The sequence below is a fragment of the Equus asinus genome, chromosome 10, assembly GCF_041296235.1.
Source record: "Equus asinus isolate D_3611 breed Donkey chromosome 10, EquAss-T2T_v2, whole genome shotgun sequence".
Classification (NCBI taxonomy): Eukaryota; Metazoa; Chordata; class Mammalia; order Perissodactyla; family Equidae; genus Equus; species Equus asinus.
The window spans coordinates 29,833,994-29,939,115 of record NC_091799.1 but is presented as its reverse complement, the minus strand read 5'-3'; the positions used below and the strand labels follow the sequence as shown (position 1 = coordinate 29,939,115).

Here is a 105,122-nt window from a genome sequence, read left to right as displayed (position 1 = left end):
AGCCATCAATCCACAGATGCGGATTCCGATGCTCCTGGAGGAGCATCGGGCGCCTTCTCTAACAGCTCGCAAAGATTCATAGGAGCACTTGTACTCTGCAAAGAATCTTCAGGGAGGGTGGCAGTCTTTCAAGAGTATGACAGACACCAGAGCTTGCTAAAAATATGTCTGAGGCTTTGTGGCATGCCGAACCCTCCACTGTTTATGTTGGGAAAGATGTTCAGAATTCATGCGGGCCAGTGGCTGACTCTCCTCCTCGTCTCAGTCTGACGCAGTTTGGCGATGTGTGGCTGGCATCAGAGTCAGACTGACCCAGGTTCAAATCCTGCTTCTGCCACTCGCCATGTGGTAAGACCTTGAGCAGGTGACGAACCCCTCTGGTCTGTTTCCTCACCCAATAAATGCAGATAATAAAGGACATAGTGAGGATCCAGTGCAGTTACGTATGCCAAGCACTCCTCCGGGCGCAGTGTGTGTGTTACTTTGCTCGGGCTGCCATAACAAAATACCACAGACCGGGGGACTTGAACAGCAGAAATTTATTTTCTCACAGTTCTGGAGGCTGGAAGTCTGAGATCAAGGTGTCGGCAGGGTTGTTTCTTCTGAGCCCCCCTCTCCTTGGCTTGTAGATGGCCATTTTCTCCCTGCGTATTCACATGGTCTTCCTCCTCTCTGTGTGTGCATGTCTGTGTCAAAATTTCCTCCTTTTTTTTTCTTTTTTTTTTTGCTGAGGAAGATTAGCCCTGAGCTAAGATCTGTGCCAATCTTCCTCCACTTTATATGCGGGTTGCTGCCACAACATGGCTGATGAGTGGTGTAGGTCCACGCCCAGCATCCAAACCTGCAAACCAGGCACCAAAGCGAAGCGCACCGAACTTAACCACTAGGCCACAGGGAGGCCCCCAAATTTCCTCTTCTTATGAGGACGCAAGTCACATTGGATTGAGGCTCATCCTAAAGATCTCATTTTAACTTAATTACTTCTTTAAAGACCTTCTCTCCAAATATGGTCGCATTCTGAGGTCTTGGGGGTTAGGACTTCAACACATGAATTTTGGGGGACACAATTCAGCCCATAATAGTATATTCTCAACTCATGTTAGACATTTCTCCTCTACCTCCAGTTGGTGAAAATCCTCATGTCCCAATGCCAGGCATGATTTCTCAGCCTTTCCCATTCTAGCTATTCCATGAGAACTAGTTGGTCTCACCAATAACATTCCAGAAGGATGTATATTTGTGCCTTGCTCTGTAAATAACAATAACAGTAACAATGGTCCTAATGCCATCCCAACACCGCCGACATATGCCTAAGGAGCCAGTCGAATAACCTTCCTTTAATTTAATCTGATGGCAGTAATTTTCTGGAACACGCCATTACAAGGAAGCAGCATGATCTCCAGGGCTTTTTGATGCCTAATTAAAAGGCACTGTAGCAAGAAGGAGGCTGCAGTTACAGCCCAGAATCACACTCTTCTGATTTTGGAGTTGGAAGAAATGAGAGTTTTTTTGCCTCACTGTGAGAAGGTTGGGCAAGGTGGCCCAGGGGGACTGTGGGGGCCTCTGCTGGTCACATGGAGAAAGGTTTGCGCCATCGTCTTCGCTCGTCAGAATAAGCCAAGGTCATTCCACCGTCCGGGAACCCTTTCTTACGTGGGCTGAGATGGTGATTGGCTGAGGAGCTGCAGGGAGCGCTGAGGCATTTTCACTATTAACTGGCTAAGTGGCATCTTCTTAGTGAGCATCGATTAGGTGCTACAGATGGTGGACATAATAATAAAAATAGCTGACATTTATAAATATCTCTAAATTATGGCTTCTTAACTTGGGGCTCATTCTCCATGGCATCTGTGAAGTCCCTGGAATTGTGCACATATCTTTGGCATATATGTGTATTGATGTTTTATTTTTCTAAATTCTGTGGTCCATGAGCCAAAAGGATTACAACCTCCCTATTCTAAATAGTGTTTGCTTCTGTTTATTGAGCGCTTACTATGGATCAGGCACGTTGTGTTCCTGTCTTCATTGAACACTCGTAACAACTCTTCCAGGTGTCTATATCACCCCCATTTAATAGATAAGGAGGGGCCGGCCTGGTGGCACAGTGGTTAAGTGCACACACTCCACTTCGATGGCCTGGGGTTTGCCGGTTCGGATCCCAGGTGCGGACATGGCATTGCTTGGCAAGCCATGCTGTGGTAGGCGTCCCACATATAAAGTAGAGGAAGATGGGCATGGATGTGAGCTTAGGGCCAGTCTTCCTCAGCAAAAAGAGGAAGATTTGCAGCAGATGTTAGCTCAGGGCCAATCTTCCAAAAAAACAATAAAATAAATAAATAATGGATAAGGAAATTAGGCTGGAAATGTAAGCCTTTATTGAGGAGGCAGAGGCTGGATTTCCTCCATCCATATAAAAAACATTTATTGAATACACACTAAGGGCCATGTATTATTCTAAGACCTGGGGACACAGTGGGAAATAAAACAGGAAAGGTCTTTGTTCTCGTGGAACTTTTATTCTAGGGAGATTTGAGTAATCTATTGAGATTACAACCACCAGAGTGAAATGTGCTGGTATATTATTTTACTTATATTAATACAGCAATTTGTAATAGTTATCCATGGCCACATTAATGCTGCATAACAAACAACCACAAAATTTCAGCGACATACAATAATAAACACTTATTTGGGGGTCGGCTGAGGGGTTCAGCTGATCTGAGCCCACTTAGCTGACCTTGGCCAGGCTCGCACGCGTGTCTGTGGTCGGCTGGTGAGTCGGCTGGAGATTGGCTGGCTGTGCTGGCCTCAGCGGGCAGGCCTCTTCTCTGCTCCATGTGCTTTCTCAGCCTTCGGCAGGCTAACTTCACCCGGCTCTTACGGTGGAGGCAACAGTCCAAGAGAGCAGGCAGAAGCCCTCTGGATGCCTAAGCTCAGAACGGAAACGCCCTCACTTCCACCACATTCTGTTGGCAAAGCAAGTCACAAGACCCGTCCCGATTCAAGGCACTGGGAGAGGGGAGGAGACCCCACATCTTGATGGCAGGAATTGCAAAGTCACATCGCAAGGGCGTGGACACAGGCAGGGGGACAACTGGGACTATTTTTGCAATCAATCTGCACATAACAGGCTGTAGGGGTTGAACAGTGTCAATCACCAAATTCGTGTCATTCACCACCCAGAACTTCAGAATATGACCTTATTTGCAACAAGGGTCTTCGGAGATGTGGTTAGGTTACGGATCTGGAGTTGAGATCCTCCTGGATATAAGGTGGGCCCTAAATCCAAGGACTGTTGTCCTTGTAAGAGAGAGAAGAGGGAGATTTGACACACAGAGACACACGGAAGAAGGTCACGTGAACACAGAGGTGGGTTAAGCTGCCAGAAGCCACGTAACAGCACGGATTGCCAGCAGCCACCAGAAGCTGGGAGAGGAGCATGGGGAGGGGGCTCCCTCAGAGCGTCCAGAAGAAACCGACCCTGCCAATGCCTCGATTTTGCACTTCTGGCCTCCAAACAGTGAGAGAATAAAGTTCTGTCATTTTAAGCCGCTCCGTTTGTGGCAGTCCTAGGAAACGCATATACATCGTTAATAACAGTTATTTAAAGTTGCCGTCTTTCAGGTGTTACATTGTTTCCCTCTCCCCATTTAGAGATGGGAAAAGTGAAGTGAAAAGAGGCAGATGGCTCACACAGGACACCTCAGGGTCCTAAGCTAAGACAGAGGATGGAGGGACTCAGCATCTCACACTTAGATGCGCACGGGACTCTCCCGGGCACCTGTTAAAATGCAGCTCTCAGATGTACATCTGAGCCCCACCTGAATCCCCCCAGGGCCTTCCAGCGCTGTGGTCCCCGGGCCCTCACCTGACCCGCGCCTGGCGCTGAAGACCCAGATTCACTACTCAGATCCTGAGTCCCACCCCACTAGCGCGTCACTCTGTGACCTCAGGGCAAGGGACCGAATTGCTTCACTTTTCATGTGTGAGTAAACCCAGGAAGATAGTTCCTGCCCACCTCAGCTTAAATGAGGCGACGGGAGGAGGAGCTGGACCAGCAGTGCCAGGCCGGTGGAAGATTTTGGACAATTTCCCTTTCTCTGGGTCTCAGTCTCATATTCATAGATGCAGTATGGCCCCACGATTAAGGGCAAAACACAGGGCCTTAGAGTCAAGACTGACCGTGGATGCAACCCCAACTTAGCAAGCCTCAGTGTCCACATCTATAAAATGGACCTACCTTCCACGTGTGGTCGTTTTGAGGACTCGGTGAGATAATGCACATACTGTGCTCAGCACAGTGCCCCTCCCACATGGCTAGTCCTCAAAAAATGCTGTAGAAATATAATACTGATTAATTTAGTTTTTTATACTTTTACTAATATTGCTAAATCAAAATGAGATCATGAACTCAGAAGCACTCCATCCGCCCTAAAGACAGCAAAGATAAATGGTGCCGGGGTAAGAGAGGGGAATGTGTATTCGCCCTTTTGACGACTCCTGTCAGAAAGCTGCTAGGAAGGAGGTGGCCTAGGGCCCAGCACTGAGCTGATAGGCCGGGTCCTAGAAGCGGGGCTCGGGCCCCGGTTTCCTGTTCCCCTGGCCCCCGCTCTAGAAGGGGAGTTAGACAATTACTAGACCCTGACGTGGGTGTTGAGACAGAGGGGCCAACGCAGCACAGAGGGGGCCCCAGCCCAACACGAGGGCTGGAGATCAGGAAAGCCTTGCTGGGGCAGTCCATGCCTGAGCTGAGTCTTACAGGAGAAGGCAGGCGGAGGAGTTGGAGGGGACACTCGGCGATGGAAGCCTAACTTCGTCACGCATCTGCAAGGATGCGTGGGACTCCGCCGCATCAAGAAGAGGGAGAAATACAAACCAGACCCAGCTCGTTGTTTCTTTTGCAGAAACCCCATTCAACCAAAAAACTTCAGAAAAAGATACTCCGCCTCTCTCGCGATCAGGGAATGGCAGCCGAAAACAACCAGATGCCATGTCACACCGATCCTATTGGCAAAAATCAAACTATCTGACATTATCAAGTGTTGGCAAGACTATGGTGCCAGAGAAACCCGCCCACAGGGCTGGGGGTGGGGTATAAATGGACACGACCACTGTGGAAAGTATTGGAAATATCAAGCAGACTCGAAGACATGACAAATCTATAGCCCAGCAGCTCTGCAGCTTCATGTAGTCCCTGGAGGAACCATCGTACGTTTATATCAAAGGTGTGTCGGTTAGCTTCTGCTGTGTGACGAACCACCCCAGAAGGCAGTGCCCTAAACAACAATCATTCTTTGACCTCACCCTTCTGTGGGGCAGCTGGGCAGTTCCTCTGGTCTGGACCAGCTTGACTGACCTCTGCTGGGCTCGTTCAAGTAGGAATGGTCCTTGGGAGGGTGAGCTGGCAGCTGGATGACCTAGGATGGCTTCACTCACGTGTCTGTCGGTTCACTGGCTGTTGGCTGAGGTGAACAGAGCCTCTGGGCCACATGCCTCTTGTTCTCCAGCTCCGGGCAGTGGCCCTAAAAAATGGGTGCTATGATCACACTTGCTGGTGCAAGATGAACTAATAACACGGGTTAGGAAGAGGCAGGCTTAGAGGCTTTCTTCTTCTTTTTAAAAATAATGGCTTTATTGAAGCATTATTCACGGACCGTACAATTCACCCGCTTAGGCTTAACAATTCAGTAGTTTTAAATATATTCACAGAATTGTGAAATCATCACCACAATCAATTTTAGAACATAGTCAATCACCCCAAAAAGAATCTCCAGGGGCTGGCCTGGTGGCACAGCGGTTAAGTCCTCACGTTCTGCTTTGGCGGCCTGGGGTTTGTCGGTTCAGATCCCAAGTGTGGACATGGCACCGCTTGGCAAGCCATGCTGTGGCAGGCATCCCACGTATAAAGTAGAGGAAGATGGGCATGGATGTTAGGTCAGGGCCAGTCTTCCTCAGCAAAAGAGGAGGAGTGGCAGTAGTTAGCTCAGGGCTAATATTCCTCAAAAAAAAGAATCTCCATACCCTTTAGCCATCAGTCCCCCAACCCCCCAACCACCTGAGCCCTACGTAACCACGAAGCTACTTTCTGTCTCCATAGATTTGCTATTTCTGGCCATTTCGTATAAATGGATCATATGATAGCTGGCGCTTGGTGACTGGCTTCTTTCACTTAGCCTATGTTTTTAAGGTGCCTCCACATAATAGTATATATTAGTACCTCATTCCTTTTTTACGGCTGAATAATATTCCATCGTGTGGATATACCACATTTTGTTTATCCGTGCATCAGTTGCTGCACATTTGGTTTGTTTCCACCTTTGGGCTCTTATGAATACCACTGCTGTGAACGTTCACGTACAGGATTTTGTGTGGCCACATGTTTTCATTTCTCTTAGGAGTAGAACTTCGGGGTCATATGGTAACCCTATGTCTAACCTTTTGAGAAACTGCTAGTTTGTTTCCCAAGGTGGCTGCACTAAACTTAGAGTTTCATGGCCCTCAAGAGTCCATCAGCCTTTGGGGGCCTTCTAAGCTAACGTCCGCTCGGGTAACTTCTAGGTCCTTCTCAGCTGTCCTTGTTTTGTTTCTTGGCTGGCTTTTTCCACCAGGCTTCAGATGTCATGTGGCTTCAGGCTCAGTGAAGGGAATGTGTTTGGACAGCTCTGACTGTGCCTCCTGCTGGCCTCTGAGGCCACAGTGGGATTTATGGCCTCCCCTACACGCTCTCATCGGGCTCCTGGGGAATCTTTCTGTTCCCGGTTCTATTTCATGCCTGTTCCCCCTGCTGTAGAGTCTTCCACACCCACCTGCTCCAGCAGCCACGGGAGAAGGGCCTGGAGATCATCCGATCAGCCCCGACTTCTTGCTCGGGCCTGAGGCAGGATGGGGGTGGTTGTGGCAGTGTCCTGGATCAGAAAATAAGTTGGTGGCAGAATTGAAACAGAAACCCAAGATTTTTCCTTGTTATAGAAGTAACGCACGCTCAGCGTATAAAAATTAGAAAATAGATCTAACTCCGAAACAATAAAAACACATTTTTTAGAAAGATCACTCATAATTTTTCTACGTACAAAGAACTCATGTTAACATTTTGGTTTATAACTTTTATTTAATATTTATTTACTATTTTAATTATTCATTCATTTATTCATTAAATGTTTATAGAGTTTCTACCAATTGCCAAGTGCTTTACTAAACCCTGGAGACACTTTTTTTTGTATGTGTATATGTGTAGATGTGTATACATCTTTCTCTACAAAAAACAGGAGCATCCGATATATGTTCTTGATCATTTGAATTTCTCAATCATTTCAAAAATATGTTGTAAATCTCTTTCTATGGCAAAACAGATAAATCTACATTATCCTTCTTTGTTTTGTTTTAAATATTGGCACCTGGACTAACATCTGTTGCCCATCTTTTTTTTCTTTTCTTCTTCTTCTTCTCCCGAAGCCCCCCAGTACATAGTTGTATATTTTAGTTGTGGGTCCTTCTAGTTGTGGCATGTGGGACGCCACCTCAGCATGGCCCGATGAGCAGTGCCATGTCTGCACCCAGGATCCGAACCGGCGAAACCCTGGGCTGCAGAAGCAGAATACGTGAACTTGACCACTCGGCCACAGGGCCAGCCCTACATTATCATTCTTAATGACTCCAGAGAATATGCCATGACTCATTTAAGCAATTCCCTATTCTTGTACACTTAGATTATTTTTAACTTTCCCCTATTGTCAACATAGCTATCATAATCTCTTTATCTTCAGATATGTGTAGAAATGTAACTGCTGGGTCAAAAGGCATATTCTTTTTTTTAAGGCCGTTCTTGGTACATTTTGCCAATTCTCCCCCCGAAAAGGCTGCACAAGGACAGCCTCCCAGCAGCAGGGTCTGAGAGCGCCCGTTACCCAACCCTCAAGAACATTCTGCAAAGCTCTAGGGAATTTATTCTTTTTATTTTCCCACGTGAAAGGTAAAAAATGGTTTTGTTAGTTTCCTAGGGCTGTTCTTACAAAGTGCCACAAATTATGTGGCTGAAAATAACAGAAATTTATTGTCTTGCAGTTCTGGAGGCTACTGTCAAAATCGAGCGTTGGGAGGACTGCCCCCTCCTCGCCCCGAAAGCTTTAGGGAACCCCTGCCTCCTCCTGGCTTCCGGCAGTTCCAAGGCGATCTGTGGCCTTCCTTGGCTTGCACTGTGTATCTCCAGTCTCTGCCTTCATTGTCACCTGGCTTTCTCCCTATGCTTCTGTCTCCACATGGTCATCTTATTATAAGGACACCCGTCATATTGGGTTAGGAACCCACCCGACTCCAGTATGACCTCATCTTAACTAACTACACCTGCAATGACCTTATTTCCAAACAAGGTGGGATTCTGAAGTACTGGGGGTTAGGGTTTCAACATACCTTCTTTTTGGATGGGGGAGCACCATTCAAGCCATAACAATGATATTACATACTTTAATTTCTATTTTTGAATTACTGGTAAGATTGAGTACTTTTCCACATGTACCTTAGGTCAATTTTCTACAGGGCAGTTTGTCTTTTCCTGCTTTATAGACTTCTTTATATGATAAAATATTCAGGGGCTGGCCCCATGGCCAAGTGTTTAAGTTTGTGCGTTCTGCCTTGGCGGCCTGGGGTTTGCCAGTTCAGATCCTGGGCTCTGACCTACACACCACTCATCAAGCCATGCTGTGGTATCGTCCCACACAGAACAACTAGAAGGACTTACAATGAGGGTATACAACTACGTGGTGGGGCTTTGAGGAGAAAAAAAAAAGAGGAAGATTGGCAACAGATGTTAGCTCAGGGCTAATCTTCCTTACCAAAAAAAAAAAAAATCATACTTAAACCCCAGGTTTATTTTTCTCTTTTACTGAACTTCAAACATGCAAGATCTGTCCAGACTTTGGTGGGTTTGTAAAATTGCCAGAGTGTGTGGCTTGCTCTGGGTGCAGCCCTCCGCCCACTGACCTGGTGACAGAGTCCTCTCCTAAGAGCCTGGCTGGAGGACAATGTGACTTTTGTGCCTTCTGTGTTAGCCAGGATAGGCTAGATTGTGCCACATAAAAAAGAACGACCCCAGAAACCTTGGCGGGTCACAGCACAAAGGTTTGTTTCTTGCTCAGACCACGTGTCCACCACAGGTTGGCCAAGACTCTGCCCACATCCTTACTCCAAGATCCAGGCTCCTATCTGGGACATTGGGGTCAGGAAAACAGAAACCACGCTGTTGTTTTAATGGAGAGAATTTGATCCAGGGGGTTGTCTTAATGCGTACTCAAGGACGGACAAGTCAAAGAGAACAGTGAGGCAACGCAGAGAGAGTCCTGCAGGGTGCAAAGACCAGCCCAGGGCTGGGGGAGCAGAGGACAGCGGTTGGGGCTGTCAGAGCCTGGCGGCTGGAGGCAGGGCTGCACAGAGCTGGCGCCCAGACCTCTGGGGAGGGAAGCTGCTGCTGGCACCCTGGGGGGTGCACGGGGGCTGGCTGTGGGAGCCTGAACACCTGGAAACTGGACCCAGCTGTTAGCTCAGGGCCAAGGGCTGTTGCTATGGCAGCACTGACAGGAACAGCAGGCAAACAGCGAGCAAGAAAGACCCTTCTCCCTTCCTCCAGCCTTGCGGCCTCACTCCACGGCCCACTAACGTTGTCTTCGTTCGGGCGGTATAAACAGAATACCACTAACTGGGTGCCTTGAGCCACAGAAATCGACTTCTCGCAGTTCAGAGGCTGGAGGTGTGAGACTGGGGTCAGCATAGCCTGTTCTTTTTTTGCTTTTGAGGAAGATTGGGCTTGAGCTAACATCTGCTGCCGATCCTTCTCTTTTTGCTGAGGAAGACTGGCCCTGAGCTAACATCCATGCTCATCTTCCTCTACTTTCTGTGTGGGACACCTACCACAGCATGGCTTGCCAAGCGGTGCCATGTCTGCACCCGGGATCTGAACCAGGGAACCCCAGGCCGCTGAAGTGGAACATGCACACTTAACCATTGCACCCGGCCAACCACGGGGCCAGCCCCAGCGTAGCCAGTTCTTGCTGAAGGCTGCCTTCCTGCTGTGTCCTCACATGGCAGAGAGAGAAATCTCACTTCTTCCTCTTTTTTATAAGGAAGCCTCATCCCCACGGTCTAATATAACCCTAATTGCCTCCCAAAGGCCCCACCAGCAAATAGCATCGTATTAGGGTTTCAACATATGAATTTCGGGGAGGACACAAACATTCAATGACAAATGGCAAAACCAGAGGGAATGACTAGCAAAGGTACCCTGCGTTACAGAGCAGAGGAGAGAAGGCCGGGAAGCGGCACAGCCAGCCTTACGGTGGAGCGAAAAAGGAGCACGCCCTCCTCTGAAAGCATCTTGCAGAAGTGATACCACAGCCCCGGGCCAGAGCCAGTCATGGGACCAAGCCCTCACATCCCTGGGGCCGGAGAGGAATGTTGTCCTGCACGAAGGGCCATCCAATACTGCGGACAACAAACACAAAACAGTCCAGCAGGCTTTCAATTCACCTCCCCGATTCCAGCAGGCTTCGGCTCCGATGGGGTCTTCCGCCCTTGCTCAGCGGGTGCTTCTAACGGTCCAAAGCCTCGTTATCCAAGGTGTGGTCCAGCTGCATCCCCTGGCAGCTCCCTAGAAATGCAGAATCTCAGCCGCACCCCAGACCTGCTGAATCAGAATCTGCATTTTAACAAGGTCCCCAGGTTTGAGAGGTTCTTTATGGCATGCCGCACCTGGTGGTCTCTCTGCACTGAAAGGAGAGTATACCTTGAGTTTAAGCCCGGGTAGGCTTTTTTTTTTTTTTTTAAAGATTGGCATCTGAGCTAACAACTATTGCCAATCTTTTTTTCTTTCTCCCCAAATCCCCCCAATACATAGTTGTATATTTCAGTTGTGGGTCCTTCTGGTTGTGGCATGTGGGATGCCGCCTCAGCGTGGCCTGATGAACAGTGCCATGTCCACGCCCAGGATCAGAACCCGGGAAACCCTTGGCCACCGAAGCAGAGTGCGCGAACTTAGCCACTCGGCCATGGGGCTGGCCCCAGCCTGGGTAGGTTTTGCCCAATCCACCTGCACCAGCAGCCTTGAATTAGCGTCAGTTCGTCTCAGAGTCTGCCCTTAATTTGAGTCCATCTTAGTTTCCCACATCAGTTGGAACTTCCTTTTTCTTTTTTTCTGCCTCGTCGTAAAGATTTAGTAAGAAGTTGGGAGGGACTACATTGGGAGTTGCTAGTCAGTTGCCGTTTCTTTGCAATTTCTTGACTCCCAGTCCACGGCAGATGAGGAAGAGGAGCAGGGCCAGCGAGCAGGGCCAGGGCTGGGGGAGCCGAGGGCGGCGCCCAGGATGCAAGCTGTGCAGAGGTTCACGCATGAGCCTGAGAGTGAGTGTCCCCTTAAATTCTGTCCCAAGTGCTTTGCTTGCCTGGCCCTAGTCCCCGCCCTCTGGGCACGGATGTCATTTCAGACAAAATCCCCCAGAGGGCAGCTCCAAGCTGATCCTGCGGGGGATCCTGAGGTGGGTGTAAGTCACACTTCACAGTTTTCCTGATTGGAGACTGGGTATCTGGGCCAGGGGTCTGACTCCCTCACTCCTCAGTCACTGGTGAAACGCACCCTGGGGGTGGGGAGGATGTAAATTCCCAAGGACATCCTAAAAAGGGCCAGGAATGTTGACTGTCGGGAGGGAAATCACAGATAAGGACGGGTGTGGAGCACAGAGACAGTAAGAAGGGTTCTGGGGTGGCATTCATGATCTGTCTCACCAATGTTTGTTGAGTGAATGAATGAAGGAAGAAATTTATGAGTGAATTGACAATTGAAGAAATGAATGAATGCACTAAAAGTTGAGGATGCTCATAAAAATCCCGCCCTTCAACCAACTCCATCCAAGCTCCCACCCCACTCAGCCTATGGAGCTGACGTTATGTAGTGCTGAGAGAGTGGCAAGCATGGGCGTGGATGTTCTTATAGCGAAGTCCACCTTTGCCTCACCGGGACATTTCCCATCACTGGTGGATTCACAGAATGCCCACTGACACGATTCAAATGCTGGTGGACATTACAATCCAAAAGAGAGCAAGGCAGCGTCCTTCGCTTCCCTTGGAGCACTCCCTGAGGGAGAGGAAGGAAATGAGGAATGTAGTCACTGGCTTATGAGCACCGGGGCCGGTGGGATCTTACCCTCCCAGGCCCTCCATCCTGTCTGTTGACTAGGGCTCCCGAAAGCAGCCCAGCATATTGGATCACCATTTAAACCCTGTCACATCTCCCTGCTGACCTTCATTCCATAATGTTTATTCATTTGATGGCTCAGAATAATTGTCTCAGTCCCCAGCTTTGGAGACTGGCAGAGCACAGCAGGACATAATTCCTTCCTTTGCCTGGCTCTCCTGCTGCCAGGGGAGAAGTAGCGTACCATCAATTGTGGGGACAACGTGAGACACTCAAGCACTTTACCACAAACCCCCTTTCACACCAAAACCACCTTTGCTGCCTACACGCTGTTCCATCAAGGGCATCATCATTGTCCTAGTGACCCAGGCTTAAGACCGAGGGTCATCTATTAATTCATTCAAACTCTTACTGAGCACCTGCTTTGGGCCCAGCTTTGTGCTAAGCCCTGATCCTGCCCTTTAGTTGTATGATAGAGGACCAGTACATGAGTGCCTGGGCAGTGCTGAGCATAGACAAAGCTCTAAATAAATGCCTGTTAGATGCACCAATGGATGGATGGAGCCATGGGTAGATGGAAGAATGGATGGATGGGTGGATGGATGGATGGGTAGATGGGTGGATGGATAGATGGATGGGTGGGTGGATGAATAGGATGGTATAATCTGTTGGTTATGTCTCCTCAGTATCCTGTACACAATTCCTGTGATAAGATAGATAGATGGATGGATGGATAGATGGGTGGATGGGTGGGTGGGTGGATGGATGGATGGATGGGTGGATTAATGGATTGGTAGATGGGTGGATGGGTTAATGGGTGGATGGGTAGTTGGGTGGATAGATGGACGGATGGGTGGATGGGTGGATGGATGGATGGATGGATGGATGAATGGATGGGTAGATGGGTGGATGGATGGGTGGATGGGTGGGTGGATGGGTGGATGAATGGGATGGTAGAATCTGTTGGTTGTGTCTCCTCAGTATCCTGTATACAACTCCTGTGATTAGATAGATAAATGGATCGATGGATAGAAGGGTGGGTGGATGGATGGGTGGATGGATGGGTAGATGGGCAGACAGATGGGTGGATGAATGGGATGATAGAATGTGTTGGTCATGTCTCCTCAGTATTCTGTACACGTTCCCTGTGATTAATGGGGCTGAACTTGGTCCCTCACACTCTCCACCCCAACCATGTGTCCCAGGCCTAGCTAAGCAGACTATCCTAAACTTCTGGCCACAGAAATTGGTTTTAGGCAAGGACACGTGACACGAACCAGATCAGAGTCCTCTCTGGGCTTTTTGGTGGGTGCCAGCAATAAGCCTCTTTTCCCTGGGTTGTTAAGCTGCTGGGATGTTGGTTTAAGGCTACTGGGGGCTCTTTTACTTGCCACAAACATAGAGCCTGACTGAAGGATGGGAAGATGAGAAGTGGGAGAAGGGAAAAAGAAAAAGAGGGAAAGAGGAGGAGGAAGACAGACACTTGGAAACATAATTTAAGCCCCCGGTATGGGACGTTAGTTGAATTCTTGGGCTGTCCAGGTACATGAGCCAATGAATTCCCGTTCTCTGACTGAAGACACCTCGAGTTGTGTTTCTTTACTTGTAACCAAGAGAATCTTGTCAGTGCAGAGTGAAGGAGTGAACTGAGGAGTGAATGCATGATTGAATGAACAAATGAGCTCCATAAATATCCAACGAGTCAGTGTTTTTTCCTCCCTTGAGAGCTAGACCTGCAAATATCAGGATTTAATTAGATGCTCCTGCTTTCCACTGGGGCCTATCTGATTGCTTCTATTACGTTGGTGTTGAATCTAACTCTTGAAATGTAAATGAAAAGTGAAAAGGCGAAAACAGCCCACTAAAATTAATGAATTTCTGGGGCAGGCGTTCAACACTGGCTGCAGAGTCCAGACTCTAGGAGTTATTATAAGAGGAGGACTGAAACTAAGACCAATAAAATTTAAAACTCCCCCAAAGGCTTCTTTCCGACCCTCCCACCTCCATTCAAGTCAAAGTATTGGAAGCAGGTGGACGTGCAAATCTGACCATACATACGTAGCCTCATCCCATCTTCCAGAACTTTCTCTCCATCCAGAACTTTTCAAGGGCTCCTCAATGACGGACAACAAGCACAGCCTGAGGGTTCATGAAAGGCTTCCCAGGTGAGGTGGTACCTGAGCTGCATCTTGTGGATGGGGAAGGATCCAGGTCCAGAAAGGTGGGAAGGGCTTCATAGACATGGAAACAGCACAAGCAAAACCACTGAATGGTATGTTCTGGGCAAGTATAGGCAGTGGGAATGGCCAGAGATGAAGCTGGAGAAGCTGCAGAGGCTAGTTCATAAAATTCCTCGTACATCCAGAATTTGTGTGTTTCCTTGTTTAAGTGTAATTTCCAGAATTTGGTGTTTCTCTAATTGTTTACGTGGAACATACATAACAGGAAATCCTGGGCTGCTTTTAAACAATACCAGTCACAGGTCCCCACAGCAGGTCCACTTAGGAGAGACTCTGTTGGGGTGGGGTCCCCGCTCTGACTTTGTATCAAGTGATCTGGACTCTCACTAAAGCTTGGAAACTGCTCCTCTAGTTGACGGGAGGGTGTAGCAGTTAAGACTGAGTCTGACTTCAGTAAGAGAAACCTAGCTGCAATTACTTAACCAAATAAAGATTTATTTTCCTCATGCAATAAGGAGCTAGACGGTCCTAGGTTACTGTGGCTGGTCCAGGCAGTCATCGAGAAAACCGGCTCCTTCTAGCTTCCTGCTCCACCGACCTAAATGGACGACTTTCACCTTCCTGGGTCAACCTGATTCACCCTCCTCCAGGCATCAATCTGTGTGCCAGACAGAAAGAGGAAAGAGAACATGATGCTTTGTGCCAATGGAATCCATCCCTTTTTATCAGGAAAACCATAGCTTCCTAGAAGCCCCACTCCATAGACTTCTGCTTACATCTCCTTGACCAAAACCTGGTCATAAAGCTTCAAGAGAGTCTAGAAAGTAAGATTTTTGACTGAACACATTATCACGCCAAGCAAAATTTGGATCTGCTAGAAAAGAAGGCAAGACTGGACAAAGGTTGGTAGGAAAGAGGTCGTGTAGGGGGCCCTGGAAGACCTTTCAGCAGGACAGACTTGTGGGTGGATGTCAGTCATCCTCACTGCAGAGCAGAGAATGGGCTGACGATGGACGAGGCAGAAGGGGAGGGACCAGCGGGGGGTTGTCACAGCCCATCCAGGGACAGATGATGACAATGATCTGCGCAAGGCTGTGGCTGTGTGCCTGGACTCGGGGAATATTTAGCAGATGAAATGGACAAGACGTGATGGATTGCATGGGGTAAGAATGAGGGAATGGGCAGGATGAAAAAGAGAAAAGGAAGGCGTCAAGGATGTCACCAAGGTTTCTGGCTTCAATCCCCAGAAGGATGATGCCATCCATAAAGGAGTTTGCAGCCACAGAGAGAGGAACACGTAGTTTAGAACAAGCTGTATTGTCCGGAAATATGAAATCTTAGTGTCTCAAGTGGGAGTTCAAACTCCAGGGCTGGATGTGATTGTCAAGGAGCATAAAGGAAGAAGGGCAGGGGACTGCAGAGCTTCTGTACCCCACACCGAGCCTGCTCAGGCCTCCAGATGGACGTAGAACCATTTTGAATTTTCCTTGAAACCTTTGGCCTGCAAAGAGTAGAAGCAGAATGGTCCAGCTTCCAAAGCCCCACCCTCTCTTTGGTCCAGGGAGCCGCTAAGTGGCTGCTCCCCGTTTTGGGAAACTGCCTAAGGTCTCGTCCTTCTCCGGACTGAAAAAAACAATTACTCGTAATAGCTAACACTGACTGAGTGCTGACGGAGCAACGTACTAAGCACATACGTCCGCTCATTCAGTTCACGCAACTGTTCTCTTATCTCCGTTACACAAAGGGGGCAAGCAAGGCTCAGGAAATCAAATGACTTTCCCAAGGACACACAGCTAGTCAAGGTCAACTAGTAGGTGAACTCAAGTCTGACTCCAAGATTCTAAATCTTAACCACTGTGCCGTACAACTTTCTCACCCTAAGCATTTTCTACCATGAATTCCACTTATTGATGTCCTTGTCTTACCCTCGATTGAATTGCAGTCCTTTGAGAGTAAAGGTTATCTTAGATCTTTTCTTAATAACTGCTGAAAAAAAGAATTAATGCGACCCCAAATTACGGCCCTAGGTTTCAGCGCAGACAGGCTCCGTGAACGTCATGGGTTCTTTCGTACCCCATCGACCCGACCGCACCCTTTGGGATCAGACTTAGTCCATTTTAGTGGAGAGACATTTGGGGAAATTCTGTGATTCTCTTGCTTTCAGAGATGAGAAAAGGGGCAAAGGCCAGTTTGTTAATGAATCGCAAGTACGATTATGAGGTACGTGCACCCAGTCATTGCTGCTGATTCGAGCACGAGAATTTTAACTCTTAATGACGATAAATCCACTTTTCCTAAAGAAGGTAAAGCAGTTGAATAGACACAAATGGCTCCTGCTTCTAAAGGGAGTGTTTGGGGGCATTAAAAAGCCCCTGAGACGTGAGTCCCTGCACCACTTGGGCAGGACGGAACAGTGGGAGCAGACCCCATTTCTGATGATCGAAGCAGGCGGAAGGGAGAGGTCTTACAGGAAGACTGAAGTGTAGATTTTGTCTGAGGCTGCCGTGGAGCACATCCCACTTGCTCAGGTGACACCCTGCGACCTGCCTCAACCTGCTGGCTTCCCCCCGTCCTCCAGGACGACCCAGGCAGGTGTCTGGTCCATGAAGAGATACGAACATCACATCCGATACAAAGCACATCAACGCAGAAGAAGGATGTCTGAAGGCCAGAGGTTAAGGGGATTGAGGGGCTGGGCTGCTATTTTCTTTTTTTTCAGCTGCATATCCCAGATATATTTCTTTCCTTTCTTTAGGAGCTGAGTCTCTGTCCCCTTTGCCCATGTGATGAGTCTAGGAAGGACTGGAAGACAGTCGTGCACCGCATGACGACGGTTCGGTCAATGACAGATCGCATATACGATGGTGGTCCCATAAGATTAGGACCTACAGCCTGGGTGTGTAGTGGGCTGTACCATCTTGGTTTGTGCAAGTGCGTTCTGATGTTCGCACAACGACAGAATCGCCAAACAACGCATTTCTCGGAATGTATCCTTGTTGTTAAGCAGCGCATGACTGTATACTCTTTCTTTTCTGTCCTGAATTCCTCCAGCTAACTCAGACTGACCTCCAGTCTCGTATGAATTAAACTCTGCTTTGCTCTTCAGAATATCCTTGTTACATTAATTTAGGGAGCATAATAAATCTGGAGTGAAATATGTCTGCTGCAAATGCTAATTTGCTCCATGAGAATATCAATTAGATCTCTGAGGCAGAGGAATTATGGCTGCTAAAGATCTCAAAGGTCATTCTTTGCCTGCTCCCAAGTGAGAGGATGAGTGGTTATCCGCTAGAGGGATCTGGGATGGAGAAGTAAAGAGACAAATATTTAATACCAAGGAAGTGCCGGGTGCTGTGTTTGGGACTGAAAACTCAGGAGTTTCAGTTTCCAGAAGCCTATCCAGAGATCATGATAATGATAATAATAATAACAATAACAATAATCGCATCTACGTATTGAGCAATTACCATGTCACGGATCAAACATTAGCTCATTTAATCCTTGCAACAGCTCTTGTCATGGGTACTATTATTCTTCTCATTTATAGGCGAGGAAATTGAGTGGCAGAGAATTTGAATAACTCTCCTGGCTTCTACTTCTGGCCAAACTGGAGAAACAGGGATCCGATTTACTCTGCTTCCTGAGACAACTGGAAAACCAAGCAACAGCCCTCAAGGTATTGGATGCTGGTCAACGAAGGACAGTGATCCCCAAGAGATGAGAAACAAATGAGGTGAGACTCTCACATGTTCCAGCTCACTGCCTGGAGGAAGTTTCCAGTCCACCGTGCAGATGGTGGGACGCCAGCCGAGCCCAGCAGCCTCCTTGAATTGAGGCTACAGAACTGGGAGTCCAAGGAAATCAAGGTGGCTAGAGTTTGCAGAGCAGGGCACCTGAGAGAAGAGAACTTGACAGAGAGAGAACTCTGGGGCCCTGCAAAGGGTCAGTCACAAGTATTCAGTTTACTGACAAGAGCATGTGTCGCTGGCGCAGGAGGAAGAACCACTCGAAAGAATTAGAGACAACATTGCTGAGAGCTCACACTGGGCTGGGAATAGTGCCTGTTCCCAACAGCCGGAGTGGAAAACGCTCATAATTTGTGGGGCATGTGTTAAAGGCCTAGGAAGGGAACTGCCTCATGAGGGGAGAAAACTAGCACTAATTACTAATACAGCAATACAGACTATACAGTAGCAATACAGTAATTAGTAATTACTAATACAGACTAATACTGCACTGATCACATCAAACGAAACTTACAAGAAAGCCCTGAAGGGGCCACATTGCATCCAGATAACTGGACCACATGCTGAAAAACAGCTCAAAAATATATTTTAGAAATGTTTACCTATGACCTGGTCAGAGAAAATGTTGACGTGGATGGGCTAAAGGTGTAAAAAGCTGGAAATGCATTTTATCATTTCTGGTTCTAAGTGTACTAAATTAAAATGGTCTCTATTCCAATGTATTTATTTGTTTGTTTAGTACAACAATGTCCAGCACACAGCAAGGTAAGATGTGCAATGTCTAGTATCCAATAAAAAATGCGTAGGCATGCAAAAGCAGCAAAATAAGGAGAAAAAGCAATCAAATCTGACCCAGATGAAAGAATTAGTAGATAAGGACATTAAAACAATCTTTACAACTTTATTTCGTATGTTCTAGAAGCTAGAGGAAAGGTTAGATGTGTTAAGTAGATACAAGGAAGACAAAAAAAACCGAAACACCCAGATTGAAGTTCTAGAGATGAAAACTACAATGTCAGAGACAAAAATACGTCAGACAACAGTCATGTTAGATATCAGTGAAGATTAGTGAACTTGATGACTTATCAATAGAAACTGTCCAAAACTAAGCAAAGAAAACACAAACTAATCTATTCTGCAGAAAGTGGAGCAGTGGTTTTCTGGGGATGAACCTTAAGTGGGGGGTGAGTAGGGGCACGAGGAAGCTTTTGGAGGTGATGGACGTGTTCCTTATCTTGGTTGTGGTGATGGTTTCCCATGTGTTTACATACATCAAAACTTATAAAATTGTACACTTTGACTGCATGTGGTTTATTTTGTGTCAATCATATCTCCATAAACCTGTTACAAAACCAGTTTCCAAAGGTCGTATGGCTAATAAATTGCAATCTGGCTCCAGATGCTACGCATGGAAGTGCGACTTCATGCTGCCAGGTGGGTATTATTATTCTCATTTTATAGATGAAAGAGGAAGGATCAGAGACGACGTGACTTCTCCAAGGTCACACAGCTGGTTAGTGACGGAGCTAGAATTTATACCCATGTCTGTTTTCCTCCAAATCAAGTGCTCTTTCTGTCCCACTCTCTCAGTTTTTGCTGTTTCTTTGAAGTCTGTAGACACCATGCACCAGCCCTGCTCTCCCACGGGACTCTGGGCGCCCTCCTCCTCACTCCACCCTCTTCCTCCAGACACAAAGCCTGCCCTGGATCCCAGTCCTCACCCAGGGACCATCACTCAGCTGCTTACCTTCTACACCTGGAAACACGGGAACAGATCAGTTTGTAAATGCCTAGAAGAGAACAAGGCTCCCAGTCGTTGCCACTGCATCTTTGTGGACACGAGAGCTTGCCGGGCACTTGCAAAGCAGCCCCTGGCTGTTTTACAGAAATAAGCGCTCTGAATCCAGACGAAGAGACCAGCATGCAGGCGGCCCTGAGCACCCAGAGAGCCCTTTCTCCTCTCTCATCTCTTTACAACATCTCAGTGAGCTCAGTCTTCTCCACCCTCCTCCTTCCTCTTTTTAGAGGAGGCAATGGATGCTGAAATTGGTTATGAAGCATGAAAAAACATAGACAACTGAGCCTGCATTCAAACTCATCCTTGTTGGGGGAGGGGGGGCTGCTTTGAACTCTAGATTTCTTTGAGGTCACGGCAGAGTGAACGTCTGACCACTTTTTTTCAATATAAGCACGAACTTTATACAGTCAGAGCTGGGAGAAAAAAAAAACCCCACCAAAAAACAGCAAAGAAAAACCCAGCCACCTGAGTTCCTGGAGTAGGGGGGGAGCTGTCTGTTACAAAAGGGGTTCCAGCGGAGGCCAGATGGCTGCTGTCAAGACCCCTGCATGGGATGGGGGCTGACCCTGACAATTTCTGAGGCCCCTTCCCAATCTGGTGGTCTCTGAGTAACAGGGGCGCTAGAACACCGGTGCTATTATATGTGAGCTTGGGGGTGAAGGGGGATTTCTGTCCTGTCCCCAGTCCTGCCTAATTCAGCATTTCTTGACCACTGGACTGTGTCTACTTGTGTGGAGCAAAGCTTTAATCACTAGGGGAAGTTGTTTTTGTTACAACTGAGAAAAGACGCTGCTCCATCTTGTCTGTGGGGTGGGACACTGAGTGGTTACGAGATGCAGAGCGGAGCAGGGCACCCCTCTCCCGGCACCCCAAGGACACATTGAATGTTGATCTGAATTTTGTGACCTACAAATGTTGTGCTATAAGACATATTAATTAAGCTTTCATTCTGTGTGCCAATTTTGGAATAATGAAATTCCCCTAAATCGAAAAAAAAAAACTATGGTGAAAAGAAGGATTTCTAAACTGGAAGGGGCTGGGATGAACTGGATCCTAGGTTTATGCTGTTGATTCGTAGGGGCACCTGTTTAGCAGGTAAACTGAAAGGACCCGTTTTCCAGGGTCAGGGTCTGTCTTGAATCATACGAGATCTTCAGGAACTGTCCCCTGCGTTACCCTGTTAGGAGATAAGAAGTGAAGGCAACATTAAGCCAGGTTCAGGGAGGCTGTCTTTTCTGGAACACAGGAGAACCTGGCCTCCAGAGCAGCACAGCCCAATAGAAATATAACGTGAACTACACATAGAATTTTAACTTTTCTCGTAGCCATATTGAAAGACGTTAAATAAAACAGGTGAAGTTAATTTTGATACTATGTTTTATTTAACCCAATAGATCCACAATGTCATTTCAACATGTCGTCAATAGAAAAAAATTATTTTTGAGATATTTTTACCTTCTTTCTTTTTTACTTAATTTTCAAAATCCCATGGGTGTTTTGTACTTAGAGTGCACCTCAATTCAGAACGGCCGCATTTCCAGTGCTCAAGAGCCCCGTGTGGCTAGTAGCTACTGCACTGGAGATCGCAGGGCTTGCACATCTAAGGGCGCTAAAGAGGTTGACCTGGTGAGGGGCATAGCGGCAGGGGGTGGCTTGTCCCAGGAAACAGTGTGATAACCAGCTCCTTTAACGATGCTCTGAAATGTCCTCCCACTCTGACTGCTGTCGTCTAGTAATTACTGCTCCCTTTATGTGACTCTTTTAAGTCTGGATCCCTCCAAGTGGCCTGCCCCCAACTCCACCCGACAAGACTGAGAACCACTGGATATAACATGGGACAAGTCCCAAGTCAGTTAGTTATTTTTTCTGATAAACTCCCCGTGTGTAGAACGGTGATAAACATGAACGCCAAGAGGATAAATGAGACAGCTGATGTGAGTTGTGTAATTTGATTTTTCTTATGAAGGGCTAAAATTATATTCCTCGTGGGGCCAGCCCCGTGGCTGAGTGATTAAATTCGTGCGCTCTGCTGCAGGCTGCCCAGTGTTTCGCTGGTTTGGATCCTGGGCGCGGACGTAGCACTGCTCATCAAGCCACGTTGAGGCGGCGTCCCACATGCCACAACTAGAAGGACCCACAACTAAAAATCCGCAACTATGTACTGGGGGGCTTTGGGGAGAAAAAGCAGGAGAGAAAAAAAAAAAAAGAAGATTGGCAACAGTTGTTTGCTCAGGTGCCAATCTTAAAAAAAAAAAAAAATTCTATTCCTCTGCTATCTTGCTGGGTGTATGTCTGTGGATCATTATATTTCATCCTACCCTCAAAGCAGGCATCTGAACTTAAAGCAAGCGAAAACAAACCTAAACAAACAGACAATCCCCAAAGGAACTACGTGTATTTGTTGAACCTCCAACAAACCAAAACCAAATATTTTTTTTAAAGTTTAATTGAGAATTGAACCAATCCCTAAAAAACAACAACAGAACAGATGGAAGACCCAGGGAGTCACCTCCAACCCGTCTGATGGTTTTTCCACCCCTCCTTTTACCCCAGGCACAGATCCCAGTTCAGGTTCTCTGAAGCCATCACAGGGCTCCTGTCAAGGATGAAAAACCAATGCGTTTGGCTCCAGGGGACGGATGGAGCCATCAGCCAAATCGTCATTATTTTCTTACGACGTGGATGCAGGTGCCATGGAGCTTGTGTGTTTATTTTATCGAATGTGCAAAAATGAATCATTTCAGAGGGACTTCCAAGCTGCCAGGACGGGGCAAGCTGTCCTCAGTCAACTACCAGAACGTGTCCAGGTACTCTGATTGCGAACTTGCTTGGAGAAAATTACCCTGAGTGACAATCCGTTCAGCAGCCTGTTACACTCTGGCATGCTCTGAATCAGATTAATTTCCCTCTATTTGGATGATGGGCTATTACTCTGTACCTGGGCAAAGATACCAAACGCGGGTGTCGTAGAATATTTCACTCAATGCCATTTAATGAAGAGCAGTCAGAAAAGCTACACTCAATCTCCTTTGCTTGAACAACCAGTGGCACCCTCAAGGGCTAGACATTTGCAGGACTGGTCTATGGCGCTCTAGTGGAAAATTTCACGGGCTTGGGAGAGAGGCCAGACCCGGTTCATATCTAACTTTGCTCCTTACACTGTATCTCAGCTTTTCCATCAGCGAAACAGAGTTAGTCATGGCTACCCAACAGGAGACCAATTAAGGTCATCTAAGTCACTTCTAGGCCTATAGAAGGTGCTCAGTAAACACTTCCCCTTTCCGGTTGCCAAGCCCAAATTCCCCTCCCCAAATGATCTCTGAAGACATTGCTGGGTGTTTTCCAAATGGGACAGCGGATGATGAACTGGTTGACCCTACACCAGTGACGGCCAGCTTTATTACAGCAACCCTAGAAATGCTCCCCACAGGCTGGTGGCCAATAATCCAACCACTGCCCCACTAGAGAATTTCTGCTCTTGTCCCTAAATTAGGGGTAAGATACGGTCAGCTCCTATGACTGTAATGTCAGGCTGTTCTCGGAGGCAGAGCGATCAGAAAATAATGAGGAATTAATGAGAGCTGTTTGTGAAGATGTGTATATTACTGATTAACTCCTCGGGAAAAAAACAAAATCTAGAAGTAAAATAGTTGGTTTCCAGAGCCGGCACATTTAAAAGACTTTTTGGGGCCAGCCCGGTGGTGTAGTGGCTAAGTTTGCATGCTCCGCTTTGGTGGCCTGGGGTTCACCAGTTCAAATCCTGGGCATAGACCTACACACAGTTCATCAAGCCACGCTGTGGTGGCATCCCACATGCAAAATAGTGGAAGATCGGTACAGATGTTAGCTCAGGGCCAGTCTTCCTCACCAAAAAAAAAAAAAAAAAAACCCACAAAACCAAAAACCCAACCCAACCCCAAACCAAAACAAAAATAAATAAATAAATAAGAGACTTTTAGAACATACGGTAAAGATGAGCTCAGGACTATGCTACCAGCAGTGGATGAAAGTGCCCCATTCCTCACAGCCTCATTAAAACCAAATATTTCCATGTTTCATGTTTCCTAATATGAAACATGAAATGCTATAACGCTTAATTTTAAGGCTTTCTTGGACATTTTTTCCATCTGTCTATTGGCCAGTTGTGTTTCTTCTTTTTTGGTCATGTTTTCAGCCTAATGTTCTTTGGAGGTTAAGTTTTTCCTTATTGGTTTATAAAAAAATCTTTGTAATATAGATATATTAATTCTTTATCATATATGTAACAACCGTTTAGGCTTTCTTCCCCCAGTGTGTCGTTTGACTCTTAAGGTTTATTCTTCTTTGAAGGTTTATTTTCAAAATTGTCTAAAGAGTAATGAGCAATCATTTGTGCATCCAGTAAACATATGCTGAATGCCAGGTATATGCCAGGCTCAGTGCCAGGCATTGGCATTAGAAGAGGAAAAAAGCCCAAATTTCTGACCTCTAAGAGATAATAGCCTCTTGGGGAACAGACAGTTTTAAAGAGTGCCAGCCACATAAGGTGATAGCTGCTACAGCCAGGCACTGGGGACCATGGGAGCAGAGTAAGGGCATCCTAACCCAGCTGGGGGATGAGGATGGAAAGGAGGGAAGGCTTCATGGAGGTGGTGACATTAGAGTTGATTCTTAATTAGACAGAGCAAGGAGGACATTCTAGGAAGAGGAAAGAGCCTAGGCAAAGGTCCCAAGGCATCGAAGAGGCACCATCTTTTCAGAGATTCCAAATAATTCAGAGTCACTAAAGTTTGTGACATAATGGGATAAGGAGAAGCTCATTCAAGGAGAGAGATTTGACCTCAATGAAGTTGGATAAGTAGGCAAGGGACAGATCATAAAGGATAAGGAGCTGGAGGGTAAGTAACTAATGTCATCCTGAGGACCATGGGTTGCCACTGAAGTGTTCTGGGCTGGGAAGGGGCCAGAGTTAGGTATAAACGTTAAGGCATAGGCTAGAAGCAAGCATCCAGTTCGCTGGGGCAATGAACCAAGCTGAGAAGGAAACTCCGTCTAATAGGGCAGGCATCTCTTCAGTCTTCTCTAGCAGGGTTCTGGAATCAGCCGGGGTTGGACCTCTTTGTGTGCACCAGCCTTTGCGGGAAAGATGAGCTGCTTTGGGTGGTAGCCTGGAACCAGATTCAAGAGACATGGAAGAAGGCTGATCTCTTGGTCTCCCAACTCAGCCTTGGTCGGCCAGGCAAGTCGCCACCCTGGTTCCTGGAACCGCCCAGACTGGGGAGGTAGGGGACACAGGCGCAAGGAGGCTGAGGTCTGTATTTCTGTTCACTTCCGCTCCCCAGGCTCTAACCAAGTACCGTCTGCATATAAGGCCACAGAGATGAATAAGACCTGGTCCCCGCGTACAGTGCAGGATAAGAACAGCACAAAAGATAAGGTAAGGTTGTCCTAAACGTTACACCTTGTGATGAGTACAATACAATTCGAGTGAGAGAATTAGAAAAGCATCAGGGGGCTTCGGGAAGCCGGCCCTCAATGGCTGGGTTACATTTCCATAGTAAGAGGGTGGGAGAGAGAATTAGACATTTGAGGCAAAGGACGTGACTTCTCCGTGTGAGAAAAGTCTTCAGAAGTAAGGCTGGAACAGGAAGTGGAGCCCAGTCTGGGGTTTTGTTCTCCAGCCCGTGGGGCCAGTGCTAGAGCAGTGCTTCAGGAGGATGACCCTGGAAGCATTGTGGACAGACTGGGACCCAAGGCATAATGAGGAGGCCATGCAACATTCAGGCTGCTCTGAGTGGTGGCCGTGGGGATGGAGGGGGGATAGATCATAGGGACCCTGTAAAGGTCAAGGGGCCTGAGGGATGCAGGGATGGGGGATGGGATGCTCTCTAAGAGAGTCAGTTTAGGGAACTAGCCAGGAGCCCCTAGAATCCAAGGTCAGACTGTTGAGTCTTCAAACCATGGAACATCGGAACCGGCAGACCCTGACGTCATTGTCATAGATCATGTACGGCTGCAAATTCTTTGATGTTCCTCTTGTGAAGAGGCAGGCACGGTGTCTCTCCTCCCTTTGAATCCGGGGGGCTCTGTGACTGCCTGGCCGATGGCAGATGGTGGAAGTCACACTGTGTCGGTGTCGGTTTCTCAACTCAGGCCTTCAGACCCTGACGGCTTCTGCCTCCTCCTCTGTTGGAGGGTTTCCTTGCAGAACAGAGCTGCCACCCTGTGGGAAAGCACAATTAGCCCTGTGGAGAAGCCCACATGAGGTGTCAGGGGCCTGGCCAACCGCCCCAGCTGGGTGCCCAGCCGACAGCCAGCCCCAAGCTGCTAACCGTGTCACCCTCCAGCCACAGCTGGGCTTCCCAGCTGGAGCAGAGACAAGCTGTATCTGACAAGCCTGCCCAAACCGCAGATTCATGGGCAAAATAAAGGATTTCTGTTGTTCTAAGCTGCTAAATTTTCAAGTGGTCTGTCACAGAGCAATAGCTAAAGGAAACAATCCTTTGCTAGAAAGGTGGTGAACTATGGCTAGATGGCCAAATTGGGGCCATCACCTGTTTTTGCAAATAAAATTTTACTGGAAAACAGCAATGCCCATTCGTTTGTGTATTGTCTTGGGCTGCTTTCGTGCAGCAGTGGCAGAGTTGAATAATTGTAACAGAGACCATACGGCCCACAGCCTCAAATATTTACTATCTGGCTCTTTATGGAGAAAGTTTGCTGACACCTCATCTAGTCGTTAGAAAGAGGCCCAAGGAGAAGAAGGCCCTGCTTGAAGTTTACACGCAAGTTAGGGACAGAATCAAAACAAAAACTCAGGGGGCGGCCTGGTGGCGTAGTTGTTAAGTTCCCCTGCTCCACTTCAGTGTCTCGGGGTTTGTGAGTTCGGATCCCAGGCACGGACCTACACACCACTCATCAAGCCATGCTGTGGTGGAGTCCCACACACAAAGTAGAAGATTGGCACAGATGCTAGCTCAGGGCCAATCTTCCTCACCACGAAAAAAAAAAAAGCACCAGCAACAAAAAACCTCAAGATTCTCCAATCCCAGCTCCATGCTATTTATGTCATTCTACAAAGATTTATTAAGCCCCTACTGTACAGCCAGCCTTGAACTACTAGTGTTAAGATGATAGGGGTCACAGCTGCTCCCCAAAAGCACATAACCAACAGGAAAGACAGGCGGGTAAAGAAATAATCAACTAGAAAAATCTGTGGTAGAAATGAACATAGCACATGAGAAAAAGCAGAGCAAGCAGTTTTCATTCCTGCTGTGGTGGCTGGAAGAGCTCCCAGCGTCTGGCCCCTTCTTCTAATAACAGCACCCTAACTTTCCCTTAAGCAGCTGTTCCATCTTGTCCGTTCACGTGGTTTGAGTGGGGCTGACCCCACCTTTCAGCTCCAGGCCTGGCTGCTGCGCTCTGTTCTGGGATGTCCAGATGACAAAGGCTGCCAATGAGATTCCGCCCTCATCCTTTTGCTGCATCTTCTAGGACAAAGAGGTGTTCTTTCCGTGGGGCAGCTCAGCTGGGAGGCCGTCAGCCTGGAGCCATTGGTGACCATCCTGCCACCACACTGGGAGCGTCTGGCCAAGACGGAAGCCCCCACAGAGGAAAACAGAACCAGGAGCTGGAGCGTGACTCCTATGACGCTGAAGCAGATATAACTCAGGCCTCCCGTTATGCCAGTAAATTTCCTTTTTCCTCAAACCACTTAGACTGCCATTGTAACTAAACAATTCCAGCCAGGATTGGTTTTTTCCTAGGCAACCACCAATCCAGCCCTTCTCCGCCCCAGATCAGCCGCCTGCTCTTTGCATCCACATCCTCCATCGAGGAATGCAAATTTCAGAAACCAGTAAGTAGTGCCTCAGGCACGTCTGAGAGGAGTGGAGCCAAATTCCATGCTGAATTCCTGCTCGCTGTGTGAGCCATTCCGGTTACTCAAAAACCCATTCAATGTTTTTCTCCAGTGATAATAAGTACTCTGTTCTCGGTATTGTGTCTGTCACCAGCCAAATGATAGTGATCTTTCCACTCGAGATCTTCATAGACTTGTGGCTCTGGAAATGATGCCTCTCAGAGGAGACTGGCAGCGCAGCTCAACAGATGTGTGTGAGCCGAATGCGCTCCCTCGCTCCGCTCAGAGCAGCTGGAAGCAGGCGATCGGCCCTCAGAGGCCCTGCTGGGGTCTGGACCCCACTGTTCTCAGAGATCCCTGGCTTCAGAAGGCGTTTTCTTTCCCTTTGAAGTGGAGACTGCTTCCCCGATTTAGCACCCACAATGTGCACGTTGCAGCTGGCAAAGGGCAGTGAACAGCACAATGGGTCGGCTCAGATCTTCCATCTCCAACAGCTGGTGCTGGGGAGTTTCCCCCAGAGCTTTCTGAAGGTCCGGGCTCCAGCCCCTGCAGGATTCCAGCCAGTGGGTCTGGGGTGAGCACTCCTGATCTTTACAAAGCTCCCTGATTCTGAAGGGCGGCCATGTTGGAGAATCAGAGGTATGAGGTGTCCAGAGGCCGGGGTCCTTCTTCTTCCTCTTCCTGGGGGCCTCCCTTTAGTCCCCCCAGGCCCTCTCCTCCGGGCCTCTAATGCCGCTCCCTGGACCCTCTGCCTCTGTGGCCTGCCCAGAGTTACTGCTGTATGATCAGAGCCTGTTGGGAGCAATAATAAAAATCACTGATCTAGGGCCACCCTGCAACTTTCCATTCAAAGAAACCAACTGAGAACCAGAGAGGCCAAACGAGTTTCCCAAGATCACACAGCAAGTCCAAGGCTTAACCAGGGTGCCAACCCAGGAGGCTGAACAGTGAACACTCCCTGGGCCTGGTCTCTCACCCTCTGAATTACGGCGGTGGGGTGCTGTGCCCCAACTTGCTCGCTCAGCCTCCCAAGGCTGACTCTGCAGCAGCCTTCTCCCCATCCTGATGAATGGGAAGGAGCCACCTACCGAGAGAGAGAGCAGGGTCTGCTCTCAGTGCCCCCCCGCCCATGCACAAGCTTCTAGCTCTGCCGGGGCTTGGAATTTGACAGGTGGCTCACCTGCTCCAGCATCTATGAGAAAACCTCCTGTTCTGTTCCTCTCCCAGGGTGGGGGAACCCAGGATGGTGGGCGTCTGCTCTACCTCCACCACAGCTCCTTTCCTCTGCCCCCAGCAGTGTGTTACTGGCACCTTGGGTTCTTATTGTCCCCCAGGATAGAAATCAAGAGAGACAAGAAGGGGGAGTAGAAAAGTAAAAGTTTATTAGCTCGTGCACAGAAAGGGGAGGCACAAGGGAGCAGGTGTGGAAAGGAAAGGGGCAGGTGACGGGCTCATTAGGGAGCAGGATTATGGGGCTCCTATTAGGCAAAGGCTGGGGAGGAGGGCCTTGCCGTGGCCTGCAGAGGCCGGGTTGTGTTTGCACCTGTGCTGTCACATAGCACGCTACTACAAGCGATTTGTGTATCATGAGCATGCTAGCTCTCCACCCCTGGGTGTGATGTTTACTATGCTAATGGGGCTAGGGTCACCTTCAACGGACTCCTGGGTGCTAGGGTGCATGCGTAAGCCCAGGAAAGCCCAGAGGCCGTGGAGTGCAGATTTTGGTGGCCTCTGTCTGATTCTCCTAGCTTGCCAGTTGGTTAGGGGTCTTATCTTGTTAGGCCAGGGGCCTTGCAGACGAGCCTGTCTCGTTAGGCTGGTTCCTGTCTCAGTTCCACATACCCACGTGACCACTCACTCTGTCCAGTGTGTCGGCACGAGTGAGTAACGCAGCCCACAGACCACTGCTCAGGGGAGGATGGTGGTGAGCCACCGTGGGAGACAGAATAATAACACCCTTTAGACTGGCCTCTTAAACACAGAACGCAGAGTCTGCGACCACGAGAGGACAAGTCCTGGGAATGGGGTCCCCTGGGTGCTCTGCCCAGTTAGGTTACAATTCACTGTAGGATGCTGGCTCCCGGTTTGCCCAGGGGTAACTGGAGATCCCAGGCCATTTGAGGTGGGGCTTCCTGGTCTTCCAGAACCTTTTCGGATGCAATATAAACCAAAGATACACTCCACCCCAAATTTATAAACACATTTATGCAAAATGTCCCATCCAGTTTCAGGGGTCATGGAACCCCCTACACTCAGTCATGGGTTCCCAGCAAAGAATTCCTGAGCCACAGGCTCTATTTGTTTCAGAAGTCTATGAAACACATTTCTTCCAAATTCTCTCCCCACAACTCTCCATAAAACCAAACTTTAAAAAAAAATTGGTTGTCATTTATTTACAAAACATTTATGGAGTCTATTCAGTTCCCCGTGGGAAGTGCCGCAGTCCTGGGAGAGGGAAGTGGGGGCACCACTGGCGATGTCTGCAGGACAGATGTGGGCTTCAGAGATGCAGGCGCACCGAGGAACTGACCAGCCAGGGGACACAGATGGTCAAGGTTGGCCGGCTTCAAAGCCCAGCAGCCATTCCCCACATCTACCCACTCCCCTGATGTTGTAAGGGGAGGGACCCCTCTCTCAGCCCCAGGATGAGTTGCCATACGTCTAAGGCAGCCCTGGCAATCCCATCCTTCTTTGAGAGTCTTTCTGGACAAAGAGACCTAAGGGGACATCTACTTGGGGCCCTCAATTCCCGGAAGAAAGACAGAGCCTCAGAAGGAGAAGGCGTTTTGCTCATGCCCCTTCTTTCCCCTTTGGGAGATGGTATGAGGACTTATGCCCCACTGCTATGGCTGTCTTGTGATCGTGAGATGATGTGTGAAAATGAAAAAACTAACAGCTTAAGAGGGAGGAGCCAAGAGATGGGAAGAGACCGGGCTCTTGAGTGATCTCATCGGCCCTCTGGCCGGTCCTGGGTCCTTGGGCTCCTAGTCTTCTTATTAAATGAGATAACAGGTGTCTGCTTCAGTTAAGCCACTGCTGACTGGGTTTTCTGTTCCTTGTAGGTCTCCAAAAGGGGTATGGACTTGGTCCCCCACCAAGGCTCAGAGAAGGAAGTGATCTGTAGCTGGAGGTGAAGGAGGGGATGGAGGAAGCCTTGAAGTAGATGGTGGCCTTGGGCCAGGTCAGAGAAGACTGCCTCTTCTTTCCCTTTTACTGAATGAGACAGAAATTACCAATGCCTAACACTAGGTAAGCGCTCAACAAATATTTGTCGAATGAATACACAAATATGTGTATGAATGAATGGATAACTCAATTTTTAATACGGAGCTCAGTGAGATCCCACCTAACGTTTCTAGAAGGCCCCTGGGAAGTCTCACGTGTGTTTATGAGCAGAGGACTGACTAGCCTCAGCCCTCTTGCCTCAAGCAGCAGGACCCTGTGGCAGATGGTTTTGATCAAGCCACGTGCTACAATAGTGCATGCATGTCTTCCTCAGAGCAAGTATGTCCCCAAATGTCTTATTGAGAAAAGATGGGGTTGGTCCACACCCTCCCTAAGAGATAGAAGCAGGGCACTGAGAGAGGTGGAGGTGGTTGGCTTTGTGCATAAGGCAGTATTCGGGCAGGGAGGCCCCCTCATCCTCTCTCGAAGGCCAAGACTATTGCAGGGCTCCCGCTGCGGTGTCTGCAAGAAAGGACGCTGGCATTTTGTTCCACAGCTGGACATCGGTTTAACCAGCTGGTTTGCTAAGCTTCTCATCTGCTATCTGAGCAGGGAAAAAGAAAATCGTTAAGAGATGGCACCATGAGGGGTGATCAGGTAGAGAGAGTGCCAGCCATGTGAACTTGAGTGCCTACTTCCTAAGCGTTAAAGAAGACGGAGTCCACACCTCCACATAAAACACACTGTGAATGGCGCCCAAGGAGGTGAGCAACATGGCGGCCCTGAGGCATCGCCGGGGAGGAGGCGGGAGGCACGGGGCCCAGTATCACCACCTCTATGCTCAAGGGGGAAGGACGGTGCTCAGCCTGGCATCTGCCACTCAGATCTGTCCCAAACCATTTGTCTGGATCTTTAGGTCTTGTAGAGGGAGCCGTAATTAAAACTTGAATGAACCATCTCTGATTCTCTGACACCAACTGGGTGTCCGTCATTTCAATCTTATTCCAACATGAGCCACCCAGAGCTGGACTCCACAGGTTTCAGAACTCAGTCCTGCCAGACTGCCCTCACTTCAGATGCCAGGCCCAAGCCCTGGGTCCCCAAGCTATCCCCACTTCTTTCTGACTTGGATGCAAATTTGAGGGCTCTCACACACCCCCTCCTCCCCTTCTGGTTTGATAATTTGCTGGAACGATTCTAGCCTAGCTCTGGGATGTCTTGTCTCCTGAGAAGCTCCTCAGGCCCTGTTGTAAATTCAGTCAGTTCTGCTATAATGTGACATATGTGCTCCTAAAAATCACCGTGCTGCGTAAAATTGTGCAATTACAAACCCCAAGGCGTATGGGAAATATGGGGTTAGGGCTCAGCACTCAGAAAATTTGTCAGTGACACACTTGAAAAAAAAAGACAGGAACCTATTAAAGTGGTGTCACGGTCTTGCACATGTTACCTGGTTAAGAAATATGTAAATACCACAATGAACATGGTACCATGTCTTACTGTGAGAAAGACTTGAAGTTTGCTTGTGGAAGTGGAAGGAAGGGTTACAGCTTGTGAGTTCTGGTGAAGTGGCGGGAGGAGGGTTATCTGAAATCAGAGAGACAGCTGGAACACCAGATGGGCGGAGATGTGGCTCCTAACCCACATGGAGAACCGAGGCAGCTGGTGGATGGCTGAAGCATGCGCCTGCGTGCGTTTTGCCCATTCCTACTGCCAATACTGAGTTTAACTGGAGTCCTATATCCTGGAAAATAGCAATGGCTAAAGAAATCCCCTCACCTTTTTGTGTTCCAGAAACAGCTTCCTTGCAAAGAACCACACTTCCCGTGTGACTCAGATAAGACTCATGGGTGACTCCCTTGTTAACCTGTGTCAAGGCGAGACACAGACTCTCCCAACTCCCGTCCTTCGCCTTATAAATGGTTAGCTGAATTGTTTTGTCCTACTGATCAATCGGAACAAAATGCTTAGCCACACTTTGGTTTAAGACTCTGTCCTTCCACTAGGGCCCTGAACTCAGGGCCACACTCACCCAGAGCCAGCATACAGCCCCTCCTTAGAGGTCCTCCTGAGAGGAGGCGACATTCTCTGAGCTGCTCTGTCCATCTGGCCTGTCGCCCTTTGTTCCACATCTACTTCTTTCTGGCCTTGATGACTTCTCTCCAAAGAAGAAAAACCAGAACCCCTTGGCCTACCCCCTTGAGAGGCCTGCCGATCTCACGGTGAGGGATTGTCCCTGTTGCAATTGTCCCTTCCCCGTTTCCCCTCCTTGCAATGAACCTTTCAAATAAAGTCTCTCCTTGCCTCGGTCCAGATTTGTTTTCTATTTGACACTGCAGAGTCAGTTCAGGTGGGGGCCGTTTTCTGCTTTCACCCCATGTCCCTTGCGGATGAAATAAAAATTTGCATGATGTTCCAAAATTGTTCTCCAGTATATCAATGGCACTGGAACAAATTCGCATTTTCAAAACAAGCGTTAAAGCAGACTGACTGTAGATGTTTGGCCCAGACATTCTGGATCTTAGCAGTAGACACAGTTTGCTCACATGCTGGGGGCCTGGCCACGTGATGGTTCCTTTAAACTTATGGAAAGGGAGATGCTGGCTTCGTACCCACCTCCCATCCTTATCTTTATCTTCAAGGAAAGCCTTTTTTCACAGGGCTTCCTCCTAGACTAGAGACCTCACTTTCATAAAAATCATAGAATTTCAAGGTAAGAAGGAATTTAAAAATCGCTTAGTCCAATGCCTGTATCTTACAAAGAAGGAAAATGATGTTGCCTACGGTGAACTCCTCAGGGCAGGTCCTGGGCCAGATTCGTATCTGAGACCTTCCTGCTTAACTCAGGACCGGGTGGGATCAGGTCCTCAGGAGGAATTGCAATGAGTTAAAACCCCAAAGGGAGGATGCAATGACAGCCAGCAAGGCAGGGGGCTGGCTGGGTGATCTCTCGAATTACTCCAACTGACCAAAGGCCACTCTTCCTTCCAAAGGTCCTGCTCTCTAGATGTTTCCTAAACCACCGAAAATATAGAGGCACTTTTGGGCTCAGGGAAGACTAAATTGACTCTTTTCTATTTTTCCTTGTTTGATTATTTTTGTGCATATCACAGTAGATGATGCGGACTATAAATGGTCAGTCTACATACTCTAAAATGTGACTCCTCTGGGAATTTTTAATCTATCCAAGACACAGACAAGCACAGCAGGGAAAAACGAAAATATCTCAGCTTCATTAGCGGAAATTTATGAGCTTGCCTAGGGTCGCCATGGTGACCAAAAGACAGGAACTATTTGCGGATGCCAGTACCCGTAGATCTCAGGTAAGCGATGGAGATATCATTATTGATGACAAACTGTGTGCCAGGCTGCTTTCACACATTCCCTTATGGAAACCTCACACATTTCTGTGAAATGGCTAGAATTATTATTCCATTTGGAACTGAGGAAACCAGGGCTCAGAGGTGCTAAGTCATTTGCTGAAGACCACACAGAACTGATCTGAACTCGAGTCTGTCTGACCCTGAAGCCTCTGGGAGTTAGACAATTGCTTCCTCTTCTTCTTCTTCTTTTTTTTTTTGGTGAGGAAGATTGGCCCTGAACTAACATCTGTTGCCAAGGTTCCTCCCTTTTTTTGCTGGCAGAAGATTGTTGCTGAGCTAACATCTGTACCAATCTTCCTCTATTTTGTCTGTGGGACACCTCCACAGCATGGCTTGATAAGTGGTGTGTAGGTCTGCACCCGGGATCCAAACCAGCAAACCCCGGGCTGCCAGAGTGTGCAAACTAACTGCTAATCCACCAGGCCGGCCTGAAGTTGGACTTCTTAAGATTGTCAGGATTGCCATGATTGGGTCGACTCAGGTGACTGAAGTTGTTATGAAACTGCTCAGAGACGTATGCATGCCTGGGAAAGCACATTAGTAGGGTGGCAGACCCACCACCAGCCTCCCGCAGGATGCCACAGGCCACCATTCATGGGATCCAGCTCATCTGTTGCTATTGTCTTTTTCCCGCTTTAGTTTCTACCATCTCTGCCCCCTGAGAAGAAGAACCAAGTTGCTTAGGTTAATCATAATCATGTGCAGAGTGACATTCTGGCCAATCATGGGTGGCTGTCTTGGATCAAAGCTCACCCTTTGTCTAATCAGTTGAGCCTGGTGGTTAGCGTGGGTTCTCTGGGAAGCAGACACTGAAGCAAGGATCTGAGCACAAGTTTTTATGCGGACGGTACAGGGCAGACCGGTGGGGAGTGGAGAAGTGACCAAAAGAAGGCGCAGTGCATTATTAAGCCAGCGACCGCAATGGGAGACTAGAGTTATTTCCCTGGGGAAAAACCAGTTCAAAATTACCAGACTATTGCTCAGAATTATCCCACCCAAAGGTCGAGGCAATAGAGAAGTTCCTTCCACACACCAACTCCCCAGTGCCACTGGTTGAGGGCTGCTCCCTGGGGTTGTTAATTCCAGGTCACTTTCAGCTGGTTCTGTGTTCCCTGTTCTGGAAAAAAAAAAAAAGCCTTCGGGCTGAGATGCAGATAGCGGCAGCTGGAAATGGGCTGGAGCCCATAAAAGGTCACAGGGAATTGGGTGGGGCAGTGACAGCTTCTGCTACACCAGGGTTGCAGGGTCACAAGAGCAAAGGCATGAGGACCTGTGTGCAAGGATCTGCCTCCGGCCACTTGGCTCCTAAGTGAGCTGAGAGAGTGGCAGACACTGAGTGTGACCTAGATTCTTCTCATAGACAATGGCTTCTCCCTCCTTCCAGAAGACCAAACTGTTTTTCCACTATAGCCCGTAATAACAACAGGCTCACATTTCATGCATGATCTCAGTCTCTCATCGACCTCTCCCAACATCCCCGTACGGGAGGAACTATGATTTTCATTTTACAGAAGAGAAAACTGAGGCTAAGATAGCAAAGACAATAGTACCTATCTGGAGATATCTTTTTCAAAAGGTTGTTATAAGGGCTCAATGAAAGCTGTGATGATGATAACCTGTTTAAGAGGTAATAGTGTACTGCTCCTGGCAGGTTTATCCTCCCAGTCTGCATGCTTCACAAAGCGCTTTGCATGTAGAAGATGCCCAACGAATGGCGTGTTCGACTGGGTTGAAGCCACCCTTCCCGCCTTGCACTTAAGTGCCAAGATCATAGTTTCCAAACCAAGAAGTTCTGGTTTCTGAATTTCTTTATCTGAAAGATCTTGTCAAAGACGAAACACACAGGGGAACGAAGGAGACGATTTTATTCAGACTATTGCAATAGGGCGAGCCATCGGATGTGAAGATCAACGTGTCTCGGGCGGGTGGCTTCACCTGACGCTTTTATAGACAGAAATAGACAAGTTACAGGTGGGGGTATGGAGAGTTGGGGTTGTTTTGCTGTCAGAGGACATTTCAACCAGCTGATCAGAAAGTGTTTCCCTTTGTGTCTGGCTAGTTTCTGAGGGACAAACAACTCTAATGTTAATCACTCATGAGACAAAGAACGGGAAGCTGGAGAGTGGTCTGTGTTCGGTCTCGCCACAGGTACACAAAGGAGGCATCTTCGAATTTGCAGAGTCTTATCTGATTTATATGAGGAAGAGTGCTTCTTTCAGCTAAGGCATTTTCAGAAACACGAAAGGATGAGGGATTTTGGAAAACAAAGGTTAGGGGGATTTCTGAACTGTGGCCGTTTTCCACGAGCACAGCACTCGGATAAAGTTCAACATTGTCAGTCTCATGAAAAAAGGATAAAAATTAAAGTACATTTAATTACATGGTAAGCCTCATTTACTAAAAAAACAAAAATGACTCACACACATACAGACAGATGCAGCAAGAGCAAGCCCAGCTACTCCACCGCTGGCTTCCCATTGCTTGTGTTTTTTTTTTTGAAAGATTGGCCCTGAGCTAACATCTCTTGCCAATCTTCCTCTTTGTTTTTTATCTCCCCAAAGCTCCCCAGTACATAATTGCATATCCCAGTTGTAGGTCCCTCCAGCTCTTCTATGTGGGAAGCTGTCTCAGCCTGGCTTAATGAGCGGCGCCTAGGTCTGTGCCCAGGATCCGAACTGGCAGAATCCTAGGCTGCCCAAGCGGAGGGTGTGAACTTAACTACCCAGCCATGGGGCTAGCCCCTTCCCATTACTTTTAAGATAAAGATTGACGTCTTTAGCAAGCCTCCAGGCCCCACCCCATCTAGCACCTGTCTGCCTCTCTGGCCTCATCTCAGAGCCCTCTACCTCTCCATCTGTGCACTCTAGCCTCATTGTTCTTTCTGGAACATTCTGTGCTCTCTTTTGCCTCAGAGTTCTTGCCAAACTTGTTTTCTCTGCCTCAAAGGCTCTCCACCTGTCTTGACCTCAACGCCACCTCAGCATAGACACCTCAAGCTTGGCTGGTTATCTGTTCACTTTTCTTTCGTCTAGATCAGGTTCCTATGTTAAAAATCCTCGGGGATCCCTGAGCTACCAGAAATTTATCAACCTGTTTGATCAACTACTTATCTTCATTTGAACGTCTTCTAGAATATGTAAAAAGTAATAAATAAATGTATTTTCCATGTTACATGTATAAGAACGTCTATAATTGTATATGTGCCTTTGATGTATTTTCCCTTCAAGATTATCAACTGTGTGTTTGACAAGTGTATATTAAATAAATCTGTAATCAGTTGAATTTTTGGTTATAAACGTATTATAATAGGAATTGTCTCACAAACACAACACGTAAAGAAGTATTAAATGTTTAGCAAGCAAGTGTTCCGTAACTACTTTAAAAAGCGGTTATTTTCTTTTGCTAAAAAAAAATCCTCAGAGATCAAAATTCTTTTCCTCTAGAGCAGCGCTAATAGAAATACAACGTGAGCCACACGTGTAATATTCAGTTTTCCTATTGGCACCTCTAAAAAGGTAAAAAGAAAAGGTGGAAGTTTTTATTTTTCAGCTGTGGTAAAATACACACAACATAAAATTGATCATCCTAAGCATTTTTAATTCCACAGTTCAGCAGTGTTAAGTAGATTCACATTGTCGTGCAACCGATCTCTAGAACGCTGTCATTTTGCAAAACTGAAACTCTCTGCCCGTTACCAGCTCCCCATCCCCCCTTCCCCGGAGCCCCTGGCAACCACCGTTCTATTTTCTGTCTCTATGAGCTTGACTACGCAAAGCACCTCATGTAAGTGGAATCACAGAGTATTTGTCTTTTTGTACTGACTTATTTCACTTAACAATGTCCCCAAGGCTCATCCGTGTCGAACCACGTGTCGGAATTTCATCCCTTTGGAAGGCTGAGTCATACTCCATGGGATGGTTTGTTTAGCCATTCAAGGACACTCGGGTTGCTTGTACTTTTTGGCCACTGTGAATAGTGCTGCTACGAACATGGGTGTACAAACGTTTCTTCAAGACCCGCTTTCAATTCTTTTGGTACAGATACCCAGAAATGGAATTGCTCAATCATACTATAATTCTACTTTCCATTTTTTAAGAAACTGCCATACTGTTTTCCACAGCAGCTGCACCATTTTACATTCTCACCAAGGCACGAGGGTTCCAATTTCTCATCCTCACCAACATGTTATTTTCTGTTATTTTTGTTTGTTTTTTTTTAAATAACAGCCATCCTAATGGTTATGAGGTGGTGAAATTAATTTTAATAAGACATTTTCTTTAGCTCAGTATATCTAAAATATTTGTCAAGTCTACCAGTAATCAATTAAAAATTATTGAGATATTTTACTCTTTTTTTTCAGTACGAAGTCTTTGAAATCTGCTACGTATTTTGTACTGAGAGCACATTTCACTTAGGACTAGCCACATTTCAACTTCTCAACAGCCACCTGTGACTAGTGGCTCCCATATTGGATAGCCCAACTGAAGAGCCATTAACTCAATTTAATATTATGTACTCACTGGTAGGCATTTCTGATTGACTGTCTGCCCCATTCAGGCCAAGCTCCAGGAGGAAAAGAGTGTGTCTGTTTTGCTCACTGTAGGGGAGCAGAATTTGCCACCCCAAAACGCGTCTCTTTGGCTTGATTATTTTTAAGAACAAAAGACTCAGGAAGAAACTTTGACGTTCCCCTTAACTGCCTAAAAGAATTTAAGATGGAAGGCCCGTTCCAGAAAGGAGCTATAACCATAGATAACTATAGTACAGTGTGAACTAGATGTGGTAGACAGGTAGGAACCTAGCCAGGCCCCTTTGATCAAAGTCCTCTCCAGCCATGTCCACTGTCTCTACAAGGCATGGTAACATTTGCTTTCCCATCTCCGTGTGAATGGCCTTCCTCCTTTGTGAAGTCCCAAACCACTACCCCCAACATCCTCTTTTGTCTTTAGCTGAAGATGGTGTTTAAGGTGGTGGCTTCGGCCATTTTGCTGAGTCACTCAGCTTTCCTGGGTTTCTCCCATGTAAACATGTTATTAAATTTGTTTGATTTTCTCCCATTGTTTAATTCTTAGACCAGCTAGAATAACCAAGAAGGATGGAGGAAAGTTTTGTTCTCCCCCACATCACATTACAGCAGCTGGCTGAAGTTTGCCACATATAGACGCTCAACAACATTTTTCAATGAAGGAATTAGTAGAAAATGTTGCTATTAATATCTCTGCTCATGGCTTTGTTCAGACTCATTCATAGCTCATTTCTAGGAATAATTTGCAATTCTTTGTTTCCTTGATCCTGGCAGGTGGGTTGGATCTACGTCTGAAGAGACTGAAATAGCAAGGAAATGCTTTTGTAGTGAAGGAAAAATATCTTTCGTCTATTCACTTCAGGTTCTTAGCTTGGTTTCTGGAACAAAAGACAGATTAACAAGAAGAAAGCATACAGAGTTATTTAGGATAAGTTTGACATCACAACAGAGTCTCTGTAAGGAAATGAAGACCTGAAGAAGTGGTTAACCCTGAGCGTTCTTCTGCTAGGTTTGACAGAGAGTGGAAAGTCATGGAAAATGTGATAGGATAAAAGTTGGATGAGGTAAGCGTAATAAACTGGAGGAAACTTAGCAAAGCCTGTTTGTTCTGCCCTCTAGATCTTGGAGATAAGGAGGTTTCTTTCTTCTGCACATAAGGAGGGCACTTCTCACCAGCGGGCCCTTTGACCTGCTTCAGCAGAAGGTCAGAGTCCTTCCTGCACCCACTGTTCCCCAACTTTTTTCAGCCTAAATATTCAATAGGTCAACGTACCATATTTTGGGGTGGTATGTCCTGAACCTGGTCACTATCATGGCAACACACAGCAAACTGCATTCATCAGAGGATAAATCTTATCTAACACCAGTAAGATGTGTGAATATAATCTTAGCCTGCTTATCATTATTTTCAGTATAAATCAAGGGAGAGCAAGGGTTAACTATTAATCACTAGCATTCCAACATGGAAAATGTATAAGCAGAGGCCAGGGAGCTGTCTCCCTGGAGGCCCCGCCTGGGGGTGGGGCGGGGCATTTAGTTCCACCAGGAGTTTTCCATGGTGCATGTCAGATCCTCATCCTGGATGTGGTCACAGGACTACAACGTGACCCCATGGAGGCACAGTCTCCCTTCCTTGTGCAGGGAACAACCTGTTCAGTCAATTGCAGTGGTCCCGTGAAATCTCTCTAGAGCCATCACACTGTCTGAGGTCAACTTCCATTAACCAATTAAACGAGGTTGACGCATAAAAGCAGAAGGCCCACTAATTATTTCTTGTTGGGAAGTCACTATCCTAGAGATCCAAATATTTATGTTCTTACGAGTAGCAGAGTACACTCTAAGCTAGTCACATGTATTAACTAATTTAATCCTCTTAATAACTCTACTATACTATTATTAATCCATACGAGGAGCCTGAGTTTCAGTAATTTGCTGAAGGTTGTGACCACACAAATGGGGGTCTCCTACTGAGGGGTCTATGCCAGGTCAAGTCAGACTGCCATGTTGCATTCAACCTGTTTTGACTGGTTTTGTTCAGCCATCTTGTCCTTCCTTTCTTTGCGGTTTCCTGCAAGCTAAAAATAACACATTAGGTTTATTCTGAGCAGGCTTGTGGTTAATGTCTTACGGGGCCAGGGGCAGGGGTAACACTACCCAATGCACATCAAAAAAGCCAATTATTACAGCATCACCTTTTGGGAAAAGAAATCAGCTTTATTCTGAGAAACTGATCTTCAGGGAGACAGGAGGCATGTGCCCTCACATCTGTCTCCCTGATCCAGGGCTTGGGGGGCAATTTATGGGATGAAGGGCAGGGCGGTCTGAAGTGTGGAGATGGATGATTGGAGGTGAGGAGAAGTGAAGTAATTGATGATCTGCGCAAGTGTGGCCAAGCTTCACAGCTCTTCACAGGACACATGTTCACAAAATGGTGGAGTTAGCATGATCTGAGCGTGGAGTTTTTAGCTCCTTGACATCAAAAAGATCACTTGTGTGGCATTTGCACAGGCCCTGTTGATGGGTTGCTGGTCTCAACCTGCCTGAACTGGACGAGGGGGTCTCAGCTCCTGAAAAACCCCTCTTAATTACTCTGTTGATAAGATGGCGTCCATTGAACTGGTCCTGGAGGGCCCCAGGAAGTAAACGACAGGGCTGGGATTTGAACCTTGTCTAGTTTCCTCAGCCAACGCAACGACAGACCCCCCCCTTCCCTTAATCATTGCTGACCTGGGGCCTGGAAAGATCTCTGTTGCTCCTTCATCTTGTTTCAGGCTTGTGTCTGAACAGCTACACTTCAGAATGAGCACATTGTCTTCTTAGACTTGCTAATACATTCTCTCATCAGAACACAAGGCCTGGGAGCCCTTCTGTACCCTTCAGATGACTGTGAGAATCTTTGCTCTGACCTGCCGGCTCAAGAACTGAAGGCTTCCCTTGGAGGGCCATTGCTTTACCCTCATTTCCTAGTTATTTCGGGACATCTTCCCCGGGTACCCAAGTTCTGACAACTAACACCCACTCCAATAATCAGAAAATCCAAACCAGTCTGACAACTTCAGAGCGTGGATTGTCTAACATTTCTCTCTTTACACAATAAACTTTTGAAATGCTGCAAGCAAAAAAAAAAAAAAAGAAAAAGAAAAGCTGGAATTTGTAGATATTTAGATGCTTGGAGGCAGCTGGCTGTTAGAGGAACCCTGATGTGAAGGCTTTTGTTAAGTGGAGGACCAGATTTGTAAACCAAACAATTACCCCCAGCCAGATAAAAACAACAGCATCCGTTTCCTGGCACTTGCTACAGACCAGAAACTGTGCCAGGCCTTCATATCCATCATCTCTCGCTCGCTCGCTTTTCATACCAGCTTTATTGTGACATAACTCACATACTGTAGCATTCACCCTTTTAAAGAATGCAATTTGATGTTTTAAGTATATTCATAAGGATGTGGAACCATCCCCATTATCTAATTCTAAGACATTTCCATCATCCCAAAAGAAACCCCATACCAGTTAGCAGTCACCCCTCATTCCCTCTCTGCCCAGCCCCCGATTAACCACTAACCTACTTTCTATCCCTCTAGATTTGCCTATTCTGAACATTTCACATAAATGGAACTGTACAGTATGTGGTCTTTTGCGCCTAAATTCTTTCACTTTGCATCACGTCACCAAGCTCCCTCCCTATTGCAGGATGTGTTAGTACCTCATTCCTTTATATGATCAAATAGTATTCTAGGGTACGGATACGCCACATTTTGCTTATCCACTCATCAGTTGGTGGGCATTTGGGTTGTTTCCACTTTTCGGCTACCATCATCTCTTTGAATCTTCATCCCACCCTTAGAAGTGGTTGTTGTTCTCCGTTGATTGAACAAATTATGGTTTCTTAGAATACCAAAAATGACAAATATTCCCAAGAAATCACCAACTGCACTTAAAAGTCCCAGAGACCAGTCAAGTACTGGTTCTCATATCAGGAAAGGATAGGAGTTCTGGATTTAAGACTTCTTTCAAACCTCATCTGTAAACTCAATCAAATGAAAATGTCCTGAGCCATGAAGCCCCCTCCTGCCTGAGGGCAGGAATACTTCTTTCAAAGAGTTCTGGCATCGTTTGATGCTGTCAGGGCTTGGTGGGCTCTAGAGATCTGGTCCTTTCCACAGCCCACAAGATTCTCGCAGAAGAGCACTGTGGATCGATGTTCCACTCGGCGGCCCTGGCTGGATTCAGATACCCTGTCTGACAGTTAATGGGGTGTGACTTTGGTCAAGTTACCTAAACTCTCTAAGCTTTAGTTTGGTCATCATAGAACGGGGTTAATACCAGCGCTTGAAGTTCCAGTCAGGAATCAGGACAGTGCCTCTCACACTGTAAATCCAACCAGTGACTTCTCATCCACCTATTCCTTGTGGAGGATGTCTCTGCGTCCGGTTGCTCCCCCTAAATCCACACATGCTGGTCCTTTTCCCCTGATCAACCCCAATTCTGCCCTCCTTCTTTCCTGGCTAACTCCTCATTCTTCTGATCTCATTTTAAATGCTATTTCATTGGGAGAATGGCCTCCGCATTACCTCTCCTCATTCCTTCTGAAAAGACCCTGCATTCTTCCTTCATTACTTTATCACACTTGTCATTTTCTGTTTATTTTAATCTATTTTTCGTCCATAAACTGTGTGCTCCACTAGGGACGTTATTTATCTTGCTCTCTGCTGTACCCTCAGTGCCAACGTCAGCCGAGGATCATAGGGGTCATTCAGCAAATCTTTACGGAAACTTGTCCAATCCTTTCCTGAACTGGGGTTCCGAGACGGAAAGCACCCTCCCCAAATCACACAGATTAGCGCAGACTTGACCCCGAGTATCGCTATTCCCAATCCAGCCTCCATCCCCAGAACCGGGCAAGAATTTTCCTAATCCACTCCCTAACATATTTTGAGTGCCAAAGAAAGTTCCAGAAAGGGAGAGAGTGAAGCAGTTTACAGAATAGGAGAAAATGATTTTGTTTGTCGTCTCCTCTCTGGACCTTAACGTGGGTATATTATAAAATCAGAGATTATGGCAATAACGACGCGGCTGGGCGGCCACAAGGATCGAACCGGCGAAAACGCCGCCACTGTGTCGGGCTTGGGCTGGCAGAATGGAAGACAGGCTACAGATCCTGCGCAGGCGCAGTCGAAACGCTCAGCACTTCCCTCCTCCGCCCCGCCCCTTCCCGCTGGAGTCAGCTGACGCGGCGCCGCGGCGGTCACGTGGCGGTGGGCGTGGCGGCGGCGCAGTGCGCAGGCGCTAGAGCTTGGGCGGCCGGGTCAGCTGACCCCAGGGGGCGATCTAGGCTCTTGAGGCCGTTCCCCTCGGCCTGAGTCGCCGCCGCCATGGCCAGTCAGTCGCAGGGCATCCAGCAGCTGCTGCAGGCCGAGAAGCGGGCGGCCGAGAAGGTGTCGGAGGCCCGCAAGCGTGAGTTTCGGGGCGGGGTAGCTAGGGGGCGCGAGTCCGAGGAAGGCGGCCAGGCCGCGGGCGGGGCGGGGGGCCGAGGTCCGGCGGCTGCGGGGCGGGGCAGTGATGATCGCAGACGCTGGGGGTTTCGATGCTCTCCATCCGAGGCTCGGGAAGGCCTCCAGGTCGACGGGACCTGCACTGGGGAGAGTAGGTCGGGCGTGGAGACAGTACTGGGTGTGCGCTCTTCTTGGGGTCTGGGAGGCGGTAAAATGTGCCAGACAAACGGGACTTTGTCTTTCCCCTCCCACTTGCTCCTTTGGGCTGCTCCGTCTCAGTGAAGGGAGCCACCATCAGTCGCCAACTTAAGTCGGTCGCCAAGGTGTCTTTGTCTCTTTGCTTTTCCTCCATCCCTGCAGCCTGCATCTTAGACTAGGACACCAAGTTCTCGGAGTCTCCCGTAGCAGCCTAATTCGTTAATTCCTTAATTTTTTTTTTTTTTTTAACGCGGTTAATATGTACCAAACGCAGTGCCCGGTGCATCTGTGGTTTCCGGCATCCTGATGTTCAAAGTCCTGGTGAAGGAAGCGGAATAATCGCGGGAGGGATGAGGGCTAGAGTTGGGAAATGTAAGGTTGCTCAAGAACTTAGCAGGTGGAGCTCATCTAGACTAGTGAGTGGGAGAAGGCTTCCAGCTCTGCTCCATTCCGGCCTCGCTGCAGTCAGAGTCAACTCGCTCAGATGCAAATAGGGCTTCCCCACCGCCTTAACAGTCAGCAAAGCCTAAGGCCCAGATTCCCTACTAGGGTGTAGAGGCGCTCTCTTCTCTCATCTCACTTTTCGGTGCTCTTCTTCCGACATCCTGAACCACTGTGCTTCCTCCAAGGCTCCTTCTAGATTTCACCTGCAGCCTTTGTGCAGCTCTTGGCTCTGATGGGAAGAGTCATTTCCTAGTTTCCTCTTTGTTCTCTAACCCCTCGTCTTTAGATCTCAAAATTTAGGCAGCGCTTCTTCCAGGAAGCCTTCTCTGAGTTGTCCTTCTCGCCTCAGACTAGGCGAGGAGTCCTCCCAGGTGCTTCTTTCTGTCATTGCAGTGCAGTCACCTGTTTATATAGCTCAGTCACTAAAGTCGGGGAGAACAGGGACTGTGTTTAATTTGACTTTATGTGTTCAGTTTCCTGTCTGGTGAGAGAGGAGTTTCTGTCCCTGTTTTACAGATGGAGAAAATGAGGCTCAGAGAGAGGTGATTTGACCATACCCCAGGAAGCTGTGTAGCTGGAGCTTAGAGGCCCCTTTCCCATGCAAGGGTGAAATACCAAGATCTATTAGTAATTCCTTGCTGTTTCTCCTAGTATGAGATAGACTCTTGATCCCACACCCCAGTAGATTGCAAGCATGGCTCGCTCTTTCTCAATTAGAGGTTGTGTGTTACTCTGGATTTCATAGAAAAGCTTTCTTTGACGGAGCTGGGGATGGCAACAAGCCTTTTATTCTTGCTTTGGCAACTGGAAAGTTCTGTGTTCTTCGCAGAGTTTTTCTGCTCATGCCCTTGATACAGTATTTCCAGAATGACTTGTCAGTTTGTCCTGTGATGGCTCATTAGTAACAGAAGCTCTGTCTGTTGGGAAGTGTGGGAGAATGCTTGGGGGAAGTGCAGGAGCAAAGACTTGGAAAATGGGAAGAATAATTCGGAGGGTCTTGGAGATAGGGGTCGTGTTTTGCCCCTTTCATTATCCCGTCAAGCCTGGAGCAGGGTCTTGTATATCTCAGGTAGCCGATCCTTGTTTACAGAATGCCTTTGTTTTAAAGGAGCGAGTTGATGGCTAATATACATCTCAGAATTTGCCATAATTAGGAACAGAAGTATTGAGAAGGGCTACAGTTTGGAAAAATTATTGCCTCTCTTGCTTTGTAATTATGGTTAATATGCCCACTTAGGAACTGGGAAGAGGCAGTGCATGAGCTGGTAAAATGGTCCAACCCACATCTTTCATGAAATCATTGCTTTGGACCCTAAAATTTTAAAAAACCAAAATTTGTGTTATGATTTATTTCACTGGAGTGAGACGGAATACTAGCTCCCACATGCCCACATGTAAGGCCCTCAAAAAACAAGATTTAAAAGAAATAAGATTTTCTGCTCCAATATTTACTTTTGGCTTTCAGAGAAGCATATCAAAATTGAACTTTGAAGATGTTTGCTGATAGGCAGAGAATATTATCATCTTAATTAATTCAGCGAGCCGTGGGCATTGGGAGTGATCAGGAGAGTGGTATGGTGAAATTATGTGGAGCTAGCATAATGTTCAGCCCATAAATGTTATTTTAGATTGTTGGTTTGGAAAAGATCTTTGGCGTTGAAATATGGCTTTGAATATAGCTGAGGAGGAGGATAGCGTGTGGAGGGTTGGGGTAGCGGTCAGCTGGAGCAGAGTGCAGTGGGCCTTAAATAACACTGGAGTAAATATCTACTTGCACAAATACTCCCTGGGGTGCCTGGAGAGACACCTGTTGATTGTTTCAGACCAGCCTGGTGATGTGTTGATGACATGGGGTTATTAAATGTACTTAATCACGAGGTGGAAGGTTTCAATTTGGTTTCATTCGTCCACGTGGGTTGAGTAGGGTTTGGGCAATTGATATACAGTGATGTGTAACAAAGTTCACCTTTAGATGCAGGATGTCCTTCCCTCGGAATTAAAGAAACGCTCAGGTTTATAGTCTAGGACCCCCTCCTTGTTTTCCATTGGGGTGTCTGAGAAGTTTGATTGGTGAGCAGAGAATCAGAGCAGAGTGTGTGCTGGTTGGTCTTCTGGTCTCTTTTCATGCAGCCTCTGATGGAACCTGGAGAATTTGTCGAGCTCTCGGTTAAACCGTTCTCTTCTAGAACCCGGAGCACCTCTGAGTGTCTGCTCACTTCTTAGGTGCTCATGCTGTCCTTCTGTCCCCTGCTGCCATTCAGGATTCCTCCCGGACCACTTTCATTACTTCTTTCCTGGTGCACAGGCATGGTTGTTAGTTTCCAGTGTTACATCATCTGTTTCATTAGTTACATTTTAGGTTGATGTCCCTTGGGAGCATATTAGCCTCCTTGCTAAGGTTCTGAGCCGAGCTCCAATTGTGATCAGCAGCATACCTAGCTGTTTGCTTTTGGGAGGAGCAAGAGTTCCCTAGATGGCTAGTGTCACCTGTTTTATGTTGGTTCTTAGTATTTGAGGTTGAGAGTATTTTGACACATTCTCAGATTTTTTCCATCCTTTTTCGGTCTGTAGTTATGGAGGTGGTCCTTTTTGTAACAGCCTATAGGAGGCAGGAAGCGATGTCGTTGGTTACCTTCGAATTCCCTCTCTCCCTCTCATGTCTTTTGGGACTGGATCTTAAAACTGTTTTCTTTGTTTACTGTTGGAATCGTCCATCTCAGGGTCTGTTTCCTCTTCTGCTTGTCTTTTAACCACTTCCTGACACAGCTCTTTCCTTTGACCACAGGAAAGAACCGGAGGCTGAAGCAGGCCAAGGAGGAGGCTCAGGCTGAGATTGAACAGTACCGCCTGCAGAGGGAGAAGGAGTTCAAGGCCAAGGAAGCTGCGGTGGGCCCGCTCCCCTCATCACTGCTTTAGTCTCCCGAGGCTGCCCTCCCCTCCCCTCCCCCGGCTCTCCAAATAGCCAGCATTGTGTATCAATCGGAGATTCTGATTCTGGTAGAAATTTGAAAATTGGGTTATTGAGTGCTGAGGCTGAGTCTGTTAGGGTGATCAGTATTTAACTGACATTGAATCCTAGTGTTGTTCAGTCATTTAACAGATATCCATTGAACAGCTAGTGTGTGCCGGGTTCTGGGCCAAGTGCTGGGGGCTCAGCGGTGAACAGAAATAGACGAGATCCCTGCCGCATGGAGCTTAGCTTCCAGTCCCATCAGGGAGACTCAGTCATAAAGTGCGAGTCATGAAACCCACAGGTGTGGACAGAGCTGCCACCATCGTCAACACGAGTTAAATGGAGCCCCCCTTGAGTGTCGTGTAGACAGCGCCACTTACCAGGAGTATAGGGTGGACCACGATGCGTAAGATGCGTATGATAATAGTACAGAAACAGGTTGCAGAGAGTACAGAGGAAGCGGGGAAGATTCTGGAAAGGGGAAAGGATGGAGGAGGGCTTCACAGAAACTGTCGGGGACTCTTAGATACAGGTAACAGGAAGCTATTCCAGTTGGTAAGCACAGTAAAATTTATTGGCCTATATAATTAAAAACCCAGTGAAAGACTAACTTTATTTTCATCCGGGAGCTTAAATAATGATCTGAGGACTCTATTTCCATCTGTCCCCTCTACCCTTGGCTCTCTGGGCTTCAGGCTCAAGTTCTTATTGCGGCCTCCGCTCGTTCACAGCTCCCCCCTCCAGTCCAAGTCCATGATAAAGACGCGTGCTCCCTCTCAGCAGTGAGTGGCAGAAGTTTCGTTCCTCTTTGCACTGGTGATTACAGTGCTTTTAAAACTTCACGTGTTTCTGACTACTGAACTGGGGTGCGTTGGTGCGTAAATTGTCAGACTGGTCACGAAACACTGCAGAAACACTCTCGTCAGGGCAGCCCCCTCGCCTCCTTGTTTTTACCTCCGGGTTGCAGTTGCTCACAGAGGCCGTGTCAGTGCTGCACTCTGAGCGTGAGCTCTGACTTGTTCCGAGTGCCACTGTAACCTCTTCGGTTTTAGACAGCGTCCTGGGGCTTGACATACAGTTTACATTCATAGGAACAGAGATAGTGGTTTTTTTCTTTTTTCCCATGAGCAAGCGTTACGGACTTTTAAAAATACGTGTTAGCAACTGAGCTCACCACTGTGCAATGCCCCGGGGTATTCCTGTTACGTGAACAGTTGGAGCGTGGTGTGATGAGCCCTCAGTTTGAACTCAGAAAGCTTGGGTTTGACTCCCCGCTCCCCTTGACCTCTGAGCCTTGGTTTCCTCATCTCTGGAAAGGGCAGCGATGCCCTCCTTGGAGGGCGTGGAGGGGTAGATAACGTGAGAGCGTGCTTCGTAAGCTGTAATGTGTCACATAAACAGGAAGGGATGCAGTTGTTGATGTACACATAATGAGGCCAGAGCAGCTTAGCTGATAGAAAAGGCCAGACGCAAGAAGTTACATCTTCACGACCCCGAGGGGGCATGTACTCGTAAAGTAGGCACAGAAGTTAACAAAACGCCAGCCATCCTGTGGAGACCGTAGAAGATGAAAGATGAAAGAAAGTTTATCGGTCAGTGTATGTTAATTGGGAGTGGAGACTGAAGGGTCAGACATGCGTATGATAAAAAATGCAAGCAACAAAACGAGGCGACAGTGAGAAGCGAGTGTCCCTCCCACCCAGACTTGGCGGTCTTCCTCGGAGACCGGCACTGCCAACAGTTCCTGCTGTGTTCTTCTAGAACATTCATATTTGAAACAACAGGTGTCATGTATTCATAATAGTGAATCTGCTGCTGAACTTAGAGCTAAAACATTAACTAGTAATGGCGAAACTCCGTATGTGCCCCCTAAATTGAGCCCCCCTTGTGTTTATTGTTTTCACACCATCTATCTCTCCCTTTTGAAACCACACAAGGACACGTAGATACGAAGCACACTGATACGATTCTGTCTCTTGCTTTTTTCCCCTTAAACTGCATATTTTACAGTTCATTGCATCTTGCTGTACACATCTGCCTTGTCTGTCTTAATGGCTCAAGAGTGTTCTCTGGTATGATGCCCTGTCATTTGTTTAACCAGCCCCTAGCCTCTTGAGGTTCATTCCAGTCTTAGACTCTAGAGAGAGGTGAACATATCACTCTCTGGGATAATTTCTGTGCAGATTACCTTTTGATAGGCGTTTTAACGTTGGCCACCACAGTGCTTGCATCAGTTGATGCTCCCATTAACTCTGTGGGAACACCAGCTCCCCGCATGCTCGTCAGTCATGAGGTTGCTTTGCCAATTGCTGATTATTTATATTTATCGCTGAGACTGGGTTTCTGCAGAAGTAAGAAAGCTGCTTACCAAATGTTGTTCCTGGCCACCTGGCATGCCGTCCTATGTGTCATTGCTGTGTGTCATTGCTTCCCACCCCCAGGCTCTGGGATCGCACGGCAGTTGCAGCAGCGAAGTGGAGAAGGAGACCCAGCAGAAGATGACCATCCTCCAGACCTACTTCCGGCAGAACAGGGATGAAGTCCTGGATGACCTCTTGGCCTTCGTCTGCGACATCCGGCCAGAAATCCACGAAAACTATCGCCTAAATGGATAGAGGAAAGCGGAAGATGCGCCTGTTCCGTGGGTGGGCATTTCAGATGCCTTCATGGAATATGAAGCTTTAGCAGAGCTTGAGTTACATTCTTGTGGAAAGGCATTAAATTATTTCTGTATATTATGTAGTAGATCCCTTTGCTTTTTGGAGAATAGCAAATCTAGCTTCTTCATACAAACTTAGAGCTTATCCAAAGATTTCATTTTTTTCACCTCATTTCTTAGAATTTTAATAAGTATGCATTGTTTGTTTTCCTATGCCTTTTAGCTCAAGCAGTATATATATCTATACTAACTTCTTCTGTCTTAGATGTAGTAAAAACTTTTTTTTAAGAAAGAAAGGGATTAAATATTTTTTTCCCTAAAGCTTTCTTGAAGGTCAGGGGCTTCTCTATGAAAAAGTAGTAAATAGTCATTTGTAACGTGTGAAGCAGCAGCCGGCCTTAAAATAGTCGTTTCTGCCTGAGGGTTAGAACAATGAACACCACTATAATTGCTTGGGCTGCTTTTAGTGTCTCTAAGTCAAAATTGCTAGATGATAGAATTCAGGAACTTGTTACATGTTATCCCTTGGTGTACAGATAATCATTTAAAAGTAAAGACTCTTTGTCATGCATTTTTTCCCCCTCTGGTTTATCCTTTTTGATAATGCAAAGTGCTCTTTGACCTGGATGTTGTGCAGAATTTCCCTTAGGAAACTCAGTTAGCACGTGTCACACGCACGTTCACACACATAGTTAGGAAAATATTCATGGTCTGTATCTTAGCAGGAAGGAAATCACTTGTGATTTTATCTAACAGCTGTTTTGAAAAATAGCAAGAAATTAATATGTGTGCAGTGTGCCTTTCTCTGTGGCGCCGTGTCCTGGGGTAGGGCGGCCTTGGGCAAGTTATCACGTATATTTCCTTCCTGGTGGGCCAAACGATGTGTGTATTACATGTAGTAACGTGACACGAGCACTTAAGACTTAAATGCCCTGTGACCCTGCCTCTGTGAGACAAAAGCCTTTGGCTGTGAAATAATTTCTGGTAGGCAGAAACCGTTGAAGGAGAGCATTATGGGATTTCCTTGCTTCTGAAATATTACAAGAGTTAGATGGCCTTTTAAAAATCTTCTGTTTATGACTCAGGATGGGTTGATCTCAGGCCACTTCTGTCTCCAGTTCCTGTTCCTTTTTACGGTAGAATTCCTTAGAAGAGTTTTCTGTACGAGATTTTCCATTTTTCACTTTGAAGACAGTCAGGCTCGGCCTCCGCTGGAACTGCTTGTCAGGGTCAGCAGTGAGGACCAGATGGCGAGGGCCAGTGCTCTCCGCACTTGACCTTCAGTGCTGTTTGACAGGGTTGGCTGTTCCTTCTGGAGCCACCTTCTTAGCCTCCGTTCTGCGCTCACGTGCTGCCTTGCTCCTCAGCCTCCGGCCTGTCCTCTTCATCCTCCCGAGGATTTGCTCTTGGATTTCTGTACATTCATTCCCTTGTTGAGACCATCTCCATTGCATGCCTTTAGGTACCATCTATATTGAAGACTCAAATTTATATGTCCAGCTTATCTCGTCTCAACTCTAGAGTTCTCAGATTGCTTATTTGATATTTTGATTTGGCTGTCTGGTAAACAGTCTCCATCTTAACACGTGCCAAACTATACCCAGTTTTGTTAGGGCTTTTTCTCTTGGTATTGCTAAGTGTACCTCTGCTTGCTGCAAATACCGATTCCCCAAACTGGAGGACCAGGAAGAAGAAACGCCTGCATTCACTGGTTTAGTTAGACTCAGTATCTTTAGCTTGGTTGCCACCAGTCTTTCTGTCCTGGATTAATAGGGTTGCACTTTTATGACTGCTTGACTGTTAATTTCCAGCCAAACAGCTGAATGTTGCTAAAGTCACGGAAGTAACAGGGAAGTATTTCAAAAAATCACCATCTGAAAATTAAAGAGCTTGCTGACCTGGGAGGGAGGAACCTAAATGGTTTGAAGGGTGAATTGAAAGTGAGTGAGTGGAGAAACCCTGGGCTGTGAAGGGAAAGAAAGAGCTGTGGTGGTGGCTGATGGAGGACGTGGTTGAGGGAGGTGATGACATGTGGGCTGGTGGGGAAGGGAATAGAGGGAGCGAGACGAAGTCGCTGGGTGGAGTGAGATGCCCGAGGCTTCTGGAGGCCCCGAGATCCAGGGCCCAGGTGGAGGGATTAGTCCTGTGGCTCTCCACCTTGACTGGAACCCGAGTGGGTACTCAGGCCCCTCCCTGGCCAGTTAAATCAATCTCGGGGGTGGGGTCAGAGCTAAGGTTTTAAAAGCGCCCTTGGGAATTCTAGGGGCGGGGCTTCCCTTGTGGCCCGTGTGAGAAATTAGGATGTGTTAGTTTCCTTGACCACTGAGGTAGATACGTTGGTTCTGATCTTGAATGAACTCCAAAATACACATGTGCAGATCCAGGTGTGTGGTTTTTTCCCCCCACCTGAGTACAAAAAAGGATCTACACATGCCTATCCTTCTCTAGGTGGAGTATATCCGGGTATCCAGAAGGTAGAAGAAACCGGTGGCCATGGTGATTCCCTCTGAGAAATGGTTTGGGCTGTGATGGAGGGTTTCTGTTTGTACACCGTCTATAGGGGTGTTGACCAGTGTCCCTGACCGCTACCCACTAGGTGCCAGTCGTACCCCTTCAGCTGTGACCACCCAAGATGCCTCCAGACATTTCATTGTCAGATGTCCCCCCATCAGTTGAGACCCAGTTGCACTTCCACAGCAGCAACAGAATTATTAAAAATAAAGCACCAAGCATGATGCCTGGAACATGGTAGGCTCAGTAAATGTTTCCTCATTTTCTAAAATTTGCCTCTCCTTTTCTCATCGTAATCACCCTCGAGTACGAGTCTAATAATCGCTGTACTGGGCAGGATAGGGTAGGCTCCGAGACCTCAGGGCTTAATACAACAAAGGTTTATTTCTTAATAATCGTCGATACAGGTTGGGTAACTCCAGGACAAGCTGTTCTCCACGCAGTGACTCAGCGACTCAGATGACTTCCACTGTGTCGCTCTTACATCTCAGCACACGGCTTCCACGATTGCAGAGGCAGGGGAGGAAAAGTTGGCAAACAGGCACCAGCTGTTACACGCTTCAGTCCTGAAACACGTGACACTTGTTCTCATCCCCTTGACCTGCAATGGGTCACATGAGCCAATCTGACCGCAAGAGAGGCTATGAAATAGGGGAAACCTACGGATATCTGGAGAGTAAAACTCTGCTACAATTGCTAACAGCTTTCTCCATGCCAGGTAGTATTCCAAGAACAACTCCATTTATATTAGCTAATCCTCATAGCGTCTCTACTTATAGGATAAGAGGTGGTGAGGTTAAGATCCCAGCCCGAGGGTGTGCAGTGGAAGAGCCAAGATTCAGACTGGCTGCCTGCCTTAGCCTCTGTGCTTAACCACTGTGCCTGTGCTTGGTACGAAGCATATTGCACCCCTTTCATGTGTCTCACCTATGTGATTCTTCTCCCTTTACACCTCCCAGATCCTGGACTGAATGCTCCTCTGGGCAACTTCATGTCCTGTCAACTCGTCTGGAGAGAAGGATGCCCCCAATATTGCCCCTTACACGCACAGAAACTGCCCATTCCATTTAGTGCCAAAGCTCAGACCTGCTCAACTTCTTGGAGAGAAGGCACAAAACAGCTTACAGTGAGGCAGATCTTGTGTAACGTCTTACACAAATTCCCTGAAGATTGATCCACTTCCACTTTATGGGGGGAAGAAAGCCCCGAGGTTCTGAGAGGCGAAGCAGCTTGTTGGAGGCCATACATTGAATCTGCGTGCTTCTAGCCAGGGAGGCCCATTACGTGCCAGGTTCTTTGTGTAAACGTACACGGCCCTGCAGGTCAGGCAGTGCAACCCCACTTCCGTGGATGGGAAAGCTGAGCCCGTGGCTAATATTCCGCCTTTCTCGGCACTCTTGGCCTCTCCTCTGCATGAGAAGAGCCATGGGACCAGAAGTCAATGAAAGCTGTTAGCGGGAAAGGACCTGCTCTGGTGACTCTTCATGCCCCTCATTTTTCACCCTTTTTTCTCTCCTTCAGGGACAAATCTGGTAGATCTTAGAGTGTTTTCCTCCTGTCAGCCGATCTCCCATCACTTGAGTGGCTCTGAAATTACTGAAAAAGCTCCCGCACAGGCAGGCAGGACACATTTTGCTCCCCCGCTCCTCTTCAGGTAGGCAGGTCGTAAGAGCCAGGAGAGACACATCCTTTATTGAAAGATCTGGGCAGTGATTCAGGGAGAGGAAGCTGCCAGATCATGTCAACATCTATCTTCTCTGGATTTTAAAACATTCTGAATGACGCTGACTGGCTCCTGGGTCAAGTGTGAATTCAAGGCCATACACAGCTCACTGTGTTGGGGGGGCAGGGGAGGGGGATGACTCATGGGGATCAGTGGGCTTCGAGGGCTTGGGGGCACTCAACTCCTTTTTTTCCTACTTGAAAACAGCCTGCAAAGGGGAGAGTGGCCGCATTCTAGAACAGATGGCAGCAGCTGAAGATAAGATTAGGAGAGAAGGGAGGCTGGTTGTTCCGAGGGAGCATGAGTGGGTTATTAAAGACCGGCCGGTTGAGCTTGCTGGTTTAAAGCTCGATTACCTTCAACTGCCCTTCCTTCCCGTCCCCAGCCAGATGGGAGTTCTCCGTCTTCGGGCCCTACCCCATTTTATTCCCGTTGTACCCGTCTGTGGTTGTGTACACAGCGTAGCAACGGATCCCCGATGCCTCAGGGGGATCGGTGGCCTTACTGCCAGGAATTCAGAGTATTTCTTCGGGTTTTGACCCAATTTCCTGATAAACAGCATGTGACTTGTCTTACTGCCGGCACATTCCTGACAAGGACAGCTGTGCCTTCAGTCCCCAGCTCTCATGAGCGTGTCTCGTAGTGGAGCACTCACTGCACGATGTGACTTCCAGGATTTGGACGCAGTGTCACGGAGCCATTAGCAGTGGAGCGTGCTGCAGGAGCTGCTTTTGGGAACACCTTTTGAGTGGCAAACCACTCTCGAATGAGTGGCAAAGGCTGGATTGGAACCCGGGGCCACCTGACTTCCCAGCCCGAATTGCTGTCTGATTTACTTCAGTTTGCTCAGGCCGTGGCGTCGCTTCAAACAGTATGTTTCTGAAAGAGAAAGTCAGTGAACCTGTAACCGGCAGGCTGGTTCCAAAACACAGGACCTATTTTTACTCTTTGCTTTTCACTGACTCATCCAGCGGTTCTGAGACTCTCCCCAGACCGTCTGCTGCCACCGTTGAAGATTCTGCCCAGCTGGGAGGAAGTTCTGTCCCTCTTCCTTCATCCAGGTTGCCAGACAGTTGGCAGCCAGCCCTCAGGCAAGGGTCTGCAGCCCTTGCAAACACAACAGGACAGATGGCGCGAATGCTGAGTAAGGGGGGCTCTGGCTGGGGTTTGTGGCTATTTGGATTTATCTGTAGTTGAGGCCCTGATGATTTCGTCATAGCTCTTCATTCCCTAATTCAGATGCTATGACACATACAGAGGGCAGGGTGCTGGGGGCCAGCTATGAGCATGGGCAGAAACAGCCCCATGCCCCAAAGGTCAACTCTCTCTTTGGGAGTGGGGACATTGAACAATGACCATACCGTGTGCTAGTGTGCTAGGTGTGGCCGTAGGTTAAGCAAGGGTCACTAGGAGAATGGGGCCTGGCCTGGGCGCAGGACAGGAAGGGGCTCCCAGAAGAAGGGCCCTTTCAGCTGGGACCTGAGATGAGGTGGTGAGGTGGGGATGGGGTTTGGGGGTTACTTGCCGATGGAGAAGGATGGCAACCACTGAGAACTGGAAGTGAGAGCACGGGGTGTAGGAGGAACTGAGAGATGTTCTGCATTCCTGGAGCTTCTGCCTTTTAGAGGTTGGAGGAGCGTGGGTAAAGATCAGTACAGAACAGGCTGGAGGTGGGCAGGGGCGTGGGCCCACTACATACAGCCTTGTGAGTGCATCAAGACGGCACTCCTCAAGTCTGCTTTCCAGGGTCTTTGCTAGACATGACACCCCCTTTACTGGACTTTATTCACCTGTCTCCATTCGACGCGGAGGCCCGCTCCCTCACGCCACAGGGCCAGGCCTTGCCACGGGCTGTAATTTCAGAGATGCAAAAGGCACGTCGCCTTGCTGCCCAAGAGTGCCACTCACTTGTACTGAGCACTTTCTGCCAGGCGCCTCATCACCTCATTTCATTCTCAGTCTCTCAGTTGAGCAGGTTTGCTATCGTTCCTTTATAAAGGAGGGATGGAGGCACAGAGACGTGAGGCGACTTGTGCAAGGTCACCTGCTGTAAGTGGCGGAGCCTGGTCAGCCGCTTCCAAGGGCCCACGTCTTCTTGCCTCCCTGGCCAAGGAGACGGATGTGTCAATACCTAAGTTCGTGCTGGAGTGACCAGCAGAGAGAACGCGGAGTGAAGGCAGGCTGGTGGAAAGGGCAGGGGTATGCTATCCGGCTTCCCGGAGCAAGGAGGCCTTGCCCGAGAGTAGGGTTTATATAGACACTGCCCCGGCCACACGTCTGTCCCAGGATCCCTTTCAGTATCCTACGAGCAGTTAGTAAAGCTCCAACATCTCACAGGCCTCTTGCTCCCATGCCCCCAAATCGTGTTTTGGGGAATTAGGCAAACTACTTAGGGATCCTGTGTGTCTTGCTTAGTGCTGTCCAGTACAATGCCTGGCACTTAGCAGGCGCCGAATGTCCATCTGTGGATGAATAAATGAATGAACCTCACTTTTAGTGTCCTACAGCCTGGATCCTCACTTGCCTGGTGAACGAGGGCGCCTGGGCCTTATCTGTCGCTGCTCAGTTCCTCAATCACTGCTCACTGGCCCCGAGCATGCCACCCCCGCCTCTGGCCCAGCAAGCTGCCAGCTAAGTCCTGTGGTCTGAGAGGCCCCCAGCACTTTGGCAATACCTGCTGAAATTAGAAATGCATCCACAATCTGACTCAGCAAGTCCACTGGTAGCAACGCAGGCTGTGGCATGTACACAGGCAGCACTGTGGCCACCATACGGGCAAGGCCTGTGAGCAAGAGTGGGAACCCCCTCTGTGTCCCCAGTGGGGAGGGGCACAGGAAAGAAAGACTTTTCTTACAATGTATGCAGGTTTAGCAGTAAGGCAGGGTGGAGTGTACTGGCATCAGGTGACCGCCAAGCAACTTGGTGGAATCAAACAGCAGGGTCCCCAGGAGAATAGAATAGGTTCCCTTTTGTATCAATACCCACGTGTGCGCATCCATCTGTATGTGCTCCATGGAAAAATAAACAAGGTTAGCGCCTTCCTCAGGGGAGGGGTCCTTTTCACTGCAGATGCCTCTGAAATCCTGAGTGATGGTGGTGGGGGTGGTAGCCAGCATCCAGCGGGCAGTTATGATATCTGGCACTTGTGACCACGTCACACGTTATCTCATTAAAGCTTTACATAATCCCATGACAGGGTACAATCTGTGTTTTACAGAAAACTAAGGCACAGAGAGGTGAAATACTTGACCAAAGATGACCTACAAAGCGGAGGGAGAGCTGGCCGAGAGCTCAGGCGGCCTGATAACCACACCGATGCGCTTCCCAAGACGGTGCCCATGTAATTTTTCCTTAAAAAGCAAGTCCCTGAGAAATTTCTGGTCCCCAACATTGCTCCATCCACCGGATCCCGTGACTGTGTTGGGCGGGGACTGGCCCTCAGAGGCAAGCCTGTGCTCTCAGGACGGGGAGACCGGGGCTGGGGGGCGGGACCCTTGTCCCCGGCGGGGGCGCAGGCGCCCCAGGACCGCTGCACGTGGCGGCCGAGCGCACAGGCGCTGCCCCGCGGCCCCGGGGGCTGCCCGGCTGATGAAAGGCGGCTCCCAGCCCGGCTCCGGCGTGGCCCCGGGAGAACCTTCCCTCCGGGCCTCGAGGCCAGCTTGCCGGGCGGCTCCTCCCGGTGGGGTGAGCGCGCGCCCCGGGGGCGGGCCCGGGAGGGCGGGGCGCGGCGGGCGGCGCGGAGGGGCCGAGGGACGGCGGGCGGCGGGGCCGAGGGGCCGAGGGGCCGAGGCCGGACCTTCCGCGTCCCCGGGCGGCGGCGGCGCGGCCGGGTGAGTGTGCGCGGGTCCGGGGCGCGCGCCCGAGTGTCTGCGCGTGGGCTCGGCCGGCCCGGCTCCCAGGCCCCGCATCCCGGCCTGGGGTGGGCGCCGCGGGCCGCACCCGGATGCTGCCCTGCGCCCGGGTCCCCTTCCCCGCGGGTCGTGCGTGGGAGCCGCTCGGGCCGCTGCTGTGAGCCCGTGGCTGGGGGCCGGGGGCCGGGGCCCGGGTGGGGGTGGGGTGATTTCTGGGGTCAAGGAGACGCCGAGGCAGCAGACCCGGGACAAGACTCGAGGGCAGCACCTGGGACAAGACACCGCTGCCCAAGGCCAGGTGTGGAGGGACCTCCCCGGCCCCAACGGGCCCGCTTCCGTTCTGGCGCCGTCCGGCCCGGCTCCTTGACCCTGGATAGTTCACTTTCGTTTCTGGGTCTTAATTTCCTCATCTGTAAAGTGGAGTGCTTGGACCCATTGTCTCCAAGGCGTTTTCACCCCGGCACTTCTGGGACAGCCCCCCTTAGGGACCCCTGGTGGGACTTTCCATTTTAACAAAAACAAAACCTGACTTGTGAAAACTGTAAGGTCTGTCTCTCTCTCCCTCTTTACCCCCTGCACAAATCTCAGTGGGGGACCTAGGTTCTGGGGAGACGGGGCCCTCAGCGTCTACTGAAGTGGGGACCCTGGCTCGGCGGAAGGTACGGCTGTCTTCCCTTGTGGGGGGCTCGGCGTGGCTGAAGAAGGTGGATAATCGGGAGTTCTGGGTAAATGCAGACTCCGCAGAGGGAACTAGGGACACAGAGTGGATGACTGGTTAGTTTCGGGTGCCTCAGGGCTGTGCTTACTCCACGCCCCCCTCTTCTCGCCTTGATCACGCCTGTCCTGGCCTCTGCTCTGTCCCTCTCCCTCGTTGGCAGTCCCTTCTCCCACTTCCACCTTTCCCAGGCCTTTCCCCCACCCCAAGGTACTGCTCCCTCCCTCTGACTGTCTTGTTGGGTCATTGTCTGTTTCTTCTTTCTCTTTCTCTGTGGTCATCCTTCCCACCGGGTGGTAATCCCCAGCCCAGAGGGCTGAACAGGGATTTAAGATTTTATTTCTGGTTTTATAGTCGAGAAAGCACAGGGCCTGGCATCCAGTGGTTCTTAGGAAATGTCTGTGGGGTAAAAGCGGTGACCCCTGTATTCCTTGGTCATTCCTATTTGCCGAGTGCCGCTCAGAGGAATTTACACGAATGAACTTTTTAAGCCTCTAAACAACCTAAAGCTCCCATTATTATCCCCACTTACATGTGAAGAAACTGAGGCAGAGAGCGGTAACTTGCTCCAGGTCACACAGGTGGGAAGTGGCAAGACTGTGCAGGTAACTTTCAGCCATGACACGAAATAGCCTTCAGGTGGATGCATGAATTCTCCTGATGCAGACGCTGTGGGAGGCTAATTGGGCCAACTGGGGTGCCGGGATTTCTTCTCGAAGACAGTGCCTAATTGTGGGATTTTGCCACTAATGGACTCTTCCATGCAGACTGGGCAGCTCCAGCTTGTGGGTGGTCCCTCCTGCCTGGAGAAGGGAGGATGGGCTCCTGGGTCCCACGGGCCTTTCTGGCGCTCCAGTCCGGCTCCCTGGGCTGCAGGCTCTCAGCTCTGATGTCCCTGCGTTCCTTGTCTGGATGATGGATCTGAGGATTCTGTTTACCTCGTGGGCCTGGCAGGTGCTCAGAGGAGGCAGGAAAGGGCTTAGATGATTGCTGGGGGCCGGGCAGACATCCTTGGGCTATTGTTGTTTTCATGCCCCTTGGGGGTACAAGATAAGAGGAAGGAAGTAAGGTGACACGATTGCCTGGTAAATGCTCAGCAGTATTTGGGAGTGGCCACACGTGGGCCAGGACCTGGCTAGGTGAGGGGGATTTGGTCCCTGCCCTCCCAGAGCACAGCATCTCAGATGCGGACTGGAATTTCTTGCTGGGTCCCCCCTGGGAGATGCAGTCTTCCCTGATCCACTGTGGTTTTTTTTGAAGGTGGTGTAAGGAACAGGCTCCGAGACAGCCAGACCTGGGACCCGGGCTCAGGGACAGGACTCTGGAGCCAGATGGCCTGGGTTCACCTCCTAGCCACCCCACCTTGGACGGGTCCCCTCACATATTTGACCCTCAGTTTTTTCTCCTGGGAGGAAAGGGGTCTGTTCGGTGGCCGGGGTACCAGACATCACGCTCCTGTCTCCCCGTTATCCCTGCAGCAGCTATGCCAGTCGCCCACCCTGAACCCATTTTACAGATGAGGACAGCAAGGCTCGGGGAGTTAAGTACCTTGACTGCAAATGTCACCCAGCTTGTGAGTGGCCCAGCAAGGATTCAGGTTCAGGTTCTTTGGTGCTAAAGTCCTTGCTCTTTTCATGATTTTTGTTGCTTTCTGGCCTCAGAGCCTGGTGTGGGGTCGGTGTTGGTGAAAGGCCCATTTTAGTATGTTCTTGGTTGGTGGGGGGGGGTGCTTAAAGTAAGGCTGGCTCCAGGTGCATCCTGTCTGCTCGTGCGCACCGGGCCCCCCACTTAGGACGGCTCCCTGCTTGGTTTAACGCTCTGCTGTCGCCATCTAGAAATTCCTCACCATTTTTGAACAAGGGTCCCCACCTTTTCATTTTGTGCTGGGCCCCACAAATTACATAGCTGGTCCTTTGTCAAGGACCAAGAGTAACAGAAGGTGGTGAGGGCGTGTGAGTCAGGCTTCCCCCTTTAGGGGACCTGAGGGTAGGTGGTCAGCCCTCAGGCCAGCTCTGAATCAAGCAGATGTGTGCCGACTGCACACTTGCTGTCTTCACCAGCATTCAGAACCATGGCAGCGTAAGATGACTCCAGTAGACTCTTCAACAAGGTGGTTGGCAGGGCTGGTGTGTCACCCAGGGACTTAGGCATGATTTTCCTTGGTGGGGGGTGATTCTGAGGGCCCCAGGGGGACACATAACAGAGGTTAAGTGTGCAGGTTCCAGCTGGAGTGGGTGGCACCAGAGACTCCGTTTCGGCATCGAGACAATACCCATGAAGGGCATTTCTGCTTTTGGTGACCAAAGTGGGTAAGGAACATGCCTGCTGTGCTGTCACTGACCCAGCTCCCAAGACTTTAGAAGCCTTTCTGAGGTCTTTTAGAGGCTACCGCCAGGAAGATGCGTTGCTCCCCTCATCCTCCTTTTTCTTTTCTCCTTATGGATAACAGGAACTGTCTCATGGACAGTATTTCCATTTTTGCTTTGGCCACCTGGAAGCTCAAAACCAAATTCTTGGCTGAGGCATGGCAACTGTGTCAAACCTCAAAACAGCAGCGATAAGGGCTAGTATTTATGGGATGTGTCCTTTGTTCCAGATGCTGTGGTCTGTCCTTGGCAGGTTTCTTCCCATCGATTCTTTGCAGCAACCCTGTGGGGAAGGTACCATTATTTGAATACAGGGAAGCTGGAGCTCTTTGAGGTTAAACCACTTGCCCACGTTTAGATAACTAGTCGGTCATGGAACTGATGATGCTTAAACGGGTTAGTCTGACCCTGGAGTCCATGTTCTTGAACACAGCCCTCCACCACCTCTGCTAGGGACCTCATTGTCTGAGTATCTGGTTATTTTTATTCTTCATGGGTCATTTTTTTTTTTTTTTGTTAATTTATGTGTCCCACCATCTTGATGGTTTTCATTGCTATTTTGCAATGTCTCGGGGGAAGTTCTTTGAGACCCTTTGTATGACGAAGGCTCCTCATGCTCAATATACATGTCCTGTGGCTGGTCGCCTGTAAGGGATCGGCAGTCCTGGATGCCCGGGAGTGGGGCCTGGCCAGCTCGTGAGTTCTCTCTGGGTGGGTCCCTGGATGTGTCTGAGCTGGAGAAGGCCCAAGACCAGAAAGGGCGTTCTCAGCCGAGGCCTTGGGGGATCTGAGTTCCTCCTCCTCACTCCCGCTGCCAGTGTTGCTCAGCAGGATTGGAAAGACCAAAGTCTCTGGGAAGATGCCAGTGGCTCTCCCTGGCCCTGTGATGACCTCAGCCTTAGATGGCCCAGGGAGCCTGGCGTGCCCGGCCCCCGTCCTGAAGCTCTTTCTCGTGCTGTTTTCCGAAGGCGAGCGAGGCTGAGCCGACTGCTCCAGAATGAGCCACAGCTCTGAGAAGAGGAAGTAGAAACCCAGCTGGCTCTCCGTTATGGCTTGTGAACCGCAGATGGAGCCCGGTGGGGCGGCAGGCCCCATGCCACCCTCCTCCCCCAGCTGGAGCGCCCTGCCTGGGGGGAGCCCTCCCGGCTGGGGGCAAGGTAAGGTCATAACCCTTCATTTCCTCCCCTCCTTCTACCCCGAGGATGCCGAGCTGGGCTCAGCTAGTATGACTGAGACGAGGAGAGTGGAGGGGCACAGAAGGGCCTTGAGGTAAGGGTGGGCATTTTGAGATATGTTTCCAGGCCAGTTTCTGGACTTTCCACTCTTTCTGTCTGTCACCAGCTCCTTAGATCAAGCCACCATCACACTCTGCTTGGATCTCTGGTGTAGCTTCCTAGCTGATCCCCTCACCTCCTCGCCTCTTCCCTCCATTCTCTACGTGGCATCCAGAGAGATCTTTTTAAAATGCACAACCAGCCATGTCACTTTCTGCTTCAGAGTTTCCCACTGGGCTTAGCGTGAAGATCTATCATTCACGGCTTGGAAGGCCTGCGTTATGGGCTCCTGCTGCCCCCGTTCTCAGTTCCTGCCATGCCATCCTGCCTCAGGGCCTTTGCATCTGCTGTTCCTTCTGCTTGTGTTGCTCCTTCCCTGCTTCCTTTCCCCTGCTTAATTTCCATCCTCCCTTCAGAACTCCGTTCACATAGCCCTTCCATGGGGAATCCTCTCCCGATGGCCCGGCCAAAGTCAGGACCCTCTGATATATTCCTTCTCCTCATAGCACTTGTCACGGTCTAGGATTAACTAAATACCTGTGGAACAAAGGGTTGAGTGTCCGGCTTCCCCACTGGAATGTAAGCTCCATGAGGGCAGCACTCTGTGTTGTCCCGTTCATCCCTGTGTCTACAGTCCCTAGCACAGGCCTTGGCCCAGGGTCGGTGCTCCATAAGTATTTTCTTGAATGAATGAATGAATGAGTGGCTGGTTGTGGGAAGGGGAGACAGCATTCTGAACTGTAGGAGCCACAGAAATGGGGCTGGTTCCTTCTATGGTCTGCAACTTGACGACTTCAAACGAGTTTCTTTTATCATTGCTGTTATTAGGAAAGCAATTTACACACACACACACACACACACGCAGGGCAGTAGAATGAAATGGAAGGAAATAATATGCCTTCAGAACTTTGAAGACATTGCTCCAGCAGTTTTTGGCAAGCCAGTTCTTGCTCTTTTATAGGAAATTGCTCTCCCCTACACACAGACACACACACACACACACACACACACACACACACACTTCTTTGGTAGCTTTTCAGATCATTCTTCCTGGCCTGGGTGTAAAAACAAGTATTTCTAAGTGGAGGGCTAGCTGTTCTCACTTTAATGAACAGACGAGAGAGATCATGGCCAAGACTCCAGGGACTTGTGGTTCGCAAGGCAGACAGAGACGCGGGGAAATGTCTTTGCGTGGCTGGGCAGGTGCCTTCCTCTGTCGTGAGGAGCCAGGCGGGGAGGTGGTGCAGACCCCCGGCCTGGAGTCCAGAGCCCCGTGGGCTTCCCTCCTGGGCTGTGACCGTCAGTCAGAGGCCCGGGGCCTGGCTGCCCGCCCTGGAGCGCTCGCTGACTGTTCTCCCTGCTTTCACTTCCCCTGGTAACCCCGGCCGAGTTCTTGTTCGCCTTTCAGAGGCTCCGCTTCCCTTTCTCGTGGTGATCGTGGTGTCCAGCCTTGCGGGCTCTCCGAGGGTGAATTGAAATCTGGACTGTGGGGCCTGAGCCCCAGGCCATCCATAGAAGTCGAATTTTATAGTTTTGTCTTTTCACATTTTTTTTTGTGAAGCCACCGTACATCCTTTCTAGAACCAGGTGGCTGAGGGTAAAAACAAGTCCAGCGACATCACTGTTGCTTTATTGTAACTTTTGAGTTCTGACAAGCTTGCTTTTAAGTATGGCAACACTAGCGGCTGCTTAATCAGACCCATTTCACGCCACGTGCTTTATTTTCATCGTCCTTGTTATTTGTAAGGCCTCCGCGGGGGTGTGACGCTCCTCTGAGTGGATGGCTGCGGGTTCACATTTCTTCTTCAGGGTGACCTTAGTGAGAGGCTGAGCTACAGTTTGAACCCCAAGCTGTCTAGCGTGTGTTTTTCGCCGACTTACCACCCTGCCTCCATACCCCTCACCCCTTGCAAGACGTTTTTTTAAAAAAAGGGAAAGCAAAATAAAATTCTTTTTGGCAGGGGGTAGGATTTTTCTGGCACTCTTGAGATCATAGGCCATACCTTGAGGTATAAAAAAAAAGAACCCTATCAGGCTTGGGGACCAGAGTTCTATCATCTTATTTCATTTATACATCAAACATTTATTTAGTGCCTACTGTATGCCAGGCACTGAACTCAGCCAGAGGATTCAGTGATGTGCAAAACCGATGTGGGAGTATAGAGTCTGACGGGGACAATGGACTTTAATCAAGTAATGGTATACATACAGAATCAAATAATTGCATGGTATGTACTCATCGTTGATGAGCATAAAGGAGAAGAGCAGTAGTTATGCGCAGGGTTAGCAGAAGGATTTGATCTGAGAGTTTAGAGTATCAGGGGAGACTCTGGGACAGTGATTAATGAGCTGGGATACAAATGATGAATAGGATTTAACTGCGTGAAGCTGGGTGGAAGGGGTCGAGGGAGAGGGAACATCATATGCAAAGGCCCTGAGGTAGGAGAGAACACTGCCTGTTCAAGGAACAAAGGAGGCTGGTGTGGCAAGACCCAGAACAAGGCCAGTGGCTCAAGGTGAGTTTGGCGGGAGGCTGGTTCTTCTAAGGGCTGGGGGAGCCTGGTGAGGTGGGTCGGTTTTCCCAGCAGAGCACTGAGAAGCTGTTGGAAGTTTTACCAGAGGCCTGGTATCGCCTGACTTGCACTCTGGCGGCCATGTGGAGAATGGGTTGTATGAGGGAAGAGTAGGTTTGGAGGAGCCAATGAGGAGACTCCTGCGCGGGAGAGGTGAAGCTAACTTACCCTGGGGTGTGGTGAAGATGCCAAGAGCTGCGTGGGTCTCGCCAAGATGCCGAGAGAGGCAATGTGTGTTGGCCCAGTTGGCAGGGCCCAGTGATGGACGGCGTGAGGGGTCGAGGGAGTGGGTGGGCGGGCCAGCGATGCCCAGCGAGGTAGGCTCCTCCTTTGGCCTGGAAGCCTCAGGTCTCGCCCGGCGCTGCGTTCGGAGGTGACCGGAGTCTCGGCCAGCAGGGAACGTGTTTGCGGTCGAGTCCCTTCAGTGCTGCCTCATTTTCTAAGCAAGGGCCATGGAAAATGTGTTACAAGGTCCAGTCCCCAGCCTTGCCCGGCTGGACACGGGAAGCCTAGTCTCAGGCGGGGTCCCGCACAGCCCCTGGCTGCTGACTGGTGGCTCCCAGGGCCTCACCCCGTGTGGAGGGAGACCCCCATCCTCCGGTCTGGAGGGTCTTACTCAGAGCCAGTGGCTCGTGGGGCTTCAGCCTCTGCCGTGCCTCCCCGGCCTCGCCCGGCCTCGTGGTTTGGCTTTGTTGCAGCCCTGCAGGGCGAGAGCTGTCATAGCTGTCGTGACCAGCCTGGCTGGACGTACTCACTTTGAGATTAAGCTCAATTTATGCTTTTAAAGTGTTCAGGGAGGTGCAGATCCCCCGGGGAGGGCTTGCCCATAAGTCAGTGCCTTCGTTTTCTGTGGTCGCGGTAACAAGTAACCGCCAACACAGGGGCTTACAAAACGCCCTTGTTCCCTTGCAGTGCCGCAGGCTGGACTCCGACACCGGCCGTTTCACCGGGTCAGTGGCTGCCTTCCTGCAGGAGGCTCGGGGAGAATCTTTCCTTTCCTTCTCCAGCTTCTAAAGGCTGCCCGCCTTCCTTGGTCCAGGATCCCCGTCCCTGTCATCAGAGCTGGCCGTGTTCCATTTCTCTGTGTCTTTCTTCTGAAGTCACGTCCTCCTGACCCTTCTGCGGCCCCTTCTTCCACTTTTAAGGGTCCTTAGATTACATTATGCCCACCCAGATAATCCAGAATAACCTCTCTATTTACGGCCAGCTGATTAGGAACCCTAAGTCCCTCTGCAACCTTAATTCTCCTTTGCCACATAAGGTAACATATTCACAGGTCCTGGGGAGTAGGTGGCGACATCTTTGGAACCTCATTGTTCTGCTTTCCACACTTGATCTCTCTCTCTTTTTTTTTTTTGGTGAGGAAGATTTGCCCTGAGCAAACATCCGTTGCCAGTCTTCCTCTACGTTGTATGTGGGATGCCTCCACTGCGTAGCTGATGAGTGGAGTATGTCCTCACCCAGGATCTGAACCCGTGAACCTGGGCCGCTGAAGTGGAGCATGAGGAACTTTAACCACTCGGCCACAGAGGCGGCCCCCAGTGGGTTATCTCTTACTTAGCCTCTGAGCCCACCAGGGATGTCTGAGTTATTTGGTTGAGTTTCCTTTGCAGTGCTCAAATCAATGTCTGCTATGTCATCTCCTCAATGTAGTTAGTTTTTCAGTCTCTGTTTAAATATCCTCCCCTGTGATGGGGACCTCACTACCTCGCGTTCTGTGTGTGGACAGCTCTCATTCTTGGGGAGTTCATCCTCATATAGTCTTGCATTGGGTCCTACTGGCCTCCACTCTCTGGTCCCGGTTCCCCCTCCTGGGGGCTTTTGGGTCCAGTCCAGTCCTTCTCCCATAGGGATTAGCGGACAGCCAGTGTCCCTTTTTGCCATGAGAAGGTTCTGCCGGCCAGAGGAGGTGACGCCATCAGGCTCTGGCCTCATCCAGGGTCCTTACGGCTCGGCCACACGAAGCCTCTGGTCTGCTTCCAGGGCTGCACAATGGACAGGTCCTCACGGTTCTCCGGATCGACAACACCTGTGCGCCCATCGCCTTCGATCTGGGGGCCGCCGAGGAGCAGCTGCAGACCTGGGGCATCCAGGTGGGTGCGATTTTCCTGGCTCTCTACCATTTCCCTTCTATCCGTCTGTCCACCTGTCTGTCCGTCCGTCCATCCTTTCATGCCGTTACTCACAGAATCTTTATGCAACGCTCCGTGCCCGATGTGGTTGGGGGTAGAAGGGAGATGTCTTAGAACCAGCTCCTCCCAATGAATTCACGTGACAGATGTGTGGTGTGGGTGTCCACCCTGTGCCAGCCAAGAACCTGGGCAGTAGGCACAGTATTTAGTGGTGAAAAGGACCCACTGCCTGTGCTCACCCCGCTCCCAGAGCCCCGTGGGGGCAATGGACATGCGTCAGATAGTTCAGGACAGCGTGACATAAATGCTCCTGTGGAGGAACGTGCAGGACGCTAAGGACACGCACAGGAGAAAACGATAAACCCGCCTGGGGAAGCTGTGGTTGTGAAAGCTTCCCAGATGAGCAGAAACTTGATCTGGGATCTAGCAGGAAAAATAGGAGTTGGCTGGGTAAACAGGAGGAAGGGCATTTTAGGAGAGGGAACTGCATATGTGAAGCAAAGGGTACATAAATTCATTAGATAACAATGCAGTGCCTTCAAGCATCGTGACTCGAGGCATAGGCTCCCAAGATCCGTAGATGTGGATGCAGATCCGGCTCTGCGGCTCACTGCCTGTGTGAATTTAAGCAGGCGACTTAACCTCTCTGAGCCGCAGTTTCATCATCTGTAAAATGAGGGCAATATGAATAGAGTTACACGGAGCTTCTGTGGGGATTAAGTGAAATAGTGTTTGAGGAACACTTGCACTGTCTCTGACACCAAGTGAATGTTCAATAAATTGTAGCTATTGGTGTTGTTAAGGTCCCACCTGCCTGGTTCTCTCTTCCCGAAGCCATTAGGCTTCCTCCCATACGCCAGTACAATTGTTAGCTTATTTAATCTGCACACCGCCCCTACAAGGTGGGTGCTCTTATTATCCTCATTTTATAGAGCAGGAAACCAAGGCTCAGAGAAGTGGGGTTACTTGCTCCAGGTCACACAGCACATGAGTGGCAGGGCCAAGGTTTGGACCTGGGATTGGCTGACTCCAGGGCCTGTGCCTTAACCATTAGGCTCTCCTGGGTCTGCCGTGAGGTCCTGAGCCTGGGGCTGTGGGCGTCCCTGTGCGGGATGTCCTCCTGGGTCTTCAGCTGCCCACCTCCCCAGTGATACTGGGCCTTCCCTGAGCCAGCAGCTGCACCCTGGGATTGCCACCCAGCGCTCCGAGCCCCTCACTCGGCCTCCTGGTTCAGCCCAGAACGAGCCTGCTCTTCCTCCTACACGATAGTCACATGACCTGGAAGTGACTTGCCGCTGGCGGGAGGGAGCTGGGGAGTGGTTCTCCTGGCTGATTGTTGCTTTGTTTTGGGCACCGAGCAGGTCCCTGCCGACCAGTACCGGAGCCTGGCCGAGAGCGCCCTCCTGGAGCCCCAAGTCAGAAGATACATCATCTACAACTCGCGGCCCATGCGGCTGGCCTTTGCCGTGGTAAGGAGGGCAGCGGCCTGCATTCGGACCCTGCCGTGGCCCCGTGGCCCTGCTGACCTCGGCGTGGCCTCCTGTCCTGGAGGGGTGGGTATGGGATGTGGGGGCTGGTGGCCCAGCTGCCTGGGAGAGAGCAGTCCACAGGGGCCCGGATTTGTGGGGAGGGGAAACTTACAGGAGAGAGTTGTCACCAGGCCCCCGGGGAACGGAGGGGAGGCAGGGTTTCCCAAGGGCGGAGCTGGGGGCTGGGGATCCGCTGACCCACCTCTGAGGCTCTGGACTCCGTGTCTGGCTGGGTCAAGACTTTCCTCCCCTCTGGGACTTGGTTTCCTCTCCTGTTCACTAGATAGGTCCGTTTCAGCTCTAATCCTATATACCTGTGTAGACACACGCACATACCTATAAACATATACACCTGCGCGCACACACACCTATGGCGGAGCCAGAACGGGAACCCGGGCAGACTGGATTCAGCATCTGTCTTCACCGTGTTGACTTGCTTCCTCCCTGTGCATAAATGGGCCAATAGCACTCAGACTCCCACCTCCCGCTCCTAGGGAAGGAAAAGGGATGGCCATCGACATTTATTAATTCCCTGATAAGTGCTGCGCTGTCACGTATGTTATCTTCCTAACCCTGATGCAACCCTGCAGACTAGGTATTACCCCATTTTATAGATGAGGACATTAAGGCTCAGAGAGCTGTGACACCTCGTCCAAGCCCACACAGCAGCTGAAGGACCAGCGTGGGCTTCTGACTCTGCTTTATCTTACTCCCAAGCCCCCTGCCCTTTTCTGTTTTATTTAAAATCCAGGCGAGCAAGGATCCGGGGCAGCTATTCTCAGGCCTGTCCTGTGCATGAGGACCAAGGGCTCCGCGTGCAGACCCACATCCATCCCTTTTGGCCCTTTGAATGCAGCTGCCTCGTCAGGACAGGTGTTCTGAGTGCGCTCCGTCTCTGGCCCCTGCAGGTGTTCTATGTGGTGGTGTGGGCAAACATCTACTCCACCAGCCAGCTCTTCGCCCTGGGGAACCACTGGGTGGCCGTGCTGCTCGTGACCCTGGCCGCGGTCAGCCTGACCCTGGCTCTCGTGCTCATCTTCGAGAGACACCAGAGGAAGGTGAGAGGTCGCGGGACCCCGGCCACGCTCCCTCTGGAATCGGGGTGGGAGGTGGATCCACGGCAGGGCGTTCTCTTTTCCCTGCGTCGAAGAATTTCTCCCACTGTGAAAATTCACTGCCCAGGTGCTCAGGGACTGCAAGAAATCAAATCACATGTGGGATTAAATCCTCTGCTTTTCCTGTCTCATCCCTGTGGGTTGTGTTTCTAGAAGCAAGCTGTGTTGCAAGGGCGTCTGGGAGGTGCAGGAGGGCGCTTTGAGTTCACGGAGCCCTTTCACGCACCTCCTGTCTCCCCAGATGCTCGCGACGCCCTGTGAGTGAGGCGGGGGGTCCGGAGCCCACCTCGCAGCCCGAGGTGCCTGAGGTTGAGCCCCCGGCAGAGGCAGAGGCAGGCGGATGCTCACCTGGCGCTCTGCTGATGCTTGTGCCTTGTTTAACCCCAGCAGTGACCTTTGAGGCAGAGCGGGGCTGGTCCAAGTTTAGATCCCCCTGTGAGTGGCAGAGCGGGGTTTCCAAGCCCGAGCCCTCTGCCTCCCAATCTCATCACCAAGGAGATTGGTCCCTCTGGCTTAATGTGTGGTTCACAGTCGTGTTCTGCTTCTTCAGCGTCTTTTGTTACTTACTGAGCACTTCGCATGTGCTGGTTCGGCTGTTAAGGGCTTCGCACAGGTTAACTCCCGAAACCCCCCAGGAGGTCTCTGGGTGGAGTCTTTGCCACTCATTTTACAGATGGGGAACTGAGGCTCCAAGGAGGCTGGAGGAGTGGGCCAAGGTCATGCTCCCAGTAAATGGCGGAGCTGGAATTCAAGGCTGGGATGCTCTGATTCCAAGCCGTGTTCTCAGTCTGGACCCTACTGTGTTGGCCTTCTATGGCTGCTGGAACGGCTTCCTGTAAATGGAGTGGCTTAAAACACCACCAGTTTATCATCGCAGTGTTCTGTAGTTTAGAAGTTTGACGTGGAGGGGCTGCATCCTCTCTGCAGCTTCTAGGGCAGAATCTGTTTTCTTGCCTTTTCCAGCTCTTGGAGGCCACCTGCATTCCTTGGCTCGTGGCTCCTTCCTCCATCTTCAAAGCCAGCAATGGAGGGTCAAGTCCTTCTCACATCTTTGACTGTGAACCTTTTGCCTCCCTCTTCCACTTTTTTTTTGGTAAGGAAGATTGGCCCTGAGCTAACGTCTGTTGCCAATCTTCCTCTTTGTGCTTGAGGAAGGTTGTCGCTGCGTTAACATCTGTGCCAATCTTCCTCTATTTTGTATGTGTATGTTGGCCACAGCATAGCTTGATGAGTGGTGTGTAGGGCCACACCTGAGATCTGAACCTCCGAACCCTGAGCCACCAAAGTGGAGCATGTGAACTTAACCACTACGCCACTGGGCTGGCCCCCCTCTTCCACTTTTAAGGCCTCTTGTGCTTCCATGGGGCTGCCTGGGTAATCTGGGGCCATCTCCCTATTTTAAGATCAGCTAATTAGCAACCTTAACTCCATCTACATCCTGGATTCCCCTTTGCCATGTAACGTAACATACTTGCAGGTTCTGGGGAGTAGGACTCAGCATCTTTAGGGGGTCGCTATTCTGCCTACGGCACCTCCGCTGTCTTTCCAGCTGCTTAGGAAGCTCCGCCAGCAGCTGGCACAGAGCTGGACCCTGAGATCTGCAAACACTCCGCCCTTGCCTGACTCTGGGGGAGAGGGTGGCATGTCGGGCCGTGTGGTCCGGGTTTGGGGTGTGAATTCCATTTGGTGTCTGTGCTCACGGAGACAAACGGGAACCTTATGGCTTAATCGTTCTGAAAAGATCTTTGTTGGGCTTTGCAACGAGGCTGCCAAAATAACGCTGCCCTTGGGCTCTGTTGGAGCTTTCACGGCCCTTATGCTTGGCCTATAAAAAATAAATTGATCTGGCCGCTCCTGCAGCCAGAAACTTCTCTTGGGGAGGGGAAAGAGCAAAGTGTTGTGTGTTAGCAGGAGCAGGCAGCTGTCTGGCTCCTGGCAGGTGCTTCAACGATGCCGTTGAGGGTGCCTCCTGGGCTCTGCTTCCTTCTCTCCCTCCTGTCTTTGTTTACCTTTCACCTGGTATTTATGAAGCCCAGCAAGTGCCAGGCAGTGTCCTAGAGAAGGACACAGAGAGGAACAAGACCCCGTGTCTTTCCAGGTACAGCACGGAGGCCCCAGGTACAGAGAGGCGCTCCTGTCATCGCTGTTTGCTCGTTCTGGGAGCCCCTCCAGGGTCCTTTCCTTCCTAGTAATGACCATCATTTAATGAGCACCTATTCTGTGCTCTCTGTTTGGGGCCTGAATCCTATGCCCAACAACAACCTGACAAGGAGGCAGGATACCTCTGCCATTGGCCAGCTCTGCAAGCTGGGTAATTTCTCACTTAACCTCTCAGGGCCTTAGTTTGCTCATCTGTCAGTTGGGATCGTAATTGTAGCTCTCTCATAGGGTCATTGGGAGAATTAAATGACTTATTGCACGCAATATGATACTACTTGGTATAAAGTAAATGCTCACTAAGTATTAACTGTTAGGATTATTCACTTTCTTTTCCAGTGGGGGAAACCGAAGCTCAGAGAAGTTAACTCTAGTCTGTGGTCACACAGCCCCCCTCAGGTCTTCCTTTGGGCCTTAGCTCTTGTTCCTTCTTGGATCCCTTGTCACTCAGGACCACACAGATCCCCCCCAACCGTTGTCACTCTTACTGTTAGTGTCCTACCTGCATCACGTGACATCTTTGAGAGCCTCAGCATTTTGCACACACTGCCTTGGTTTCCCCTTGTTTGGGGCCTTATTAGCCTTTCTCAGGTTTGGAAGGCTTGTGAAGGCAGGCGAGACCCTGCCTTGTGTCCCCTGCAGAGTGGAGCACATTGCTGCAGCACGTGGGAAGTTCCTAAAGATAGTTGCGGCCAACATGGTGCAGTGGAAGGCATGATGATTTCAGTTCAATATCGTCGTCATCATGATACCGTTAGCTGACATGCATTGAGTGTTCATTCTGCCACGTGTTCTCCGTGGGTTAACTCATTTCATCCTTATTCTAACCCTGAATATAAGGGGGTGATATTATCTCCAGGGTGGAGACGAGACGGAGCCAGAGGTGGTGAGTAATTTGCCCGAGGTCACGCAGGTGGTGAGAGCCGGAGTCAGGGTTGGGGCCTTGGTGACACAGGTTTCTGAAAGGGTGAACGGCCCCTACTAATGTTCTAGGAAAAACAAAACAGAATCTCGCCTCGATTCGCACAGTAGTGGCATTCCTTGAAAATTCAGTATATTTAAATCTCTTTAAAAAAACCTCACTTTAGGTTTCTATGTAAAATGGAGTTAGTTGGCCGGTCGGAGAATTATCAGCAGATTTTCGCTGCATTCATGCCCGGTGGGGCCTTTGGGGTGCGGGAAGGCCACGAGGCAGGTCTTCCGCTTGCGGGATTCTCTCCCGTGGGGCACGACCTTCAGTGGAAGGCACGCATTTAGCATCCCTAGTCCTCGTCCCTAAGTGCCGGCCTTGCCCATCCCATCCCTGTGATGAACAAAAGGACCTCACATTTCCAGAATTTCCCTCCTGGGGTCCTGCCCCTTTTGGGGACCATGGTCTTTGACTGGGCTGCCTTCTAATTGCATCTCAGAGAGGCCTTCTCCCAAACCAAGGGTCTTCATACCCTTCTCCTTCCCAGCCTGCTTCGCTTCTGCTTTGTCAACTAAATACTTGACGTCGTTGTTTTGGGTGGGGAAAGAAGGAGATGGATTCCCAGAGCCTCCTCTGAGGACCAGCGCTGTCCTAGGTACTTCCGAGAGCAGGTGCCCTGTAGACAGAGTGGGTGTTTACTTACATGACCAACGTTCAGACCGTCTAACCCCCTCCCAACCCTCCTCCCCCCACACACGTCTGTTGCCCCCGACTGTGTCCCAGGCTCTGGGTTCCTACACACAGTCTCAGCGAAATCTCACCACATCCTAAGAGGCAGGGACACTCTCTGTCCTTATTCTACAGCTGAAGAAAGCGAGGCTCAGAGAAGGCATGTAATCTGTCCAGGGCCACACAGCCAGGAAGTAGCAGAGCCGGGCTCCAGCTGAATTTATTGTCCCAACAACCCCATGATCTCGTTTTATCGGGGAGGCATTGGGTGTGTCTAGAAGATGAGGGGTGTCCCATGGCGTCCAGGGATGGGACAGTGCATGGTAATTACTGGGGCCCAGAGCTCCATGGTGGCATGGAGGTCTGGCCATGGGCGGGCGTCTGTCTTACAGGCCAACACCAACACGGACCTGAGGCTGGCGGCCGCCAACGGAGCACTCCTGAGGCACCGGCTGCTGCTGGGGGTGACGGACACGGTGGAAGGCTGCCAGAGCGTGATCCAGGTACTTGTCTCTGGTGACTTCTCCTCGAGGGCCCGCTGGGCTGGGCTGGTGGCGAGAGGTGGCCCGTGTCCTCCTGTCTGCACAGGGTCTTCTGGGATGGCCTCGGCAGCCCTTCCCTCCCTCCCAGCCCCAGCGTTTCTTCCTGGAGACTTGGCTCTGGGCCTTAACCAGCTGCCTGGAACCTCCACAGGCCGGGGCTGGAAGGGAAGCTCAGAGACCGTCCTCGCCACACTCCTCATTCCGCGTTTATTCAGCAGACAGATGGGGCCTCCTCTGTGCGGAGCCCCCAGTGGCCCCAGGGCTCAGGCCAGGTCCCTGGAGAGGCAGGTCGCACTCGAAGGCCTTGTCCTCCTGGCTCAGATGTTTGCTTTGCCCCAAGGGCAGTGGGTAGACCTTAAGTGACTAGGACAAGGTCACACAGGGGGTCTGGGACATGGGCGGGGTGAGTGAGGCCCGGGGCTGCTGATCTGGCTGAGCTCTGCCAGGCGGGATAGCTAAATCTCAGCATCACATCTGCTTTCTCACCTCCGCCTATTGCTGCCCCTCGCCCTGTGGGAGCCCGGGGTGGGCGTGCGGGCGGGCCCTGGAAGAAGCTCCTTGTGCGCATGACCTGTTCATCCTCAGATGTGTGCCAGGCGCTGTTGTAGGCGCTGAGGCTGCAGCAGAGCGCAGAGCTGCACGGATCCCTGTGTGTATGGAGCCCAGCACACCTGAGATGGTCTAGGGTGTCAGGGAATCCTACCCAGCCCTGGGGGTGAGCTCGATGGCATCACAAGATTTCTGGCAGTTCAGGTGTGACATCTTAGACTGGAAGCCCCTTGAATCTGGGGGTCCTTTCAGCCTCGTGTGTCTCTAAATCCTCTTTATCATTTGGCACAGAGGGCTGACTTGGCAAGTATTAGTTGAAGGCGTCAATGGATGGATGACAAATGAATGGCCACATCTTTTAAAATAATTAGGTTCTTTCAGTTTCAAAGTAGTCTCTTGGGATGAAGTGATACAATATCTTGGATTTTCTTTAAAATCACCAGCAATGGGGTGGGGGTGGCGGTGTCAAGGGTGAGTGGTGGTCGGGGGTAGAGATGAAACAAGAGTAGCCGTGGAGTGATAACCATTGAACCAAGATGGTGGGGAGGGGGAGGTTGATGACGTCATTTGCTCTCCTTTTGTGTATGTTTGGCAAATTTCATAATAAAAAGTAAAAAAAAATTCATCTAAAAAATATTTCCTTGGGGATGAGACAGCGGGAGAGACTAGTTGGCAGAAAGATGTGCGCCTGGGTCTCGGGGGTCCGTCCCTGGGAGGAGGGAGCTCTGGGATCCAGAGGAAGGGGCTGGTGGGTGGAGGTGGGAGATGGGCCCGCAGATTCTTACAGAGCTCGGGTTGTGATGTGCGGCAGTGTGGACCCCACAAGATGTTGTAATGCGTGAACGTGGAGATGTCGGCCTGGCTGAGTGTGACCTGGCTTTCTGGGGACTGTGAGGTTGAGGAGGAAGGGGAGGTAAGGGTGAGGTGATGGTTTCTCACCCCGCTCCCTTCCCCCCATGGCGCCCACGTGGATTCCCTCTGACCTGAGCAGTGGGGGGACGGCTCTGAAGGGTTTCACTCGTTTGCATGTTGGGCTCTGGGCAGAAGGGCACCTCCGCCCCTGAGAATGGAGGTGGTGGCTCCAGGTGGCTGCGAGCCATCCGGGACGATTGGGGTCTGTCTGGGAGGCTCCGTGACCCATGGGAGATGGGGCCGCAGCCATTTTGAATAGAGTTTGACATCTTCTGAATTTGCACACAAAGCCATTTTTCTACCAGCATACAAAGGAAGCTTCACGGATGGGGACTTTGAGAGAGAGCAGAATGGTACGTCCCCACCAGAGACCAGGCTAAGCCCAGTCGGCCTGAGCAGGGCTGGCCTCCAAGCGGAGGCAGGAGCTGGAGGTTCGAGGTCGGGCTGGCTTTGAGCCTCAGCGATCGTGGGGTCCTCTCTCCCCAGCTCTGGTTTGTCTACTTCGACCTGGAGAACTGTGTGCAGTTCTTGGCTGACCATGTTCAAGAAATGAAGACTAACCAAGAGGTAAGTCACCTTACGTGAAACAGCAGACAAGAAAATAAACCAGGAGGCCACAGTATATAGATTGCATTACCTCAGTGTTGGAGAAATGTCTAAGGGAAAGTTCCTTGAAAGGAAGAATTACCTATGTGGAGTCAGCACTTGTTTTTGCCTAGGGAATTTTGACTTTTTAATCTCATTTTAACAAATCCTCTCCTTTTTTTTTTTTTTTTTGCTGAGGAAGATTGAGCTAATATCTGTTGCCAATCTTCCTATTTTTGCTTGAGGAAGATTTGCCCTGAGCTAACATCTGTGCCAGTCTTCCTCTATTTTGTATGTGGGTCCACCACAGTGTGGCCGATGATGAGTGGTGTAGGTCTGTGCCTGGGATCTGAACCCAGGCTGCTAAAGCGGAGCGTGCCTAACTTAACCACTAGGCCACAGGGCTGGCCCAAATCTCCTCCTTTTTAGCTAATCACATTTTCCACATTTCCTACAGTGAGTATGTATTTATAATATAATAATATGATGATAATAAAGATCCTGTGGAGGAAAGTACCATGTAGTTTCACTTGTTCAAAATGCCTTCCTACCATTTATAAAGAAGAACAGGGAGCTTTTGCTCTCATTCTGCAGATGAGAAAACCGAGGCTCTGGAACTCCAGTCACCAGCTGCCCGCGGTCACACAGCCAATGGGTGATGCCGGTTTGGAGCCCAGCCCGCCTGTCCCTGAGCCTGGGCCTCCTTCCCGGGGGTCAGCCTTTTCCTGGGCCCCACAAGAGCTGGAGTCGGTCTTGAAGTCAGGGGCCTGGTTTTGCCCTGACCCCGGCCCGGCCCGGTTGTTCCCATGTGGCTTTGGGCAAGGCCTCTGGGCTTCAGTTTCTCACCTGCAAGATGTGGAGAAAGAGACCACATCCCAGGGTGCTTTGAAGAGCAAATGAGAGCCAGGAGGGAAGAGTGCCCTAGAGGCAATAAAGAGCGTCCCTGTGTAGGGAGTGACCTGATGGCTCCAGCGTGGCTTGGGTCCAGATCCGCGTGAGGTCAGCATCTGGGTCTGTAGGTGGAGCCATCTGTGCTCTGTGGGTCTGCAGCTCGGGGAGCGACTTGCCTCCCACCTCCCACCCAACTTGGGTCACCGCCCGAGCCCCCCTCTTTCCTTTGCAGTCCTTGCTGAGACGCAGACTGAGCCAGCTGTGCGTTGTCATGGAGACTGGGGTGAGCCCCACCGCGGCTGAGGAGCCGGAGGACCCGATGGAGGAAGCTCCTCTCCTGCCCAGCAGGCCTGAGCCCCAGGAGAGGCCGCTCATGCAGACCGAGCTCCACCAGCTTGTTCCCGAGGCTGAGCCGGAGGTAACGGGTGCCAGCCCCTCCCCCATGGGGTGCTGGCAGTGTGTGTGCAGGTCTCAGGTTCTGGATGCCGGGGGACATGGCTTTCCTGAGTTGGTTGGGACCACGCACATCTTTTAGCTGACTAGTTTTCTATATTTTTTCCCCTCACCCCAACACTTTAAAAAATAGCTTATAGGAGGGGCCAGCCCGCTGGCATAGCGGTTAAGTTCACCAGCTCCGCTTCAGTGGCCCAGGGCTCACGGGTTTGGATCCTGGACACGGACCTACATCTTGCTCATCAAGCCATGCTGGGGCGACGTCCCACATACAAAATAGAGGAAGATCGCTTAGGGCCAGTCTTCCTCAGCAAAAAAAGGGAAGATTGGCAACAGGTGTCAGCTTGGGGCCAGACTTCCTCACACACACATGCACAAAATAGCTTATAGGAATCAGTTTTTTCACCCATTTAAAAAATATCTTGGATAGTCTTTTTGGTTATTTTGTTGGATGTTAGTTACATGTCTGTGGGTCATAGGCTGCCGAACTGTGAACACGTTGATGAGTATTTGGGCCATTTTTTAATCCGTTCATCAGTCAGTCGTCTCTCCATCCATCTACTTAAATTGCAGTGGGATATTTGAATCTTATATGCATCTCTGTTGAAGTCCAGTTCCTCCAGCCTCAGGGTTCTGTTGGGTCCTGCCACCCAAGCTGTCCAGGATGACCGCGTGCTGGTAGACCAGGAATCTGCTAATGCAATTCACAGCTGTGCTACCCTCTGCTCCCCGTGGGGGCGGCAGACCTGGTGTCTGGCACACAGGCCCCCAGGGGTGGCCTCAGGCATGGGGTGATGCCAGAGAGCACTGGCATTTTCTTTTCAGTCAACAAATTTGAAGATTAAAGGTCCAAAGGGGGCCTGCATATAATAGGACTATTTCAAGAGAAAATGATAAATGTCTTAATCTCTTCACTTGAATCCCATTGACTTTTTTTTTTTAAAGAACAGAAAAGATTGATAAGGTCACGTACCTTATTGCAGCACGCGTGTGTGGGTTTGTGTGAAATAGCCTATTAAATACGATGGGTCTTTTAAATTATTTTTTCAAATTCATTCACATCAATGGTAATACAATTTCCCGTCATGAATATCAAGTCTTAGTACGTGTGCACAGGTTTTTAAAGTAGCTGCCCTCATAACTTATAGGGAAGATATAATCAGAGCCCAGGTCTCAGTGTGGGCTGGACCGTCATATTTCAGTGGGAACCTGGTGTCCGTGAAAGGTGCAGAAATGGTTGTAATGATCTCTTATGTTTTTACAGATTTTTATTACGCATAAAATCCTTTAGCAGACCCTCTGAGGTATGGAGTATTTCCCCTTCTTCCTTGATGGGTGAAATAAGCTTCTGAGAGGTCAGCTGACTTGCTCAAGGTCCCAGAGCAGCGGAGAACGTGACAAAGCCAAGGGCAGCGGCCAGCTCTGCGGCTTCTCAATAGGCCAGGCTGTCAGCCACCGTTCTTTCTTCTTATGTTATTGATTTTGGCTTAGATGGGTGAGAAGACCAATCTGAGCTTGTGAGCGGTAGGCTCTTTGAAGTTTTCAGTATTTTCTAGGACAAAGGCTGGCTCACGGGAAACACTGATCCTGCAGAACTAGGTGGCATTTCTGCTTTTTTGAATAATGATAGTAGTAACGATATTGACATTATCGAGCGCTAGGTTCTGCCTGGGCTTTCCATCCATGAGTTCCTTTAATCCTCACTCCAGCTCATGCAGATCGATGCTATGATTTCCACTCTTTTACTGATGAAGAAATGGGCTCAGCAAGGGGAAGAGACTTGCTCAGATTCTGTCACAGGGTGGCTGAGCTGAAATTCCCCGTTGGCTTGTTTTTTTTTTTTTAGATTGGCACCTGAGCTAACATCTGTTGCCAATCTTCTTTTTTTTTTTTTCTTTCTCCCCAAAGCGCCCCAGTCTATCGTTGTATACTCTAGTTGTGAGTCTTTATAGTTGTGGCATGTGGGATGCCGCCTCAGCATGGCCTGATGAGCGGGGCCATGTCCGCGCCCAGGATTCAAACCAGTGAAATCCTGGGCCGCCGAAGCGGAGCGCGCGATCTTAACCACTTGGCCGCTGGCCGGCCCCATCCCTCGGCCTTTTTGATTTGAAAGCCTGTTCTTTGTCACTAACTCTACTGACATACACATCCTTGATGTAGCCCCCTTACTTTAGTCCCTTCCGACTGGACACAAGTCTTATGGAAGACCTTCAGTGCCACGCATGAGGAATTGAAACGTTTTCCCTGAAATTCCGACTGCCAGACCAGGGAACAGACCTTTCGAGACCAAATGTGTTAATAAGTTTTTGCTCTTAATGCCATTGAGTTGATTCCAACTCCTAGCGACCCTGTGGACAGCAGAGCGGAGCCCGGCGCGGTCTTTTGGCGCCATCCTCTCGCCTTCCGGCACTGTGTCAGACCATGCTCCTCTGCTGTTCACAGGATTTGCGTGGCCAAATTTTTTTGGAAGTGAGTGGCCAGGTCCTTCTTCCTAGACTGTCTTAGTCTGGAAGCTCCACTGAAACCTGTCCACCATGGTGACCCTGCTGGTATTTGAAATCCCAGTGGCATAGCTTTCAGCATCACAGCTACACGCAGCCTCCACGGTATGACAACCAGATGGAGGGTGTGGTTTCCTGATGGGGAAACGACCCTGGGCCACAGCGACGGGAGTGCCGGATCTTAACCACTAGACCACCAGGCCTGGCCTGGGTTACTAAGAGCATGCATGAGATCCAATTTTTAAATTCTGTTTTTTACTTTTTTTCGTTGCAGTAAAACATGCAAATATAAAATTTACCACCTCAACCATTTTTAAGTGTCCAATTCAGTGGCATTAAGTACTTTCACATTGTTGTATACCCATCACGGCCATCCATTTCCAGAAGTTTCCATCTTCCCAAGCTGAACCTCCATACCCATTAAACACGAGCTCCCCGTTCCCCCTTCCCCAGCCCCTGGCGACCTCCCTTCTGCTTTCAGTCAGTATGAATTCACTGCTCTAGGCGCCTCGTATAAGTGGACTCACGCAGGATTTGTCGTTTTGTGACAAATCCAGTTTTTATAAGCAAACTCTTAATACAGTGGGAGTATTTGTCTAGGGAAACCCAGCAGGCACTGTGTCTGAACTGAAGAATCCTGCCGTCGTGGGGTGCTTCCCCCAGCCCGTTTGTTAAGGATCATCTTCAGGTGCATTGTTACCTTGAGCTGACGCATTATAGACTCAGACATTTGAAATGTGAAGAAGTCTGTGTCTGTGTGTGATTGGCTGGGAAAAATCAGTAGTAATTTCTCGAGTGCTCTGAGGCTCCATAGCTTTTTTGTGACTATATTATTGCCTATCAGCAGTTAGGTTACCCGCCTCGGAGATGAGGAAACTGAGGCAGCAGGAGCCCCACAGAGGGAGCTGGGGAGTGGGGCTTCCAGACCAGGCCAGGCATCTTCCAACGGCCCCAGGCGAAGTTCTGGCTGGGTTCTTCCCAGTGAGCATCGCGGCTGGTCCAGGGGGGCGTGAGGACTGCTCGGCTCTGCCCTCGTGCCTTAGATGCTGCTCTGTGGTCCTCACTCTCCTCCCTGCCTCTTGCAGGAGATGGCCCAGCAGCTGCTGGCGGTGTTCGGCGGCTACTACATCCGGCTCCTGGTGACCTCCCAGCTCCCCGAGGCAGGGGGCATACGGCACATGGACTCCCCGAGGGTTCCGTGCCCCTGCCAGTTCATAGAGGCCCACATCCTGGGCACAGGGTGCTGCCCGTTCCTGGCCAGGTGACCTGAGGACAAAGGGACTCATCTTCCTCTGAGACTGAAGGGGGGACGTCAGCGAGGCCTCGGGAGCTGATCCTTGGGGAGGAGAGAAGCGTCTGGGGGCCCTCCGAAGGCTGTCAGTAACGTCAGCAATGGGGGTGTCTCGTCACTCCACGACTCTTGACAGAAGTGGCTTGTTGACATCCCACGTGGAGCCCTGGCCTTTCCGGAAGCTGAGGGCTGCCGGGCTGGTCCCGCGCCAAGTCACTCTATGCTGCTGGGAACCACGGGCGTGAATGGAAGCTTTCTCCCCCATCCCTTCCATTGTCTGGACACCCAGGAAATGTGAAGATGACCCGACGGGGCCACACAGGTGTCCGAGGCTCGGCCTCAGAGACGCTCCCATCTCCAGCCCCTTCGTGTCAGATGGGGAACGGAGGCTTCGGGAGGACACTGCTCCTGGTGGCATTGCCTCGGGTCCCTAACATGATAAGACTGCCTCTTCCCAATCGGATGCAAAGAAGTCAAGTGGCAGAATGTTCTCCATTTTTAAGTTTTTCTTCTTCTATATTCTGTGAAAAACAGTGGCACCTGTGTTTACTGTCTGCGGGCACACAGTCTTCCAGGGACGGAGGAAAGAAACCAATAGCACACAGCTGTCAATGGGAACATTTGAACAGGAGCGAGGCTGGCTGACTGGAGGACGTATTTGGTTCAAAGGCAGGCTGCTGGTGGTTGTGGTTTTACACTGCAGGTGGAGAGCAACGGCCCCGTGTTCTGACACTAACACGCTCCTGGAAGGAAGCATAATCTGTCACTCGCCGAGCTCCATGGGGAGCTCAGGCTTCCAGGTTCTCTGTTTCGGAACAAGTTCGAAGACCCCTCATTCCATAGGCCCCAATTTCACAGCCCTGGCCTGGCATGTAAGGGTTCCCTAGCCCCTAAGACCCAGCCTTCCTCTGCAATTTTGACTGCATCTCCCACAAAACTCCCTCATGAGGTCAAACTTCTTCCTGGACTGACGTGTCTATTCTTTTCCATCTGTTGAACTCCTATGCATGCTTCAAAGCCCAGTGTTACTTACCCCTCTTTCAGGAAGCCTTCAATACAGCCAGCCCTGCTCCTCTCTGCCTCCTGTAAATTCTTGATGTAGCTGCTGCCTTTACTGACGTTTTAAGTTATTGATTCTATTTTCCTGTGCACATGCCTGTTTTTCTAGCTAGACTATAAACTCCTCAAAGACAAAGATTGCTCCTTGTCCTCTTTATGCATGATCTGGACCTGCTACAGGAAAAAAAATCCTGTGGATTGAGTGCTTTGTCATCTCCGTAGTAGCTTTTGCCAATTGCTGTCTCTATTCAGTTGAATGATGAGGTTGGCACAGACCTGGCTTCTGGTCCTTAGCCACCCCTTCTAACTGTGTGACTTTCGGCTGGTCCTCAGTTCACCCATCTGTATAATGGGTAGATTGGAAGATTCTTAATGGCTCTTCCAAGCCAAAGTTCTGGGAATTTCCAGCTTTTTCTGCTCCATCTAGCCCTTGGCCTGTTTATCTGTTCTCTTCTGCCTTTATCTACGTGTAGAAAGGTCCTGCAGCCCCACACGGCCAAGGTGTTCCAGACCTCCTGCTCCTTTGGACGGAACACTGGCCTAGCTAGCAGGAGACCTGGATTCTCATCCCAGATCTGCTGCTTCCTAGCTGTGTGACCTTGGCTAGGTCACTTAACCTCTCTGAGTGTCAATTCACTCCTTTATAAGTGGATCTAGTGAACATGAAATGTACTCATGCCGGTGACTTGCCCTGTTAAGAGATGAATCTGTTTGCTTTCTCTGGGCTGGAGAAGAGAAATCAAGTGTGTAGACCAGCCCTTTGCAAGTGGCTGTTCTAGGCATTTCTCTGAGGGCAGCTTTGCTGAATGAGAATTATTCATGAAGGCGATCGCTGTCTCTCTCACCCGCCTCAGAGGAAATAGGAGCTGTGAATGCAATCAGTAAAGGCCCATATTTATTCTCTAAACCGTGAAACCCCGGTAAGTGTAATACCAGAATAAAAATGTGTGCGTTAAATGGCAAAACAGCCATTTTTCCATTTTAAGGCTTCCTTAAAGAGCCCTTGGTGTGTTCTTTGCTGCCTTTCCCTCTCTTTAGAGTTTCCGATGGTCTCACCTGGTGGCTGGGCATTCAGGGGTGCCCACGACACACATTTTTTTTTGCACTTGTGCCTCAGTTTCCTCGTTGAGAAGACTCTGTGACCTCTGTCTTGCCTGCATCTCAGAGTCGCTGTGAAGATCAGAGTCCACAAAGGAGGAGGCGCTGTAAGATTGAATGCTCTGCGTTAGTGACACGGGCGCGTGGCGAGGGGGCTTGCATTCTAGAGTCACATTCACTCAGATCCAAGTTCCGCCACTTTAGGAGCAGCGTCCTGCCCGTCCTTGGGTCTCACTCCTCCTGTGTGGAATGGGGTAAGAATACCTACCTCATACGTCATTGTGAAGATTAAGTGGCACCAAAATTGTAAAAGGCTTGCCACTTTGAGTTGCAAGCTTTTGTAAGAGCTGAATAAATTGTGGCTATTTTTTTTTTAAACTCTCACTGTGTCTTGTATACTGTAGGTGCCTGATGTGTATTTTTGTTGATGTGTGGGTCATTAGCAGTTACTGTCTATTCATTCTGTGCGAGACCTCAGTGACTCCAGCACCGGGGGCGTATTTCTGTGAATAAAGATTCTAGCCCCATCTCTCTGAAATTCAGTACCAGGAGACAGTCAACGGGGAGGTTAAGAGCAAGCTGGTGATTTGGGGCCAGATGCTTCCCTTCTCTGTTCCTCTTCTGCTTCCATTTCCTCATCTATTAAGGGAGTGTGTGACAATAGGGGGGATAACTGAGGCGATGCCTGTGAGCTACAAAACTGGTCCACAGGACGGGCTCCCTCATGACGGCTTTGCCGCTGCTGCGTCTGTTAAAAGCTTGCTCTAAGCGTTTCCTTACTTGTTCAAATTCATGTCCTCATTGACTGTGTTGGTTTATCTTATCAGTGACCAAGGAAAGAAAACCTCGAACTATGAGTATAGACTTTCGGTTTATCCTTTTACTTCTGCCAAGTTTTTAAAAAAATTGAGATATAATTAACGTACGATAAAATTCACCATTTTAAAGGCTATAATTCAGTGGTTTTTCGTATATTCACAAGATTGCACAATAATGACCACTATATAATTCTAGAAGAATTCCGTCACCCCCAACCCCCCCAAAAAACCCCCTACTCGTTAACAGTCACGCCCCCTTCCCCCTCCCCAGTCTGCAGCACCCACTAATCTACTTTCTATGTCTATGGATTTCCCCATTCTGGAAATGGACTCATACAGCATGTGGCCTTTTGTGTCTGGCTTTTTTCACAGAACATAAAGTTTTCAGGATTCATCCATGTATCAGTACTTTGTCGCTTTTTTTTTTTTTTAAAGATTTTATTCTTTTCCTTTTTCTCCCCAAAGCCCCCCAGTACATAGTTGTATACTCTTCGTTGTGGGTTCTTCTAGTTGTGGCATGTGGGACGCTGCCTCAGCGTGGTTTGATGAGCAGTGCCATGTCCGCACCCAGGATTCGAACCAACGAAACACCGGGCCGCCTGCAGCGGAGCGTGTGAACTTAACCACTCGGCCACGGGGCCAGCCCCAGTACTTTGTCGCTTTTTAATGGCTGAATAATATTCCGCGACGTGGCTAGACCGCATTTTGTCTATCCCTTCACCATGTGGGTGGTTTTCGCTTTCTGGCTCCTCTGAATAATGCTGGTGTGAACAGTTACGGCACAAGTTTTTCTGTGAAATATATTTAAGTTCCCTTCTGACAAGTTTTGCTCTGTTATTTCATGTATACCAATAGAGAACTGTTAGAACTTCCTAATGCGTCGACCCTTTTATGAAACGTCCGTCTTTATCTCTAGTAGATTTTTGCCTTAAAAATCTGTTATTAATTATGTGATATATCTCTGTTCATCCTTTACTTTCAAGCCGCCTGCATCCTTATATTTCAGGTGGCCCTCTCGTGGGCATATCAGATTTAAAAAAATCAGTCTCTATTTTTAAACTGGAGTATTTACTACACCGTATCTGGTATATTTACTGATATATTACATTTGGGCTTAGATGTACCATCTTACTACTTACTCTCTTGGTCTTCTTTTTTCTGTCCTTTTTGGCCTTCTTTTGGATTAGGGTTTTGTTTTGTTTTAAATTTCTCCTCTGCTAGCCTATGAGGACTGTGTTTTCTTTTCTTTTAGTGGTCCCCTAGGTTACAACGTGCATCCTTGACTTATTCAAATCTCTTTTGACTCCTTCCTCCACTTTCTGGACAATCCAAAGACCTGAGAGCTCTTCCTCCTCCTGCCTGTTGTGCTCTTGTCATCACGGATTCCCGTTCTCTCTCTGTTTCAAACTGCAGCCGGCATTATTATTAATACTGTATGCAGTCGGTATTCATTTAGGTTTATCCACATGTTTACTTTGTATTATTCTTTATTTGTTACTTCTTTCTTACTCTGTGTTCCTTCCCGCGTTCGCACACCTCTGTCTAGGGTCATTCTCCTAGAACTACTGTAGGAGTTCTTCTTTAGTATTTAGTATACTTAGAAATAAATACTTTAGCATTTCCCTTCCAGTTCAGATCTTCTGGTGACAGATTGAGTTTTTGGGTGCTGAAAGTCTCTATTTTGCTTTTATTTTTGAAAGAGATTTTTGGTAAGTGGAGAATTTTGGGGTGCTACGGTTATTTTCCTTTGGAAGCTTTGGAAGCTGTCCTTGGCGTTCACTGCTTCTGTTGCGAAGGCGGCCGTCAGTCCCGTGACTTCCTTTCTTCCCCTCTTTTCTGAGGTGGGGGCAGGCACAGGGAGAGCTCCTATGATAAGCCGGCTTCTTAGCAACTCACTGCGTTCTTACTGCAAATGTGAGCAGTCTGGCGATGTCGCTTTGCGGCCTGAAACTCCTCTATGGCTCCCCAGTGCCTTCAGGAGCCAGCCGAGCTCCGATCCCTGGATGTGAGGCTCGTGAGGATGCTCTGTTCCCCCGCTCCCACCGCGCCACCCTCAGGTTTTCACGGTGGTCATTCCACCCGTTGATGTTCGTTTCCCTCATACCCCTACAAGGTTGTGCCTCTATTTTCTGCTTTGCTTATTTTGTTCCCTCCTTCCGGAATCCCACCCCCCCGCTCTTTGCTGGGCTAATTCCTTTTCCACCTTCAGAAAACTCAAGCCCCGTCTCTTCCAGGAAGCCTTCCCCAACCCCAGGTCAGTGGCAAAATGCTCCTCATTCTTTTGCTCCCAAAGTGGTATCCTATTATGTGAAAGTGAGATGCTTCTGTGCCCGGCTCCCTGGCTAGAGCGGAAGCCCCTTGGGGTCCCTGAGTATTGCTCCTGCCCGCATGCTCTGTGTTTTTGCACAAACCGCTCTGTAAATCTGCACTGGCTGTTCACTGCATCACCCTAGGGCTGCTGGCTGCAGGGTTTTGTGTCACCTGCCTCCCTGTCACTCTGGCCCTGAGCACCTTAATAGAGGCCACAGTGGCGACCAGAATTGTGCCCTCCAGCTCTAGCTTTTAGGATGGCGTCCGTTTCTAGCTGCCTCTGCCACTAACTGGCCTCTCCTAAGCATTTCCTTGTTAGGTTGGTTAGGAGTGACTGAAAATATTTTAGACTGATAAAACCACATTTCTTTATGTGAGATGCTAGATTCTCATTGCTCTGCATTCAAGGGGATCTCGAAAGTGTGGGAAAGGAAAAAGAGGAGGGACCCAGTCCTGGGATGCAACCAAGGGCTTTAATTGGAGGCAGCTCCTCCTGCAGTGGCTTTTTCAGGAGCGGAAGTGAGTCTTGCTCGCGGCACGGGGGATGGCTCAGACATCTTCTCCTCTGGGGGAGTTTCCGAATCCGTCTTCATGACCTCTGTGCGCCGCCCTCTTCCTCCTGGAGACGCTCCAGCCGCTGTGCAGCCTCAGAGACCTGCGTGGGGCTGCCGACTAGAAAGCTCAGGGTCTCCCAAGCATGCACCCCTTCACCACCCGATTGTTGGAGGGGTGGTGCGGGTGTCTCTTCTGCAAATTGTTTTTGCAGGAATCTCTGTTCACATCTGAAAGAGTGAAGGAAAATATTTATCCTTGGGAAGGGCTTTGCCTTACGCATCAGTAAACAATCTTGCTCATAGCCTGCTCGGGGATTGCTCGTCTTATTAATGGCTTTAAAAAAAATCCTGCTTGCTTGAGCTAAAAATAACCCCAAACTGGATTAAGCAATTGAGATTTTAGAGTTTACTTGTTAACCTCAGCCCAGCTGGTCCTGAGTAACACGCATATACAGCTACCGTCTGTTGAGTGACTTCTTCACGTGGGGCCAAATTCTAGGCACATACGTTGCCTCATTTCTCCTCCCGACAACCTGAAACGTAGCTAGTGGGTTGTCATTGTCCCCAGATTGCAGAGGAGGATGCTGAAACGAACTCCGAGAGGTTCCGTGACGTGCTCAAGCTCAGCAAGGGGCTGAGGCAGAATTTAACTGGGATGCAGGACTAAAGCTAGTCATCTTAACTAATATCTAATAACTAATATAATCTTTAGGCTGTATTGTGGCGGGTTTGGGAAATTAGTCCCCTTCTGCAGCCCCAAAGGGCTGAAAGAAATATGAGGCTGCCCCAGCGGAAGGTAGCAAGACCGAGGTCCAGAGAAATAACCCAGGCCTCCTTGCCAACCCCCCACCCCCGCCCCCGCACAACCGGAACCTACTAAAGACCCGAGGCTGAGGCTGGTGGGACGCTCTTGGGGAGCGAACGGTGGTCGGAGGCCCCTCACCGGCCTGGCAGCAACAACAGAAGATCTTGGACGCCATGTTTTGGTGGGCCGTGGGGAGAGAGGAGGGCGCTGGGCCCCCTGCTCTGCAGCCGCAGTCCCAGAAGCCCATTGTTATTTAAGCAGTGGGTCATACTGGGCCAGCCTCTCCCACGGTAGCCCTCCTCTCTCCCAAACCTCCTGTAGCTCCCTAGGGCTGGCTGGTCCAGGCCCAGCTTCTTGGGCCTACCTCTGGCCAGTCCTTCCTCTTCCGTCCAAAGTTCTCTTACCCACGAAAGGACTTGGAGCCTCTACTCTGCCAGTCTTTACCTGCAGGGGCACCTTGTTGAATCAGCTTTTGGGGTCTGGCATGCTTCTTTGGGCAGGGCTGTTTCTTCAATGAAAATAAGACTGGCTGAAAATCGCCAGTCCCTCCTCTGCCAGGTCCTGTGGCAGCAGAACCCCAGCACGCACCGCAGCGCCCACAGACACACCTGTGTCCAGGAGGCAGATTTGCTTCTGCTTTCTTTCTTTCTTTCTTTCCTTTTTTTTTGCTGCTGAGGAAGACTGGCCCTGAGCTAACATCCATGCCCATCTTCCTCCACTTTATATGTGGGATGCCTACCACAGCATGGCTTAGCCAAGTGGTGCCGTGTCGGCACCCGGGATCCGAACCGGTGGACCCGGGGCCGCCAAAGTGGAACATGTGCACTTAACCGCTGAGCCACCCGGCCAGCCCTGCTTCTGCTAAGTGTGTACTGTTGGCCAATTTTGTAACCTCTGAACCTCACTTTTCTACCTGGAAAATGCGAAGAATGGTGCCCACCTTAGAGGAATAAAAAACTTACATAAAGTGACCACTGTGATGGCAGGCAACGTAAGTGCTGGCTCAGCGTTCCTTCTCTTTCCATTCCCTTCCCTTCATGTAGGTCACTGGCTCCAGTCTTTGCAGCAGGGCCCTGGTCCTGTGGGAATGTGACAATGCAACACAGCTTTGCCAGGTCAAGTCCTGGCTCTGCCACTAGCTTGCTGTGTGGCTTTGGGTTAGTCCATGCCTGTCTCTGAGTCTAGGCTCCCATCTGTAACAGGTACCAGTTGGGCTGCACCATTTCTCCAAGGCTCTTTCCAGCTCTGATGACCCAAGGATGTAAGTCCTTGTCTTATTCCCAACCTCCTTTCTTCCTTCCAGGCCCCTGGCCATCTCCTGCTCTTGGGCCCCTGTCCCTGGGGCCAAAGCCCGACTCTGGCAGTTTCCATCCTGGCGGCTGTATTTACTCACTGCACACTGGGTTCCATCCATGGCCTCGCCCTTGGGCGCAGGCTTCCCATTCCTCCCTGGATTATTGCAGTGGCCTCCTCACTGGCCCCCTTGCTTCTTCCACTCCCATCTTCATGAAGTGTCAGCGCAGCAGAAGCCTCTTATAATGAGTCAGGTCACGTCACTCTGCTCAGAGTCCCCCAGTGGCTTCCCATGTCACCCAGGACAAAAGCTGAAGTCCTCCGCTGGGCCTCCCCTGAAAACATTTGTAATCTGCCCACTGCCTTCGCCTGCTCCCCTCTGCTGCTCCCCCTCCCCCGCTCCCCTTCACTGCATTCGAGCCCACTGAACGTGACCGCCTTTGCATGTGCCCTTCCCTCGGCCTGGAGTGCTCTGCCCCAGGGATCCTCGAGACCCATTCCCTCCCCTCCTTCCAGCCTTTGCTTAAAGGCCACCTTCTCCAGTGAGGCCTTCTGAACTATTTACTGGATTGAATTCACCCTGTTTCAACACCCGTCCCTCCCCAGCCCTCCCTCCTCCCACTCCCCAGCCCTCCCTCCTCCCACTCCCCAGCTCTCCCTCCTTCCCCTCCCCAGCCCTCCCTCCTCCCACTCCCCAGCCCTCCCTCCTTCCCCTCCCCAGCCCTCCCTCCTTCCCCTCCCCAGTCCTCCCTCCTCCCTCTCCCCAGCCCTCCCTCCTTCCCCTCCCCAGCCCTCCCTCCTTCCCCTCCCCAGCCCTCCCTCATCCCTCTCCCCAGCCCTCCCTCCTCCCTCTCCCAAGTCCTCCCTCCTTCCCCTCCCCAGCCCTCCCTCATCCCTCTCCCCAGCCCTCCCTCCTCCCTCTCCCCAGCCCTCCCTCCTTCCCCTCTCCAGCCCTCCCTCCTCCCTCTCTCCGACCTTCCCTCCTCTCCTCCCCAGCCCTCCCTCCTTCCCCTCCCCAGCCCTCCCTCAGCCCTCTCCCCAGCCCTCCCTCCTTCCCCTCCCCAGCCCTCCCTCATCCCTCTCCCCAGCCCTCCCTCCTCCCTCTCCCCAGCCCTCCCTCCTCCCTCTCCCCAGCCCTCCCTCCTTATCCTCCCCAGCCCTCCCTCCTCCCTCTCTCCGACCTTCCCTCCTCTCCTTCTCCCCAGCCCTCCCTCCTTCTCCTCCCCAGTCCTCCCTCCTCCCACTCCCCAGCCCTCCCTCAGCCCTCTCCCCAGCCCTCCCTCCTCCCTCTCCCCAGCCCTCCCTCCTTCCCCTCCCGAGCCCTCCCTCCTCCCTCTCCCCAGCCCTCCCTCCTTCCCCTCCCGAACCCTCCCTCCTCCCTCTCCCGAGTCCTCCCTCCTCCCTCTCCCGAGCCCTCCCTCCTCCCTCTCCCCAGCCCTCGCTCCTTCCCCTCCCGAGCCCTCCCTCCTCCCTCTCCCCAGCCCTCCCTCCTCCCTCTCCCTGGCCATCCCTCCTCTCCCTCCCCGGCCCTCCGTCCTCCCCCTCCCTGCATTATTCTCCACAGCCCTTGTCACATCCTAGTGCGTCTTAGAATTTCTTTATTTCATGCGCTCTGTCCTTCCTGCGTCAACCACACGAAGGCAGGGAGTCGGTCTCCCTTGTTCCCTCCTGCGTCCCCAGGGCAGGGCATAGAGCGGGGCCATGGAGGAACATCTGTGCAATGGTGGGATGAGCCTGAGCCTTGGTTGAACTTTGGTCCTGGGCACAAGCAGGTGCTGTCTGTCGCCAGGAAGCAGCAGAGGGTGAGGTGAATCGTTTTTTGTTCAAGAACCTCACAGCCATTAGGACGCTGCTCGCCTCACCCAGCGCCAAGCTGACTGATGGCTTTAAGGACGACTGATAGGTTTGCTCTGGGCCATCTGCTGTGGCGGTCCCTCCCTTCCCCACCCTCTTCAGCCCAACCCTATCTCTCCTCCTCCCATGTTCCCTATTTTGGGGTTAGGTCCCACTATTCTCTTTGTGTTTGGAGCCAGAAATGGGGAACCCCCTTCTCGTCCTGCCCCCTCCTCCCTTCCTTCCACGTTCCAACATTCATCCAGGCGTTTTAATTCTATGTCGTAAATATCTCCTCTATCACCTGTCACCCACCATCCCACGCCCTCACCACACCCCCGTCACCTGGACCACTGTGCCCACAGCTTCCTCACTGCCCCTCTGGCCCACCTGCCATCAGAAGATCCGCCCTCAGCGCAAATCCCATCTGGTCACTCGGCCTCACACCCTCTGTGGCTCCCCTGCTCTCCCCGGACCTGCTTTGTGACCTGGCCCTCCAATTTTGCCAGCTTCATTCACCCCCAGCCTCACTCACTTCTCTCCGGCTGTAGGGGCTGCTGGCGGTGCCCCAAGTTGCTCACATTGTGTCACTACTGTGCCCTTGCACAAGCTGTTTGCTCCACCTCCATGTTCTCTCCTCACTCTTTCTCCCATCACACTTGAAGAGTCCGCTCAGGTGTCCCTCCCTCCAGGAAGCCATCTCTTACACCTGGAATGCATCAGGGGCCTCTCCCTTGTGGTCCCACAGACCTCTGGGCTTCCCTGGATCGAGCTCTTCCTGTCACTGCCCAGCATCTGCCTAACTCAGAGCAGGTGCTCAATAGATACTTGTTGAGTGGACTATATTTTCACTGTCCACTTATCAGCCCGGGAGAGTCTAGACTGCAATCTGTGATTTAAAAAATTTGTTCAGCATCTATTTATTGAGGCCCTCCTGGTGCCAGGCAGCAGTGAGGGACATGGCAGTGAACATGAGCAAGAAAGTCTCGTTCTCAAGGAGGCAGGGATGGGTCCAGTTTCCCTTTGAATCCCTGTGGTCAGCCTTGCACAGAGGCGGTGCCCTCTCTGTGTCGCGTGGCAAACACATAAGCCTTCTCTGACCTTGAGGCAACAACATACCCAATGTCATCCCCATTCTCCCTTCCACTAGTGGGTGTTTCACTCCCTGCCCATAGAAATGGATAGAAACATCCTCATTCTGGACTTACCTCATTCTCCTGGGTGACTTCAATCTCCGAAGTTAACAGGGGAAGAGAGACAGCCCAGGTGTCAAGGACAACGACATTCATTGAGCATCTTGGGCAGGTCCTTTAACCTGCATGAGGTTCTTTAACTTTCATCTCCACTGGACAAGGCAGGCCTCTGTCCCAGTTCTCAGAGCGCGGAAGTGAGCCTCAGGAAGGTGACTTGTTTCGGGTCTTGCAGCCAGGAGGAGCAGCCGAGACTTTTACATTGTTTTGTCTGGTACCGGAGCCTGCGCTGCCCATGGCCTCACCATCACGCAATTCCAGGCAGGAGAGATGTTCAGAACCACCTTCTTCTCTGAGAGTTGATGCCAGGTGGTTTTCAAATGGAAAGGCTCCACTTGAAGCTTGGCAGAGCGGAGGAACAGTTAAGAGCATCCATTTTTTGTGTGTGTTTGTGAGGAAGATTGGCCCTGAGCTAACATCTGTGCTCATCTTCCTCTATTTTATGTGGGATGCTGCCACAGCATGGCTTGACGAGCAGTGCTAGGTCTGCGCTGGGAACTGAACCTGTGAACCCTGGGCTGCTGAAGTGGAGCGTGTGAACTTAACTACTACGCCACTGGGCTGGGCCCAAGAGCATGCATTTTTTGCTTAGATGGACTTGAGATGTAATTTCTTGCTGCACCTTGCTGTGTAATTTAGAGCAATTTAACCCCCTGGAACTTCAATTTTCCAATCTGAAAAAAGGGGATGGTAAAACCTACCCCAGAATATTGTGAGGGTTGAGTGACATAAAGATTGAAGTCTGGCACTTGGTGAGTACTTAATAACGTGGATGGCGGTGATGTAGGAGGAATCTGGCTGGGGTGGGGTGCGGGGGTGGGGTGTCCTGCACTACCACTGCCCTCCTCTAGATGGAAGCAGGAGCCAAAGAAAAGGGCCCTGGGGTTATCCCTAGTGGGCTGTGAACTTCCGGTCTCCAGTGACCCCACAGCACTTGGACCAGAACAAGAAAGATCAGTGAGGTCAAACGGGAGGGCTTGTGGAGCTGGAGGAGCCCTCAGGGGTCACTCAGCCATAGGGGGAGAGACTGGGACCCAGAGAGAGAAACAGAGGGGTCCAGGTAAGTTAGGGGTGGCGTCTGCTTCCTGGAGCAAAGTGAAAAGGTGCCCAGGAGTGATGGAGACATTGTCTCTTTAAGCACCAAACAATTCCTCTCCCTGCTCTCAGGTCTGACCTTTGAGCCTCGCTCACCTGCAGCTGGCAGAGTGGAGGGGAGGCTCTCTGTGACGTCACAGAGCCGGAAGCAGGAATGTTGGGGACTGGGGGTGTGACTGGCCCCCACAGGCGGGGAGGAGGGGGGAGGTCTGCTGACACTCTCTCCAGTGGTCCTCCCCTCTCTTCATGATGCCGTGCTGTCCACCGTACCCATTGGGTTGGTTGGAGTGGTTCTGCCTCACGTACCTCTTATCCTTCATGGAATAGTAGGTTAGCTGGGGCATGTTCTTCTCGTGGGGGTTCTAGAGGTGTAACAGAGAAAGCCCCATTGTGAAAACACATTTCTATGCCCCTACTGGTGTTCACCTGCTAAGTTTCCATCGGTCAAAGCAAGTCACGTGATGGAGCCCAAAGTCAAGGGGGAAGACAGTACGCTTCACCCAAGAAGATATGGCAGAGGAGGGTGAAGAGTTGGCCCATATTTTGCTCTGCCCCAGGGAGATACCATTGCTGTACCCATTTTGTAGATGAGGAAACAGGCACAGACACTCTAGTAGGTATATTGGCCAATGTGACACAGCTAGTAATTGGCAAAGTGAGGTGGGTCAGAGACGGGCTTTTTTAAAGGTTCAGGGTTGATGTTGTCAAATTGCTTTACAAATGGGTTCTACCAATTTAGTTCCTTCTCTGCCAGGGAGGGGATGCTGGTGTATGACCTGTTGCTGCCACTTCTCCTCCTTCTGTCCTGGCCTCTGGACCGTGGTGGCAGAAACCTGCCCTGGGGCTGGGCTGCAGAGATCCTCCCTTGTGAATAGAAGGGGCCACCCAGATAATGGGGGATTGTCTCCCCATCTCAAGGTCAGCTGACTAGTGACCTTAATTGTGTGGCATCTTTAATCCTCTTTTACAATGTAAGGTAACATATTCACAAGTTCCAGGGAACAGAACGAAGACATTTTTGGGGGGCCTTTATTCTGCCCACCATAGTCCTTAAACACTTGGATCAAGAAAATAAAAGAATGAAATAAATATCCAATTCAAAAAGCTAGAAAAAATGAAGTAATCAAAACAGTGTACAAGAAAAGGAAGGACTAAGGATTAAAATCAGAAATTACTGGCGCAGAGTAGAGAAAAACAATAGATCTAATTAATAAAATCTTTTTTTTTGAAAAAATTAACAATAGAAATATTATGTCGTTAATCAGGAAAAAGGGAGAAAGCACAAATGTATAAAATTAGAAAGGATAAGGGGAAAATAACCATTGAAGCAAAAGAAATTTTTAAAAAGCTTGAGAGTACTTTATATGCCTTTATGCAAATACGTTTGAAAACTAGATGAAGTAGATACTTTCCTAGGAAAACAGTTTATCAAAGTGACTGCATTGGAGATAGAAAATTCTATCAATTTCTATAGAAGAAACAGAGAAATTTATTAAGGAGCTACTGTCCTCCCAAAAGGTAACAGGGAAATTTTGCCAATCTTTCAAAGACCGGAGAATTCCAGTGCCACATAAATCATTCTAGAGCATGTACAATGAAGGAGGGCTTCCAAATTCTCTTTACAGAGCAAGTATATAATATTGATAACTAAGTCTGATAAAGATAATACACAAAATTACACAGCAATGTCACCTATCACCTATCAATGTTGATACAAATACCAAATAAAATATTAGCAAACAGAATCCAACTCCATATTATGAAAATAATACATCACGATCAGGGGGAATTTATTTGTGAAGTGGAAATTTGGTTCAGTATCAGGAGAAAGAGTGTGTGATTTTTTTCCCATAGATGATGGGAAAAAGAAGAAAGAAAACAGAATTGATGGATATTTTCTTAACATGGTATTCTCTCTACCTCTCTATCTTTGTCCTGAAATGAACTTCTTACTTAATGGGCAGATACTAGACGTATTTCCTTTCAAACCAGGAATGAAACACAGATATTCACTATCTCCACTCTTTAACGTTGTGCTGGTGCTATTAACCATTGCAATTAGACCAGATCAGTCAGTTAGAGACAGAAGGATTAGACAAGGAAGCAGCTGAAGTATCTCTAGTTGCAGATGGTCTAATAGCATTCCTGGTAAGCCACAGAGAATCAGTGAGGAAACTAGCTCAGACAGCAACAAGCCACAAGGGAAATTAACATGAAATTAACACAGTGAACTCAGTAGTGTTAATATGCGAAATCACGAGAGAGGAAAACTCCACTTACAATAGCAACAAAAGGATAAAATACTTAGGAATAAATTTAATAAGAAATTTGCAAAATTCATATTAAAAACATTAAAAAATAGCCCGGAAAGACAAAGAAATAGGTTTGAACCAATTGGAAAGCCATTTGTGGCTAAGGAATGAGTATCATAGAGGTGTCAGTTCTTCCGAAGTGAATTTATAATTTTTCCTAAGTTAACTTTTAAATTTTGCACAATCACAATGCAAATACCAGCAATATTCTTTATGGAGCTAGACAATTGATAATAAAATTTATATTAAAAAAAAGCAAGAATAAAACAAGATGGTAGCAGCAGATGCACAGACTCACCAGTGGAATAAAGTAGAAAATTCAGAAAGAGATCAAAATACGTATGAAAATTTAATATACAGTGATAAAAGTGTCATCTCAGGGGCCGGCCCCGTGGTGCAGTGGTGAAGTGCGCATGTTCTGCTTCTCAGCGGCCCGGAGTTCACCAGTTCAGATCCCGGATGCAGACATGGCACCGCTTGGCAAAAGCCATGCTGTGGCAGGCATCCCACATAGAAAGTAGAGGAAGATGGGCATGGATGTTAGCTCAGGGCCAGTCTTCCTCAGCAAAAAGAGGAGGATTGGCAGCAGATGTTAGCTCAGGGCTAATCTTCCTCAAAAAAAGAAAAAGAAAAAAGTATCATCTCAAATGACTAGGTCAAAGATGGTCTTTTAAATAAATGTGTTGGAATGACTATGTAAACATTTGGAAAAAAGATAAAGTTAGATCCATACTTCATATAGACATAATAATAAATGCCAAATGGAACAGGGATTTAAATGTAAAAAATAAAACCATGGCAGCATATAAAGAAACATGGGCGAATTCCTCTAAAAACTGAATGCATGGCAAAGCTTTCTAACTATGACCCAAAATCCAGATGCAGTAAAATCTTAATAAATTTGACTTCAAGTCCAAAATTACCACAAGCAAAACCAAAAGACAAATGGAAAATAGGAGAAATTATTTGTAATCTTTATCTCATGTGAAGAACTAATATTCCTAGTCTATAAAGAATGCTTAAAAATTAAGGAAAAAAGACAATGGAAAATGAGCAGAAGAAATAAACAGATAATTGAGAAAAACATGTAAAAATGGCCCTTAAATATATGAAAAGATGTGGATCTTCATTCATTCATAGTAAGAAAAATGTGAATGAAAACCAAAATGAGATACCATTTCTTACCTGTCAGGTTGACAGAAATGCAAAAGTTGGTGAGGACAAACAGGTACTCTCATATATCATATACTCTTAGAGGGGAATTTGGCAACATCTAACAAAAATATGTATGTATGTGTGGACTATTTGGCTCAAAAGTCCACACTTAGGAAATAACCCTAAAGGGTAGACCATCCATTACAAAAATATCCGTGGACAAGGCTATTCATTGCAGTAGTGTTTGTAATTGCAAAATATTGAAAATAATCTAAGTGCTCACATATAGGAGAGTAATTGAATAGACTATTCAGTTGGGGCCCCAGTGGTTCAATGGTACTATGGTGCGGTCACACGATGCAGAACCATGCAACGGATAAAGAATCAGATCCCCATGAATTCTTGTGAGGAGATTTTCAGGATCTATTATAAAGTTAAAAAGAGTAAAGTAGAAAAGAGTTTCTATAGTATGTTAACTTTTAAGGAAGGAGAAAAAAGGAAATATTTGTGCATGTGCTTATTTTTGCAAGAAGAAACAGGAAGAATAAACCAGAAACCAACGTGAGTGGGAACAAGGAGGAAGGGTTTGGCAGAGGAGCGACACTTCTGTATGTACCTTCTTGTATTGTTTTGACTTTGGAACCAGATTCATGGTTTATATACCCCCAAAATTAGATCAACAAGGATGGGGAAAATGCTAAAATTAAATACAAACAGAAGCAAATGAAACCAACTCTATTTCAAAGGAATGATATAACCACCAGGAGGGGGAAAAGAGAAAGAAGTAACTTAAATAATTTTTGCAGTATTTGGATATAAATCTTTAGGTAACAGATAAAAAGAGCTGCAATTGTTCTGAAACTAATTTCAGGATTGGGCAAATGAGTAAATATATAGAAGATAGTGGGATCCAAGTCTTTCACGGCGAAAGGAATTACAAATATGAAAAGGGGAAACCAGCATAAATTCTATGGTGTTGGATTGAACTGGAGATATGAGTGTGAACTACTGTTTGTTGTTATCTTTTTCCCTTGTTTTCTGTGTTTGTGTGTTTTGTGAATTTATATCTGCATATGTGTGTGTGTATTTGTGTATTTCCTAGCTTTGTCCACTGAAAAGGCCTAAAAGTAATGACGCCCCAGTAGCAGCAAGCACTCCTAAGGCTGAGCTCTTGCTTTCTAAAAACACTTCTTTACAAGAAAAACCAAGGCTCCTTGAAGAAATGGCTATTTCCAGGGCTAAGATGGGGAAAATATGAGTCTAAATACCTTGTGTGCTAAAAAAGAGTGTGAAAAGAATCATGGAGACATGTCAAAAGAACAGAGGAGCTGGCTTCCAGTGGGCTCCCATTGGTCAAATTTGGGACAATTTGAGCATCAAAATAAATAATGATAGTAGATTATAGCCACTTTAATAAAATAAGGATTTCATGAATCTGAATTTATATAAACAAACAAACATACCAATAAATTAATAAAGGGCAAGAAGGAAAGCTTTTCCTTGTGGTAGAAGATTAACTAATGGATGTAGAAGGAATGATGAAATTGGGAAATTCACTATTTGGCAAATATCATCATAAGAATGGTTCTGGCAAGACTCTTTTATCAGTGCTGAAACTAGTGAGTGAAAGTCTGATGAGGACTAGGATATTCACAGAGCCTCCAAGTATCCCCTTCCCACACATTACTAATTAATTCCAAAGGGAAAAATAGTAATTCGTAGTGGAGGAACCTGGCAGCAAACAGCCCTTTAACCAAGTGAGTTAACATCACCAATTACGGGACCTACGTTCACCATGTACCTCTTGATATGATGCACCGAGGAGGACACAATATGGCTGTTGCGGTATTCCTGCCCAAAATGCAAAAATGGAATCTAATCAAAAGATAAACACGAATTGAGGAACATTCTAGAAGACACTTGTGCCTGTCTTCTGCAGAAATGTATAGCTCTTGAAGGTAAAGACAGACCCGTTCCAGATTAAAGAAGACTAAAGACACGACAATTCCAAGCAATTCACAATGTGGGCTTCGATCCTGGGCTGGGCCAAAAAGTAGCTATGAGACATTTTGGGGACAATTAGTGAAATCTGAATGTACCAACATTGAATTCCCTGCTTTTGATAACGGCACTGGAGTGATATACAAGACCATCCTTGTTCTTAGGAAATACACACCGAAGGATTTAGGGGTAAAGGGACGCGATGTGCACAATTCACTCTCCAATGGTTCAGAAAACAGACGGAGAGAGAGAGACGAAATGATGAAGCAAATGAGGAAATGTAAAGATTGGGTGAATCTCGGGGAAAGGTAAGTAGGAGTTCTTTGTACCGTTCTTGCAACTTTTCTGTAAGTTTGAAATTATTTCAAACGTAACAAAAAGCTGTCCAAAAAGTTAAAAAAAATTGTTTTAGGTTAGTTAGATGTGACAGTATTTTTCAAAACGATAAGACACCGTTTGGAAGAGACTCCTAGGTAAGGGGGAGGGGAAAAGAGGAGGCACCCAGTCCTGGGATGCAATCACGGACTTTAATTGGAGGCAGCTCCTCCTGCAGTGGCTTTTTCAGGAGCGGAAGTGAGTCTTGCTCGCGGCACGGGGGATGGCTCAGACATCTTCTCCTCCTCCTGGGGGAGTTTCCGAATCCGTCTTCATGACCCCTGTGCACCGCCCTCTTCCTCCTGGAGACGCTCCAGCCGCTGTGCACCCTGGGAAACCTGCGTGGGGCTGCCGACTAGAAGGCTCAGGGTCTCCCAATGAGGCAGGGCTGGAAGGGCCAGTGATCCCGGGAGTAGCGGTTTAGGTTTCTCTTGTAAAAACCTCTTTGGGAATCGTGTATATTCAGATCTGAAAGAAAAAAGGAAAAAGTTATGCCGGGCAAAGACTTTGCATTGGGCCTGGCTGGACTGTCCTGCGTGCCTCCATCCCGGGTCATTGTCACGTTGTCTCCATTACCGTGCGAGCCAAGCGGACTCCAGCCTGGGACGCGGAAGTCCTTTGTAATAGGGACAACTTTCTGCAGTAGGTTTCGTTTTGTACTCCTTTGGTGCATTCAGCAATGGGAGGGTGTCTTGCAAAGTGCAGTGGCTTGGAAAGTTGGGAGAATTGGGTCCATCCTGGTTCTGACACTAATGCCACTCCTTGGTTTTGGAAAGCCCCTCCCCGCAGTGTGCCTCAGCCTTCCCTATATGATGAGAGGCAGGTTTGAAAACTCGGTTCCGTGGAGCCTCTGGGGGGTGGGGAGGGGAGATGGAGGGGATGGACGAGCTAGTGGGACTCCCCGCCCCCCATCCTCAATTCAATTACAGCACGACCCCTTTGTTCTTTTACAAAACTTAGACTTTGTGTGAGATTTTGTTGCCAAAGACAGTTTAGCTTGTGGGAAGTCTGAAATGGCTGCGCTCGTTGATCCTTAGCTCTCAACATTCAGCCTCGTGGGGCGTTCTGAGCTATGTGAGGTCACCCGGGTACACAGTTGGTGCCCAGCCATGTGACTCCATTCCTTCTTCCTGAATGTGCCCGCTGTCCAAGACTGGGCTTCTGTCCTTCCACGACCCAGAGGCATTTCTCCCCCAACTGGAATATGCTCAATCCACGAGAATTTTCTGGCATTCTTTCCTTGCCAGGCACCTGGCTGGGTTTGGGGGAAAGCCAAACTGATGTGGCCCTCGCGGAACTTACTGTCTGGTGGCCGAAGCAGACATTAAGCAAACAGTGACTCAAAAGACACATCTCAGACAATGCCCCGAGGACTTGGAAGGAGAGCATAGTGTGCTCCTTCCTCCCAGAGCCCCGCATGTCATCCCCAGCTCAGAGCATCACACAGGCGGGTTTGAGGCCCCCAGAGCCTCTCCAGTGTGTTCTAGCTTCCTGATAGGAGTGGTCCGTCCATCCTTCCTGTCACCCCCCCCCAGCTTAGCTCAGATATCACTGGAGCTTGGGCATCAGGACCAGGGCCCCTCCCCTCGGGGTTCTTGGCCAGGGTTAGGACCTCAGTTTGGCACTCACCCTCAAGCTCACTGCTGCTGACAGCAGAGGCTGTCTTTGCTGGATGGACCAGCGGTCGTCCCGGAGGCAAAGAGGAGGCTGCTGTAGTGTGCTCGGGATTTTGTGGGCCAAGTTCATCCTTCTGCAAACCTGGCAACGATAATTGCACGTGGTCATGTGGGGAGGCTCAGAGGAAATGACGGCAGCGAAGGCGTTTTGCCGACTTCTAAGGAGTGCACACGGGCCAGTGGTGGCTAGTATGGGTTGGGGAGTCCCTGAATCTACCTCCTTCAGTCTTCTGAGTTCTCCCCCTCATAGGCAGGTATTGGATTCAAAATATGTATTTTGCTTTTTTTTTGGTGAGGAAGATTTTGTCCTGCGCTAACATCTGCTGCCAATCTTCCTCCTTTTTGCTTGAGGAAGATTGGCCCTGAGCTAACATCTGTGCCCATCTTCCTCTATTTTGTATGTGGGACACTGCCACAGCGTGGCTGAGAGGAATATGTCAGCGCCCGGGATCTGAACCCGGGCTGCCAAAGAGGAACTCGTGGAACTTTAACCACTCAGCCATGGGCTGGCCCCAAAGTATGTATTCTTCCTAAAAACTAAAATTTTCTTTTTTCCTTTTATAAATATAATACATATCCATTATAGAAAACCTAGGAAATATCTAAGAATAGGAAGTAGGAAAGAAATTTCCCAAAGCCCCCTCCTCTCAGATATTATCACAGTTCCAGTCTTTTCCTATGCATATATATATTTTTTTTTTGGTGAGGAAGATTGGCCCTGAGCTAACATCTGTTCCATTCTTCCTCTTTTTGCTTTAAGGAAGGTCGTCATTGAGCTAATATCTGTGCCCATCTTCCTCTAGTTCGTATGTGGGATGCCAACACAGCATGGCTTGATGAGTGGTGAGCAGGTCTGTGCCTGGGATCCGAGCCTGAGAACTGCTGAAGCGAATTTAACCACTGTGCCATTATATTATAAACATTTTTCTCATGTCACTACATTTTAAGAAATAATGGTTGCATAACGTTCTGTTTTATAATAATTCAAGATTTACTTAACCAATGTTCTCTTGTTCGATGTTCGGACTGTTTTCGAATTTCACTACTACAAATACTGTTGTGATGAATGTTGTTGTATATAAGGCGTTTTATATACTTGTAGATTCCCGGAAGTATAAGATTTTGTCAACAGGCTGAGCGGTGTGGTGTGATGGAGCAGACGGCTCTGGCCTTGACCTGCTGTGTCCCTCGAGTGCATTGCTTCACCTCTCTCTGCCTCTGTTTTCAGACTTGCAAGGTGATGCATCCATTTCGGATAATCATGACCACTTCTTCGAGTTATCGTAGGCATTCAATCCTAACATTTTCCTGGTGTGCAAGCTCTGAAACGGTCGATGATTTATCTGATCACAGCTGGGCCCCAGGTGCCGAGACACGGACTTGCCTGTAATAGGCACTTCATAATGATCATTATTGTTATCTTGGAAAAAGGGATTGTTGTTTTTAAGCTTCTTGGTTTTTATTGTGAAACTCCTTCCAGGGGAAGTATTTTAAAGACCCTTCCTATGGATTTCTGGCAAAATATGCCATGAGAATTTTTTCCTTGACGTTGTATTGTCCCATCTCTCAGTGGGACTGTGCCAGATGCCTGGCCAGCCCCCCTGCCCCTACCACTCGCCACCCCACTGTGTACCTGTCAGTCCTGGCTTTGCCTGATCCTGACAATAATGATGCTGTTTTTTTTCTGTTTGAAATTGCTGATTTTGACCCCCCAGCCTTCTCCACTCTGACCTTTTGTCCTGGATCATCAGGAAGTATATAGTTGCAGACTGAAGGCCAGGATGCTTCTCTCTCTTTCTCTATCTCTGACCTTGCCGTGGCAGCCTTGGAACCCATGTGTTCCAGATGCCCTGGCCGAGGATGAGAAGGATGGCTGATGTGTACCAGACTTTGCGTAAACAAGAAATACACTTTCATTTTGTAAACCATTGAGATTTCAAGACTCATTTGTTTCAACAGCAGAGCCTGTCCTTCCTGACGAGTACTCGTATATAGATTCCATTTGTGGACATCTGTTGAATCTCTACTTTGTTCCAGCCCTGTGCTTGGTGCTTAAATATATTATGTCATTCATTCCTCCCAAGGACAGTGGAAAGAAAGAGTATATTATGAATATCCCCATTTTACAGGTCAGGAAACTGAAGCTCGGAGAGCATGGTTAAGTGACCTGCCCAATTCTGTGGCAGAGCTGGTTGGAAGCAGCCCCGGCCCCAAAGGCAGAGATCTTCCCCACTGTCTTTGTAGCCTTCAGCCAAGTGCTTCTCAAACTGTAACGCACCTTCAGGTTTCCCTGGGAGTCATGCTGAAAGGCAGGTTTTGACTCAGTAGGTCTGGAGTGGGGTCTGAAAGAGCTAACCAGCTCCCGGGTGATGCTGATACTGCTGGCCCCTCGATCTCACTCTAAGGATGAAGATTTTAAGCTCTGTTGTTTATTGGTTCGGGTCCTTAGCCCCCCAATCCCCACCTCATTTTAGGTTGGAATTATCACTCAAAAACTGAAGCGAATCTGAGGGTCTCTCAGCAGGAGGGAGATGAGCAAATAAGGTCTAGAGAAGCCAGGCAGGCTGTTCTTGTCTGGTACCTACTGTGGATCGCTGACTGTTGCTCTTGGGTTTGACTGGAGGTCTTGGAGTCATCTGTGGACTGGGGCTCCTCACAGTGTCTGCAGCACAGACAGAAGATCTTTGAGGCCAGGTTTTGGTGGGCTGCTGTAGGAGGAAAAGGAATGAGGGCCGTGGGTTCTGAGGTCTGAATTCCAGACGCCCACTGGAAATTTACTGTGCTGGGGGTCTTATTGGGGCAGCCTCTCCCAAGGTATAATAGCCCCCTTCTCGCCCCAATTTCTGTAGCTCCCCATGGCCAGCAGGTCCAGGCCCTTCTGCCTAGGTCACCATCTTTTTTATTGGCCATTTCCCCATTCTATCCAAAATCGTCTTACCCATGGAAATGCGTTGAAGCGTCTACTCTGCCAGCTTTGCCTGCAGGGTGCCTTGTTGGATCGGTTGATCTTGAATTTGAAGCCAGCTCCCTGGGCAGGGCTGTTTCCTAAATAAACAGAAGACTGTGGCTGAAGAATGCCAGTCCTTTACCTGTGTTCACGCTTCAGAGAGGGTCCCTCTGCAGCGAAAGCCCAGCTCATGCTGAAGTGCACATGAACATGGTCAGCTGGTAGATACATCTCTGTTCTCCTCATTCCCAGGTGCACGTTCTTGGGTAAGTTCCTTAACCTTCTTGAGTCTCACTTTTACCATGGGGAAAATGGGACTCATCATGCCTACTTTGCAGAAGTAAAGGGTTAAGTATATGAATAGTACCTTATTCCGGCTGGTCCAGGTCCCACGAGAACACGGAGAACATGGTCATGAGGCACCATCTTGTAGGTTTAGTTCCTGGTTCTGCCACTACCTTACTGCCTGACTTTAGGGAAGTCCATGCTGGTCTCTGGGTCTCTGGCTTCTCATCGGTAATAAGAGGAGGTTAGATTCACTGATCTCCTCAAAGATCTTTCTAGTTCTGATGGTTCAGAATCAGAAAGCCTTGTTTTAGTCCCTTTTTTTTTTTTTTTGGTCTCTAGATGCTTCCTCTTCATACTCCCCTTTCTGAGGCAAACCCCCTTTTAGG

The 105,122-nt window shown here is 49.3% G+C and overlaps 3 protein-coding genes and 2 long non-coding RNA genes across 10 annotated transcripts; 3 read left to right on the top strand and 2 right to left on the bottom strand.

Moving 5' to 3' along the window:
* Nucleotides 1-7,861: 7,861 nt before the first annotated feature.
* LOC139046352 (uncharacterized) lies at nt 7,862-26,454 on the top strand. Its single transcript, XR_011506277.1, has 5 exons — nt 7,862-11,385; nt 17,111-17,251; nt 17,903-22,706; nt 24,955-25,315; nt 26,087-26,454. It is a non-coding gene; the product is annotated as an uncharacterized lncRNA (long non-coding RNA).
* A 17,572-nt stretch (nt 26,455-44,026) lies between these two features.
* On the top strand, nt 44,027-51,341 carry ATP6V1G1 (ATPase H+ transporting V1 subunit G1). The gene is made up of 3 exons (XM_014830411.3): nt 44,027-44,266; nt 47,732-47,832; nt 50,341-51,341. The coding sequence occupies exons 1-3, from the start codon at nt 44,185-44,187 to the stop codon at nt 50,512-50,514; spliced, it is 357 nt and encodes a 118-aa protein (XP_014685897.1). The 5' UTR covers nt 44,027-44,184; the 3' UTR covers nt 50,515-51,341.
* LOC139046351 (uncharacterized) lies at nt 50,756-62,017 on the bottom strand. The gene is made up of 2 exons (XR_011506276.1): nt 59,891-62,017; nt 50,756-53,635 (listed from the first exon to the last, which is right to left on the bottom strand). It is a non-coding gene; the product is annotated as an uncharacterized lncRNA (long non-coding RNA).
* On the top strand, nt 55,418-85,714 carry TMEM268 (transmembrane protein 268). 6 transcript variants are annotated; one of them, XM_044778949.2, is made up of 9 exons: nt 55,418-55,936; nt 62,693-62,881; nt 67,555-67,664; nt 69,065-69,172; nt 70,141-70,290; nt 74,536-74,646; nt 76,633-76,713; nt 77,855-78,040; nt 81,662-85,714. In XM_044778949.2, exons 2-9 carry the CDS (start codon nt 62,773-62,775, stop codon nt 81,839-81,841), a joined length of 1,035 nt encoding a protein of 344 aa, XP_044634884.1. In that variant the 5' UTR covers nt 55,418-55,936; nt 62,693-62,772; the 3' UTR covers nt 81,842-85,714. The 6 variants fall into 6 exon arrangements, with proteins under 6 accessions (XP_044634884.1, XP_044634885.1, XP_044634882.1 ...); XM_044778947.2 differs by lacking the exon at nt 55,418-55,936 and adding an exon at nt 58,220-58,476; XM_044778948.2 differs by lacking the exon at nt 55,418-55,936 and adding an exon at nt 58,497-58,622.
* A 7,966-nt stretch (nt 85,715-93,680) lies between these two features.
* TEX48 (testis expressed 48) lies at nt 93,681-104,795 on the bottom strand. Its single transcript, XM_070519947.1, has 3 exons — nt 104,024-104,795; nt 101,455-101,619; nt 93,681-100,293 (listed from the first exon to the last, which is right to left on the bottom strand). Exons 1-3 carry the CDS (start codon nt 104,409-104,411, stop codon nt 100,190-100,192), a joined length of 657 nt encoding a protein of 218 aa, XP_070376048.1. The 5' UTR covers nt 104,412-104,795; the 3' UTR covers nt 93,681-100,189.
* Nucleotides 104,796-105,122: the final 327 nt, after the last annotated feature.

Coding starts and splice junctions, on each gene's coding strand:
- ATP6V1G1 (XM_014830411.3), top strand. CDS start 44,185: ATGGCCAGTCAGTCGCAGGGCATCCAGCAGCTGCTGCAGGCCGAGAAG. Junction 44,267..47,731: donor GGTGTCGGAGGCCCGCAAGC/GTGAGTTTCGGG, acceptor CTTTGACCACAG/GAAAGAACCGGAGGCTGAAG. Junction 47,833..50,340: donor TCAAGGCCAAGGAAGCTGCG/GTGGGCCCGCTC, acceptor TCCCACCCCCAG/GCTCTGGGATCGCACGGCAG.
- TMEM268 (XM_044778949.2), top strand. CDS start 62,773: ATGGCTTGTGAACCGCAGATGGAGCCCGGTGGGGCGGCAGGCCCCATG. Junction 62,882..67,554: donor CCCTCCCGGCTGGGGGCAAG/GTAAGGTCATAA, acceptor GTCTGCTTCCAG/GGCTGCACAATGGACAGGTC. Junction 76,714..77,854: donor AAATGAAGACTAACCAAGAG/GTAAGTCACCTT, acceptor TTTCCTTTGCAG/TCCTTGCTGAGACGCAGACT.
- TEX48 (XM_070519947.1), bottom strand. CDS start 104,411: ATGGCCAATAAAAAAGATGGTGACCTAGGCAGAAGGGCCTGGACCTGC. Junction 101,620..104,023: donor TATTTGCTCATCTCCCTCCT/GCTGAGAGACCC, acceptor ATTTCCTCTGAG/CCTCCCCACATGACCACGTG. Junction 100,294..101,454: donor CAGCAGCAGTGAGCTTGAGG/GTGAGTGCCAAA, acceptor TTTTTCTTTCAG/ATCTGAATATACACGATTCC.